Genomic DNA, 144,179 nt, shown 5'->3' with positions numbered 1-144,179 from the left:
AGAACCCTTGCAGGTAATGAAAATGATGCTACATATTTGAGTGAATGCGTTTTTTTTTCTTGAACCTGTATCAATAGGGAACAATTGCTACTCACCATGATGTCAATTTTAAATTAATGACCATTTTTATGACATCAATGTCCTTTCATCATCCCATTGGGTAATGAAAGTGATAGGAACCCAATTTAGATAAGCTCACTAATATATTATTGTTGATTGAAAATGTAAGAAATATTAGAACCCTCGTAGTCCGAGAGCAAATATTAGATAAATTTTGTTGATATCTGTCAATTATTAAATTTTAAGTATTTGATACGATTATCATGTTGAAATGTCAATTCAGCACATTTATATGATATTTTTATGTATTTATAATTTAATTGCATTGATAAAATATTACATTTAATTGACAACCAATTATTATATAACTTTTTTCATATTGACACTTGCAGAATCTACTTTCTGAATGTTGTAAGAATCATTTTAGTTTCACGGTTACAATCAACATAGTTGTACAAATAAAACATGTCATTTTACTCAACTAACGGAGCATAACTCAATTAAAGGAGCTTAGCAATGAAATGTTAGTCTAAAGTCAAAGATATATTCTGAAAAATTATGCACCAAGGACAACACATAAGTACTACACCATAACAATTTATTTTTTTTATGACATTATCTATGCACATGAAGAATTTACGAAGATTCTTACAAACACTTGTATTCTTTTATTCTTTAGAAGCATATAGTGTTTAAGAAACATCATTTGCTAGAGAACATGTAATAGAAAGTGCTTAATTTGTATACTCTTCATATTTGTGTGAAACAAAACTCTAGACAAGGAGAGTTTGTATTTTATTTATACTCACAAGTAACGTTGAAAAATACTTGTAAACATTTTATTATTTAGTGGAATCTTTTTGCATTTTGCATGGAAGAATTTTACGTAATCCATGTTAGGTGTGAATTGATATAAAATCTAAAGTGTTCGTTGTCTTTCTTTATTACTCAATTTTTTTTTCTTAGGCGTTCGCAAAATGTTCTAGGAAACTATTTATGAGATTTTTGTAAAATCATCAGACGAAACTCATTAAAAATCTAATTGGACAATCTGCAAAAATCTTTAAAGCAACATTTTTAGCATTATTTAGACTCATTCTTTCTATAGCTAACCTTATCTTTTAGATTGTATTAGAACATACCTATAGGAGTAGGTTCTCTGTTGGATAAAATCATTCAACTTAACAATTATGTTTGATGAAACATATGTGTTTATTATTCGACATCATTTGATGAAAACATCTCACACATGCACACACAAATGTAAAATAATTTAGTTGAGGAACCTAGATCTTTTAACTCTTGTAAATGAGTTTAACTATTTTCGTTGGAAGTCCCACATGATTAGAGATAAAACAATTTTATAATATATAAGTGGAGTATAAACCTCATTTTATAAGCCGGTTTTGTGAAGTTGAGTTAGACTTAAAACGCACTTCTAACAATTCTCTAGTTACCTAAAAAATTTGTAAGATGTAAGAGTCTTATATGTATAAATGAGTTTCACCCTTCATGAGCCTTACCCCCTTTCACAATAAGAAATTAAGGAAAGAACTATGATATTTTGACAAATAAATTTTAATAATTTTTTCTTACAATGTGAAGTGACATCTTTTAATTGGTTTTGGAATATAGAAAAATGAAAAAATAAAAAATCACTTAAAAATTATTTCTTAAGATTGTAAGATAAATTCATTAAAAAATTATTTTCTTTAACGAAGTAATGTCATAATCGTTATAATAAAATTTTACAAGCGGAACATGTCATGCCATTACATAATTATATTTGACTGTGACTTGTCACTTTTGGAAATTTTGTAAAGAAAAAGAAGAAGAGAGTGAGATCTATTAAAAAAATAAGTCACGTGCGTGAAGTATGCAAAAGAATAGGGCCTCAAAAACCTAAACCATGTGCCGTGAAGCTTTATTTGAAAAGGAATCAAAAGCCCAATAGGTATCAACAAAAATAGTCACTCTCAACCATGTCAGAACAAAAAAAGTACTTTATTATTTATTATCTCGTTTAAGAGAAGGATTTTTTTTTTCATAAAAGGTTGTTTTCTTTTTTATTAATCACTACGAAATTTTGATATTTTAATTAGCTTGATATTCTGGACTCTAAATTCTAAATTACAAATCCTAATATATATATATATATATATATATATATATATATATATATATATATATATATATATATATATATATATATATATATATATAGATGGATATTTTATAAAGTACAAGTAATTTTTTTTTCTTATAAATGTGGTATGTTTTTACAAATTTTTTAGTCTCTGTGTATGAACTTATAATCTTCTTCTTATTATATATACCAATCGACGGGTACGTAAGATTACTTCAAAGATTTTTTAAGTTATCTTTTATATGAGATTATGTTAAAGAAGATTTTCAGATATCGGATCAAAGAGATATTTTCAGATAACCAACAAAAATACCAGACTAGAAAACAACTTAATTTTTTTTAAAATTGTTTAAGTAAACGAATGATATCCTTTCAACTGAGGCTCCATATTTTGTTTTCCATTCATTAATACACTTATAAATATTGGACTAGAAAGATCCAATCTAAATAAAAGAAAGTCATGAATATAATGAAAGTATCGATGATTGAAAAGGAAAAATATGAGAATTGGATTATCTGTTATTAAGTTTTGTTTGTGTTATTTCTCTATTGTGTTTCTATAATATATTAATTACTATTAATTTTAATATTTTAAATTATATTAAAAAATATTTAAGATGTTAACACAATGTATTTTTAATATTTAATAAAAAAAATCAATAAAAAATTTAGATTCAAAAAGTATATTAAATTTTGTGAAGCAATAATTGTAATGAATATAGAAGATGAATGAGGAAAAGACATTCGGACTCTAATAAATTGTAAACCACACATTGTTGCGTGGCTACCAAACAAAGAAGCCCTTCGTATTCGCCAATAACTCAGAACTTTGATTACTCATTCTTTCCACACAAACAAAAATGTTTCTATCAATCTTATGTGTCCACATTCACGTCAATCAAATAATTGCTTTATCGTTTTATATGGACAACATTTTTCAACAAGTTTCTTCTTATATATAATATTGAAAAAATAAAATAAAATAAAGTTGTTATAAATTAAAGTTATCTTATATATAATTAGAATAATAAATGACAAATTAAATTGTGCGTAAATTAAAATTTACAGAAGAATTATTTTACTTTGTTTTCTATTTTTTAAATTGTGTGGGAAGAAGGTTATTCAAACAAGATTTATGTTTGATTAGTGTAACATCATAATTTTAACCGTCTAAAACTAATAAAATAGGGTGTTTTAACATAGTTTCAAAATAGATAATTTAATATACAAAATATATTAATACAATCTTACAAAAGATATGACTATAAAAATATATCACTTATAAACTAAACTAATAAGCTCTATATTTAAACTGACCATTGCTAAAGTTCCTATTGAAACTTTTTCTTCAACCTAAAAGATGGATCTTCATCCTTCGGAGGTGCCTAAGAAACTGTAACCACATCTGCTTCCACCAAATAGGTGATCATCGCAGGAGAAAGACAAAGAAAACAAGACAAAAATACAGAAAAATGGTAAGTTAATGTAAAATAGGATTAAACATATGAACAGATAAACATGTAACTCGAGACTCAATTATCCGGATAGAAACACACACACACACACACACAAATCGGTAAGTTAATGTAAAACAGGATTAAACATATGAACAGATAAACATGTGACTTTAGACTCAATTATCCGGACACACACACTTTATAACACACACTTTATAACAATTTTATTTATACTAAAACCTTTTAATTTTAAAATAATTGAGTCTCACTATTTTTAAACTACCATCACTCCTAAAATGTCATTTTCTAGGGTTTCAAAATTAGACTAGTTTTTTCACGTACATTTTTACTAGAAATAAAAAAAATATGGAATGAGTTTTTTATTTATAAATTAAAATTATCTTATACAAAAATTAATTTGAATAATTCTATAAATTTATATTTTAAAAGTTAATTTATCAATTAGATACTTTCAATTTTTTTTTTGTGAGAAAATTTGTATGTAAGCAAAGACGTATTTTTATTATTAGAAACTAAAGTAGAAGTAAATATTTTATATTTTAAAACAATAGAAAAACTTATTTTAGATAGTTTTTAATTTTAAATATTAGATTTCCTTGATGGATTCTCAGAAGTAAACGTTTATTTTAAATTTGTATCTCAGGAGTTTTTTCCAATACCAGTTGGAGCACAAATATAGTCGCAAACTTTATTATATTTAAAGGAAGAAGATTATCAACCTTAATTTTCTCTTTAAATTTATATATTCTTATTATATTGAAAGAACTTATATACGTGTCACCTTTTTTTTTCTCTCTCACTACTCAGATCAGTCCCTTAATCAACATATTTCCCCTAGCATTATAAATGTAATAAACAAGATAAATAAAAGAAAGAATATGAATAAATAAAACTCGTCATTTCTTTTTAAATATAAGAATATATATAGATAGATATAGATATCTGCTGTTTAAATTTTTTTAATCTTGTTTACTAGATTAAAAATATATAGTTATTTACAACTCTTAATTTATTAAAATATAATTAAATTAATAATTATGATATATTTAAAAACTATTAAAATTTCATTATCTTATATTTTCTTAATTTTTCATTTCACTTCCTCAATAAAAAATATATACATGTCAGGTAGAATTCCATCATATACACTAAGATCAACCGGTGCGTATAGAAGCAACATTATGGGTATAATTCAAAAATTACCATAAGGAAGTAAGATTAAAATATTATTGGATCATAATTATTAGGTCTTCTAAAAGGTAAAAAACATAAAGGACATTATAAATTATAAATACGACATGTAGTATAAGTAAGACATTTAATATTTTGAACTATATGCATTTATTGTATCCCTTGAGACCGAATACTTATTTCAACGTCAGAGTGTCTGTTGTAGAACGATCGGACACCAAATCTACATTTAATCTCATGGTGACCACAATAAATGTAACGAGCAATGAGGTAGTGATAGAATAAGTAAAAGAACAATTAAACCATATAGTCATGATAAGAGAACTCAAGAGAGAGTTGGAAACCCTAAAAAAGAAAAGTGCAGAAGAATTGAATACCATTCGCAGAATACATACATGAGCAAAGAATAGATAACCCTAAGCAATCATTACTTAAGACCGCACAATGAGGCCGGCTAAACAAACCCATACAGTAAAAGTAGTAGCCCGAACAGTTCAAGAAAGTAGTTACAGAGCTAGTTCAGAATATTCACCCTTCACATCAACCTTGGCCAATGTGTTCTGACTTTGACATTCATTGACAACAAGAATTATGGAAATCCCCTACCAGGCCAATGTGTCCTGACTTGAAATTCATTTATAGAAAGAATTATGGAAATCCCCGCTAGACAATTGAAAAATATCGACCTTCAAAAAATATGATGATCTATTGTAAACATCATTCTTCCATGCTTGATCTTATTTAGTTATTATAGTATCTGGTTAGGTAAAGAAAACATCATGTTCTCATGCTTTATCTTATTCAGTAATTACATAATCTAGTTATGTAATTATGTGTTTGGATAAGGCAATTTAAGAGAGTAATTCATTTATTTGGAGAATTTGAATTTCTTTAAAGTAAAATGACTTGTTTGGATAAGGAAATTGAAATTGATGAATTTTAAGAACATATTTCAAAAAACTAAAATAATATAATTTAAAATTCATTCAAAAAATAAGGAAATTGAAATTCCACCAGTTGTGGAATTTTTCATTGGTCATGATGAAAAAAGGTCGGGGCTGTCTTGGCCAAAATTTGGTTGGGACTGACTCGACCGAATTCAACTGGGACCAACTTGGTCAAATTAGGTCAAACCGAATTTCGATTGAGGCCAAATCGACTAAATTCAACCAAATTTTAGTCGAGGCAGACAAAGTTGAATTCGGTTGAAACCAATTTGATCGAAAGTAGTAGACTAAATAATTCAAAAGAAGTAATTACAAAACTAGTGCAAAGTATTCACCATTCACATCAACCTTGATCGATGTATCCTGACTCTCACATTCACAAAAATAATTATGAAAATCCCCTTACCAAAGAAATGAAAAGTATCCACCTTCAGAAAAAAAAATATGATGGATCTATTGCAAACATCATTCTTTCATGCTTGATCTTATTTAGTTATTATAGTATCTAGGTAAAGAAAACATCTCATGTTCCATGTTTTATCTTATTCAGTAATTACATAATTAAGTTATGTAAAGGAAATGTGGAGTGAACCTTAGATAGACTATAGCTTGAGAAAGACTATTTTTGCATGTTATTTCTTTTCTAAAGTATGTTATATTAAAAGCAAAACAAAGAAAAAAATAATCAGCTTACACAAGAATATGGAGAAAGTGCATGTGATTTTAGGTATAAATTCAAAGCAAAAGAAATGAGTTGATACCAAAGAGAATAAAGACAGAATGGAGAAACTTTCTTTGCTTGGAAGAATATACCAATTTGTACAAAAGAATTGGAAGCAACCACAATATTTAAGTTCTCTTCACATCAATATCCACATTTAAGTGCATGTGTTTAATAATTATCTTGCAGTTAGTGAAAGGTAAATTGGAACTTTTGTTTTCTTTTAAAGTTTAGTTAAGATTTAAGTCTATAATAAATTTAAATATTTTTAATTAATTTTGTACTAAACTTTTTTATGTACTGAGTACTTAAATTTTATACATCTTTTAATTGAATCTGTTTTTTAATTTTTTTTATTAGATGAATGATGCAATTGTCTATTTGTAAAATTTTAGAATTAATATAAAATAATATTACAATTAATATAAGACAAATCATTGTTTTAATTGAAAAAGTTAAATAATAAAGAATCATAGTTGTGAGTAATTACGTGAAAGTCGGTAAAAAGTAAATATACCATATTTCTAATTAAAACAATAAAAATTATTTATCGTTTTATATTAACAATAACATCATTTCATATAATTACAAAATTTCACATTTTATTACATAAAGACAACATGGTGAGTTACACTAATAATCATATTACTTAAAATGAAAAAAATTAAAAAGTAATATTTAATTAAAAAAATAATTTTTAATATAAATCATAAAATTTAATAGAAATAATTTTAAATATAACTTAAAACTTAACTCAATATCTTTTATATGAGGTATAATCCAATTTAATTAGATTGAGAGACTTTTTGAATTTATAGAGATATCTTTCTAAAAGAATCTCAAGTTTAGTACTTTTGTATCACACCATCTTAATCCACTTTGAACCTTAAATGAGTTCACATCTTTTAATCAAAATCTTTGATTGATAAAATTGAATTTTGTTCAAGTTAGATCAAATTATTATCAGCGTTAAAGGGTTTTTAAGTGTTTATTAAAGTTGAATATATAAAACTTGAAGGGTTTTTTTTGAGTGTTTATTAAAGTTGAATATATAAAACTCGAAATAGTATCCCTTTGTTAACGTAAAAGTCACTTAATATAAATTGAACACACTCTATTTAAATAACATTGTTTCTTAATTACTTAATAAATTTTAAGCTTTATTCAAGTAGAGTACAATTATTGCGACCAATACATTTCATTTTTTTTTATATTTAATAAATTGCAAGCAATAATATTTAAGATCACTCTTGTTGATGTAATACTCTTAATATACTATTAATTTTTTTTCTACTTTTTTAATTAATCAAACGACATGATGATTCAAAAATAATTGATATATATATATAATAACTTTTTATTACATTTCAAAACCAAACTCTATCTAATAACTCTTCTTTAATGAAAAAAAAAGAGTCTAAGATTTAAAAGAAGAAGAAAAAAGTGATTTGGACCTATTTTGTCTTTTAGCTTCACTAGTAATGGGTGTCACCTAAATTTGAATTGCGTGATAAGATAAGATTCCAACACTTTCTTCATTGGTGCCTTCATTTCGTGGCCTGGTTTTAGGTGGAGAATTTTTTTTTTTTTAAGTTAAAATTAATTTACAAAACAAATAAAAAATTAAATTTTAAAAATTCACATGATAAAATTTTTATAAGTTAATTCACACAGAAGATTTTTTAACTTTCTTTCTTGTAAAAGTTTTTTTTTTTTTTTTTTATGAAAAATGGATAGAAAAGAAATCACACCTTGCATGAGTAATAATTGTCCTTCACTTCAATCATCACAAAAGATATATACAACTTCTCTTTCATTATGGTCAAATCTATGGTTTAAGCTGTCTAGTTTTTTCAACCTTTATGAACCAATCCAAAGTAACTTAGGTGTACTTTATGGTACATGGTTCTTTTCTTATAAATAAACAACTTTCGTTTAATTGATTTCATAACATATAATCTATTGAGTTTACAAATATTCATATAGCTCCAAAGGTTGCATCTTAATAACTTTGTGTCACATACCATATAATATATATAATTGTGTTTCATCCGTATAAATGGTAAAGGTAAGAAATATTATAATTTATTTTGAAACTTCATTTATCAAAATGATTTATAAAATAGTGAAAAATAGTAATGATCTTTAAAGATGATATTCAATTATTTTATTAATAAAAGTCATTATAAATTGAGATTTCTGTTAATCGAGTTTTATGTTACGAGAATTATCATCTTTCTAATTTTTTCTTTTATTTTTTTTTTACTTTTTTTCTAGATATTTGATTTCATCTTTTATTTATTTATAGATCATAGGACTCTTGGCAGCAAGGTGTATTTTTTTTTCCGATCACTTTGTCAAACAACGTAAATTCATTTTTTGTTTTTTTTTAGAATCTTCTTAGTTTTTGTAATGCATGTGTGAGGTTACTTAGGGGGTTTCCTGTGTTATCTTAAAGCTCTAGATGAATATATGTTCAATTACAATTATTAGGATATGATCAAATTGATTTGAGCCTTCTTTGTGTAGATATTGTCTTCTTCGTGATTATGAGTACTTAGAGAGATTGTGTTGTTGCTCACAAGTCAAGCAAGGAAAGCTAGTAAAAAATTTTATACCTGGTAATAAATTGTTTGACCTGTGTGTGTGAATTTCTAATGTTAATATGAGATTATTTTATTGTGAGTTGCTCGATTATGCTAATCTGTGATGAATGACATGATATGCTTGTAAAACATGTGGTATGAATTAATCTTATAATGCTACTTTGTGAAATTTAAAATTTTTGTATGTTAAATTGTGTTGGTAAATTATTTGAGTTATGATTAATCTTCTTATAATATTGTTTTTGGGTTGTTTTAGTATTGTTGTCTATGGAGCTGATTTGATTTGGCTATGATTGTCCAACTGGATCTATCTGATGGTTATTTTGAACTAAAATAAGGCATTTCAAATAAAGAAGGAACTAAAGTTGCATAGATAGTTAAGTTGAACAACTTATTCAAATCAAATTAGGAATTAAAACACTATATAACGTCAGATAGTACCATATAACCACTAGGTGCCACTCGTAGGACTGAAGTCAGTGAGCTCCAGGGCGATGGATGGTCCCCTAGTCGTGTTGGGCGCCAAGTATGAGATGCTAGGCGCCACCCTATTTTGGGTTGTGGGCTATCTTGGTAAAATTTTGATTCCTATATCGTAACTATTGGGTCAGACTGAAATTTTGTTAGATGGTTCTTGACATATGGTTCTTCATTTTGACCGGACTGAAATTTTGACATATGACTCTTCATTTTTATCGTTGAGATTGTCAATTAGAGGTATGTAGTTAGAGAAATATTTTTCACCATTTTGGTATCCATAATGGAAATATTGTACTTGAATGTTATCCTAATGTAATATTAAATAAATTATGAATTATTAACATGTAATTTAAAATAAATGATAGGTGATTTATGTTATGAGATGAGTTTTGATTTAGGTAAAACACATATGTATGACATGGTGTAATGATTTAATATTATAGGAGAATGTTAGTGATGTTTAAATGTTAAATGAGATGATGATACTTGATTGTGAAGTGATGAATGTGAAATGGCTTCCAAGGGAGAAAGCATTCCACTCTAGTGTAAGGTATTGAATAGGGACTCGGAGAAAATTATGCAGACTTTACAAGTTATTCTAACTCACATAGAGTAAGATAAGAAATTAGTGAGAGTCGGTGAATGTTCCTATGATGAAAATTGGTTTTAAATGGAACTTTTCTAACTGTCATAGGTGAACAAACCTTGTCATGTAGGAAGGTTGGGTAGAGCCTTGGTATTCGAAACAAAATTCTATTAGAATCCTTATGACATGTGCAAAATCTTTTATGTTTGATTCAATACACAAAATCCTCCGAGGGTAATTGTTGTAATTTATCCAGATAATGGTGTATGATTGAATGAAGTTAGTGTCTAAGTGTGATTGTTTATTTTAAGGTTTAATTAATCGTATAGTACCCAGTTTGGGGCTAGTGTGTCAAATAGATACCCGGTTTTAAAAAAGTGTCAATTGCATCCTAACTTTTGAAAATTGCTTCAATTAGGTCCCTTTCAGACAGAGTTGACTAACGCCGTTAGTCAACATGCCACGTGTCAATATGTGGTTTTTTTTTTAATTTTTTTGTTTAATTTTTAAATTTTTTAAATTTAAAAAAAATGTCACGTGTCAAGTCCCTGTGTATGACATGTGACATTGTCAGTGCCACGTGGCATTGCAATGCCACGTGTCAGTATCATTATCAGATGTCATAATGTTGATTTCGATTTAGTCCCCATTTATGTTTTTTCGTTTCAATTTAGTGCCTACTTATGTGTATTTGATTCAATTTTGACCTAATATTTTTTAATAATTAAAATATTTTTTTATAAAATTAAAAGTAATTAAGTATAAAAGTTTTACAAAAATTAAGTATTTGATATTTATATTAAAATTTAGTGGTAAAAGTCATTTTTAATAAAAAAAATTAGTATAACATTCATACCAATAGAAATTTTGATTTAAAATTAGTAAGAGACAATATTGTTCTATTTAAAAAATAAAATAAAAATTAACAAAACATGAGTACTTAATAAAAAAGTAATTAATAAAGTAATATGTTAAAAAGTTGTTTTTAATAAAAAATATTAGTATAACATTTATACAAATAATAAATTTGGTCTAAAATTAAGAGAAACATTATAAATATTAGTACTTAATTTTGTAAAAAAATTTATACTTAATTATTTTTAATCTTATAAAAAATGGATTACAAAAATATTTTAATTATTAAAAAAAAATTGGGACAAAATTGAATCAGATACACATACTTAGGTACTAAATTGAAACAAAAGACATATATGGGGACTAAATCGAAATCAATACAATGACATCTAATAGTGACACTGACACGTGGCATTACAATACCACGTGACACTGACAATGCTACGTGTCATACACAGGGACTTGACACGTGGCATTTTTCATTTTTTTTTTTTTTAAAATTTAAAAATTTTTAAAAAATTTTAAAAAATTGTTTTAAAAAAATAAAAAAAACCATGACACGTAGCACGTTGACTAACGACGTTAGTCAACTCTGTCTGAAAGGGACCTAATTGAAGCAATTTTCAAAAGTTAGGATGCAATTGACACTTTTTTAAAACCGGATACCTATTTGACACATTAGCCCCAAATTAGGTACTATACATTAATTAAACCTTATTTTAATCATTTTTTAACTATTTATAATTATTTTCCTTTTTAAACATACTAGCATACCTGCTTGCTCTGTTGGTTGTAATTTATCTACCTGATAATGATCATATGTTAAAGAAAATGATCAGTTGTTCACCCGTTTTAGTTGTAACGTTAGCTTGTTGATTGAATTTATTTCAACGTGTATATTAACTATATGGTAAAAAAAAAACATCTTTTATACTTCTACGATAAAAAAAAAAAAAACTTAGTTAATGCCTTATTTTCTTTATTAAGATTTCGTTACTTATATTAGTTTATTATATTCAATTTGTTCATAAATGTTGACAAATATACTTTGTCAATAAATGATTCATATATGATTTAAAGTTTAAATTGTAGTTGCATATGGAGTAATGGTATGATTAATTACTTATTTTTTTAATTATTATGTTTTTTCTAATTGAAGAAATACTCATTTAAGCTATTAATAATCTTATGGTAAAAAAAATTGTAAAAATCACTTAAACTAAACTACCAAAACATTGGTTTCATTTTATTTTATTAAATTAAAATTGAATCACATATAACTTTGATATTTGATTCATTATAGCACTCACCAATATATACATGGCATGGTCCACATGTCCACCAATTCTAAATGACAACCACTCCTTTCATGATAAAATTATTTTTCTTTTTCTGAATTTCCAATATGTGAGAAAATTTTTATTTTCTAAAGAAAACCAATGATTAATCTAATTGTTTAAATTCGTAGAGCTCGAGGATACCCTTAGAACTTTTTTAGGAGAGGACATATAAAAAAAATAATAGTCAAATAAAAAATAAAAGTTACTTTCTTTCTTAGATTAAACCTTTTACTCTTCAATCAATCAAATTATTTAAAATTAAAAAACTGTATTTCCTCTTTATTTAAAACTACACAAACCAATAACTGCTTTAAAAGACCATTTCCGTCTCTCTTCAAAAATGTGAAATGCAAAACATTCAAATGCATATCCAAATTCACGAACTAACTCTTCCATTAAAAAAAGAAAACCTTGAGTAATTTATGTAGATTTTTTTATAATTGTTAAAAACATAATATTAGAACTTTTTGGAAGACATGTTTAATACTTTAAGAAATTTATAACATGCAAAAACACATTTTTTAATTAAAATTAGAGGATTTAGAAAAAATATCATTGGTGTAATAAAAACAGTTAACATTTAACCGTATTTGATAAAAAATTCGTTTCTTGATTACTTATTAATGAGAACAGAGGGAATTAAACGAAATGTTACGAAAACTTGAAAAAAAAAAACATAAATGCGTTTGAAAATCTTAGTGAAAAAATGAATGCAGCAAGGGTTAATGAACAGGAGAGAATAAATATTGAAATTAATACCTTAAATAAGAGATTAAAAACAAAATCATTTCCAATTTTTTTATAAAATTCTTATATTTGGTAAGGAAACACAAACCTATTTTTAAATATATATATATATATATATATATATATATATATATATATATATATATATATATATATATATATATATATATATAATCAGATAAACATTTAAAATTTATTATCAGTCAGCATACGAAAAACTATACATTTCGGTGTAAAGATTTTTTTTTTAATTTATCTCGTGAGTAAATTTAAAAGAAAAAGTAAAGTTATATTATTATATTAATACTCTGTTTTACTTATTAATAATATATTATAAAAAAAATTAAAAAGTTTTAAACGAGTCATCTAAGAAAAATAGTTTAGAAAATAAAGTCTTTATTTTTTTTAAAACTGTACCAAAGTTTGAAATATAATATTAAAAATTATAATAATCTTTGAATTTATTCTATGGATGATATTTTTAATATATTTATTACTAAATAGTGATTAAAGTTTACGAGTTCAAATTATGGGATGATACATATATTCCGAACGGACATAATTTATTATATATTATAGTAATAAAATAAAATAAAATAAAAATATAGAAATGAGTATAAATTGTATGAGATTTTGGATTAATGTTGTGTTTGAATTGGGGTGTAGGTTTGGGAGAGTAGATTTGTGATGATTTGAGTTGATTTTTAGGTAAAAGTAAAGTTGTTTGGATTAAGGAAAATATAATATGATTTGAGTGGATATGAGTGAAAAATTTATGAAAGTTTGTGTATGATGTGATTGATAAAATTTAATATTAAAATTTTTAATAGAGTAAATTGTATGATTACCATTTTAATGTAAATAGAAGAAATGATATTAAAATAAAATTAAAAATGTTATTTAAAATTAGAAAAATATAATTTATTGATATTATCATTAATAACTTAAAATAAATTATTATTATTCTCAATTGTAACATCCCAAATTTAACAGTTTAAAAACTAATAAAATAGGATTGTTTCACTATAGGAGTCAAAATAGAAGATCTAGTGTATAAAGTATATTAATACAGTCTTAAAAAAGATAAGACTATAAAAGTATAACATTTATACTAATCAACTAAAACCTAATTCTAATTCTAAGTAGAACCACTCACTTACAACAGCTTCCACAGAAACCTTCCACCATCCTAAAAGATGGCTCCTCATTTTCCAGAGGTGCCTCTGATACTAACCACATCTGCTCCCACCAAATAGGCGATCATCGCAAAAGAAAGACAAACAACACAAAAACACAAAAGAAGGGTAAACTAATGTACGTATTTATATTTAAATCATGCCAAATACTTACAATCGTGTTATAAACACATAACTCTAATATATAATCACACAAGCAGTTGACACTAAACTCAATTATCCAGATACATGCATTTGACATTGGATCCCCTAGCGGCCTGCACCTGCGGATGGTTCCCAAACTCTGCAGAGTTTGACCTCAAGGGGTTATTAGCCAACCATCAACAAGGTAAATCCTCTTCGTGCTTAAGACTTGATTGAGTCCAGTGGCTAAGATCTCCTTCATCTCTACACCACGTAATCTACTCTACTCTACTAGAGTGTTAGTAGTTATTAGAGAAAGGATACCAATCCAATACTAAATCCTTATGCCGATGCATACACTAAAACCTCCACAAAATTTCTACTGAAATTCTTTAAACATCATAACTTTGCATGCTCACACAACATTTTATACATATTTATCATCTTATATACCCATAATAACATTTTTTTTATCTCAATTCATAGCAATAAAGACTATAGAATCCAGTTCAAGTATACATAGAACATCCAAAGTAACCAAAACAACAAAAACACGAAAAATAGAGCAATTGGCACTACACATGAAATACATCCAAATAGTGAAAACCATTTCTCTAACCACAAACTTCAAAACAAAGATCTCATCGGTCAAAATGAAGATTTACGTGTCTAGGACTAGTTGTCAAAATTTTAGCTTAATCCGACGGTTAACAAAGCGAGAATCTTCATTTTACCAATAAGACGTAGTATTGAAAATTGGGTAGCGCTCAACACTAGAAAGCGGCGCCCAACTCTGATCAATTCGCAAAACCAACGCTCAACGCCAATCGATTCGCAAAAACGAACGCTTAGCGTTGCCACGTGAGGCTTAACATTGTATCAAATATCAACAACATCAAATAAAGGTTTTAGAGCAATCTAGACTTGTTTCATTACTCCAATTGGTATTGCTACTATAGACAGTGGTCAAAAAGAGTTTTAAATTATAGTAGGTCGCACTAATTAGATTCATGATCCAACAACTCCATCTTTCTCAAATACACTCAATTCAAACAATACAATCAATTTCAATTCAATTAAAAGATCAACATACCACAATCACAAGCATATCAGATACTTCACAATCATACAAACTTCACAATCATACAAGATATGACTCACTAACTCTAAAAGTTATTAGCTTCCCTTACCTATTATTGTGCTTAAGTCGCTCTATAAATGTCAAACGCCTCTAACTCCATAGGATGCTCTATCTACACATAGAAACATCATAATAACGATCAAGACATACCGTTATGATCACTGATCAGCAGAGACTCATATTGATGATTAAATCAATGCATACAAGCGGAAAAGACTCACATACGACAAAAAACAGAAATAGACCAAAAAGATAGCGAAAAATAACTTACGCGGGTAGAGAATCTAATCGGTCCAACTTGAAGAGCTTGCCGAGATGATCAATTTTACGGTCTCGGTTCTTCAATCAGACGACTAGGAAGACATAACTTCGAAAGAGAAGTCAAAGAACTCTAGAGAAGTGATTTTTAAAGAGATAGTGTGTTTTAAAATAATAAAATTCTTTCAGAACAATTATATTTATATTAAAACCTTTTAATATTGAAATAATTGAGTTTTGCTGTTGTTAAACCTCTATCACTTCTAAACTGTCATTTTCTAGAATTTCAGGTCAATGATAATTTAAAATAATTTATAATATAGAATATTTAATTTATATCTCTACATTTATTTAAATTTATTTTATTTAATATAATTAATTTATTTACAAAAGATATTTACCTTGAACAATAATAATAAAAATATATAATACTAATTATTATAATAACTACAATTATAATTATTATTAATATTTTAAAAAATAGTAATTAAATATATATGTGTAATTATTATTATATATATAACGATTATTATATATATATATATATATATTATCTTTTATAATATATTCTATCATTACATACATATAATATATATTTATATATAATATTATTGTATATCTATATATAAAACAAATAATTTATATATATATATATATATATATATATATATATATATATAAATTTATTTATATATAATAAAAAATAATAAATATAAATAAATTAAATAAGGACAACTTAATGTGATGAATTGTCTTTTTTATATATTTTTCTATTTTAAAAATATTAAAATCTATAACTCATAAAAATCTATGGACTCAAATAAACGTAAATTAATAAAATCAAACATGTCTATAATTCACTTTACAATTGGCATTCACATGAAAATTACTACTCTTGCCGATCCAAATACAACATAAATTCGGCAGTGAAGAGCTTATCTTAACACGTGTCATCAACATGGTCCCAATCAATTCAGCGTTGAGAGGTCCCAATTTTCATTTCTCATCGTCAACAATAAGGTGACCCCTTTAACCAGGTTCTTCAATTTTCAACTTGCAAATGAAAAGTTCCAAACTTTACCCTCCAATCACACTTAAACTGTAACCCAGTTTTCTTTCACTGTAAGCACCCCTAATCACTCTTCAATTTTCCCTTCTCTACAAAAGGGGTGTGTCACTTTCTCTCTTCTCAATTGGGGTGTGACAGTTTCTTGACTTTTCTTTCTTTTCTGTCATCTATGTTTTTGCATTGTGCGCTTGAGTTACATGTTGGTTGGTGTTCCGATTCAGTCTCAGATTTAAGGGCTCGTACCTCCAAAACCAGATTTTCATGGCTGCCAAGAAGGCATGTGAGTCATTCTCAAAGTCTTTGATTGAGGAAGTGCATAGATGGGGTTGCTTGAAGCAGACAGGGGTAAGTCTGAGGTACATGATGGAGTTTGGGTCCAAACCCGTTAACAAGAATTTGTTGATTTCTGCTCAGTTTCTTCACAAAGAGCTAGCCATTAGAATTGCCAGAAGAGCTATTGAGCTTGAGAATCTTCCCTATGGTTTGTCTCAAAAGCCTGCTATTTTGAAGGTAAACTTTTTTCTCTACGTTCAGAATTATGGCTTCTTGTTAGTTCTGTGCTGTACTTTTTTCTCATCTATGGTGTTCCTGGTTCTGTTTTCTTTGGTTTTGGGGGATAATTATCATTATTTGGTCTTATCTGGTTATAGGGAAGAGAGTTTTTTTTTTTTTTTTTTTGTCTTATAGTTATTCTAGTGTTTTGTTTGTTTTTCTTGGCTGCAGTAATATTGAGCATTTATTGAGATTTAAGAGATTGACTAACTTTTGAAAACTAGTTTTTTTTTTTAAATATAATATAATTTGTAATCAGCATTAGCATGAAGAAGTAGATTCTTGTCTAAGGGAGAGGTCCAGAGTGTCATGTTTGTGGATAATCTTGCCGTGTCAAAACCATCTTTGCAGTTTGTATGGAATAAAAGCATGTGAAGTTTTGTATTGTTTCCACGGCTCAATTATTTATTCTGTTTTATATTTGTTTAATGAAAATCTGTAAACAAAAGACTGAACATATTTGGTGGAGGCCAGGAGTAGTTTATACCTCTGGAACACTGCTACAAATGGCTCAAAATTTCAACACTGCTCTACCGAGATTATATTTAAAAGACTGAGAAAGGAACTTCTAAAAAATTGTTCAGAGGTTCAAATATCTTGTTATGAACCAACTAATTGAAAAATGTAAGGCTTTTTGGCTGATTGATTCCGATTTATGCTTTAAAATCTGATATGAACATTTTATCTCCCAATTAGCTACAAAGGGTCTATGGTTTAGTCACTATAATAAGACAACATTGTTTTATTTCTGGAAGAGTAACAGTCTTGTGATTCATCAACCAAAATGGAAAAACTTGTCTGATATTAAATTCACGTATTCTTGACAGTGGCTGTTATTACCATTACTCCTTGAGGTTGAGCTTCTGTTTTAGAACATGATAGTGTTAGTTTATGATCTGTGCTTTGTCTTAGCAACATTAGAGAGAAGGACTCCATAAAAACTGAGTTAACGTTTTGTAAATGTTTTTATTGATCTTTTGTGCTAATTTTTTATGATTTTAGGTTAGGGATTGGTATCTGGATTCATTCCGTGATCTCAGAGCCTTCCCTGATATCAAGAATATGAACGATGAAAGGGAGTTCACTGAAATGATCAAGGCCATCAAAGTGAGACACAACAATGTGGTTCCCACAATGGCCTTGGGTGTTCAGCAATTGAAGAAAGGTATGGATCCAAAGATTGTTTATGAAGATCTTGTCGAGATTCACCAGTTCCTTGATCGTTTTTACATGTCAAGAATTGGGATCCGTATGCTTATCGGTTAGTTCAGCACCTTACAAGACTATGCAGTTTTTTTGCTACTGTTTTTCCATTTAAATCTTTATAGTGTAGGCTTAAATCCTATTCTTATTGTATACATTTTTCACTTTTTGTGTGATTTAGGTCAGCATGTTGAGTTGCACAATCCCAATCCTCCACCCTTTGTGGTTGGTTATATACACACAAAAATGTCTCCTGTGGAGGTTGCGATGAATGCCAGTGAGGATGCTCGTTCTATATGTTGTCGTGAATATGGAAGTGCACCTGATGTTCAAATTTATGGAGATCCTGATTTTACTTTTCCGTGAGTTATTAGCTATTTGTTTTTCTGACTTTCATTTTCAAAACTTTTACACACTTATAAGGATTTTGTGATCATAGTTAAGAAACTGTCTTTTCTCTTTCTATTTATAAGTGTTGTATGTTTCCACTATAGGTATGTTCCAGCTCACTTACATCTTATGGTATTTGAGTTGGTTAAGAACTCGCTGCGTGCTGTCCAAGAACGTTTCATGGATTCTGATAAAGTTGCACCCCCCATTAGAATCATAGTTGCTGATGGGATAGAGGATGTTACAATAAAGGTGCTCGGTTAAATTCACTGTGCAGTTTACAGTTTTTGAGTGATCTTTTGTTCTTTTGGTAGGATGTTACCATAAAGATGGTTTTTTAAAGCAGTTAGTCTTTATGGCATCATTTCAGGTCTCAGATGAGGGAGGTGGAATTCCAAGAAGTGGTTTACCTAAAATTTTTACATATCTGTATAGTACAGCCAAAAATCCATTGGATGAGCATTCAGATCTTGGAATAGGTGAGAATGTGACAATGGCTGGATATGGATATGGACTTCCTATTAGTCGCTTATATGCTCGATATTTTGGAGGTGATCTTCAAATGATATCTATGGAAGGATATGGTGAGTTTGTTTCTTTTGCACTGGTTTTTCTGCACTTTTCTCTAATTCTACTACTTTGCCACTTGAAGACTTATCCACATTTTGTGTATTTTCTGCTTACTTTCTATGTCCTTGATATCCATTTGAACTTCTATAATGATATACTGAAGTATCAAGTAGATATTGGTCATTAGGGTGGTCTTTTTATTTTCTAAAGCCTAATGAGCACCTCAATACCACCTTAGAAGTATCTTTTAGTGCTGATTTGTTGTTATATCTTTCTCTAAAGTGCTCCTCTGTACTATTTAGTTGTCCTTGTTCGAAAATCAACAATCTCTAAATCCTGATTACTTAATTGTTTGTTCACAGGGACTGATGCATATCTCCATTTGTCTCGTTTGGGAGATTCACAAGAACCTTTGCCTTGAAAGCTCTTTTCAATCAGAGTTACCTTCAGTAACATCTTGTGCTTGTAAAAACACCATTGTTTGTGTCAAAAGGGGCTATTTGCAGTCAAATTTTTAAATGTTTTAATAATTTGACAAAATTTCTTGTAAATCATTTGACAAGATTGTGCTTGGTAATTGCCCCTTCTTTACCTTAGGATCCAGCTTTGAAAAAAATGTCTTTTCTTTTCTAGATGAAAATTGAATATGCGTTTTATCTTAAAGAATCAATGCATGTGGATGAAGATTAAAGGTGAAGAAAAATGGGCCATTTTTTGTGTGGTCCAATAGCAATCCAAATAAATTGCATCTTGTTCCCTCCAGTGCAGGACCTTGTGGGTCACTATCAGGCAAACAGAGTCATCCCAACATGATAAGTCCAATTATTCACTATTACTATGATTGCATTTGGTAACATGGGACTGTTAAAAATGCATTTTGCAAAGCAAAATCATCTAAATAATCAGAAAAAGCTAAGAAGAATGTTGCTGCAATAATGATATTTGTGACTGAGATATTATAAGTCACTTTAGTTCTTTCTTTTAAAAATTAATTTTATGAGAGGTTCACTTTATTTTTTTGGTACCAAATGATGGTGAGAAATGAAATAGAAAATAGGTTAAAATGTAATTTTGATTTGTTTTATTCTTTGTTTTCAAGTTTAAAAGGTTTCACACAGCTCAGATACCAAAATAGTTACATCAGAACACCATACAATTTTAGAACACAACTCGTATCAACTGTCATACAAAAAATTAACTAATACGTGATTTATGTATATTAAAATAAGTGTGATCTGTGTTGCATGGAGTTTATATTATCCAACCACTCTTAAATGTTAGAAACTTGCAAGTCTATATATTATCTAACCACTGAATTTATTTTTTTTGTAAAGTGAAACTTGTCTTTAAAAGAAAATCTTGTTTTACCCTCTAATCTTTCTTTTGAATTTCATTATTATTTTATCTTTATTCTCTTGTTGAAAAAATAAGGATTTTAATGTAATTTTAGATCTCCTATATGATTAAAGATAAATATTAGCAATACTAAGACATATGACTTGTCCATTGTATTATCATAATCTTGCTAAATAACAAATTACTAGGTCTTATGCATCCATAAAATATTGTATCACACTGTTGATGAAAAAAAAAAATGCTATCACTTATTCACAACCCACTCACTTTTTTACTTGGTCATTGAAGTTTTCACTCACCTTTTTACTTGGTCATTGAAGTTTAAGGTATTAAGTGAGGGATGATAGGTAGATTGAGCTTTGAGAACATGTTTCGACTTACGACATTACCAACTTCCTTTATCAATAATGAATGATAAGTAAAATTCAAAATTAGGTAAAAGAAAAAAATTGAAAGAAACCTATAAACATACATTGAACGGCAGAATCAGATATCTAAATATTGATATGATCACGGTATTGATTCAGAAAAATCAGAACAAGCAACTTGAATCAATTTCAACAAAAGATTTAACACTATGGCACAGATTCAAACGAGACGAAATCAAAACATCTGAAGAAGAAAAACTAAAGATAAAGAAAAGTGACACTTATCTCAACGCGGTCCAAATGAAAATTTCTTTTTTGGAGGTCTTTTGAAAATATTCATAGAAATGTTCAAGCATGCGTCAGTGTCTTTCACCCATGAATCCGCTAAATTAATAAGCAACTATTGATATGGTACCAGATGAAAAATTAATAACATTGAATATTCATCCGAGATCCTACCTTTCGTTTTAATGGTAAATATAGACAAAACAAATCTTATATTTCCTACGTTGTACAGTGTCAGATTTTATCTTACAATAACATCGATGGGTATATATGACTATTAGAACGATCCAAAATGATTGCGCTCCAAAATATGAAATAAATGACTTTACGCACATCTTCATTTTTCACTGCAAAATAATAAGCACGGGTTCACGATTCGCAACCAGGTGACCAGATAATTATTCTTCCGAAATGAGAACCATGTAACTTAATTACTCGCTCAAATCATCATCAAAATAATTCAGATCAGACTCATCATCAGTTGCAGCATCCATGTTACCATGATCTACATCCGGTGAACCTACAGCTAAATCAGCCATAGTCACCAGCTCAAGGGATCCCTTCAGAGACCTACCACCTCCATCATCGTAATCTATTGAATCATTTTCATATTCATCATCTACTTCAGCTCCAAGAAGAATATTCTACAAAACAAGAAAAACAAATACTCCTCTGTGCTTCAGTGCTAAAGAGCATAGTTCACAAGTTCAAAAAACACAGAAATCAAAGATTACCTTATCAACATCAGAGCTTTGTACATTATCATCTATTATCCAATCATCAAGTAAATGAGCTTGCAGAACACTGTCAAGAGAGGACAATTTTGAGTCCCTGGACCTTTTTCTTAGTTGGCTTTCTCGAAGTCGCAAATTGTAGTGAACATATATAACGTCATTCAATTTCTTCTGAGATAAACGATTTTGTCTTTTGGAATGTATCTGATCATATATACTCCAATCATGCTCACATGCAAAGGACGAGCAGGTCTGACTTAATATCCGTACAGCTATTCTTTGCAACTCTAAGCAACTTATTCCATGTTGTTGCCACCAAGCAGCTAGTAAGGTTAAAAAAGGAAACGAAAATAATCAATTCAAACTGAAGCAGAAATGCACCTCCAAAAAAGTTAATCATCGTACTAATGATTTAACAGCAACATAGCAGTTACCAGGTTCTAGACCAGTTCTTGTGCTAATTGCCAATTCAGTTCCAAAGTCATCTTGTGCAGAATTATAATGAGCTATCTGGAAATGACATCACTTTGAAGCACACAGAATATATATCTAACAACTTGGTACCAAATAGAAATTAGTAGTCATTAAGAACACATTACCTGCATTGATGCAGATATCCGTCTCATATTATCTGACTCCAGCCGAACAATGCATTCATTGAGCCCTCGTACTACCTCAGAATGCTATAGTCATATCAAACAGACACTTCAGGAGAAAACTTAAATAAAATTTGATAATAATCAATCACTGGGAAATACTCAATATTCTTACATACCGGCACAAAATCCTGACGATATCTGTATGATGGGTTTAAGAAGTAAGCAGCCAAGTAAAGAGGGTGACAGAACAGAGAGTTCCAATGACTATCTATCACCTTCCAGAAGGGTTCATATTTACGTGCATCATCACCATGAACAGATTTGATTGCAAGTTTTGCCCTGTACATATCGTTATATATAAATGGCATTGACAAGCTCTCACCACTATAAAGTTTTTTGAGTACTTGCAATATCGGATCTATTGACTTCCTAACGTACTGCATTTTCTTCCAAAATGTGACATTCAAAACAATTTTTTCCACCTCTTTCCCCTCGTTGGAGCTGGAGAATCTGGACAAAATCCATTTATTGGAAAGAAACATTCTTCTGAGACCAACTCTATGATCTAACAAGTTATGTAGTGTAGCAAAGCTAGAGGCAAACTGGGTAGTAGTTGGTTTTAGAAGTTCCTGCCCCTCGGTAAACTCACTTTTCATAAGATTTAACAACCATATTTGATTGTAAATTAGTTTTGTAATTTTCTGACCCTTTTCCATGCACTCTTCCACACATCTTATTTTCAAAAAATCTTCAAGCATTCGATTAATACAGTAAGTGGCACAAGGGGTCCAGAACAAATTCCTTCTCTTCTCTTCAAGCATTTTTCCAGCAGCTTTATAGTTAGGAGTATTTTCAGTTATTACCTACATCAAAAGTATAGGAGAAACAATGATTAGTAACAGCTTCAAGGCGAAATTTATGATGAATGAGGATGCCACAATATTAGAAATAACATTTTACCTGCACTACATTTTCCTCACCTACTTCTTCCACTACTTTGTCCAGAAGCTTAAATAAATTTGGTGCATCTTCTATTACATTAGTTGCATCAACTGAAGAAACAAAGTATACACCATGAGGACACGAAATCAGAAAGTTAATGGTTGTCCTACCCTGTGTATCTATCCAACTATCTGCCATTATAGAGCAACCAGTAACTGCCCAGGAAGCCTTGTATTCAACAAGGTAACTTTTAATAGAATTGATTTCCTCCTGCAAAAAGCGGCCAGACATTAGTTGGCTTGGTTGGCATACCAGTCCTGGTCCATATTGACCAACCATTTCCAGCATTTTATGAAAATATAGAGAGTCTGCAGCCTGTATAGGAATCCCTGCATGGTAAAAGAACTTGCAAATTGAAGAAATAACTTCCTTCCGTAATTTCTTAGTGGGCCCTGTCTTAACTTTTATTTGTTTGTAAGTTTGAGAAGTCTGATTCTTGGGCAATTTCAGGTAAATATTATCCAATCTTGATCTTCTCAATAATGGTTCTGGACCAGTACTGGGTGGCATTCCCTTGAAGGTCTTCATTACATCTTTAGAGAATCTCTTATCAACATCCATCAAAGTTTCTTTGTTCATATGATGCAAAGCATCATCTACTTGTTCAAACTCATCATCATCATTATCGGACTTTGCATAGAAAGGCATCAATTCCTTAGCCTCAGGTCGCCTAAGTCTCCTCCCAGTACGATGCCATTTCATATTCTCTTTTATTTTCTGATAAACTTCTTCTGGAGCATTTTTACAAGGTGCTACCTCTCCAGGAATTCTAGCCAAATGTTGTTTAAACCGATTTATACCACCACTAACAATTTTCTCACAGTAATTACACTTAACTTTCTTCTTTCTCTCGTCTTGAGCAACACCATGTTCCCACCCTGGGTCAACATATCCTAAGGAGCGAAGAGGAGTCAAATTTACAGATACATTTCGATCATCCATCAATTGCTTACCTTTGCTTCTACTCCCAACTTGCTCTTCTTCATCTTCATCATCATTTGAGTGAAAATTCATGTATGCTTGTGCATCAACTTGCTTTTGTTTTTTATGGGAACGACAGCCTTCCAGATTTTCCTTCATTTTTAGGTAGACTTCATCAGGAGCCTTTTCACAGTATGTTACTTCCCCAGAAACCCGAGCTAAATGCTGCTTTAATCTGTATATCCCACCACTAACAATTTTGCCACAGTAATTGCATCTAACCTTCTTTTTCCGCTCGTCTTGGGCTATGCCATGATCCCAACCAGGATCAACAAATCCGGTAGAACGTATTGGAGCCATTATGTCCAAAACAGAGCAATTATAATGCCACTCACATATGCATTGGTGCTGAATACAAGGCAAATAAAACTTTCAAATTACAAGACAAGCAATCTGAGAGCCTTCCCTGTCGCAGCAACAATGATGTAAGTAACAGTGTGCCCTGATCTCAATGCAATGCTGTACGAAAATAAAAGAAATAAAATAAGAAAAGAATAAATATGATATAGACAAGAAGGATTAGAAATCAGATATAAATAAAAGGAAGGAATAGGTGGAAGAAATGCGGGGCCTAAATCATTTAAATAATCAAACTCAAGATTTTTAGATGATATATGAAAGAAATTTTGAATCAGAACATACCATCAAACAATAGAAAGGGAAAATTTACATAAAATAATCTTAATGACTTCATGTGTAAATAGAAGCACGTTTTTAGTCCACCACCTCAAGATAGCTTATATCCTTACAGTTTTATGGATTAACTAAACCCCTTGGACCAACCTTAGTATATATTGGATTAGCTTATTTCGGGGAAATAACTTTTATTGGTAGATTGTTGAGAGCTTTCGAAAGAAAAAAGTGTTTATTTCTCCAACATTAATATTTCTAAAACATGCTAAGTTATTTGGATTAACTATAAGATTAAATTTATTCAAATCTATGTGAGCAAATGCTGAATGGTGAGAAAGTTATACTAAGAAATAAGACTGGGATACAGAATAATGTCCACGCCTGTCATACTAAGAAGATTTGGAACTTCTGTCTACACTTCATGTTAGAAGAACTCTGCTACATGCTAACTAGCTTCTCATAAAGAACTTCTGAGATAAAATATTGAAGGTATGAATTGAGAAGAGTGAACCATTAGACACTTGTCAAGTATAATGACTAGAACTAAATATATCTGGTGCAATCATGAGACAATTTTAGCATTAATGCCATCAAATCTTATCTAACAATTGCTGACTAACTAGCATTTTTTTCTTATATATATTTACGTATCATATACATCAACCATTTTAAATTATCGGTGCTTCATTATTTAGTACATCATGATCAGAAAATGTTATCCAGGGGGTCACGCAACAGAGGATGCTTGAAGATCGGAGCAAAGACAGCATTCCGACATACATGCACCTATAGAAGCCAGGAGAGAAAAGCCGATAAAGCCAATGTGAGAAGGGTAATTTGAAAGAAACGTTGATACATTTTCCTACATTGAATAAAGTCAACAATTAGCAATACTTTTCAGTAAGTACAGAGGCAGCCTTTTAATGAAAACCAAGGGCAAATATTGGATACCAGTGTTATGCAACTTTGTGTAGGATCAAGCCTAGACACAAAAGACTACTTTCAACCTATAGTGGAAGCGAGAAGCAGACAGACTCGCCCTTGACAAAGTTCTCCATAAACTAGCAAAAGTTTAAGTGAAGTGAGAAGCGGATTCATCATAAACAGAGCTCCTACTAACTAGCAATAGATTTTTTTTTTTTTTGAAAATCATTTCTCATTCTTAAAATTTCAATCAAGACTGCCTTTTATAAAGGTCTAAAGATATCCCTAACCGCTATCCCAACTGATAAATACAAATAAAGATATTGATAACGGATAGGACCATGCCATGACTAACAATTATCCTGATTGATAAAATAAAGAGATCCCTACTTAATAGGATCATAGATTTACATCTAAAAGTTGTCCTAATTAATAAAATAAGGATCGAAATCTAGATCTTATTAAAATAGGAAAAAAATAAAGACACAAGGTAATCATAATTAGTGGTCCACATCACTATGAGCACCATCAATTCCATTAGTTACAACACATCCTACATGATCATAAAATGCATTGTAGAACAAACAAATGTACATTGTACAGCATTCAATACAACAGTAAGACTTAGAAACAATTACATAATAATCTTTTAAAGAGTGCCGGATTGAAATGTTCTGTTGATGCAGGGATGGGATAGCACTGAGGGATAATTCACTGAAGCCACATTATATGAACAATCCAAAAGTGTCCATTTGGGCTGACCAGCATGTAGATTCAACGGTTCAATCCTCACATCTACGTGCTCTATAACACACCCAACAAAAAGGCCATTTCAGCTCGAAGAAATTCTTCAGTCTACCTGTCTTTTCTGCCTCTAATTTTACTACCCAGTGAGAGAACAAGACGAGATACATTTGGAACTTATGTGGATTAAATAAATCAAAAAACTGACCCTGATTGCATCTAACATAGCATCTGATATAGTTCCTAGTTCCTGTTCCCTAAAAACTGTTGTCAATTCTTTAAACTATTTTAACAATCAACAACTAGGTATGTGAAAGTTTTCAGCTTGGCATAAACAATTGCAGGCAAAACTCATGACAATTTATCAGTGTTTACCACACTCAGATACAAGTCCCTCTTATGTATCCCCATTTGTAATACACACTACCCTGCAACATCCATCCTCTTTTGTTAATTCACAAACCACTCATTCACCACTGGCCAAAGAGGACACAATATGCTCCCCATACTATAAGTTTTCATCCTTCACAATCTAACCATAGTACAATCACGAAGCTAAATTGAAAGAATTCACATACCTTCGAAGAAAACTCAATCCACTTAAACACTTAGGGCTTGCATAAACCTCAAAATCACAATGTCCTTTTATTTGTTTATTTTTTGTTGAATCGCGTATATATATCACAATAATCGCCTATACCACGAAACCCTAAGTGAAAACGAAGGTGCAATACATAAACGAATCGCATAAAGAAGATAGAAGAGAAAAAACCTCAATGAAAGGTAGACGATCTAAATCAGAGTTGAACCACCGGCCGCGAAAGGACTTGCCGGCGGCGGGATCATTCCGCCTTAGGAGGCTATAGGAAATCGCTTCGGAATCGCGAGTCGCGAGTGGATAGACTCTCAACTCGACCCGGCCGCGTTATACCGAATTTTTATTTTTGTCTTCAGAATATAGATTATTATGATTATTATTATTACTTTATAGTAAAATAAGAATAAATTATATATAAAAGAATAAATAAATTGTATTCATTGATTATTATTTTATTTATTGTTATTTTCATGTACGAGAATGTGTAACGAGTTTGGCACGCTATAGAACTGTTGAGTTGACTCGGCCGGTTCTTTTTCGTATCTGGTTCTTACTCAGCGGTTTACGAAGTTTCTCTTACATACAACCTAAATTTTTTTTTTCCTAAATTCTAAATGAAATTTAATTAATCAATAAAAAATAAAATAATATATATATATATATATATATATATATATATATATATATATATATATATATATATATATATCAGTTATCTGTACATGTATCAATTCTTATATATCTATACTTACAAATTATATATATTATCAATTCTTGCATATCTCTAATTACAAGTTATATATAAAGAGATTCTTTATCTACTATACATATTTTAAAATTTTAATTTTATTTTTATAATATAATTAATTAACTTTTTAATAGTAAGTGTTATATTGAATTTATTTTTAAAAAAATTGTCATAAATTTCATTTCTTTTTCACCATATTTATAGTTTTTAAACTAATATTTATGTATTTGTTATTATTATTTTCAATGGAGACACACAAGTGAGATACCACCTATATTTCTACTAGTATATATAAAAAAAATATTTTTTTCTTTCAATGTTCACAATTTCTTCTAATTTTATTTTTGAATACTTTTTTTAAATTAAAATAATTATTTTCTTAATTTTATCTTTTAATTTTTTTATTATACCATTTTTAATTAAAAAATTATTTACAAAATAAATAAAAAATATTACCAATAAAATTATAAAAAATATTTATAGTTAATTTAATAATCGATACCAATATTTTATATTATACTCTTATATAAAAATATTCTCTTTTTTAGTGTATACATTATGTTTCAAATTTTACACTTTAAATCTTTTTTAAATCAAAATAATTATTTTATCAATTTTATTTTTTAAAAAACTGACTTTTTAATATTTAACATTTTTTCCTTCAATTTAACCATTTATTTTAAAATTTAACTATTTTTCAAAACTGACAAAATAAAAAATTTATCTAAAAATTAAAAGTTACGTGCACTAAAATTGTAAACGTTATTTAAATTTATTTTATAAGTGTAATAGTAATAATTTTATTATTTATTTTTATTATAAGAAGTGAACACAACTAAGTCAACTTTTTAATAATAATAACAACGTTAACCTATATTATTTTTATCATTATTATTATTATAATAATAATAATAATATACTTCTTATATTATCTATATTATTTTATAATTCTAATAGCAATAATTTTCTTAATTTTTTCCTTTTATAAAAAAAATTGAATAAATAATAAAATAATATAAATTATCTATACTATTTTATAATTATAATAGTAATACTTTGATTATTTTTCGTATTATAGAAAAAGTGAACACAATTAGCACTTGTGTTTTAACTGATATTAACAAGGATCTTACTAATCAGTGCTATAAAAATATTGATTAAGATAAAAATACATAATTAAGTGTGATATTAAATGAAATTTGACCTAATATTCATTAATGCAATTTTATTTTATTTAAAAGACAAAAATGTTAATAAATATTGTATAAGTGTTTTAATATTTCATTTAATGCTCACCAATAAAAATTAAAAAACAATTAAATAATAAAATAACTATATGTTAATGTTGCTAAAAATTAAATACAATTAAAGGTAAGAAAGTTTAAAATAACAGAAAAACCACCAAAAAAACAATTGCGTTCAACATCTAAAACTTTTACAAAAAGAGAAGGAAGAAATATGTTTTTGGTCCTTAACTTTGACCTAAATTTGAAAATGGTCTTTCGTCAAAATTTGGTCACTAATTTTTGTTCTTATTTTTGGACGGCGTTAAAAATAACAAACGGCATGTCATATGTTATTTAATTTTTTTTATAAAATAAAAAACTAGTGTCGACCTAGTCGATGCTTTTAGCAAACATTGAAAAAAAATATGCTTTTGATCAATGAAGTTTGAACTTAATTTGAAAATGGTTCATGATCGAAACTTTGTCACTGTTTGGTCCTTCCACATTGAACAATCATTATATAATACTAATGAAAACACAGACACGATACCGCGCCTGTGTGTTCGTATTTTTTAAATTTCATAGAAATTTGAGTTAAAATCAATAAAAAATATATAACTGTTAAAATTAAGAAAATAAAATATTTACAGAAAAGAAGTTTCTTAAAATAACTATTAAAGAGAAAATGAGTTTTTAGAATAACGGTTAAAGATAAATTATTTATAAAATAATTAATTAATTTCTTAAATAATAATTAAGGGTGAAACTGAAATAATGAAATATAGACACAAAAGAGAACATCCTCTTTATATATTGTTATAAATAATAATACTACTATTAATAATAATAATAATAATATATATTTATTAATAGTATTATTATACAATAATTATTATTATTATATATAATTATTAATAATATTAAAATTAATAATAATATTATAAATATTATTAAAATTAATATTAATAATAATTATATAATAATAATATATCAGTAATACTATAAATAATAATAATAATATTAATATATCAGTAATAATATTAATAATAAATTGTTATTATTATTATTATATATTAATAATATTATTATTATGTATTAATAATAATAATAATATTTATTATTAATATTTGTAATATTAATAACTAGTAAGATTATATAATAATAATAATATTAGTATTATTAATAATATAATAATATTACTGATATATAATTATTAATATTATTATTGATATATTAAGATTATTAATTATTATGAATACATGATAATATTATTAATAATTATATAATAATAATAATATTATTATATAATGTTATTATTATTATTATTATTATATACTTACCATGATTTTGAATATGCAGTGATCAAATTTCAACCAGAAACCATTTTCAAATTAAGTTCAAACTTCAGGATTAAAAACTTATTCTTTTCCATTTTCGTAAAAAATGTTGACTAGGTCGACACTACTTTCTTTTGTAAAAAAGATAATTAAATAATATCTAGCACGTCTTTTGTTGTTTTTAATGTCGCTAGAAATAAGAACAAAAAATAATGATTTTGAGAGTCCAAGGATCAAATAGTGAACAATGTTCCATCATTGACCATTTTCAAATTTAGGTCAGACTTGAGGGATCAATATCATATTTTTCCCTATAAAAAAAAGTAAAGGTTTCAAAGACCATGTTTTGTATGACAAAGTTATTGTCTAAAAGTTTAAAAGAGGTTATTTTATCTTTAAAAGATCTGTTATATGCATTTATATTATTTTAATTAATGTACCTAATTATTTAAACTTTCAATGTAAAAATGATGGAAGCAATGTATATTAATTATTCATTACCGGACATCAGTTAGCATTCTTCTGTTAATAATAATAATATAATGATAATAATAATAACAATAATAAATATGATATTAATAATGACAATAGTAATAATAATGATAAAGACGATAGTGATGATGATAATAATGACAACAATAATATGATAATAATAATATTAATATTAATAATAATATTGGGTATATTTATATGTGTCAATATAACAGTGAATTTTTTTATTAAAGAGTTACTTTTGTAATTTCTTTTTCAATAACGATGTATTCTTAAATAATTTATGCTTTTTAATAATGATAATAATAGTAATTTATATTATTATACGAAGATGATTTTCTCTTATGGTATACAGATCTTACATCTTGCTTCCAATTTTACTATTTTAAGTATTTTTTATATCAAAATAATTATTTTAACAAATTTATAGATTACTTTTTTAAATTTAACCGTTTTTTTTTTCGATTTAACTATTACTTTATAAAAAATTAACTACGGTTTAAAACTAAAATAATTATTTATAGTAAAAAAATTGTCTTCTATACTATTGTACAAATAAGATTCCTTCTTAATGTATACATTTTGTTTCCAATTTTACACTTTAAGTATTTTTTGAACCAAAATATTTATTTTACCAATTTTATTCTGAGACTGACTTTTAAAACTTTAACTGTTTTCTTATTCGATCGTTAATTTCTAAAATTTAACTATTTTTTAAAACTAAAATAATTCTTTATAATAAAAAAATCTAAAAAAATAAAAGATACCTACAATAAATTGTAAACGTTATTTAAATTTATTTAATAATTATAATAGGAATATTGGTTTTTTGGCTATTATCAAAAAGTGGGTTAAATATGTTTTCACATGTGTTTTAACTTTTAACTAATAATAATAATAATAATTATTATTATTATTATTATTATTATTATTATTATTGTATTTACAAAATTAAATATTCTCTTTTTTCAATCTTCATACCATTTGTTACTATGTAAGTTGATTTTATTATTATTATTATTATTATGTATAATTATTATATATAAAATAATGATTTTAATTTTTAAATATGAAATATCTTTTTATGCATTTTTAGGTTAACAAATTTGTACATGTTTTGTAAGGTAACATGTTGATATTGAACTTTAGCTATAATCTTTGCTGCTAATGTTTCTTGTCTTTGATTAGTTAGACTAATTGATATTATTTCGATAGGAAATTAATATTAATTATTATGAAAAAATAAAAGTTTTTTTATTTTTCTCATAACAAATGAGGACCAGTACGCGAGGCGGGATGGACCAAGAAATTATACACGTTTTTGAATTTCCGGACGGGCCAAAACGGGTCGGCCTGACCTGCTTTGCCATTCGTAGCTCTCATTGAGGGGGACTAACTAAGTTATTTGGTCATTTCAATGTTAAGTGATTGTTGTGTGTCTCGTGTAATATTATTTATTAATGAAATTGTATGTATATATTGATTCGAAAAGGATTAAGATTGGGTTTTCTTAGTGTATGCATTAATATAAAGATTCAACATTGGAAGTTATCTCATGACACTCTAATAATCATTCATACTCATGTAGAATGATAGAGTATTGGTGAGCGGAGTAGAAAGTCCTAGTTTAGGAATTTTATTTCTTCTTGAATATTAACTATGTGATATTTTATTTTAATATTAAATTCTATTAAGATGGGATCTTATAATAATAATAATAATAATAATAAATCACTAAGTATCAATACGAAGATATATTTTATTTATTAAAGAGTTGTTTTTATGATTTTTTTAATAACAACGTGGTTTTAAAAAAGTTATACTTTTTAATAAGGGTTAAATATGTTTTTGATCCCTCAAGTTTCAGTGAATTTTGGAATTAGTCCATTTTTGAAACTTTATACTAATTTAGTCATTCATTTTTATAAATGCGTGGATTTAGTCATTCTTACCAATTTTTGTTAAGTTTATTTGACATTTTAAACGTATTTTATGATAATATTTGAGTTAACATTGAAGCGAAAATGTGTCAAACGGTATAAACAATTCAAATATTATCATGAAATGCGCTTGAAACGTCAGATAATAATAATAATAATAATAATAATAATAATAGTAATTAGTAATAATAATGATAATAATAATAATAGTGACAATGATAATAATGATAATCATAATGATGATAAAATATATGATTTGAGGAAATAATAATGAAAAAAAAAATTAAATGCTTTCATTTCAATAGCAAAGTATAAATATCACTTAGGAATATAGGAAAAACACAATTGTTCTTATATTTGATTGTTGTGGTTAAGTGTACTCAAATTATTAGAAAGACACTTCTTATCATTTAACTCTTTCCCATGGCTTTCCATTTCAATCAACATTTTTTGTTGGGCATTTTAATAGTCCTTTTGGTTGCACCTTTAGGTAATTTTGCATGTTAGTTTCATTTTTGTATGTTGAGTCCATGAAATAAAACATTATTGTGTTTTACAATATTCTTGATTCTTGTGTTTTGCAATATTCTTGATTCTTGTGTTTTGCAATATTCTTGCTTCTATGCATTCAAAAAAAATTGCACTCATAGTTTTGTATTTGTTTAATATTAGGTAAAACAACAAATGAAAGAAAATTATCATAACAAAATGTCATTTTTTTTTCTTTGGCAGGATTCATAGATGCAAATCCACTCTCTACAAAATCAATAAGAGTTGATAGTGCTCCACCACAAGATTGTAGTTCTCAGAGATGTGGCCCAGGAACAAACTTGTGTACCATATGCTGCAATTGGCAAGGGTTTAAGAATGGCGTATGTGTCAACTCAGGAACATCTTCTGTTTGTAAATGTCAAGGTTAGAGCTACAATATTGTATCAATTTTCATGAGAAGACTAAATAAAATAATGCTCTGATTAGTAATTTTATTATAATGAGAAATAATAGTAGGTTGAGCATTAAATAATTATAAAGTAAATTGTATTTTAATTATGTTCTAACAATTATGTTTTTATGTTTCATCAAATTAATCCTTAAAAGATGGATCCAGTAAAATCGAAACTATGTCCAAAGACTGGTTTTTTGTAAGGTTAATATTTTTGACACAAATAGAACATTTTTGACACATGACATTATCATCAATTCACATAAAAAGTTCAAAAAAGGTATTCTCTCACTTAACTAAAAGAAGAAACCAACATTACTACGTGGTTGTCCACAATCTCGACACGTACACATCTATTAAGAACAACAACTTTTTACATTCACAAGGTATTGCATTATAGTATTACACCAGATATTACGGTATATTAATTGTGTATGTAAATACTTTATAGAGTTAAATATGTTTTTGGTCCCTTAATTTTCAGTGAATTTTAGAATTAGTCCATTTTAAAATTTTGGACTAATTTAGTCCTTCATCTTTCGAAATACATAGATTTAGTCATTATAATCAAATTTTGTTAAGTTTATTTGATTTGTACGCATTTCATGATTGTATTTAAATTGTTTATACTGTTTGACACATCTTTTTTTATGTTAAGTCAAATACTAGAAATGTCAAATAAATTTAACAAAATTTGATTAAAATGACTAAATCTATGTATTTCGAAAGATGAATGACTAAATTGGTTCAAAGTTTCGAAATGGAATAATTCCAAAATTCATTGAAAGTTAAGGGATAAAAAACATATTTAACCCTACTTTATAAATTTTATGCCTTATTAATTTATATATTATTAATTATGCTAATAATAATAATAATAACTTCAAATACTAATTAATAATTTAAGCATAAAGTTTTGCAATGCATATTAGATGAGTTTGTCCATACACTAATTAGACGAGTCTAGTAATATACCGTTACATGAACCTGTTCACACACACATTAGATGAGTCTATTAATACACATCAGACAAGTATATACATTCTCTAATTAGACGAGTTTATTCATTCTTTAATTAAACAAGTCTTACAATATATATTACACAATTTTGTCTATATATAAATTAAATGAGTCTAACAATACACATTAGATGAATGTGTCCATATACCGATTAGACGAGTCTAACAATATATATTAGATTAGTTTATCAATGCACATATTAGACGAGTCTAGCAATACATACTCAATAAGTTTGTTCATACACTAATCTATATTTTTAGTAAATCTACTCTACATATTTTTACATGAATCCTTTATATTTTTAGAGAGTCTAATTTATATATTTTTGCACATGTTTTATCTTTTGTATTTTTACAAAGTCTACTATCTATATAAATCATTTTCACATTTATTATATTCAAAACTTAATTATAAATTTAAAAATATTTATTATTACTTTCATCAACTTCTAAATTTCTCTTAATAAACACACAAACAAAGCACCGATCCATACTTACTAAGGCTAAGAACAACACATCTTCATTTTGCTTTTTAACGATTCAAAATTTTCTTCAATCTTTTATTATTTTCACCAATGTGCATTACTTATTGATATTCATTCACAAATTGCAAATGAACATCATTATGCTGGTACATTATGTGAGAGAGGAGGGACATTCGTAAAAAGAAAATCAAAATTGGAACATTATGAATTCTAGAATCCAGAAGACATTTAAAAAAAAAATAATACATTCCAGGTTTTATAATCTAAAGGAAAATTAATATTTTTGAATTACAGATCATGTAATAATCCAAAATATTTAGCGATTATCCTATCCAAAACTATAATTTCAGCAAGGTATAATTGGGAATTTTAAAAAGTATGGAAGTGCAGAAAGAAAATATGGGGTGATGGAAGAAATTCGCCAACATCAAAACAAACAAAATTTCCTTTTAAAAATTTTTAATTCTTAATTAAAAAAACCCGCTTAACCAAAATTCTAAAAGATTTAAATTTAAATAAAACATAAAAGAATATTTAGATTTTATTATGGAAGAAATAATCATTTAAAACCCTCTGAATTAGTTAGTATTAAAAATTTAGTTGATTGATTGGTTAAAATTTTGGATTAATTTATGGAATTTCTCATCTTTAAGGAATTTTATGTCCTTCGTTATTTTTTTTTTATAATAGTTTAGTTGAAACTCACTTGTTGTGTGCTATTGTCATCTATATTTTTCTATGACAATTATTCTAATTGTTCTCTAAATGTTTTACCATTTTTGAGAATAATATATAGCAAAATACAACAAATTGATGGAGAATTTGCCATGGAAAAATAGAATATTATATATACAATTAATATTTTAACGCATCTACATCATCATCTCACCCACCCTAGACAACAAAAAGAAGCATCACACATCTATACATTATATAGCTTCCAAATTATTTTCTCTTAGTAGGCCTATCATTTCTGAGCTCTCTAGCTGTTGGTTTGGCTCAAAACCCAATTCATTTGACAATTTCTGGCATAACTACATCATCAAAACAAAAACAAAAAATTACATTTTAGCTTTGAATTTTCTTGATGAAGCAGATACAGAAGAGACACATACCTGTCTATACACAGAAGCATCTCCACAACACTTACTCAACTCTACTACAAACAATGTTGGACTGATTTCGAAGATCTATTGAGTTTCACAATAATAAGATAAAATGTCAGAAAAATTATATATGCAAATTGCATACATTATGCTGTTGACATCAGTATGCATGCATTTACCTCTATTATCACTGAAAGACTACAAAGACATTTCTGTGCTTTAGTATCTTGTGTCACTTTCATCTGAAATCCAACATTGGACACTGTTTAGACAAACTAATAATAAATCACAACAACCTTAACTTAACAAAAGTAATCAATAGTAGTACTTACCATCCCATTCCTCTTCTGGACCCTACATCTCATCCCTGTTACAATGTCTTCTATCCTCTCCTCCAAATCTTTTGGTGAATGAGTGGATGTAAACCTTATCTTCCTCTCAGTAACATCCTGAAACATCAAGTATAATCTGTGTTACATGGAGTGAACCTACCTAGGAAGTGGTAAATGTTCTAGAAGTTAAAACATGGGAAAATGTTTCATCCTATCATCCTCACCTCATTCTCAAAAAGGCCAGAGAGATCTAGACATGAAGACATCCCTATCAATTGAAATGCATTGACAAGTGTTGATGTTGGACTACCCTGATCTGATTCAAGTGACTGTCACCAATAGAAATGTTCAGATTAAGGAAAAAACATTAAGGAAGAACAAAGTGGTAACAACAATTATTGTCTGTTGACAAGTGAATTACCGTATTATGAATGGAAAAGGCTTCATCATCAATGAACACACCCTCTTCTTCATCTTCTGGATTTGCAGGAATATAACCTTCTTTGAACCATTCATCTTCTTTGATCATAGCCATTGTTATCCGGGTTTTAGGATTTGGATCAAGCATTCTTTTTATCATGTTTCGAGCACCGGCCGATAACCATCTTGGTATCTGAAGGTCTCCTTTAAAAATCTGTCATCCTCATGGGAAAGAAAATGATATTTAGTTATACATATATATACATACAACTACTGAACTATATAAACAAGAACAGAAATGCATCATATAGGAATACCTTTTGATAAAGAACTGCAAGATTTCTGTCATCGAAAGGAAGATACCCTGTAAGAATTACATACAAGATAACACCACATGACCATATATCTGATGTTCCACCATCATATCCTTTATTAGCAAGAATCTCAGGAGCAACATAGTTGGGACTTCCACAAGTAGTGTGAAGCAACCCATCATCCTGAAATTTTCGGAGTTATCACACAATTCAACCACACCAAAATTTTCGGAGTTATCACACAATTCAACCACACCAAGATCATGAAAGGCAAACAAGGAGTGATCTTTATCCTAAAATAAATTTTTTGAATAACTAGCAATGGTAGTTATATCAAAGATAATAATGTGTTATTTTTAACAGGTATGGTTCACGGAAGTGGTATCTCACCCTAAAATGCTGAGGCAAAGCACTAAGATTAAAATCAGTTATCTTTATGTTCCCTTTGGCATCGACAAGAACATTCTCCAGCTGCAACAAGTTATCAGTTGGTGAAAAAACAGACACCAAAATTGATAAGCATGGAGCATAGTTTCAATTCTAGCTCCAAGATACTACTATAACAGTTTCTAAGAGGACAAACAAAATACCTTAAGATCCCTGTGGAATACACCTTTGGTGTGGCAGAAACTCACACCATCAATCAACTGTTGGAATATCTTTCTACCTTCAGCTTCTTCAAGTTTACCTTTGGATGCCTGAAGACAAGTATAGTTCATTGGTTGCCATTGCATTAGGCAATATAAATCATCATGTAATGATAATATCAAGCAAATGTTTCTTACAATTTTGTCAAATAACTCTCCTCCATTCACGTACTCAAGTACCATGTAAATTTTGGTTTTGCTAGCCAAGACCTGCGAGTACAAAACATAACCTAACAGTTTATGCATTTTTCTCTCATTCTTGTTCTAAAAAGCAGGACAGTTACACAAGACAAATGTTTCTGACCAAACATTGTGTTAGATTGTGTAAAAAGAAGTTGTCTCAAAACACTTTATTGTATAAGATAAGATGTCTTATTTTTATACATTTTTATACATACTATGAGACCATCTGGTCTGAAGAATGTTATTTTATCCACAAGATATATATGGTGATGACATATTAAAGGCAGTGTTTCTGTGTTACTCTATTTGTGATAATAATGATGCTGATTAAAAAATGATAATAATGACAAAAGCTATGGGCCAATGCTTAATAACTGAAAAGAAAAATACAACTATATAAAAAGAGTGTACTATTGAACAATTTAATACGCAACTCTCATTTATGCTATATGGTGGGGCCTTCTGATTTAAACTAATAATGTACAACTAAATAAAACAGATTCTATATAAAAGGGATTTCTTTTTTTGAACATATTTTACTTCTGAGTATACTTTTTAATTTATCTGAAATCATTCTTTTATTTTCTTCTCTGTTTTATTTATTTTTATCAAATAATCATCAAAACTGGTTCTCTCATTCCTCGTGTTTCAATAATTTTTTCATAACTTCTAAGTTCTCTATCCTCTCACATTCTATTTATTCTCCTGTAACTTGTAACTTTAAATTCTTTTAATTTTCAATTTAAATATTTTAAATTCAAACAAAACACTATTCTAATAAATAAGTATATTAAATTAAAAATTAATATACACTTTATCAACATGCAAAATTATAAAAAAAATGTTACAATAATTAAATGTTAACTCAATAATAAAAAAGATAAAAATCCAAAGACATATATATCTATGTTTTGGCTAGTATTGTTACTAAATGTTTGCTCTTGATGGTTCCATCTATGCATTAGGTTATGATTTACAATCCAGAAACTTAATAAAAATACCACGAATTGTTCAATTGTATGTAAAAAGTAAAATAAATTTCTTGTTTCAGAAGCTAATTTGAACGCCAAAAGAAAACATAGAATAAGATTAGAAGCATCAAGTATACAAAAGAGTGTATAGTTCAAGGTTAGAAAGACATAGAAAAGCAAAACTAGATTCCAAACGTGTTTTGAAAGACACGAAAGCAAAACGCGATTCCAATATACAAACGTGTTTTTAGACAAAATTTAGCTTCACCTCACCTCCACTTTTCATTTTATCACTTTTCAAAAGGGTATCATTTTAGTGGTTTGTAATTCAAATCAATAAATCAAACCAATGAGAATAAATAGCTGTATTATCCAATAATCCATTAACTTGGGCCATGCACTTTTACTTTTCAAAGCATAAATTGAGAATTTTAAGCTGAGATAAAAGGTGATTATGACTTGAATTAAGCCAAAAAGACATAAAACGTTCACCACACAAAGATGTGGGGAAAGTGCAGACATAAGTGAACCAATAATTGAGGGGAAAATGGACATACATGCCTGGAGATTTGGTTAGATCTTCACTCATGACATTTTCAATTATACATGAAATGTTTTCGTCTAGTGTCTTAAAATTTATTTTAATTTTAGATGAGCTTTTAAGATAAGGATGTAATCATGCAATTTTTTCTTTTAACTATTCTGATTACGTCAACAAGTGAAGAAAGTGTACAAATTGCAGATCCGATAATCCCGTAGACAAGTTTTCAGGAAGGAAATAAAAGCAAAGGTAACTTTTCTTGACCAAGTGTAGAAATGACAAAACAACACATCAAAAATAGGAACACTTCTTGAATCAATGATTTCACACAGCATTTACTGCACTTTACACGTACAATGAAACACATGGCAAAGAAAAAGAACACCAAAAACTAAGCAAAGATTAAGGGATAAACCAAAAAAGGGGATCCATTCAAAACCCAGAAAATTTTGGAGAATGAAAAAAAGTGCAACACTTAACTATGATTAAAGTTATAGTGTGGATCATTGGCTTAGGATGTTACCTCGTATAATCTGACGACATTAGGGTGCTTCAGAAGCTTCAAGGTAGATATTTCCCTCTTTATCTGCTATGAAAAATACATCAGAAAACTGATAGGTTGTGTTTCAATCAGAATTTACAAGTCACTCAAGCAGAGAGAAGTGATGATGAAATCAAACAAAAACTCTGCACAAAAATTGCAAAAAACAAACACAGAACCAATTGCATTATAGGACCACCTCAGAGTTTAGAAGCCATGAATTGTGACAGAACCAAGTTTGAAAAGTTGCAATTGGCGAAAGCACACAATAGAACAGAGTAAAAAGAAAATGTTAAGGTAGTAACAGTGATTGAAACATACCTGATCAGTGTTATTGAGGTCAATGATTTTGTTCTTCTCAAGAATCTTAACAGCGAAAAGCTTCCCAGAATTAGTGTCCCTTGCCAACTTGACCTTTCCAAAATTTCCTTCTCCAAGAATTCTTCCCAATTCGTATTTCCCAAGTCTCTTTCCCTGCCCTTCCTTTCTCCCATGGGTTAAAGTCACCATCACTGAGAAACACCTTTCTCTCAACAACACCCTCTTGCCCAAACGTGTTCCTCTGCACGACCCTTCTCTCTCTGATGCCAAATCCGATGAAAAGATTGCTTCTTTCTGGTGCTCGCCCTTCTGGGTTGCTTATGTATGAAATGAAAATAAAGTTGCGGGTTGAATTAAACGGTAACTGTTGCAAGAGGAACAAGTTGAAACTGTTTGAAAAACGGTTCCTCTGTAAGGATAACAACGAATGAGAATTTTCAGAAGAATGAATAATAACACGCGAATCGAAAACGTTTGTTACATGGAATATAAGTTGATGAAAGATTTGGAAAAATAACGTTAACCTGAACCTGCTTCTGCTGTGTGCGAAGAATAGTAAACGGCTATTCCTGTTTGAAGCGGTTCCCAACAAATTGGTGCAACGTGATGGTTTTGTTGTGTAGTGTTGCACAACAAGTAGTCTTTTTTTGATTTCGGAGTGTACATATAGGGCTACTATGTATAACAAAAATGTATAAATAGAGTATTGGCCATTCTTACTGTTTCAAACCGTTCAACTTCTTCTTCGACAACCGATTCCTGAACACGTAACCTCTCATCGCTTTCACGTTACAACATTGGTGGGTCATTCACGCTTGATGTTCGGTTTTTTTTTTTTTTTTCCAAATTCATTCACGACCCTAAGCATCTCTTTAAAGTATGCTTTTTATTTAATTTAATTAACAAATTAATTTTTCACAGTGTCAACAAAATTAGTTCATTTTTATTATTTTTTATATTAGTTTTTATTTTAATATATTTTTATTATATATATCTTAATGTTGCTTTTTTTGAATTTAATATATTGATTAAAAGATTTATTTAAAATTTAAAGAATTTAAAGTGTGAGTGAAAGATAAAAATATAGCGTCATAAGATGTGGGAAGATAAGTTTTGACATGTATTGTAAGGATGGAGAAAAAATATATATATTGCGAGAAAAAAAAGTTTTTTTCTTTATATGGTTACATATAGTATGAAATTTATACAAATTTTAAATATTAATGAAACATCTTTTTGGTATTTGGACGATTTTTATATAAAAGTCAGTAATAATAAATTGTTGGTATGAATTTTACTGACTCAGTTTTCTTAGTTGGAAAGAGAGATCCACGGGTATTATATTACGTTAAAGAAAAAGACTTTGTCATCATTAATACGCCTGTTGTTTTCATTGCTGAAGAATTATAACCGCACAAATTCAGTGGTTTTAAAACAATTGCTTTTTCACCAGTAGTTTTTAAGCTATGGAAACGTTATCATATTTTTTTACCATTAAAATATCATGTGTTTTAAATTAGTTTCTCATTTCTTAGATTTTTATTTAAATTAAAAAGTTATTCTGATTTAAAATTTGTAAATATAGTTTTAAAAATTTAAGATTTTTGAACTATATAATTGTTTATATATAATTGTTTACGTAATTCATCACATTATTCAAAATAGAAAATCTAATAAATAAAACATTAATACAGTCTTACAACATATAGGATTATAAAAATATAATATTAATACACTCAAACTAAACCAACAAGTTTTATATAAAAATTAAAGTTTCTCGAGACCTGTCACTATTCTAATTATGGGTCTTCATCTTCTAGAGATGTCACTAAACCCGAAACATCATTTATTTTTACCGAATAAGTGTCATCGCGAAAGAAAGAGACAAACAACACAAGAAAATACAAGCATATAAAAGGGTAAGTTAGTGTACAAAAAACATTATCCTACACAATTAAAGCATATTAAATATTACTAAACATGGTTAACATACAAATATATATATATATATATATATATATATATATATATATATATATATATATATATACACACACACACACACAAACAATTGACTAGTTGACACTAAGTCAATTGTTTGGATACATGCCAATGATGTCGGACCCACTATAGGTGTGCACATGTGGTAGTTTCCAAGCTCTGTAAAGTTTGGCTTCAAGGGGTTATCACCTAACCACGCAGAAGGTAAGTTTCCTTTGCACCTAGGACCATACAAGTCCAGTGACTAAAACCTCTTGCAACTCTCACCACATAACATATTTTGTCCTACTTGAGTGTGAATAATTAGTAAAATTCAGGATACTTCCTTATTGGTCTCCTTACATCGAGGCATATACTAAAATTACCACCACCAAGAATTTCTCCTTAAAATTCTTTATCATCATCATCATCATACATGTCCACAATCATATTATCACCTTAATTAATAATAAACAATATTATAAACATACTTCAGCTCCATCATTTCAAATTCTCACAATATCATACTCATATCAATTATCAATCATTAAACCAATAAAAAGAATAAACTCAATCAAACATAAGCATCATAATGCATAAAAAGAAAATCAATTCCAATAGAGAAAATTGGCGCTTAGCGCTATTTGCCTCGCAAAAGCTGGCACTCAATAACATCATGTCACTGCTCAAAACTAGACCATTCGAGAAAATTGGTGCTGAACGGTAGAGTCTGGCGCTCAGCCCCCCTTTGATACCATTCAACGTTGCACTAGATGACAACAAATTCATTTTGTGATTTTAAGTGATATTGGACCTGATCAGTTGCTCAAATTGGTACTCATTGATTCAAAACAAATTTAACACATAAAAGAAAGTGCCAACTTGTTCAATTATTCATATTCTATTTTTTTCCAATGAACACAAAATCAAACAAAGAATCAATTAACATCCATAATATACTATATTACATCAAAGCATACACACCAATTAGATTCATCACGCAATTCAGTTCAATCCTCAATTACTTGACAAAGCGGCTTAAAAGACCCAAACAACTTTAAGAAAACTAAAACACCTTTAGTTTCACATGATACTTTATCTATACTTAGGAACAACACAAGAATGATCAGGACATACTTCAAAACATATTGTTATGATCACTGATCAACATAGGTGCATAAGAGGAGGGTTAAAACCTCACATGCAACAGAAGGAGAATCACATGTAAGCCATAACAGAGAAATTCCATAGGTAAACGACCAAAAGTTCAACTTACACGGCTAAAAAATTGATCGAACATAAAGGAAAAGTTCGTCAAGGATCACCCTAACGGTCTTCTCTTCAAACAAACAAATAGAGAATGAAAACTCCTATAGAGAAGGAAGAAAACTCTAAAAAAGTAGTTTTTAGAGATATATGTTTTCAAATAATAAAACTAATTTATAACAATTATATTTGTACTAAAACCTTCAAATATTATAATAATCGAGTTTCATTATTTTTAACCCATTATTAATTCTAAAATGTTATTTTCTAAATCTTTATATTAAAATATATTGTTTATATTTTAAAGTTTTCAGATTTCATATGTTAAACATCAATTTTTGCCTTAATTTTTTTTAAACAATAAACAAATTTAGTTAAATAACTATGTCATATATTTAATATTAGATAGGGAAATAATTACATGAAATGAAGTTAATAATTATTGGAGTAATTTTTATAATTTTTATTTGTTATGGAGAATATGATTCTAAATGAGTGTTGAAATCAACGATAAAAAGAAAACACGACAATAATATTAAAAGAAAATATTTGTATTTAATAAAAAAATTAGTATATAAAATTGTTCACATACACATTAAACTTTTTCATTTATAAAATTTAAGAAATTAAAGTATAGAAAACCATTAAAGTATTTAAGTCTAGATATAATATCCGTTACACGTTTTATTTTTCTTTTTTAACATAACTCTATTAATATATTATTATTGTTTTGTATTTTTCGCTATATGCGTGATTTGAGGGTCAAAAAATATCACAACAATGTCCAGTCATCTAAATTATTTTATTAAATTCATTCTAATTATATTCATGTAGGTTCATTTCCCTGTTAGTTTGAATTTTATTTAGTACGAATTGGAATTAAGTAAGGCGCATTTAATATTCAATTAAAATCGAGGTAAATTTTATATATATATATATATATATATATATATATATATATATATATATATATATATATATATAGTTTCAAACATGATATTTGTAATCTAACAACTATGTCATCATTTAATAAAAATAGTATGTATCTAACAACTGTGTCATATAAAGAGAACAGTTGATCAATAAATTACTTTAAATATTATGACTAAAAATATTGTGTATGAATAAATTATTATAGTGAAAAAATTACTTTTTTTCGATGTTTTTCAAAAACACATTCAATGAAAAATTTAAGTAACTGTTAAGTTACTACTAATCATTACAAGATAAAATAATATATGTGTAACACTTTAAAGTCTTCCTTTTAAAAACAAACTTCTCTTTTCATAAAAAATAACAATATATAATATCTAAAGAAAAGAAATTTAACATTATTTTCCTTTTCCACCATCTCTCTCTTAAGATATTAAACACATAATATTATGATACTAGTATTTTAAAATCTCACTTACATGCATATATATATATATATATATATATATATATATATATATATATATATATATATATATATATATATATATATATATATATATATATATATATATATATATATATATAACCATATAAATATATTTTTACAATTCATATTATTTATTTATATCTCATCCATATATTTTTATGGATACGCATTAAATTAATTCAATGTACATAAATTAACTCTCAACCTGTTGCTACATCTCATGTCATTAATGACATTAAAATTGCACCACAAACACTTAAATACGCATGCATTGAATTAAATTCAAAGATATATATTTGTCATATTATTATTTGACAAAACAAAATCACGTAATAAAAGTGCATCTCAACGTAGTACATTTTTTTTTATCATAAACAACTATGTCAACAATACATCACATGTCATATCAAATCTTAATATCTCATATATTCTTATTCATTTACATTTCAATTCAATTTAAATTCATTAGTCATCTCATTATAATAATATTCTCGAAAACATCAATTATAGAGTTAATTTCTCATTTAACTATTTTTAGTAATCCTAATAAATTAGTTATTAACTTATTTGACGAATTTATAAGTTAATTTAATCAGGTATTTGCAAGTAGTTAAAGTAGTTTATGTTAGGACTTTTTAATTTATAAGCTACAACCTATTTTAGATACTTTATAACTTTTAATTTATACCTTTTTTCATTATTACCCTTTATGTTTTAAAATATTTGTACTCTTCTTACTTTATTTACATATTATTATTACATATAATTTTATAGAGATCATTAGCTGCTGTAATATGCAAAAGAAAATATTATTGAAATCACAATCAATATATGAAGGTGAATTGGTTTAAAAAATTGTCCTCTCGTAATTAAAAGTTTTATTGTTCTTGAAAGCTTTGATATAGATTATAAGAATACGTAATGACAACCAGTATACAAATAAATTTGTATTATTGGTTCAATTTTATATGTACATAAAGTTTAATCCAAAATATCTTATATGAATTTTTCATTATATTCATAAATTATTCAATTACAAGAAAACTTATGGAACTAAAACAAGAACTATACCAATTCAGAGAAATACAAATAAAAGGGAAGATATCACCAAAAGAAAGATGTATTTCCTAAAAAAAAAAACTTCTTTAGAAAAGCTTTTTTCAAAAATTCAGAAACTTATTTTTCAAAAATTACTGAAAATGTATTCTGCATAAACAAAGTTGAAGGGATTTATTTTTAAAGAATTTTGGAATAAGTGACTAAGATAATAAATTAATGTTAATTAAAATTTATTACTATGTTCTCTATGTTAACAAAAAAATACATTTTGAATTGGTATACTTGATTATTATTAAACATAATACATTATTTATATGAGATTATAATCTTTCATATTACTTAACATAATGGATTATTTCTTAAAATAATAATTTGTCTGAGAGACTAGTAAAAATCATTTTTGATGAACATATTTAATTATTATTTGAGATAATAATTTATTGTGAAGCAGGTGAAATCTAAGTTTGATTCAACTGGAGATAATCAATTATGAGCTTGACACAGTACAATATATGTTAATAAATAACAGAAAACTACTTTTTAAATTAAATTTCGGTAAAAAAAATACTTAAATATTGATTCATATTTTATATTTTAATCAGATTTAAATAATGAATATTAGAGAGAGAAATCACCAATACTAAATGCAAATTTCATCAAAAGGTCATCCCAATATGCTTCTAAACAATATATTTTTAGTATTTATTGGACTATTTTAATTTTTACTTGATTAAATTTAAAAAAATGAACATTACAATTTGCAAATAATAGAAGTAACCAATGTTTCATTAGTTAATAATATACAAAAATTGAAAATAATAGAATTTGTAAAAAGAAATTTAATGTAAAAAATAGTTTAAATGGATAATAAAAAATTGATTTATAAAAAAAAATAAATAATAATAATTAATACTCATTAAATGAATTACTTTAGATAAAATGACTTACTCAAAACAAAACAAAATAATACACAACTTAAAAAAAAAGAAATACAAACATTAAAATTTATAAATTTAATTACTATTTTAGTCCATACATTTACACCATATATGTAGTTATATTAAAAGATTATAATATAATAATCTTATCGGCATAATTTTTTATGTACTAAAAACTTTCCACAAAGTTATATTGAATATTATAAAAATATAAAATATTTAAAAGGTCAAAATCCTCAACCACTCCTATTTATTACTCATTAAATTGAGACTGAAAGTAATTGTTTAAAGATTGGCATCATCCTAATAAAGTTGCGTCTTATTCCTTCGTTCACTTAAAAAGAACAAAACAAAATATTCGTGAAATATTCTTTCAGCTATAACTAGCGAACACACAGCACGATGTCGCGTTTGTGTATGTACTTTTTAATCTTTATAAAATTAATAATATTTATTTTTAAAAAATATATAATAAATTTTAAAATAGTTGTTAAATAAAATAATTGTTTAAAAAATTTTTTAGAATAACGGTAAAAATAAAAAAGATTTAAAAAAATTGATTACAGAAAAAATAATTATAAAATAATTAATTTTTAAAATAGTAATTAAGGATAAAATTGGAAAATGAAAAGTGGACATAAAAAGAGAAATCCCCTTTATATATTGTTATAGATGATGAGTTTCAGTGAAAAAATAAAATAAAATCAGACAATTACTTGTTGCTGACTATATTTAGGAACAGTGAAAAAAAATTGTATTAAAGGAAAATAAAAATATTATGAATTTCAATTTTATACATGTAATTTTTTTTTTAATATATGAATCGTTTTGTAAATCTTAATTCAGTGTAGGAATGACAACGCATGGTAGATTATGCAGGTAGACTCGTAGATCTATAAGATAAAACGCATAATATGTGGTGGATGAGTCCAGATTTTTTATTAATTTTAACTGACTGTTATTTTCTGTTGAACATTGAAAATATATTATGTTAATACTTTAAATATCTTTTTAATATATTTTAAAATATTAAATTAGTGATAATTAGTATATTATAAAAATACGATAAAGAAATAAGACAACACAGATCCAGAAAAAATCCAAATTTGTAGGGATAGATACAAATCTCTCTCCTAACCTCAAAATATACATATTAAAATATATTATAATTTCTTCTCAACTTCGTAATCATATTCCATTAAATGTGTTTAGCCTCTCTAGAGTTTGTGTTTGGTATTTATTGACTTTTCATACCCAAAAAAGAAAGATTGAGCAGCAATCATTTAAAATGTGAGGGTAGAGAGGTCCATTCTATCATTCTATGTAACTATGCACAAACCTACCCATAACAACTTTCCAAAATAACAATCAAAGTTTTGGGAGGAATTTTCCTTTTTCTACAATGGAACAAACATTTCTGTTCAGATTAATCCAATATTCATCATAATTAAATATTAATTTTTAATGCTTTTAAAGCACATCATTTTTGACTTAAAATATAAAAATAAATAGACCACAAATTTATATGTTTTTACGTTTCTTGTTTCTGTAATAGACTTAAAAGAAGTAACAAACTTCAATTTATATCTCCACCAATTACTTTAGTCCCATATGAAATGTAAAAAATCTTTTTTGTGTTACTTCTTAAAATGAATTTCTTTCTAGTATATCTTGAGACTTATGTGAGTTTATTTTTTGTTTATTTAAAAAATATTTATGTTTTTTTATCTTATAGGAAATAAATTAGATAATTAAGAGTGATTATGTGTACTTATTATAAGTCAAAAATGACAATAAAAAATACTTGTAATATTTTTTTATCAATGGAACTTTTTACAAACTCTAAAGAAAAATTGAATGTAACGAATGTTGGGTAAACTAGTATAATAGTAAAGTTGCACCATCTCGTCTATTGCACTTTATCAACTATTTTATGTCTCTTATATGTTGTTTTGAAAAATACTTTTGAAACATGTTTTCACTATCAATTATCATCTCCAAATTGTCTAGCCACTATCATATTATAAAAAATGGTTAAATATGTTTTTGTCCCTCAAGTTTCAGTGAATTTTAGAATTAATTCCTCTTCAAAATTTTATATCAATTTAGTCTTTCATATTTAGAAATGCGTGAATTTAATTATCTTTACCATTTTGTTAAGTTTATTTGACATTTTAAACGCATTTTATGATAATATTTAAGTTAATATTGAAACTAAAATGTGTCAAACGGTGTAAACAATTCAAATACTATCATGAGATGTGTTTAACAAAATTTGGTTAAAAGAATTAAATTCACACATTTTTAAAGATGAATGACCAAATTGGTCAAAAATTTAAAAGAAAAATAATTCTAAATTTTACTAAAACTTGAAAGACCAAAAACATATTTAACCTTAAAAAAAATTTGCAAAGCGTTTTGAAGTTCTAGTCAATCGTCCTTTTAAAGCCAACATAGATGATTATTGATTATTGCTTTTGACAATGCCTAGACAATATATTATGTTTATCTTCTGAAACATGTAGAAAAAAAAAGTACAGTCTTTTCCTATAAGTAGACAATACGTTGTTTCTAAACTTTTTTTTTCCTTCTTTAATTTATTATTTTTATTTCTTTTATGTGTAATTTTTGGTCAATGAAAAATTAATTTTATTTCTAAATTTAAATTAGTTGTAAACAAAAAATAGTCTTTTTGTACATAAGAATATACGATTGAATGAGCATATTTTTTTTTTACAATATATTTTAACTAAAATTTAAATAAGTATATTTTCAAATATTTTTATTGTAAAAGTTAATCCACTATAGAAATGACGAAAAACTTCTAACTAAAATTTCATTTTAGCTACTGAGATTTATTTAAAAAATAATAACATTCTAAACAAGTGTTTAAGAATATTAATGACGGGAGTGAGTTCGGTTTAAAATTAAATTAAGCTCGCGGAAACAATATTTAATTTAGTTTATATTTAAAAACATGTAAATCCAAGTTGAATTACTTTATGTAAATATGACAAAAAAAGTTATTATTTTTAAGTTTTTATTGCTAATTATTACGAAAACTCATATCAAAATTTAATTTTTTTATATATTTAAATACATATTAATTTTATTTTATATATTGTTTTTAATGGCTGTAGTATAGAATACAATGCTAAATATATGTTGTTTACATTTAAAGAGCATGATAGCACCCATCGTTAAAAGAAGACAAATTTTGAAGGCACTGTGAAGATTTTGTGACTCCAACACCATATCTTAATATTAAATTGCAAAAGCGAAGTTTAAGGTTATAAATATAATAATATATCTTAAAAGCTTTAATCTAAAAGTACCTCCTCAATTTTTCAATTTTTGTGTCCAAAGTCCACACTACTTTTATGCAATGTCTTTTGCCATGTTTTCAAGTTTCATTAATCTCAATCTACTAAAAGATGAAACTTGTTTTTTTTTTTTCTTTTTTCGTAAACTCTTTCAACATATTATGTTTCATACTTAAATTAGAATATATATATATATATATATTATTTTTATATTGTACGAAAAATATGTAAAATATTTTTCTTTGTAAATAATATTTAAGGTTCTTTTTTATGTGATAATTACATGTCGATGAGATATTTTATATAATTTTCATAAAATACAAAGATGAAATACATACGTAACTTAATTTATAAATAAAGTACAATTTTTAAAAATAGTTTAAAGATGAAAAAATATAATTAATTTTAGAAATTAAATATGTTTTTAATTTATAAATTTTGACGTAAAATTAAAATTTTTCATTTTTTGAAATCTTAATATATTTTGTTTTTCAAACTTTAAAAATTAATGTTTATAATTCTCTTAATCCAATTGTGTTAAAAAAAAATTAACATGTCAAATGACATTTTAGTATGGGGTTTGAGTTGTTTATATAGTTTGATACTAAAGATGGCTCAAGAGTTTGAGAAACCTAAGTTTTATTTAAAATTTATTTTTTTAGTTTTTTATGTAAAATTATCTATTAAATTGTCATAATTAATTCATTTAATTTTTACATTGTTCTCCAATTCCAACTCGTGTTCACTGCTTATTTCATTATAGATTTTATCTCCATTATTCACCAAAAGACTAAAACCTAACCTAGATGCAATTCAATTAAAGCAAAAATTCTAGTTTCCTATCAAAATATGTGCAAAAAAACTCTTGAAATATATAAATAATAAAGTGTCAAAAAATAAAACCAAACACAAAAAATACATTTATAATTCTAATACAAATTCAACAAATAAAATGAAAACATCAGCAACACAAATAAAAAGAAAGACGTACTAATAAGAAACAATGATAAAAAAATTGGTAGGCATAAACAGCATGAGATTCAAGGAATGAAATATGAAGAACCCTAAAAAAAATAACTCTAAAATAGAAAAAATGAGACAATAAATGAAATTAGTAGACGAGAAAACCATAAACATAAAAATAGAAAATATAACTCAAAATTGACTACAAAAGAATAAAGATAACTAATTTTTTTTCTAAAAAAAATTAACTCATTAAATATTATTTTTAATACCAATAAAATTTAACAACCATCGATAATAATTTAATTAAATTTTATTTTCAACCATAAAGTTATAATTATTTTAATGAAAATATATTAGTACTAATTATTTTTTGTGAGACTTTTTTTTAAAAGTTTAAAATGAAAGTTTTACCTATTCTATAAGTTTACCTTTTTTAACACAAATTTCAAATGTTAACTTGAAAAATTATTGTTTAACAAGTAAAAGAAATATTATATCTATTACCTTTAAAGTTTTAAAACAAAAATATATTAAAGTTGGAGACATGAACAAATTTAAATTTTGAACCCAAATTTAAATCTTGTAAATGTATTTAACCATTAATTTTACATTAAAAATATACTTTTAATATATTTAAGAATATTAAAATTAATAAGTAGATGACAAGTAAAATAAATGAATAGAAAGTCCATCAAATTCGTGTTTCCGCACCCAATGACAATGCAGGCAAAAAACGTGACGTGAACAGGAGTGAGGAATCTCTCTAACAAATTGTGACCACAATGCAATTTGTAAAGTGGCGTTTTCTTGGGTGGATGAATGGTGTTGATTTATTGACAACTCCAACTACCAAACCTATAACCTTGTGATGAAATTAAAGTTATGGGCCAAGAGAGACAGCATGTGAAGGTTACTTCGATTTGCCACATGTCAAACAAACCTATGCTAATGTCTGTTCCTTTTCATACTCTTTAAATCCTCTTCACCTATTGCTTACCATACATTTGTTTAATCGTAAAAAATCACAGATTTTTTGTTTGGATTTGTTAATATGTGTGAATAATTAGGGTCCCATGTGTCAGTCACTTACTCACGTCATGGTCCACACCACTAATTAACCCTATCTCTTTTTTTCTACATATAATCACAATCATATAAATTCAACAAAGATATTGTATTCTCATATTATTTGCTGAATTTACTATTTTTAGTATTCAGAAAAAATAAATCATAGTTAGTAGTTAAAGTCTGATTCTTTTTTGTTTAAATGTCAATTTGAGTGTGACTTAAATCATATATATTATCAACTCACTCCTAACACCACCATCACACTTCTTTATATGGAAAAATTAATATTTTTAACGAATGTTTAGATATTGATGAGTAATTTAAGAGAAATTTATCAAATATAAAAGAACTTTACCATTGAAATTAGGATGACGACGAGTTGGGTTGGATCGGACATGGATAGTGCTACCCTCAATCCGACCCGTAACAAAAAAATCTACCTGCTACTCGTCCTATCCGTTTAAAAAATATCTGCAAGTATTTTAAAATTCGCAAATATCCGTGGATACATACAAATATTTAAAAAATATATTTTATTAATATTTGAAATTAAATTTAAATAAAATTACAAAAAATGTAAAATAAAATATAAATTAAATAAAATATAAATATAAATATAAATTTAATTTAATTTAATCTAATAAAATATAAATTAAATTTTAATTTTAATTTTAATTTTAATTTTAATTTAATTTAATTTAATAAAACATAATTTTAATTTTAATTTTTTACGGGTAACGAATACCCACGAGTACATATAGTGTCAACTACCCGTTGATACGTTTATATGCAAATATTAAAATACCTGTTATCCACTGCTCGCAGATACCAATTATCCGTTATGAATTTTATCCATAAATATCCACGAGTACAGGTATTTTTGTCATCCCTGATTGAAACCATAATAATTGGTTAAAATTAACCATATTCGCTCTATTTTGCTATAATAAATTTTTATGTCAAGTATAAGTAGGGGGTAAGAGGTGATTGGATCGGATTGGATTCGGATTCAACATCATCAATCCAACATAATCCATATTTTACATTTTAAAATCTAACCCAACCAAATAGGATTGTGTGGATGTGCCACAATAAAGTTTTTATATTTACTATATTATGTATTTTTTTTTTTTTTATATTTACATCGTAAATGTTAATACTTCATCAAATCATCAATAAAATTAATTATAGTTAATTTTTTTTTTACTTTATGAATTTGTATATTTTATTTTTTTTATTATTAAAATAATAAATTGTAAATGTAGGTGGATAATTACAAATAAAAAAGGTTTTAAACTTTCACAAAATAATAGTGACCAATAAAAGAGGTTAAAATCTTCCATAAAACAACTTTCACAATATAACTCAGATACCAAAAAATTGTTTGAAACATATGCAAATAACTTGTGATGACTCTAACTATCGAGGTTTAAAAAACTCGCGCAAATTAATTTGCAGAAGGCCGAAATCTTCGCAAATTGAAAAAGAAAAAAACTTCACCAAATAACAATTTGTTTGTAGTGATTAGTTGGATATGAATAGTTTTAAATACAGTTAAATATGGCCAGGTTATTCAGATTTAATTTATTGTAGAGTTAATTATTCCATATCGAAATTTTTTCATTAAATTTAAGAAAATATCTCATAAAAAATAAAATTAATAAAATAATTATATATATATATATATATAAAGTATAAAATAAAAAAATAAATATAAACATCAAAATGAAGAATTTCTTATATATAAGTATTGATAATCATAAAATTAAAATAATTTTTGTGGCTTTATTATAAATAATTTTTATTTATTTTGTAATTAAATAATTACGTTTAAAAAAATGATTTTAAAAAATATTATAAAATTAATAAAATAATTATCTTAATTTAAAAAATGAATATTTTAATTTTAAATAATTATTTTAATTGATAAAATACTTTTTATATAATGAATCATAGATATTTAATGATATTATTTTTAATTATATATTTTATCATTTTTATTTATCTATTTAAATTTAATTATGATTTGAAGTTAAGATAAATTTTAATATTTTGGAAGTTAGCATCTGCTCTACCCATGCGGCCTATTGGTGGGCATGTGGCACTCTGCCTCTGCCTGCTTCATTCTGTGAACAAGTCAGACCACAACACCCATTATTAAAATAAACTAATATATATTCAATAAAGTAATTTGGGAAAATTACCATATGGTGTAGAACTAATTAAAGTTTATTATATTTGAAAATAAGGAAAACTATTATTGAAAGGGTTAAATATATTTTTGTCTCTCAAGTTTTAGTGAATTTTGAAGTTAATTTCTCTTCAAAATTTTATACTAATTTAATTATTTATCTTTATAAATATGTGAATTTAATTTTTTTTACCAAATTTTGTTAAGTTTATTTGACATTTCAAACGTATTTTATTATAATATTTGAGTTAACATTGAAGCGAAAATGTGTCAAACGGTTTAAACAATTCAAATACTATCATAAAATGTGCTTGAGACGTCAGATAAACTTAACAAAATTTGGTTAAAAGAACTAAATTTACGTATTTTTATAGATGAATGACTAAATTGGTCAAAATTTCTGAAAAAAGATCAATTTTAAATTTCATTGAAACTTGAAGAATAAAAACATATTTAACCCTAAATAAAAATAGTAAAAGGATTCACGTGGATTAGCATCTCTTACATGTTTCTGTTTCTACATCTATGTTACTTCACAATATTTTGATTGAAAGATTGAGAAAATAAAAGAACTATATGCAAAAGGTAAAATCTTTCAAATGAAAATTAAATTAATCTATAATATAAAAGTTAAAGGAATAATTAATTTTATATATTAATAATTATATAATATTTATTTGAAAAAATAGCTAAACATAAAATAAATATAATATTTCAAATTAGTTAAACATATAATGTTTTTTTTTAAGTTAACCGCATTATCCAATTGATTTTACAGACAAAAGTTTATTAGATTAATTTCTATTTACGTAAATAGTATCTTTATGTTAATATTTTTATTTTTGTTTTAATTTACTTTTTTTTATCTATATTGTATGAAGTGAAGGGATTTTTTTATGTATATATTTTTTAACTTTTTAAAATTAAAATAATTATCTTATCAAATTTATTTTTTAAGTGAAAATTTTTAAATTTTATTTTTGACTATTTTTTAAATTAAAATAAGTATTTATAATAACAATATTATTTATAAAATAAATAAAAGTATTTATAATAAAATTATAAAAATTATTTATATTTACTTTTATAATAATAATAATTTTATTATTTCTATTATCATAAAAAGATGATAAATTTGGCATATTTCATTAGTATCATATAATACTTTTGATAAATTTCTATTAACAACAAATAAAAATAAGTGACATATTCTTCCTTTGAAGATATTTTATTTTTGATAATTTTTCAGTCATGTTGTTTGTATAAAATTTTATAAATTAAAAAAGTCACAAAAAGTTGTACAGATAAAAGATATCACAACAAAATTATTTGAAATTTGAAAGAAAATAATTAAAAGATAGACAATATGTAAAAACTTAAAAAATAAATAAATTATAAACTGATATTACCGACAGTCAAAATTCGTCGGTAATAGTCAAAATTTGTCGTTAAACCTAAATTATCTACGAATTATCGATTGTAAAAAATCTGTTGGTAAAACTCTTGTCTGTAAAATTTTACCGACAAAAATCATGTTTCGTCAGTAATTATTGACGAAAAAATTCATTGGTAAAATCTGTCGATAATTACCGACCGAAAGATTCATCGGTAATTACCAAAAAATCAGTGGATAAATAACGCACACTGTTCATTTTCTTCCTCCTCCCCCTTTCATTTTTTTTTCGTCTTCTTCTTCTTCCCCATCGTTGTTCCTGTCTTCATCTTTTTCTTCCTACTCCTCCTCCTTCTCCTTTTGTTATTCTCCTTCTTCTCCGTATTCTTCTCCTCCTCCTCATTCTTCTTCTTATTTTTCTCCTTCTTTTCGTCTTCTTTAAGGTGAGCTTGGGGGGGGGGGGATATTTTATCGACGGATAAATTTGTCGATAAATTCGTTGATAAATTATTTTTATATTATCGACGAATTTATCAATAGATTTTAAATTACGTAAGTAGACGAATTTTACCAATAGAATAATCTTTCAACAATACAAATTTGAATGAGAAATTTTCTGCTCTTTTTATCGATGGATTTATCCGTTGATAAATTCGTTGATAAAAAAATTTTAAATTATCGATAAATTTTACCGACAAATTTTAAGTTATTATATACCACAAAAGATCACATCACCGGTCATCACTTTTTTCCTTTTTTTTATCTGGTATTTGAAATTTCGATTTGCAAACTTCAAGAATCCAAAACGCCCTAATGACTTGAAACTGAAAGGAATTCAATTATATATGACAAATCAGATTCCACTATCATAGAAATTTATATTTTATAACTTGTTTGGTATGAGTCTCATCAAGTCAGTAATTTTTCTATTAAAGTTTATTCTATTGAAGTTGTCTATTTGTAAAATATGTAACTCTCTCAAAATTCGAGAATAAATACATGATTCATGTTCCTTATGTTAGTACAACGAGGAGTTTGATGTAAGCGATGATGTATACTAGATCAAACCTTATTCAAGTAGTCAAGTGATAGGTTATTAGCTTTTTATTATTTTGTTATGTAATTAGTTATGGTTATAGCAAATTTATATAAATAAACTTAACCAAATTATAAGAGTAATTTGTGTTGATCATTAGTTTAACTCGTTCTTTCCTATTTGTGATTGCATATTCCAAAACTCTTAATTTACTATGTCTATCCTTGTATATGTTCATTAAAAATATATAGAGATTTTTTTTTTATGTCATAACCTTATTTTGTTTATAAGTTTCTTGATCTCTAATACTTAACAAAAAAGATAATCAGGATGACTTTATGCACTTAAAATAATCATGCGTAGTTTGGTATACTCGATTAAGTCAAATTATAATGTATAATATTTATAATAAAAAAATTAATACCAAAACCCTTTTACATGTATGAAAGAGAATTATATGTAAGCTAAATTAGAGTAAACGAATATAAAAATTGAAAGTGTTACATTCTTGCATTTATTACTTATACAAATACTTTTTATTATTTTAAAACATATCTTCTAAACATATTTGTAAATTTTCAAATTAGATTATCCTTATCAAACGTCAAACCAACAACTTCGTACAATTTTTTTCCTAAATGTTTTATAAGGCTTGTTCAACTTACGATATTTCATAAATGTGTTTCCATAATATAAAACCTTAGTCATTACTCCTTTTAGGACATGTAATCTTATAAATGACAAATTCAACTTATGTCAGGTGCTTTTACAAACTTCCCAAATAAGTTATCGAAAATGGTAGTTTCATGACTTCAAAATTTGATGTTCCTAATTATTGCCTACGGGTGAGTTTTTTTTTTCTTCTAAATTATTAATTCTGAAACACTCTACCATGTAATTACATATTGGTAAATCAATAGTAATTTATTTTCTTCCAAAATTGACATTTATAATGGCAAAAAATTATATTTAATACAATTTTGGAATAACCTTTTTAGATAGTAGTCTTGGACGGGGTATTCTAGGAGAAGTTTTAAACACGTTTTCAACAAGAATATGCAATAATGAGAAACATTACAAGCCTGACATTGTACCTTTCAACTTACGCACACAGTAAACTAAACGACATTGCACATGTGCTCCTCGCGACCAGTCGCCAACACATTACCACAACATTTAGCATCATACATGTTTTACCGTTTTAATTTTGTACGCTTTAAACTTCTATATGTTGAAAGAATCAACGGATCTGATTTACGGTTCACTATATATATATATAAAAGATTATCCTCAGGTTTGATATTATGTTAAAAAGAAAAGAAATATCAAAACCAAATAATAACAATTAGACTTTTGCTTCTGCACCCCCACAATTTATTTTCTTACCCCAATGACCATTTTGCATAGAAGGGATTTCCAGATTACCAGTTTGGAAATTTTCTAGAACAAAATTTAAAAAATATAATCTTTAGAATGAGATTTTTGAACAAACTTTCTAAAATAGAATAAGTTTATGAATGTGCTTTCCAGAACACATAAAATATATTATGAAAAGAGTTTTTTTTTTTCTTCTTCCTCTGCAGCGGTGGTGGCGTCAAGGACGACTATGGCGGCAATGGTAGTGTGATAAAGTGAGAGATTATTTTAGTCTTTTTGTTGTTTGTGAAGGTGCATTTAGTAATGATGGGGTTGCAGAAAGCAAAAGCCTAACAATTGATTGAGAAATGGGGTACGTAGACCCCCAACGACTGTTTAAGGCAATTCCTAACAATGGTGTCGGGAAAGTACCTTAACTCGCCATCCTTATTGTTGACCCAAAATACAAATAATCTCAATTTATTCGGGGACTTTTAAAGAATTGCGAAACACGATATCTAGGGTCTTTCATAGACTTGTTACTAATTTAAATAGACTTATTCTATTGCTCCTCTGTTTTTAGTTCAATTTTCCATTGGAAGGAAACTGATCCAGTTGAGAGCTATAGTGTGTGTATGAATCATGTGCAGGTTTCTGCAGAACAAGAAAGAAAAATATCTTAGTTTACAGCCAAATAATAGCATTCAATAATTTGGATGATGAGGTAAGAAAAAGAAGATTATCTGCATACCTGCTCCTGTGAGCGGAAATACATAAAGGGTGTGTAATATAGAAAGTTCGACACCCTAGAGGTATATATATCTGCATACCTGCAATTGAGATAAATTAAAACAGTTCGTTTTCTATAGTCTGGTACAATAGAGATCTGGGGTGTCTAGAAGAAAGAACATACTTCTCAATTTGTCGCATCAAGTGGCTTTTATCCCAAAAATCACCACGTGATAGATAGCCCCACCTAATGTAGGCAGATACAGCAGGTTAACAAATAGCATCTGGTATAAATAACTGAAATGCAACACAAATAGCATATATGTTGATCGCTAAGAGATGAGCTTGTTTTCCTCTCTTGAAACAACGAAAAATAGAAACAAAAAAAATGTTTTACAACATTTAGAGGGCTTAGAATCAGAATTGCTGAGACGATACAAGTTCACATGCGTTAGACATATACTGTATCAGTTGGATTAGCCCTGTACTGTCAGTAAACTGATGAACGGAACACTAGACTGCTAGTTTTGTTAGCTGTGTTGTGACTTAACTGTATCAGTTAAGATAACTATGTCGTAACAGAGTTATATTAGTTGGAAAAACTTCAACAACAAAATGTTTTGTTGACAGAGTTGAGCAAAACTGTGAAAGGGCCTAAAGTTGGTGGAAAGGAGTTGCTGAAGAAGTCATCATAGGACTCTCACTTTGATGAGTAAAAAAGGTGGAATTACCCATGTTTGAATGTGAAGAAGACCTAGTGGCGTAGAGCCAAATCTGATATTCCTACCGTTGCCCACTTGAGTGGAATTCTCAAAAACCAGATCAATGTGATTCTTTACAACAGACCAATACCCCTTTCAGAATATCGTAGATATGAATGCTGCCAACCTACAAAAACAACCTTTTTTCCAACATCACCTGTCCAAACAAAACTGCACAACTAGCTTTCCAACTGTTTTAGCAAGCTGACAAACCAAACCATAAACCTAACATGATGTAGAAGCATGTTTTGAACCACAGACAGTACTATCATTGTCCTTCCCATATATGACAGCAAAGCTCCCTTCCAACTCTAGTTTACTTTTGATTCTATCAACAATGCCTTGCAGAAAAATTCCACTGGGCTTCTCCTCTAAATAATGGAACACCTTATTATTTGAAAGGCAACTTCAGAATAACCAAGAACTTCAGCAGCACTTCTCTTGTTTACAGTCTAATTATCTACATATAACTTGGATTTCAGTGGATTAACCTTTAGACCAGCAATAACTTTATACTTTTAAATATTTTAAACATTTTTTTTCAAATTCATTAAAAAATGTTGCTTGTTCTTCTTTTCACTATGGAAGTTGTACTCTTGCTAAAAGTAATAGAACTCCTTAGCCCTCTCAACCTTATCATCATACATCTAAAGTTTTTAGTGTAGTCCACAGTGATGTATAGGGTTTGTTAGAAGTGGAGTTTAAGCCTAACTCAACCCCACAAAACCGGCTTGTAAGACGAAGTTTGCACCCCACTTATATACTATGAAATGGCCTTATCTCTAGTTGATGTGGGACTTTCAACACACCCCCTCATCCCGAGGGATATTCATCTCGTGCGTGAGACTAGAAATTAGTGGATGGTCCGTTAGCGGCCCGATATCGGGTGGAACAGAACGTCCAAGAAAGCTCGCTAGGATAGGCTCTAACTTGACTCTGATATCATGTTAGAAGTGGAGTTTAAACCTAACTGAACCCCACAAAACCGGCTTGTAAGGTGAGATTTGTGCCCCATTTATATACTATGAAATGACCCTATCTCTAGTCAATGTGGGACTTCTAACACCCTCACAGGGTTCATCAAAAATTGCAATCCAATTTGGAAAAAAAAATTATTTGTTTATATTTATTGATGTTCACACTTAAAACTGTGTTAGATCTACCTACCTTATGGATGAAAATTTGAGGTTCTTAATATATAAATGACACAATTGCCTCTATTTTTGAGAATGGCAACGACACTTAAATCTTTAATAAGAATATAAATGAATTTCTTCAAAATAAAGGTTTTTGTGGAAAAGATAATATACTTATCTGATAGGTAACTGTTACAATCAGAAGGTATAAACAATAATACGACAATAATTTTGTAAACTAATCTGGCCTATCAGAAAAAAATAATTATTCCTATAGCTGTTGTAGCAAAAAAGAGGGAAAGAAGGAAATGCATCATATTCTAATTACATCAAATCCTAATATTAACAGCCTAAATCACATCTCATTAATTCTGATTGATATCCATATATCGATCCCTTGATCAAGACTTCTTTCCTTAATTATCACCAATATCATAGCAACATTAATTCCATATCAGAATTCAACACTCTACCTCAAGTTGGGTCATAGATGTGAATCATGTGCAACTTGGATCTCAAGTTCAAATAGTTTGCTCTAGGCAGAACCTTGGTCAAAATATCAACAGTTTGATGACTAGGAGTTTGCACAAGGTTAATTATCCCATCATCAATCTTCTCCTTTATGAAATGACAATCAGTTACCGCATGTTTTGTTCTATTATTATGCACAAGAATTTTGCAGTGCTAATGACATCTTTATTATCGCATAACAAACTCATGGTATAATTAGTAGGGACCTTAAGCTCCTCAAGCATTCTTCGTATCCATATTCCTTCACAAATTGCGTGGGCCATGGATCTGAACTGAACTTCTGCACAACTCCTAGCAACCACAAGTTATTTTTCAATTCTCCAAGTAACTAGGTTCCCTCAAATAAATGAGCAGTACCCACTAGTTGGTGTCTATCAATCAATAATTGGCCTGGTCTGCATATTAAATATTTACTTGAGTTCTTCTTGAAATACAACGACCTTCAGGAACCATGGAATGCCACATCGAGGATCAATGAATGTCCATTATCTCAAAATTAGGGTCATTTTCTACCATTGATGTGGTATGATCTTGACCATCCTTTAGAATCCTCCGAATATGTTGGCTCCCCACTGTATAATTTCAGCCATCAAATCAATAGGGACCCACCACATTTGGAAGATAATTAGGACTAAATTTCGCCTCAACCATTGAGAAAAAGAAAACATAAATAGCAAATGTTAAAAGAGCAGTTTGCTAAGAGGACAAGAAAACTAAGATCTACTCAAAATTGAGCCAAACCAGATGACAACACCTTTTGGGATGGCACTAGGGATCTCTGCAAGCCTGTCTTCGGTAGCAGCAGCGACAAGTGGGTGTCTCTGGAACAGGGTGTGGGTCATATGTGCTCATGTTGATGGTGGCACATGGCGTTTCTGGAGGTGATGCGACTACAAGCATTGTCATTGCTGGTCACCACTTACAACCAATTATAATATTAATTGATAAGTACCCAAGCACTTGGGCAACCCACCGAAGAAAACTAGTTTAATTATGAGAAAATAATCAAATACTTATATTTTCTATCAAGCATCTTATATTACTCGATGTGGAATTAAGACATCTCATAATAACTAAGCTCCTATCATACACGGATGCAAATTAGGTTGGAAGTATTAATAGACTGAGTATCAACATCAGGCTATAGCAGTCTTGTTGGAAGAAATCTGGTAGTTGGTGAAGAAAAAAAAAACCTGTAATAGCACGAATCAATGCAGAAGCTGATTTAGACAATGACTCATCGAATTTGTCAGGTGTTATGGGTGGAAAAAGTTCTAGAAGAGTTAAACGCTTTAATACCCCACCAATAAAGTTGTATTTATTTTGTTTCCATGAATAGCTAGTAACTATTTTGTTCCTTTTTAGTTTAGCCTTTATTTTTGCAATTCATTGTTGTGATATTTTCTTGCCTTTGTTTAGGATATAGTTTCCCTATTTTACGATATCATCTGATGTAGTTCCCATTTATAAAAAGGAGGACTGACTGCCTGGTATATTCATTGAAAAGAATTCTCCATATTTTCAACTTACAAATATAAATTATATCCTAAGAATTGAGGCAGGCAATGAACGAGCTTCCATTCCAACAATACCCTTGACCAAGAACAGGACCTGCATATGGCATTTCTAGAAAACAGCAACTACTTTAAGGTTTAAGGAACTCAGGTCCATTATCCAACCAAGGGTACAGCTGAGTATACATAAGCTATATAAGCTATATGTGTGTGTGTGTGTGTGTGTATAGATGATCTGTGGCAGAAATAAAAAATAGCTTAGTATATAAAGAATTTGTATATCAACAGGCCTCTTCTTTGAACTTACCTTTTATTGAAGAGAGCTCCATCTGCCTCTAGCATTGGAGCAATTTTTCCATCTAGTTTTTGCATAACGACAAGTAATTTCTTCATGCTTTGACTAAGATTTTCATTGTCCATGTCAGTTGCAGCAATGGTCTTTAAAACATATGAAAAATCTTAATATCAGTATTAATAGAAATATAACTTTGCAGTCTTGAATAAATATTCATATTAAATTTATCTTTGTTCAATTAAGAAAATATAACAAGTAACACAATGCAAATTCAACAACAAAAAATTCAATATGAATTCTCACAGTAGAATTAGAAAAATCAATATGTATACAAATTCTCAGAGCAGATATTAATGAATTACCTCTGACGCAGAATATAATTTTTTTTGTCCTTGACTGATGCTTATTCAAGGTTCAATTAGATTTTTCCTACATAGTCTAAATTTGAAACACTATTTGTACACTATTTGTCTTTAAAACTTTTAAGCCAATCATTGAATTACAGCTCGACTCAAAAATAAAAAATGTGCACTTTGATTGGAGTGGAGAATATTGGTCATTCATTACCGTTTTATCTAATCATGGTATTTCTCACAGCTCATCTGTTCTCATACGCACCATGAGAATGGTATAGTTGAAAGAAAACATAAACAAATTATTGATTTGAACCTCACCTTGTATCATGCTTCTCTTCCTATTTTGGGATATTATGATTTTATCACAGTTTTTCTCGGTGATGTATTTTTGATAAATGAAAAGATTAGAGAAGTACATAGCAAGGAATAGCTACAATCTAACTCTTAATCCCTAGACTGGGTACACCCCAAAAGTAGCTTTACAAAAGCTGGACAACAATATAATTAACTATTAGTTGTTTGTTAGATAGTTGGCCAGATTTCTCACCCTATATAATGGGTATTTTCGTTATCACTCACTAACATTAATAAAAAAAATTCTTTTAGCAAATCTAGTTTCTCTCTACTTCCTATTTTTAGTAGAATGTAATTAAGGATACATGAAAAGTAAATTAAAAAGCACTCCTACTTTCTAGTTTTACAAGATTCTATAACTGAACAGTGCCTTTGAGAAGTAAAGGACGAAACTTACCTGAGCATTAAGCCTTTTACTTCGCCTCTGTAGAGTTAGTTGTAGTTGGTTAAGGATATCACCAACAACTTCCTTTTGATTTATAAGCTCCAACAGTGATTGTCTATAACCTCGACTATGAATTAAGGCATTATACTGAATTTGTAGCATTTGATAAAGCACAAAGAAATTTTCAGTTTTGGAGAGCATTTGAAGCATTATAATTGCTCAATATAGTAGACATGATTCACAACATAAAAAAAAAAAACTGTGTAAGGTAACCAAATTTAATTGATCATAAACTACACTAACAAAAGTTGCTGCGTCAACAGATTGTACTCACTTCTTCTTCTAATTCCCGACATATCAATGCTGTTCGCCATTGCAAATTGACTTTGGATTGGTTAACATCAGTGTAAATGTGGTCTCCAATGTAAAGTATGTTATTGCCATGTATATTCAGGGAACTTTCAACCATCTTTGCACTCCCTCCTGAGTACAAACCACCTGCGGAATATGGTAACAAAGTACAACACAAAGTTAAAACATCCTAAAAATAACTCCAAAGTTGCACATTCAAAGTCATTGCATTCTCCATGATACATTCAAAGTCATTGCCTTTTGGAATAAGCAACCTCTATTATGAAGAGATACTTGAATTTTCCAAGACTTTCCATTTCAAATAGGGCAGTCTTTTTTCCTTAGGAAAATTGTTTCTGATCATAGAGGAGAATTTGCTCTTAAATAGAATACATACAGACATAATAACTGAAAATCCTAATTTATTTTTTAAATAAAACTTATGTTAGGCATCATTATGTACTTTGACATTTCAGCTATGCTGACACCTTAAAGGACATATGTTATTTGCCACCACATACAAATTTATTAAACAACAAAAAACGAAGAAACAAAAGACAAGGGGGACCAAACCAAACCCATGTAAAACAGATGAAACAACTTCCCAAAAAGCCTATACAATTCCGAATATGGGAAGAAAAATGAATAAAAAAACAAACTGCCAAGAAAACCCAAACAAATCTGAACATAGGTAGAAGAATCCTATTATGAAAAAAATCTAAACTTATTGAAGGAGGCAAAACCGAGTACCATTTAAAACTTTCTTTGTTTTATAGGCCTAAAGCTGCCAACTTATTTGCAAAGTGATTACCTTCCCAAAAAATATGAGAAACTTTAAAATCCATGGATTTACACAACTGAATTTACACCATCTTCCTTTAAGTTTCCACCAAACAACAGAAAGGGATGTAAAAGCTAAACAGACAAAAGTTGAATCACATTCAATCCAAAGCTCTCTAAAATCTGCATTCCAAGCATATTCCACCGCATGTATGATTCCCATAATTTCAGCATAACAACATTCTGAACTCCTGAAAAAGATGAGAAACTACCAATATATTCTCCTCTACTATTCCTGAAAATGGCAACACAAGCCGCTAAACCTAGACTCCCCCTAGTAGCTCCATTCGTATTGACTTTAATCCAATAACCATTGGAGGTTTCCAAATAACTTGTGTTGGAAGTCCCATATCAACCACAGATAAGACCAAATCACAATAATATAAGTGGGTGCAATCCTCACCTTATAAGCCGGTTTTGTGGAGTAGACTTAAATCCCATTTATAACCCGCTATCGGGCCGCTAACGGACCACCCACTAATTTCTAGTCCCACACACGAGATGAATTTACCTCGGAATGAGGGGGTGTATTGGAAATCTCACATCGACTAGAGATAAGGCCAATTCACAATATATAAGTGGGTGCAATCCTCATCTTACAAGTCGGTTTTGTGAGGGGGTGTATTGGAAATCTCACATCGACTTGAATAATAGATGTCACTTTACTAGGTCGTGAGTTAACATAAAAACACTTAAGCACCTACAAAATTTGTCATACCATTATGCATAGATTTGTTCAAAGTGTTTCCCACTAATCTAACATATTTTCTAATGATGCGTGTAGAAGAGTCAATATGAATCTGCTTCTTAAACCTTGTGAATTCCTCATATGCCAAATCAGTGATATAGTCAATCAAAAAGACCTAGATGTGGTATAGTCCATGTGTGGCCACAATTGACTCTACTCCTAAGGAATTTAAATTGTCTTCCTTATGCTAAGGTCTTGAAATACATAATAAGAAGAAAAAAGGTTACAGACTAGTTCAAATCTTTTGTATGCTTTTGTTGAAAGATAAGACTAGTGGCCTATTATAGGAAATACAAAACATCCTTCAATACAGAAGAATATTCATATTTTAAAATCGCATACAGGAACACTATCACCATTTGTAATTTTAATGAGTTGTTTCCTAGCTATTAAATGCATCTTCATTGGTTATGCATCTAATAAAAAGGGATATCGTTGTTACCATCCTCCAAGTCGAAAGTTTTTCACCTCCACGGATGTTACTTTTGATGAAACTAAATCTTTTTACACGTGTCCTCAGCTTCAGGGGGAGAGTTCTTTTGAAGTTGGGTCTTTTGAATCTCTTGAGTCATGTTTTGTACCTTCCATAGAGGAACTATCTCATTCTGATAATACTCTTGGTTCTCCTAATACTTCTCCAGAAACATCTTCTATGGATGTCTCTAAAATTGCTCCGAACAATACAGAGTCAGGGTCATCTTCAAACTCTAGTCATCTAGAGAGTTTTTTCGGTATACAATACCAAAGGCGACAAAAGCAACCTAACTCTATCCAAGAACAACTTCAATTGTTTAAACCAAGGGTAAGTAGTCCTTCTATTGATACCCGTAAACCTTTGGAAAATTCTTTGAATAGTAACTGTGAAACTGACCTTGATGACTTGCCCATTGCTTTGAGAAAAGGAACTCGGTCTTGTACCAAGTATCCTATCTCTCATTTTGTGACCACTAAACACCTTTCTATGCAGCACCAAAGTTTTCTCTCTGCCATTGATGCAATTAGAGTCCCTACATCAATTCAAGAAGCATTGAAAGACGAGAATTGGATTCAAGCCATGAATGAAGAGATGAGTGCCTTAGAAAAGAACCAAACATGGAAAATTGTTGACAAGCCACTAGATAAAAAGTCAGAGATGCAAATGGGTTTTTAGTCTAAAGTATAAATCAGATGGCACATTAGACTGTTACAAAGCAAGGTTAGTTGCCAAAGGATATACTCAGACTTATAGTGTTGATTATGAGGAAACATTTGCTCCGGTGGCAAAGATGAATACAGTTAGAATCATTCTCTCATTGGCAGCTTATTTTGGTTGGGAATTGCAACAATTTGATGTGAAAAATGCTTTCCTGATTAGAAATTTAGAGGAAGAAATATACATGAAAATTCCTCTAGGTTTTTGATCTACTAAAGGAAGGAATAAAGTGTGCAGGTTGAAGAAAGCTTTATATGGGCTTAAGCAGTCCCCTCGTGCTTGGTTTGGTAGACTCACACAGGCTATGATCTCCAGGGGGTATCGACAAAGTCAAGGTGACCATACCTTGTTCATCAAACATTCCCAAGAAGGTAAACTTACACTACTCTTGGTCTATGTTGATGATATGATTGTTGCAGAAGATGATGAACATGAGAAACAAATCTTGAAAGAAAAGCTTGTTGCCCAATTTGAAATGAAAGATCTAGGAAAATTGAAGTACTTTCTTGGGATAGAAGTATCTTACTCAAAGAAAGGCATATTTATTTCCCAACGAAAGGATGTTATTGATCTTCTCAAAGAAACGGGTATGATTAATTGCAAGACTACTGGAGTTCCTATAGAACAAACCCATAGAATTGAGAGTGATGAAGGCAGTTCTACAGTAAATAAAGGCCAATATCAAAGCCTAGTTGGGAAACTCATCTACTTAGCTCACACCAGACCAGACATAGCCTACGTTGTGAGTGTTGTAAGTCAGTTCATGCATGATCCAAGGGAGAGACATTTACAGGCTATAAACAAGATCCTTGAATATTTGAAGAAAAGTCCAAGAAGGGGATTACTGTTTAAGAGAAATGAAAAATTAATAATGGAAGTGTATACTGATGCGGATTATGTAGGGTCTATCATAGATAGAAAATCCACTTCAGGATACTGCATGTTCTTGGGTGGAAATTTGGTGACTTGAAAAAGTATGAAACAAAATGTTGTTGCAAGGTCTAGTGCAAAAGTTGAATTCCGAACTATGGCACAAGGGGTGTGTGAATTGCTATGCATGAGAATTATCCTAAATGATCTTAAAGTGGCATGTGAAGAACTTATGACCTTTATTGTGATAATAAGTCAACCATTAGCATTGCTCACAACCTAGTTCAACATGATAGGACTAAACACATAGAGATAGATCGACACTTTATTAAAGAGAAACTGGATAGTGGCCTTATCACTACTTCCTACATCCCACCTGGACTTTAGTTAGTAGATTTGTTCACGAAAGGTCTTTCCACTGAGCGATTTCATAATCTCACATGCAAGCTGGGAATGATAGACATCCATTCACCAACTTGAGGGGGAGTGTTGTTAGTTGAATATTAAATGCAATATTAAAAGTTGTTGGTAGTATATTTAAATGTATTATTAGAAGTTATTAGAAGCTCTTAGAAGATTCTAGAGATCTCTTGTAATTATTACTTTAAGGTTTGAGATCTCTATAAATAGAGAAGTTAATGTACTGTTTTAAGTGAATTAAAAAAAAAAAAACAGTAAAATCCTCTTTCTTTCAGATTATTCCTTTCAAGTAAATTCATTCATTACTCAATTTGCTCAATTTGCTATTTACAACACTTTCCATATAAAGATAAGTAAATTCATTCATTACTTTTCCAATTTGTTCTTGTTTTTTATTTTAAACAATAGAAGTAAGGAATTGTGTTCTAGATAAAATTCTTGATTAGATATTTTAAACAACAAAAGAAAAGTTTGAAGTCACATGTGATGTACTGCTCTTTATCCAAAAATAAGAACAATGTACACTTTGTGAAAAGGCAATGAAACATACTATGTGGGACAGGGAGAACCTACCAATTTGAACCTTAAAGCATGGACGCATCAAACCCTCATCTGTCACCAGCTCATACATGGGGTGTGATATTTGGAAGAATTCTGGTTTGTTTGCTGAGACAACAATCTACTCATGACCAAGAGTCATATCAATTTATGCAAGGTTTATTTCAAAAGTTAAAAGAAAATGGTATCTTTCATTCCTCCACAATCAAGAGGGTAACTTCATATAGCATTTATAGTCTCCAAGAACTTACAATGTCAAATAAATCTCGCCAACCCATGTCACTAGGAAGGAATCTATTAAAGGAATAACGCATCATTTTGTCTGTATAATGATAATCTGAATTGGTAATGAGGACAAGCTTTTTTCCGGCCTGTTTCATGAAGATAACAAAGTAAGGAGCAGAAGAAGAATATTACCTGCAACACAAAACAATGATTAACATAAGTAATACCTCCTTTTGATCCAAAAGCGTGACGGGCAATTCTGGATCGAGCTCCACAAATTGTTCAGGGTTGGACATAATCTCATTCTAGATAAATACAGTAAGTTAATAGAGTTCACATAAATACGTCATCCTAGATAATGAAAACATGTGTATGTGTTCACCTTGAGGTGACCTTCTAGATGTGCTGTGACAAGGGCTATTCCCATAGCCTGAAAGTCAAGTCAAAGGTGAGGAGAAAACAATATTTGTATTCAATATAGTTTTATCAAGATATGTGCACACTACCTTATAAAGCCCTTTATAATCAAAGTATCCAAGATTGGCTGGTATAATCCCATCATCCAATATGTCAACCATCTAAAAATAATCACATCATATCAATAAAGTCTCATCCCATCCCAGCAAACTTTGAATTAGATTAAAAGTGGAATGCCTAAAATAGATGCTTACAATATAGATAATGTTAGTCACAAGACAAGAATAAACTAGACTAAACCGGCTTAGGCTTAAAAGAGTTGCTTCATGTTAAAACTCACGCTAATATTTCAAAACTCTCATTTGGACCTATCAACTAATCTAAAATAATCATTTAAAATCCCTAGGTGACCAATAAAAAGTAAAAGAAAAGCACTCTGTTCTGCTAAACTACACGGATTCATAATAGGCAGTGTGGGGACAGTAGAGAGAGAAAAGCATATGAGCAAACAGTAACGGGATAGACTACAATATATTTCTAACCTTCCCCTCAAGTTGAGCATAGATGTTGACAATGTCCAACTTGCTACAAATAAAATTACTATAAAATTGTATATGTTTTGAATGTATTATGTGTCTAATGCAGACCACACAGTATGTATTTATACTTATTTTAGAAAATCAATTATAACAAAAACACCTAATAACTAGGAATCAATCATCCTAATTTTCGAGATTATGTAACGGTTGATTTCTTAAAAATTTTTAATAGTTGATTACATTCTAGCAATTAATAACACCATATTTAAAGCTTTGGTAAACACATTTGCTAGTTGGTCCCTAATCTTGATATATGTTTTGTCCTTTCATAGAAAACCGCGTATAACGTACTAAAGCATGGTTGACACATTGTAGTTTCATAGGACAAGTATTCATCAATCACCCATATGTTTCTCTTATCCAAATGCAAAAGCCAATTCAATAGATTCACCAAACAACGATATAAGTGGTTGCTATTATGACTTTTGATAACGTCCATTTCTACCTATTTTTGTGTGTTTGTTGTCATTAATAAATCAACTCTTTCCTAGCTTTTATCTTGTTTTATCCTCAAGTTTATTGTGTTTTGTATTATTTTGTATTTTAGTTGTTGAATACTTATTTTACCTCTAATATCTTTGTTTAAGTGTGTGAAATAAATGAATAGGGAGCAATTCTAGTGGAAGAAAACAAACAAGAACTCAAGGGAGCATGTTTTGGACAAGAAAATATCAATTTGAAGCAAATACCCACATCAGGCGCCACTAGGACTGTCACGAAATAGGCCTACTCTTTTCATTGCCCTTCACTCCTCTATTCATCTCCTTAAATAATACATAGCATTTACCACTATTAATGATAATTGATCCTAAGTCCTGATTTTTACAACCTAAATTAGGAATCCTAATATTTGCAATTATTATAAATATGCATATAACAGAGCAGCAGATTTTTAGGAAAATAACAATAATGGTCCAACAGACTCATTGCCTAACATTCCCCCTCAAATTGATGTGGATGGTCAAGGAACATCAATTTGTTAATAAGAAACTAGTGTCGAGGACGGGGAACAACCTTGGTAAATATATCGGCAAGCTAAAGTTGCAAGGAAATGTGGGGAAGAGAGACAATACGAGTATCAAAAGCCTCACAAATGGAATGACAATCCACTTCAATATGTTTAGCGCCATCATGGAAGACGGGATTGGCTGCAATTTGAATGACATTAGTATTATCAACATAGAGAGGTGTAGCCGCGTTTTGAGGGAAGCCAGGCACTAGTCTTGCAAGAACCCCCAACCCTAAAGAAATTATCTCCCTTCAGTAAAATTTGAATAATGTTCAAACCACTAAAAACCTATTCAACACCCCAATAGTCTTGGTTGGCCTCCTTTATGACTATTGGTGGTAGCTTGTTTTTTAGGACAACGGAGAGAAATTGTTGACAATTGCTCTAACCACTACTCAATTCTAGATACCATTTAGATATAGAGAGAGAGAGAGAGAAGAAGAAGATAGAGAAATATATGAGTAAACTGTAATTGGATAGACTACAATGTGTAGTGGCTCATTTTTATTACTAGGGGCATATGGGCCAAGCTTATATGCATACTAAAACCTTTTTCCTCTTAACAAGTAATAGCTGTCAATTTTAAGAAACTAATACATATCACCCTTTGTTAGAATTTGAAAAGAATAAATAAACTAAGATCAAAATGTTACTACACAATTTGTAGTTGAATACAAATACAACAAAAATTAAGTGGTTTTCAATAGCAATTGACTTGTACCTGCATGTAAGCCACAGCTTCCGACACGGAGAAGAATGTGCTCAAAAACACCCATCGACCCTCTATCCGCAAGTCCACCAGCTCACTCCCATATATCTCCCTTCCACACATAAAATAAGGTAAAAATAGAGGGAAAACTTAAACTATTAAATTGATTTCAAATATAAGAACGGATAAGGTTATATAATCTAAATGATCAATAAAAAATAAATAAGATTTGAATTAGTAATAAATATTTAATATGAATAATTATATAGGATATTCTCTGATAAACTAGAGTCTATGATACTTTAACTCAAATAGGAGAATGGATGTCCTATAATAGTAGGCGGGTAGAGACTAAAAGCTCTTAGTTTCTTGAGTGTTTATTCATTTTTCTCTCTTTTACTAGTTGGTTCTATCAAATGGTATCTCTTAGAAAGTGGAATCCAAACCTCACAAAAATGATGTGTAAGGAGAAGTTTGCACTCACGTATATTATATAATTTTGACATATTTCAAGATATCTCGAGTGTGAGACTAGATATTCAAGGGTGGTACAATAGCGGTTTGATAATGGTTGACATCATAGGCCCAACAAGCGCTATTAGGATAGACTCTAATACCATCTTAGAAAGTAAACTTTAACTATAACTCAATCATATAAAATTGACTTGTAAGATGAGGTTTTTACTCATTTATATACTATAATTTGGTCATATTTCAAATCGATGTGAGATTTTCAACAACATCAAAGCTTCAGTCTTAGGAGTTGTGGGGTATTGAAAGTGATTCCATAATTTGATGGAAGCATGATTTCCAACATTTGATGTGGTGGTGAATGCCTATTGGTGGTTGATCAATTTAGATAAGTTCTTTGATGGTTTTAGGAGTATGAGTTGGAAGATTTATCTTTGGTTTGGATGGCATTGACAGGAGGCAATCTCAATTGGTGGTTTTCTTGAAAGAAAAGCAACCAAAATGCCACACTTCTTTTTTTCCTTTGAGAAGGTTTCTTCAAGTTCTTACAACCAAAGGTTGGGGGTATCTTCAAGATTAAATACCGTAGAGCAAGACTGTAAGATGTATTTTCAATATATAGACCTAGGCCAATCTCAATGTAATGTATTGTACAATCAATATATAATATGTTCCTTTGATGTGCTCATGACACACAAGGATTCATTTGTATGAATATCTATCTTATATTTCTACAAAGTTGTTACAACCGAAGTTTGGGGGGTATCTTCAAGATTAAAAACCTAAAGAGCAAGAAACAATGGCAAAGATGAAGCTCAAGAGAAGAGTCAATGTTAAGGTCCCTACACTATTTAACTTCATTAGACCATCTAGTAGAAGATGTATATCTTCTTGTACCAAAGTGGATAGTCTTAGTATAACATCTAGTCTTTTAGCTTCTATTGAGACTAGTATCATCTAGAGCAACTGCCTACACGACACTTCAACTTAGTAGTAAAAGGCACTATTCACGTGTATTCTCTGCTCATTTATGCATGTTTTACGAAAATTAGTTACAGTAGTTATGTTTTATAAATAGAAACCCGCAACAAAAGTTATTGTTAACTAAGTTGTTGTTCAACAGTAAACCAAAAAATTGTGAGTTCATTGAGAGAGAAACTTAAAGTTGTAACACTATTCATAGTGAATTATGTCATGGATGTGGATTGAAGTTCGTTAGCACTTTAATAGAACCAAGGTATTTTCTATGTGTAGTTCTTTCTTGTTCTTCCTTAGTTTACACTATATCAGTTTTGTTTGCGGATTTCTTTCTCTATTATTGGATTATCATTGTGTGGTGAATGCTTCTGCAATGAGCCTGATAGAGCTATTCCACTATAGGCAGAACCAATGGTGCATACAACAAAAACGGATGAAAGGAAGCAAGAAAAAATAACTAGACATAAAGCTGATGACTAAGGACAGCAAGGAGAGAAACATGGCATCAGAGAAGAATTAAAAGTGATGGATGGATCGAGAACAACAGAAGAAGAATAAATGAAAAAAAAGAAAAAGAGACTAAAGATGGAGTATCTTTAGGTTTAGAGACAACCAAAATTTAAAGCTTTTTAGTATGGGAGAAACCTGATACCAAGCACTAAAATAGAATCTCTAAAGAACAAGGATTGGATCCAAGAAAACAAAGAACATTGCAGGAGAAAATGGAGGGGGGAATCAAATAAACCACAAAGAACACAACAAAAAAGGTTCTTTTTTCTAGGGTAGCCTTAGCAAAAGTGGCCATTGTGTTGATGATGGCATCCATACATTGCTGATGTTGAAAAGGGAAGAAATCACCTGCAACTAGGAAAGATACCACCACCTGAACCACCAGACTCAAACTTGGCAACATAGGGAAATGAGACCCCACCATCAAACACAATTAAGTTTACAAAGAAGCTGCAACCGAGCTACGTTGATGAAGAGTTGCAATACTGCTACATTTAGAGCTAATTAATTTTTTTTTTGTATTGTCCCCTGAACTACTTGTGCCCCATCTTGGGTGACTGGATTTAGTTCAAATAAAATCTAAATCTAATTCAAAGTTAATGCAATTAAAAATTTACCTTGTGAGTTGTCAGCCACAACAACACCATTCAATTAAAAATTAATACAATTAAAATTCACCTTTTTTGACAGCTGCAAATACACGTTCTCTTTCCTGATGGATGAGGGTTTCAATTAAAACAAAAAATTCAAACCCAAATAAAAATTAAGGGTGTTTTCTGCTGCACTGTTTACCTTCTTGACTGAACGAGTTTCAATTAAAACAAAACTGAATTAAGGCACTCGCAACTTACAGACATCTCTTCATGCAACTTGCATTGCTTGCGTGAATGTGCATATCTTCACCCAAATTCAATTAAATGTACAATTAAGATATTCATTAGAGGCACTGCTTCACCTCACATGCATCTCTTCTCCTCCTTATGAAGTTCAAAAACTACAGCCACATACCTAAGTCATCAGAGTGGCACTCGCAGACTGAAGACATCAACAGATTTTCTTCCACTTCGTTGTTGGTCGAAAATGTTCACACTCACAGATTGATTTTATTTTAATAATTTATGTCATTTTCACAGATGTGTGTGCATATACATACATATGTATATGTGTGTGTGATATTTTTGTAGAAAGTAAAATCTATAATTTGTGTCACGGACCCAAGATTTACAATTTTGTGAACCCACCACAATTCGAACAATAATCTTGATTTTAACTACCTTGGTGGAAACTGAGTGGAAGAAAGTTAGTTACTTGGCAGAGACAATAAAAGATCTTTGTTTCATTGTGTTTTTCATTATATCTTTACCAGTTGGTTCTATGATTTTCTAGCGGAAAAAGTAGTTGATTCATAGAATTATTTAAGATGCACAAGTAGTGCTTTAATTCAGTTTAAAGAATGAGACACGGAACCAGTAAGCCCGGAGGTATACCTTGACTTCAATAAGACTGAATACATGATAGCATCATAAAAGCTTCCATATTTCATCATTAACTTCCATATATAATAAAAATGAATTACCACAGAATCATTATCTCCTAAAGAGGCATCTACTTTAAGAAGTTGTTACTTGTTGCAGGCTTCGTTCATATAACAAATTGGCGAGAAGACTCTATGAATTTCTATAATAAAAATTCAGAGTCAAGATGCTCAGCACTTACCTCACAGCTTGAGTAGACAACATCTTGGTTCCATGCATGGCTCTTTTTATACAACCAAATCGATCGGCTTTAACCAAATTACCTCTCTCTCTATCTATGACAAGACCTCTAATAACCTGAACAATTTAATGGAATGTAAATGTCACATGGAAAAACCAGAGATAATATTAATTCAATCCAATGAATCACAAAATGCTTAAGCTTGCCAAAGATGACATGTTACCAGGTCTGGATCAAATGTAAGTCCATCCACAGGGAAACCCATTTTCTTGAGGTTTTCCATACAGTAGTCATAGGCCAGCCCTTCCCAAGCCTATTAAGAGACACATTCATATAGTAGAAGTTCAACTAAAAAGATACTTAAACTAAATAACCTATAGTTTCAAAAAACAACACTGAATAACCTCTTGCATACTTATTATTTGATGTACAAAGCAAAATGATATTAACATAAATAAGAAAAAAACAACTTTAAGCCCCATGAGGAGAAAATAATTTGTACCACTACTCATGTGGTAAATTGTCAAAATTAATAATACGTGATATACCCAAAGAGTTCTGCCTTTGGTGACTGGCCCAATATTCAAATGCGTAATGCATTGAGGTGCTTAATCAAAGAGAGCTAATCACTCAATAAAGTAGGATTAACACACACAATGACCTAGAGGTAAGGCCCAAGGACGACCCATGCCCAATAAAACTTGGTTAAGATTTCCAGGTAATTATACTGTTCATTTGGTATTTATTACCGAGAGGCACGCTGCTAACTTGAGCTTTTTGGATAACTCCATCCAAATATCTCATATTCCAAACACCAGACAGAAAGAGCTTGGAGACTTGGGGTATTATAGAGAAAATTACCACAGTACTAATGAACAGGTACATTAACAAATGCCAAAGAGAACATTCATTAAAAACATCGTGATGCCACAGTCAGTCCGTATAACCTAATTCTTAAACTACAGAGTTTACTTGTAATTGTTTTTATTTATATGCATGACATGTAGTACAAGTGAACATTACATTATATGTGTAAGCATAGTAGTTAAAATATAATGGTTCACAAACTTATATAACATAGTGGAGATCTCACATGGTCAATATTCTTTTGGCGCTTAAGGAGTCTTCATCTTACAAATTAGCTTTGTAAAATTAAGTAATGCCTTAAACTCAAATTCTAAAAAACATTAACTTTAAGTACTTTTAGATTATCAAGAAACTATAATTTCATCATTACCTTCACATTATAATGCACCAAGGTATAGTCCATGTCATATCCAATGGCACTAATTGACCTTAGATTGAGGGACCGGGAGCAAAATATTCCACGAGCTGAATTTCTTGACAAAGGAGGACTCTGCATGAGGACAATAAAGAACGTTATTTTACTTTATGTACATTATAGAATGTTCAAGTCAAACCCAAACAGAGTACAGTGTGAGGGTAAAAAATATAGACAGTGTGCCAATCAGCAACAATTAATGAAGAAAATACATGAGGTAAAAGATATATAGTAGCCTAGTAGGCCAATATCTTGAGGTAAAATAAAAATATTAGAAAACTTGTACCCACTACCCAGTTCATTAATTGAAAAGGAAGAAAATAAAAATTTCAAATTGTACAATAACATAAATTAATTTCCTATCAAAAGTCCCACTATATATACTTCCTCAGATTGGCACCCCTTTGGAAAAGGTTACTGTCCCATTAGGAGGTTTTAGTCCCACAGTATTCTTTTGTTCCAATCAAGTCTTTTATTTTTTCTACTTACACAACTAAGTCATTCAATTACAAGATTTTAAAATGCCAAAAATCTTATCATTGGTCATTTGAAAGACCTCTATGATATATAGAACTAAAATTGCTTAACTGGTATAAAAAAACGAAACAAGAAAAATCATTGCATGGTGCTTTTAATCCTACACATCACAGTAGTCTTTTTAAATGTCCAATTAAACAATTTCTTATGGTACATCCAAAAATCATGTGCCATTGTTCTTAAATATCAGATGTCAGACTAACAGAAGGATATTGAAGAACAAACATTACAGGTCATAAAGGAGGAACCAAATAAAAATTAATCCCATAAGTAGGGAGTTTAATTTTGATATCTATCGGTATAAATGTTTTGCACAGTCAACCAATTACAAATCTTCCTAGACGTGATTTTTAAAGTAGTTACAACAGAAGGACTCAATTTTCGATTATTTGGAAATCCATGATTGCACATCAGTGTAACCCTTACACAGTTAATGTACTGCAATTAAATTCTTAGTAAATTACATCAAAGTCTCAAGTTTGTGAACCCTGTGACAACACCTCCTCTGGTTTCATATTACACTAAGCCCTGCATTTAGTTGTTTATTAAGGGTGTCAGAAAAAGTTATGCAATGAGTATTACACGATATGAAAAAAGTTTACACAAATTCCAAAACTAGATAATGTGTTTGCAATTTACATAGGCTTCATAAACTGCCTAAGGGGAGGTGTGTAGCATACTCTATATCTATTTACTTGACTCCAAAAACATAAATCTAGTAGGGATAACCCACCAGAATATCCAATTTTTTCAATAAATCTTCAGCTTCTCTAGTCTCTGTTCTGACCACCTGCTCAATTGGACCTTCACATACAGCATGTCCATCAATTCCTACAAGTTAAATAATGATTGTTTCAACCACAATCAATATAATGAATGGTGTTGGATATTTGAAACAGAACAAAGATAAATATTTGTAATTAAATATTTCAAAATTTTAGGAAGAAAAAGGAAGGAGGAGGCGCTGAAATCCTTCCACTCCAAATTAGACAACAAAATACATTTAACCCCTTAAATTATATCCATTTCTGATCTTACCTTAATGAAATTTAGTTTAAGTGAACACATTACTTTAGTTAAATCTAGTATAACTTAAGCACGAGATACTGAAAATCAAACTAAGCCCTGCATTAAACAAAATTTTAGGACTGTTAACAGATAAAAAAATATGTAGGGTTAACTTAAGAAATAGACAATATATTTACCCTAAATTACATAAGGGAAACAATCAAGGACTCTGTGGCTTCCTCCAGTGGAAATGTTTTCTTCAAGAAAAAATTACTGATTCTAAATGCAATTTTTGCAAGGCTAGGATATTTTGAACTTGGACCCCCAATCAATAGTATTGTTCTCTTTGGTTGGCTGCCTTATCAAAATTGTCTAGCTCTTTCCTTCAAATTATCTCCCGTTAGTTTAACTATAACACTCAAGCATGTGGAAATGACTGCAACATATCCTCCCTTCCTTTCTTCTAAATAAAGATTTTGAGCAATAGCTATACTTGAATAAGGGAAATAATTTCTCTTCAATTCATTTTAACTTTGAAACAAAAGGAAAGAAAACTCGCCATGTTTTCCTTAGTTGAACATTCAAACAAGAGAAAGTGACTTCTTTAGTTCTGTTTTACACTAAATTCCCTTACATTTCACTATAAACTGTCAAACATAGCATATAACTACAACATCAGATACAGAGCAGTTTACTGCAAATCATACATACCTCTTAAAGCCATTACTAGAGATTAAAACCTTCTTGAAGATTCACAAAAATTGTAGAAGACCTAACCAAGGTTTCCTCCACTTAACCATATATCACTTCATTGTTTAGACAAGTTACATATGTAAGGAAGAGGAATTTTTTCCCTTTAAATACTTATTTTGAAGTACTTCATGGGCCTCAATAGAATGGGCCAAACACCAAACCCAGTAACATGCTTTTAATGAAGCCTAAGCTTATAGATAAGACACAAGACCCACATTCAATATGACAAACACACAAATATGGCAATTTCTATAAAACACAAGACATGACTTCTATTATACAATATACAAGATTGGTATCCAACTTCCTATGTATAGGGGTGTTTAACTTCCTTTGAAAGTTGTCTTCTATTTTCTGATCATGGTTTTGGTCTATTCCACTCATGATTCATTATTCCTTTATTTTTTTCTTTTAATAATATTTTTTCATGTGATGGCAAATGATAGATGTACTTTGGGATGTCAGCACAGCTGAGATATCAAAGTGCATAGTCATGTCTAACATGAGTTTCTTTATTAAAAAATAATACAAGATTGGTATACATTAACAAAAGACAAAAATCCTAAACCAATAGAGGACCGACAATTTAGAAGTCATTATACACATAATAATAAATTGCTATTATGCACTTAAGGAAGTTTTTTATTTTATCCTTACTATATTTTTTTTCTTTATTACATATGTATATTGCCATAAATATTAGAATTATGTATTTAAAAATCATCCCATAACTACAGTGATTTGTTTCCTTAGAGAATTAGCTCTCTATATTTCCAAAAACCCTAAACCTTGAATCCTAAACAATCTCAAAGGCTCTTCAATTTTATACCATCTCAAAATACTCCAATGAATAGGTCTTATAAGATCCAAGTCTAAACTTATGACTATGATGACCCCTACAAAGAAGATGCCCTTGAACCCACACTTTAGTTAATGTTTTTTATTTTATTGTTGATGTTTTCAAAACAATTTTTTTTTATTCTTATGACTCAAGGTCTTAAATTTATGTCATATCAACGTTTTAATGGGAAAGACTTATATATCTTAAACTTAAGATCATAGATATGATCCAGCACTGGAAATGCACTTATATATCTTCCTAAAATGTTATAAAGAAAATATTAACTACAATAATAAATGCACTTAGTTTAAGAATCATAAAAATAATAAATGCTTACCATACAAAGCAAGTAGAGTTATGTAAGAGAATTTAAAATTATTCTCAAAGAAAATGCAGCACTAAAAATTGGCAACATACAAAACTTTCGTATTCATTAAATACTTTCCCTTGTTCCCACGGGGCTCATTAGCATTTGCCAAATTCAAAAGTTTCAATTAACTAACCACAAATGTCAAGAAGAAGGAGAAGGAAGACCCATATTTGGTAGCTAGTATCAAGCAAAGAAAAATTGTTAGCGACAACTTCACCATCTCGTGACAAAACAAACGAAATGCAATGCATCTAAGCCAGTTCTATTCAATACATTATTAAAGGAGCAAAGTAAAACAACGGCTCAAACTTGAAATCCCCACAGCATCTTCGGTTCAAATTTCAAAGTCCTCCCTCTTCTTTCATCTTTTTCCCTTTTTAACCAAACATAGCATAAAGAAGAGAAGACGAATCAATCTGTTAAACGCAACACAACACAAACCCATGTATTGACGCAACTCCAACCAACCACTATCAGAAAACAACACAAAACCACACCAAGCAAGCACGAAACTAAAGCACACACAAATCAGAAACAACAAAACAAAACAGTAACAGAAAAAGTTACGAGCATTTACCGAAAGACGAGACGAAGAATCCATCACAGTGCAATACAGCACAAAACCTCTCCACATGAACACAAAACCAAAGCGCGCCCAAAACGGAAACAGCGTAACGGTAACGGACAAAACATATGGGACGGTTCACTTGAATCCTCGAGACATTCCACCTTAACGCTCAAGTTTCCACCAATCTCTCCCCTAGTTATCCACGTCGCAATCGGTGGACTGCGTGATGGAGAAAACGCCACCATCATCATTAACGTGGTTGGCGTCAACGGAACAGAGACACGCAAAGTTAAAGCGCGGGTTCCGCAACTCAGAAGAAGCCGTAACGGAAAGTGACTCCGTTCTATAGCGGCTAATTGGAGGCGCATGAGGGAGACGAGGAAGTTTGCGAATGTCTTCGCCACGACCATCGCCGTCGGATGGCGGTGGTTCCCGCGGCGGAAACGGCAAGATGAGAGGAGGAATCGGTTGAAACTGAATGTGTTTCCCGGGAACTTTTAGTGTGTGACAGCTTGGGAAAAATTTTATTACCAGTTTCGTGTCATAGACGGTGTAATTTTAGCCTACAATTCACATCGGATTATTTTTTTTAAATTATCATTTTACTTAAATTTAGCTGATTTTTTTTTCAAATTTAACTATTTTTTTAAAATAAAATAAAATAAAATTATCTATTAAATAAAAAATAATAATTTATAAAATAAATAAAGGTATTTATAACTGTAAAAAATTATTTACTTTGTAAAAAATTATTTACTTTTTATAATTATAGGTTTATTATTTTTTGTTATCACAAAAAATTGTGAAAACACAGGTAATCGTATGTGTTTTCAATAATAATAATAATAATAATAATAATAATAATAATAATAATAATAATAATAATAGATATTTTTGGAATGGTATTTTTGTAAATGAGAGATGGTATATTAAGAGTTTTTATAAATAACATTCTTGTATATCAATAAAAATAGTAAGGGTATTTCAGTCAATTGAATGGTAGTTTGTATGTAAAATAACTAAAAAAAATCAATGAAATAGACATGCGCCAAAATTTTAAGTGAGGATGAGTTAGTACTCTTGCTGACTATTCTTTTTTTTATATTGTTAGTAGATTAGTAGATTTTCTGACTATGGTGTAATTCTAGCGTAATTTAAATAGCTAAAATTCACATGAGATTCTGGAAATGTTAATTTAATTTATATTTATAGGATTTTTTTTTCTTTTGATATCCATTTTTTTTCAGTTTTATCTTTCTATTTATTGTTTTATTTAAATTTAAGTAATTTTTAAATTTAGTCATTTAACAATAATAATTGTAGATATTTTTTAAGTGGCATTTTTGTATATTAGGAACGATAGTATGATTTTTATAAGTGACATTTTCGTATATTAATAAAAATAGTTGAGGTATTTTAGTCAATTGAGTTGTAATTAGTATGCAAAATGACTGAAAAAATCAATGAAATAAACATGTGTTAAAATTTTAAGTGAGGATGAATTAGTATTGGCTATTTGTTTTCTTATATTGTTAGTACATTAGTAGATTTTGGAGATCAATAAAAGTAGTAGTTGTATTTTATGGATTGAATAGTAGTTCGGATGAAAAATGGAATGTGTCAAAATTTTAAATGAGAGTAAATTAATATATTTGTTTTTCTTATATAGTTAGTAGTAGATGATTAAAAACTCAATGGAATTGACATGTGTCAATATTTTAAGCGAGATTAGTACAAATTTTGAGGGAGGGTAAATTAGTACTTTTGTTGAATATTTGGTTTTTATACTCGTAGTATAGATTTTAATTGAGGGTAAATTAGTACCTTTATGTAATATTTGTTTTCTTATATTGTTAGTATGTAGAATTTTCTTAAATCAAATGATTTGGTAATGGAATTAAATAAAATAAAACTTATTATTATTTTTAATTATTGTCTGGTACACTTAATAGTTTCACACTTTTTATAACTCATGAATCGAGATTAAATAAAGTTTAAATATTTTTTTTTTATATGTCTTAAAAATAACATTTTGACAAAGCTTTATACTGAAAGCAGACAAAATCTCAGGAATATGCAACTACTCTTCTTACTCTCCACTAAGGAGCTTCTTCCTATGCAGTTTAACATATTTCTTCCTTTCTTTACTTTGTGAGACACCTTGATTTATAAACTGTCGAAATATTTATAACTAATGTTTTACTATATTATTTTATTTTAACAATTTAATATTTATATTAATTTTGTATGTCTGATTTTTTATTTTAATAAGTTGAACTTAATAAACAATCTGTTGAGAGAGATTACCATTAAATAGTAAGAAAAGGAAAAAAGTAATTTTGTTACAGACAGTGATGTATATGACCATTTTAAATATAATGGTTATTTTAAGTTGATGAACAGTTTATTTTCACTATTTATTTTTCTTTATTATTTTATAATAATAGAATAATTAATAAACATATATTATTTTATAATTTGCTTGAATTTGTACTTACAATTTATTTATATCAAAACAATATAGCATATTTTTCTAGTAATTTTTATTTTAAGATCATTTAATTTATTTATAAATATGAAATAAAATAAATTTAAAACCATAAATATAATATTTTTCTCTGTTTAATAATTTGTTATAAAAAATTTACAATAAAATTCGTGAAGTTCATTTAAAAAAAACAAGATAGCATCTTTTTCCATTTGTATTATGAGACCATTTAATTTATTTGTAAATATAAAATAAATTAAAATAAATTTTAAACCATAAATATAATATTTTTGTCTGTTTAATAGTTTGTTATAAAAAAATGTACAATAAAATTCGCAAAGTTCATTTAGAAAACAAAAACAAGATAGGCTATTTTTTCAGTAATTTGCATTTTATGACCATTTAATTAATTTATAAATATAAAATCAAGTGAAGTTAAAATTATAAATATAATATTTTTATCTGTTTAATAAATTTTTTATAAAAAAGTTTACAAAAAAAATTTGAACATTTAATTTATTTATAAATATAAAATAAAATAAAGTTAATACCATAAATATAATATTTTTCTCTCCTTAATAATTTGTTATAAAAAAAGTTACAATAAAATTCACGAAGTTCTTTTACAAAACAAGAACAAGATAGCATATTTTTCCAGTAATTTTTATTTTATGACCATTTAATTTATTTATAAATATAAAATAAAGTAAAGTTAAAACCATAAATATAATTTTATTATAAAAAGAACTTACAACAAAATTCGAAAAATTAATTTCCAAAATTGTGAAGATGATTCCGTTGCCGGGATTTGAACCCGAGTCTTTCGGGTGAGAGCCGAATATCCTAACCAACTAGACTACAATGGATTGCTGATTTTTTATTGTTATACGTTTTAATTTGACTTAAGATTTCAGATGCAAAATAATAAATCAATGTATATGTTAATAGTTATCCTCCCAAACTAATCAGCCAAAATAAAATTTTAATATCTACTTTTATTCTATATTTATTTTATTTAATTACATCATTCTCTTCTTCTCAAATATACAATTATTAAGGAATTTGTGAACTGTTCATGTTATCTTCTTTTCTAAATTTAGAATGTAAATTTTGTAAAAACAACTTTATGAACTGAATGACTTATTCTTAAATTGTAGGACTAAAAATAATATTTAAATTTAAGTGGACTAGAATATCACTTTTAAATTTTTGGACGACTAAAATATATCTTAATTTTTTGGGACTAAACATTCTCTTTTTTCAATTATACAGACATAAAATTAATTTTAAATTTAAGAACTAAACTAAAATTTAAACTAAATTAAATAAATTAAAAATGTGTGAACCTAAAATATGGTATTTTAAATATGATAGTAATTTAAAAATAATGAGACTCGATTATTTTAATATTAAAAATATTTATATAAATAAAAAATTTAATAAATAAATTTCATTACTTTAAAATACATCATTTCTTTAAAACTCATCTTTATAGAGATTTATGTCTTTCTTTGGGAGTTCTCACCATTTATTTTTGAAGATATGAGACTCTATCTGTGAAAGCTCTTCAATTTGAATCAATCAATTTCTACGATCAATTAAGTCTTTGTTTTTCCTTTTTGTGTGACTAATATGTTCTTGTTGTGTTAAGAGTTTTTCTTGTTTATATTTTCTCTTTAAATATTAGTATGAGTTTCTTTTTATCGGTGATCATAATGATATGTTTGATTATTTTTGTGATATTTTTATGTGTAAATAGAATATTTTATGGAGTTAGAACTATTGAGAATGTAAAGTCCATTTATTTTCTGTCCTAATAACTAAGGGACTGCCCCAATCTGTTGGGCCTAAGGCCAGCCCAAGAGGTGTCCAAAACCACCTAAACCAACCCTAACACCTCATTTCTGCTAATTTTCTAACAGAATATGTGGAAATATCACCTTGTTTATTCATGTATCTCAAATTGGTATATATACAGATGTATGAATATATTTTCATTAATTCCTACCTACAAATCTGCATAAGAATATTGACTCCATAAATAGATTACATGATTCGTGGCCAATCTCATAATCACATAATTGCCTAATATATCAGCAATCAATGATAAGAATAATCAGCCCAAGATATTAGCTAACACCCTCCCTCAAGTTGGTGCATGCAAATTTTGAATGCCCAACTTGGGAAGAAAAAAATCAATCTGTCGTTTTCCAAGAGCTTTGGTGAAAATATCAGCAAGTTGGCTAGATGTGTTAACATAACGAGTGGTAATAGTACCATTCAAAATTGCATCGCGGATGAAATGACAATCAATATCTATGTGTTTGGTACGCTCATGAAAGACTGGATTGGCAGCAATATGCAGTGCGACTTGACTATCACAATAAAGCAACATAGGACGAAGGTGACCAATTCCTAAAGAGTGTAAAAGACCTTTTAACCACTTAAGTTCACACATGGTGGTGGCCATTGAGCGATATTCAGCTTCAGCAGAAGAGCGGGAAACAGTGTGTTGCTTTTTAGTTTTCCAAGAAATGGGGGAATTTCCAAGAAAAACAATCCAACCCGTAAGAGAACGTCGTGTGAGGGGGCATGTAGCCCAATCTGCATCACACCAACCGTAGAGTTGAAGATCACAATCTACGCGGAGTATGATCCCTTGACTGGGAGTACCCTTTAGATAACGAACCACTCGAAGAGCAGCATCCCAATGTTCTCGAACACGAGTTTGTATAAATTGGGCGAGCATATGGACACTGTAAGAAATATCAGGCCGAGTCACAGAAAGATAGATCAAACGCCCAACGAGTCTCTGGTATTGAGTTGAATCAGATAGAGGAATCCCGGTGACCAAAGGAAGATGATGATTTGGATCAAGGGGAGAGCTAGCGGGCTTGGCACCCAAAAGACCAGCTTCTGTAATAATATCAAGAGTGTATTTTCGTTGGCACAAGAAAATACCAGTAGGACTTCGAGCCACTTCAATACCTAAAAAATACTTTAAGGTTCCCAAATCCTTCATGTGAAAACAATGACTCAAGTATTCTTTAAAAGACACAATAGCGTCGTCATTATTACCAGAGATAACAAGATCATTATTACCAAAAATATCTAGCACCACAAAAAGTTGGAGTTCGGTAGGGTCCCCATAAGTCACAATGAATTAACTGGAAAATGTCAAATGTTTTGGTTTTACTAATGGGAAAGCTTTCCCATGGATGTTTTGCACAAAGACAAATATCACACACTTGGTTGTATGATTTATTTATTCTATCAGAATCACTATTAAACATCATATCAATAACTTTATTGGAAAGGTGTCCTAGCCTTTTATGCCACACTTCATGCGAAATTGATGTTGATGATGTCTACATAGCTGTTGCTGTGACCATTTTACCAAGATAATATAACCCCTCTCGCTGTTCACCCATTCCAATCAGCGTCCTCGTAGTGTGGTCCTGAATAACACAGAATTTATCACTAAAGGCAATAACTCGATTTGATTCATTAACCAATTGAAATACTGAAACAAGATTGCAATTTAAGGATGGCACATAAAGAACATTAGTCAATGTTAGAGTGTCACTAAGTAACACATTGTCTTCCTTTGTAGTTGTGGTGTGTTGACCATTAGGAAGACCCACTGAACACCCCATAATATCCTTAATATCAGTAAGGCACGCTAATGTGCCAGTCATATGATGCGAGGCTCCTGTATCAAGAATCCATGGTAAAGAAGTGCACTTACCACTCAGTTTGTCAGTTGCTCCTACTTTGATATTGTTCAAGAGACTCACCAATGTGTCCCATTGCGCAGTAGTTATACCTTTGACATCAGATGGACCATAATCTAGAATCCCAGTAGATGAATTTGCTTGCGCCGCATGAGCCTTGACAATTCCACGTCCTTTGCAAAGTTGTGTGCTTTTTTCGCGTCCAATTCCCTTTCCTATTCCACGAGGGCACTCTCCCCACCAATTCGGATAGCCTATGATCTGGAAACAACTATTTGAGTAATGTCCAGAGCGATGACAATGAGTGCATGAAACATTTTTATCCTTTGTTGAATTTCGAATTCCTGCCTGCACTGCATAAGCCAACACATCTCCACATTCCTCCTTGTTGTGAGAGATAGCACGCACCCGTTCTTCCTGCACTAATATCGAATATTTTATTCAAAGGAGGCAGTGGATCTTGTGCAAGAAGATTGGATCAAACCGTTCCGTAGGCCATATCGTCCAATCCCATGAGAAATTGATGTACCTTTTCTTCTTCACGCTTCTTTTCCATTTCGGAATTGAGATTACATTTGCAAAGCCCACACTTACAAATGGGTATGGTTTCATAGTTACCCAGTTTTTCCCACAACTTTTTCAGTTTGCCATAATAGGAAATAATGGTCATACCTCTCTATTTGCATTCAACAAGTTCAGCTTTGAGTTGTTGGATTCGTGGTCCGTTCACTATAGAGAAACGCTCTCGAATATCCTGCCAAATATCTTGTACCACCTCCATATGCGAAATACTCGTTTGCAACGAAGGTTCAATCGTGTTCATGATCCAAGAGACCAACAAGGAGTTAGTAGTCCACCAATCTTCAAGGTCACCGGACTCTATTGTAGGTTGGCTGATTGTTCCATCAACAAAGCCAAATTTCTTTCGTGCTCGCAACGCTGTTTTGACAAATCGAGCCCATTCATCATAGTTTTCTCCCCTCAGTTGTACCTGAGTTATGAGAATTCCTGGATTGTCATTGGAGGTGATATCGTAAGGAGAAATCGTTCTTCTTACGGAACTTCCAGCGCTTTGGTTGCTGCCTGCTTCTGCCATGATGACAGACAACAAAACCTTTAGGTTTGTTTTGTTATAGCTCTGATACCATAACAGAATATGTGGAAATATCACCTTGTTTATTCATGTATCTCAAACTGGTATATATACAGATGTATGAATATATTTTCATTAATTCCTACCTACAAATCTGCATAAGAATATTGACTCCATAAATAGATTACATGATTCGTGGCCAATCCCATAATCACATAATTGCCTAATATATCAGCAATCAATGATAAGAATAATCAGCCCAAGATATTAGCTAACATTTTCAGAGAAGATTGTTCCCCTACCCCCTTGTAGCTGAATGTAGAGCTCTGCTAGGGCATCCTCTGAGCAACCGCTGTTTCACTCTAAGGTCTCATCCGGGTGAGTTGAACTTAGACCTTGCCCTTCCCTTTCCATTCCAGTGCCTTAGTCTCTATTTAAGTCGAATCTAAAATAGTATGCTTAGTAATACATCTGTTTTCCAGTTTTATTGAACTGGTTCGAGTCGTCGTATTTCCCCTCTTCTCAGTGAACTTCTGTGCTCCCCACTCAAGGTAAGGGAAGCTAGCGTTTTCTGTTCTTTTAGTACTTTGTTGCTTGTCTTACTCCTGTTTCATGAGTTGTATGTTTGTACACTGTTTGGGTTCGCATGGGAATGGATTGAATAATGTATTGGTTGGGTGTGCTACCATGTATGTGTGAACAGGGCGAAAGCTGATATTTTTGCCCAAGCGAGCTCATCTCACCTAGGCGAGAATAGCAGAAACTCACCCAAACTTTTCTGCTCGAACCTTCGCCCAAGCGAGGGGCTGCATTTTGAGCGACGGACTGAATCGCTCAAGCGAGACAGCCTCGCCTAAGCGAGAATCCGCGAAATTGCCCAGAGTCACTGTCGCAGTCTCGCCTAAGCGAGAGTCTGCAGCTTAAGCGAGAGTACTCCTCTCGCCTGAGCGAGGACTCCCAGCTTGAGCGAGACCTAGCTTGGGTTTTGCTATACTTTGTTTCATGAATGTTGTTGGTTGTTTGATTGGCTGGTTCATTGATTTATTATATAAAGGGGATGAATATGCATGTGTTATGTATGTTATGGGTGGGAGCTAATGAATTGGTGATGAGCTTGACATGATATATGATTGATGGTTGGTCATGTATACTAAATGACATGTTAATGGTATGCATAGGAACTTCATGATTGGTTGATAATGTATAAGTAAGGTTTGTGTAGGACGTAATCCCATAACCCTTGTAGTGGGGCTTGTGGTGATGCCTCATCATATGGACATAATTTTGTGGGCCCTTCTAGGGGAGTTCACGGTGGTGCCTCAGCTATTGGACCTAATTTTATGAACCTCAAGGTGAGAGTTCACGGTGCCGTGCCTCGAGATCAGGACGTAATTCCACGAGGGTAACGTGGTGGTGCCTTAGGGCCATGACGTAATTCCACGAAGGCCACGTGGTGGTGCCCCTTGTAAGGGTGTAATTCCGCGAAGGCCTCGTGATGACGCCTCACTGCTAAGACATAATTCCACTGTCTCGTGGTGATGTCTCATTAAGCGTATCCGGATAGTCAAGTCTTGGTGTCTTATATGGTTTGATACCTCATATGTGGATGTTTGTTACTTATGCTTGAATATGAAATCATATGTTGAGTGTATGATATGAGGATTTTTTTCACTAGCTTACCCTTTGCTTGTTTGTATGATTGTGTGTGGTTTCCTCCCTTGCGATGATCATCGATTTTATTAATGTGAGCAAATGTGAGAACTTCTGGTAGTATTAATAATAATAGAGATGTTGTGGTTTGATGAATCTTGGACGACTATTCGGCTCACTTTGGGGGCCTCAACTTTTGGAGCTTAGTAGTAATAGTTTCTCTCGCCTTTGACGAGATTCTGTACTTCGTTTAGGTCATGTGGAGTCTTTTCCTTTTGTTATGAATATGTTGGTGTACTGTGTACGTCATATTTCAAATTTTCGCACTCTTTAGATATTTTTGTATATGACATTTTATTTAAATTGATTTTATCTATTTAATTTGGACGTCAGAGAATATATAATTGGTGTGGCTCAAAGCATGAATTATGAATTATTATTGATTGTGACATGTAATGTTTGATTTATTGAATCTATCATTATTTGGGATGTTTGTCTTTGATTTATGAGAAATATGTGGTATGTAAAATTTTGTTTTGTATGTTGAACTCTTTAATTTATCTCGATCCTTTAAAATTAGTGTAATATCAGTATTTTCGATGAGTTTTGCAAATAAAATACTAAATTTTAATAATTTTTTCCTTACTCCTCAGTATCTCTCCATACTACTGTCACTGCATCCACAGTACCTTATCATCCTGCAAAAGGTAAGTTTTATTTTCTTTGGGTTTACATTTATGAATTAGTGGTAAGAGACTCCAAATTGAATTATTGGCATAGTCTTTTTGGAAATACATTCCAAATCAATTAATTGGGAGGTTTAAAAATTACATTTCATATCCTGGATAGATGATTATGGAAAGTTTTTAAGAATTACTTGATTTAGAAAATTACTTTAATCGAACATTCCATAAATTTATATAAGATTCCAATTGTTGAAATGGCTATTATACTAAATTAGACCTCAGTGGATAATCTGATTTTTTTTTTCTAAATTAAATATTTTTACTATAGAAGTATAATTTCTTTTCGCGAAGAAGTAAATTCTATTATTTTTTTTTTAGTTTTGCAAATCATTTGAGGCTGAAATTATGTTTTATGAGAAACGAATTTTTAGCAATAATTTTTTTAATTTTATATATTTATATATATATATTTATTATAAATTACTTTATTAAAAATCTATAAGTATGAATAAAATTTTAAAATATATTTAATTTAATATTTACAAATTAATTGAGGATAAATAGTTTAAACTGTGATTATAATAAATAAGATAATTTAAATATATTATAATTATGATAATAGAAAAATTATCATAATAAAATATTGTAATTATAGTTGTTTTTTATAAAATTTATTTTGATAAATGTATATTTGTTTGGTTAAAATAATTTATGTAATAATTATTTTTTGTGTAATAAGTTGAAAAAACAAAATAAAATTTTAACTACATAAATAAACATTTTCCAAATTTAATTCAAAACAATTTTCTTCATCTTATTCTTTAATTTTTGTTCACTAGACATCTATTACTGACTTTTTTTCAAAACTAAAATTTTTAGTACTAACTAATCTATTTTCTATAATTATTAACTTTAATTTAAATAACTAATAACTTCAACAAATAATTATTTAATTTAAATTTTAAATTTTAAATTTTACACCCTTTTTATTTTAAGTTTTTTATAAAATTCTGTTATATTTTAAATTCCTATATTTTTTTGTAAATAAAAATGTAAAATAATATTCTATACTTTTGTAATATTTTCTTTAAATGATTTTTTTATAAATAAATCTAAATATTTTACATTCATATTACTAATTTTTAACTTTACATTAAATTTCTTTTCAATTTAATTTTATTTTTGTACTTATTACACACACAAAATATTACATAAATTATTTTAACCAAATAAATATACATTTATCAAAATTAATTTTACAAAAAACAACCATAAATACAATGTTTTATTATGATAATTTTTTATTCTCGATTAATTTATAGATATAAATGTACAAAATCTATAAAACTAGAAAAGAAAAATGTTGTTAAGAATTTGTACCTCGACAAGTAGGATTCTAGCAATAAACAACTTGAAAAATTAGAAAAATATTATGAAAATTTAATTTTTCACAAAAATAAATTGTGCTTGAACAATGAAAGGGGCCGGTTTGGGAAGAAAAATTTCTAAGGATTTATTAAGGTCAATAAAGTTCAAAATGATCTATAACAGTAAAAAAGTCGAATTGGGATGATTAAATATATGGGTTCTTCTAGTTCAATAAGTTATTTTTGAAGTTCTCCTTGAATAAAGATGGGATTATAATTGTTCTTAGCCTTATTGACAAAGTGTTGAGGCAAGTATCAAATAAGAAAACTCGAAGTGGATTATGAAGGAAGGTCAAAAGCTTTTATGTGATTAAATCTCTACTTAATCGTTTGTGTCCAAAGTAAATGTTATACTCATGCAAGATAAGTAGTAGAAAGACAATTAATGAATACTTTGGATGGAATGAATAAATTGATTTTTTACGTGGAAAACATAGACATTCAAAATGATAATGAGAATTAGGTGTTGTGGTTGTTTTGTTTTGTTGTATAATACACATGTTCATTTCAAATAAACTTTATTATAGAAAATACGAACTATTTTTTTAGAGATTCAAATGGTGGTGAGTTCAAAAGATTTAAATGATAAGTTTGACATTAAGGCATCCAAGTGTTAAAGATGACCTTGTAGCAAGGAAAAGATCGTTTACCAATGATAGCAAAGTTGGTTGAAAGAGGTCAAAGTCTAAGTCTCCCAACAATGGAGGTACATTAAATGTCACGTGTTGCAAGAAGAAATGTCATACCAAAAGGTTTGGTCTTGAGAGGCAAAAGAAGGCTAACAATCTTGACATATCATTTGGATCTCATGGATTGTCTAATATTAATAAAACATCTACATTTGGTGAAACATCTCTAGTCGGAGACAAGTATGAGTAATTAGAGGTTTTTATGGTGTTAAGTAGTATTGTGAGTGGATAATATATTATAGTTGTTCATTCCACATGACACCTAACCATTTAGATTTTCATAAGCTTACTTACAAAACTCGAAGGAGATTTAGTTCTCCTTAGCGATAACAAGTCTCGTAAGATAACTAAAGTTGAAACAATTGAGTTTCTCCTACACGATGAAACTAAGAAAGTGCTTAAACAATGTAGATTTGTACCTAGCTTGAAGCAAGACTTGATATTCTTCGATGAACTTGAAAAGAAAGACTCCTCTATTATTGAGAAGTCTTTTGTGGGTTACCCATTCTTCATTCTTCTCCATTTGTTCATAACACAAATATATTGGCTTGGGTTATGGGTTATCCATTACTCAACTTATATAAGACTGAATTTGTTTGGATTAAATCGGGTTTAATGTTATCATAAATCCTAGTGAGTGATAGAAGATAAACTTTGTCTAATCTTGCAAGTAAAAATAAGTCTAAGTCATGAGAAGTAACGAGGAGATAAAATTATTTTTATCTAAAAAATACCTGAACTCCAATTTGTTCACATGTGGATTTTAAGTTTATATTTTATATATTTTTAAGTTAATATCAATTAATAATTTAATATTTATTTTAGAAAAATAAATTAAATTATAAAAAACTGAGATAACAAAATATTACGCATGTCTTTTAAATTTATTATAAAACCCTTTTTAATACAGTTGAGAGTTTACCCTTATTTTTTCATCTACCAATTACACGGACAAATAATTATGCTTTTGCTTCCTACACCACACCTTGTGACAAAAGAAGAAAAATAGAGGAAAAATACTGTAGAGGAAGAAGAAGAAAGAGAACACGTTGGAAAAAAAAATAAATAAAAAAACTCGTATCAAAAAGATTTTTCCAGAATGCGTTTGTTCTTAAATGTATTTTATGTGTTCTAGAAAACTTGTTTGAAAATATATGTATTTCAGAAATCCCGTTCAGAAAAGCTTATTTTGGAATGCATTTTATGCTTTTCTTGAAATCCCTTCATGAAAATTTGTAGGGTTAAATATGTTTTTGTCCCTCAAGTTTCAGCGAAATTTGGATTTAGTCCCTCATCAAAACTTTTGACCAATTTAGTCCTTCATCTTTCAAAATGCGTGAATTTAGTCCTTTTAACCAAATTTTGTTAATTTTATCTGATGTTTGAAGCGTATTTCATGATAGTATTTAAATTATTTACACTGTTTGACATATTTTTGCTTCAATGTTAACTTAAATACTATCATGAAATGCGCTTGAAACGTCAGATAAACTTAACAAAATTTGGTTAAAAGGACTAAATTCACGCATTTTGAAAGATGAAGGACTAAATTGATCTAAAGTTTTGATGAGGGACTAATTTCAAATTTCGCTGAAACTTGAGGGACCAAAAACATATTTAACCCAAATTTGTATGCAAAATCTTATTCCAAAAATTTCATTCTAAAAGTTTCATTCAAGAAATCATTTTTCAAAAGTTAAAAAAACTTGTTCTAGAAAAATTTTGAAAAAAATAATCTGAAAATTACCTTTTAAAGAGTAAGATTAGTTTAAAACTTATGGCGTACACCAATAAATTAGAAGGGTGCAGGAAGAAAAAAGCCGATAATTATAATCCTAAAACATCTCATCACCTTAGGAATAGTTTTGAAGAGTGCATGGGTTTTTGACAACAGCATCTGTATTGGACCCAATTTTCTGAACATATAATTACGGGGTGCTTCTTCCTCCACCTCCCTGTTTTTCTTCCCAAACCTCATAAAAATTGTACTTCCCAAAATACCCTTCACCAGAAATATAATAAAAATCCCAATACACCTCCTTATTTTAGATATTTTCAAGAATGAATGTTGGGGTTTCTCCCTGCATCCCCAATGGTTTCTCCTATAGTTTCAAAAAGTTTTTTAATTTCTTCTTTGTCCTCTACAGTAAAAATAAAAGTAATTTTTTTCTCTTTTCTATTTAATACAGTAGTTCAGTCATGCACCCCCAATATTCAATTTGACCTAGCCCCTGCAACAGTAGCCCTTTTTTTTTCACATTTGGCCATATCTTGTTTCTTCTCTTTGCATTGCAGCAGCCACAATTTGTATGTTTTATCTATGGTAGAAAAGAGAGAAAAGGAAAATGATGGATGTGGGAGAGAAAAGGAGTTGTTGCTGAACAAAAAGAGGCTTAAATCAAATTGAAAAAAAAAGTTATCTTGACACCATTATTTCTAAATAACTATTATTTGACACTATTTATTTTTAATAAAATATTATTATTTAAATAAAATATTAATTCATATGAGTATCACGTGGTAGTATCGAAGTCAAATTACTATCTAACTAAAAATTGAAAGTGCATGAGTGGACTGGTGTATTAAATATAGGAGAGAGAAAATTTACGCTTTACCTTTTTACTTAGAATGGCAAAATAAAAATTAAATTAGTTTTTGAAAATATAAGAGAAAGGATTAGGAGTACACGAAGAAGTCCCCATGAATTTTTGAGAAGGTATTTTTGGATCTAGACAATGCCTTCCAAAAAATCTAATCTGAAATGTTCAAAATGTATGAAAAATAATTTTTGCAATAGGTGTTTCAGATGTTTTTGGATTCAGATATACTTTTCGAAGTATTTGTCTAGATTATTTTTTTATATTTTGGAACATCCAATTCAGAACAAAAAAAAATGGAATAGGTGTTCCGAAAGTCATTTATGGATTAAAAATAATTTCAGAAGACATGTTTTAGAATTTTTTATTTTTTGTATTTTTGAGTTTGAAATGTATTTTCAAATTCATAAATACCACTCAAAACATCCCATCCGGAAAAGAAAAATATTTTTTCAAAATGGATGTTCCAAAAAGTATTTTTAAAACTAAAATAATTTGAGTATTTTGGTGAAATGATTTGATGTATAAATTAAAATAATTATTGTCACATTGTATATATAAGTTGTAATTAAGCTTATTTACTAAGTTGGTCTTAAATTGGAGAGGTCAAAATTTGATCATTTTAAAAAATAGGATTACTAAATTAAACAAAAAATTTTAAACATTTAAATAAATGACTAAATTGAAAACAACTATTACTGCTACCATCACATGTTATGACTATAAATTGACTCGTGACACGACTGTTACGTGACACGTAGCAAATGATAAATTAAAAAAAAATTAAAAAAAAATTAAAAAAATTAAAAATTTTATGACTTGACAATGACTTGTATTCCAACTTAACGGAGATGATGAAATTGAACCTTTTTAAATAATTGGGAAACTAAATTGAACCAACCAACAACAAAAAAATCAAATTAAACTAAACCAAAAAAATTAAGGGACTAAATTAGTAATTATACCTTTATATTATTAACTCAACATGATAGAATGGACATTTAAAAATTTAGGGGAGTGCAGAAAGAAAGAAAATGGGATGCAAAAAGTTCCAGCCATAATTATGTTACATAAACTTAAATAATAAAAATACCGAACTTCTTTCTAAATCAAAATTAAATTTATAAAAGTTTCACTTTAAAAGTTATATAAATATACTTTTACAAATTAGTTTATGCATAAAATAGTTTTAGTCTATGAAAAAATGAATTTATTTTTTCTTTTAGAAGTGTTTGTATAGGTTTGCTTTTTATTTTGAAATAGTATTTTAAAATATGAATATTATATTTTAAATTATCCTTTCGAAAATTTTAAAAAAATGATGTAAATATCAATTCCACTCACTAATTTTTATAAAAATGATTTTGAAACTACTTTATGCACTACCTTTTACTTACAAATACACCGCTTTTTGTTTTTCAAAATTTATATATATATATATATATATATATATATATATATATATATATATATATATATATATATATATATATATATATATATATACACACGTAACGAATGCTGGAATTTAATATATTTTCCAAACTATACATTCTGAAACTAAACAAACATTAATCCTTTTTTTTTCAGGATATGTATGAAATTATAAAAGCACAACAGCCTCATAAAATTATGTAAATAATTTTCAAACCAGCTTAGTAAGGTTTCTCTGTATTTTAAACACTTTAGTTTTTTATATATAAATATGCTTAAATATTCTATAATAGAACTTTATTCTTTTTAACCACTGTAACAAAAATATTGAATTTGAATAGTGTAGTTTTTGTGTGATTCAAGAATCAAATTACATAATTTTTTAAACCATACAAGTTTTAAATGGGAAGCTAATTTATATAAGAGATTCAATAAATTTAATCTAAATTTAAAACTTTAAAGTTTATGTATGTGTCTTATATAATTGTTCGTCTACTTTTTCTGCACTTTGGACTCTACCTTTAAATATTTAAAAAGGGTTAATACAAAAGAAATGAATAAAAAAATTTTAATTCGGATAAGTCGTGCTATGTTGCACAAGAAAGAAATGATATTGGTCTAAAATTTTGATTTTATGGAAAAAATGTCATTGACATGACTTCAAGTCAAATTTAATGAAATATTTCAAGACATTTTTTCATACCGAGGTATAATGGATGGTATGAATGGTTCGTTTGTAGTTTGATAGTGATTTTTAAACAATGATTCTAATACCATGTTAGAAATGAACTTTAAGTCTAATTTAATCTTATAAAACTAACTTGTAATGTGAGGTTTGCACTTCACTTATATATTATGAAATTGTCTTATTTCTAATCGATATAAAACTTCCAACAAAAATTATATCATCTTCGGAAAGTAAAAAAAAAGCAAAAAAGAAGAGATAATTTGTAGTTGGATTAAGATATTAATAAAATGAATGTGACGAAGACACGGTGGTGTCTCCCATCTTAAGATAGTTTTAATTAAACCCCGGTGGCCACCAGAAGTGGGATGAAGTTTTTGTGTTCACACCTCTTTATATATATATATATATATATATATATATATATATATATATATATATATATATATATATATATATATATATATATATATATATATATATATATATATATGCAACAGACATGAAATGTTAGGCACCTGAATTCATCCAACACATATAATGACACTTCTTAGTCACAACCGCAGTAACAAATGGCACCTTGTATGATGTGAAATCACAACTATTTTCTAAAGTACTTCAAGTATTCCTTCAAAGGGAATCACCTTCTCAACCCCCCAACACTCCTTCTCTCTCGTTACCTTTCTCTTCTCCATCCCATATTTTCAACTTTTCACATTCCCAATAACCTTCAAGGGATCATTCAAGGAGAGTTAATATTCAAAGCTCCACAATATCTCTGAAATTCACCAAAACAGGTACTTTATTGTCTATCATGCAATTCTTACCTTTTCTGATCAAACACTGAAAACTGCAATATCCTCTATGACAAAACCATTTTCAAGTTATGGAACCAACAACTAAGGCATGCATGCACAATATTCACTATCAAGTAATACACCATAATTTATTTTCTGCACACCAATGATTTAGCAACACAAGTGACTACTTTGTTTTTTCTGAGAAATATTCGTTGTGTTATATATATTTTTCATATGAGTTAGAGAGTGTGGTTCTATATGATTATATGATATTAGTCTTACACACATAAGACATTTGACATCACTTTAACCTCAAGACCTTAAGACAATGATGTTATGGATCATTATTCTTATATAGTGTTTAACTTTATCTTTTCTATCTAATATAGAACTTTTTAACTCACATTTAGACTATTTTCAATAATATTTTCACATTACATGTATAAAAAAAGGGTAAAACTATATGTCTAAACAAAGATTTTCATCCATATCATCAAATTAAATCTTTTCTACAAAAGATATTGCATATTTGCTACATTATTTTGCAAAATAACGATAAAATAGTAGTTTTTTACTATAATAATGACGTAGATGTTTTTTAAATTAAAATAATATTTGAGAGAAAAGCTTGACCATAATTTTTAATTACTCTGACAGTTTTTTTAAATAATTTAAAATTTTAAAACCAAAATAATGCTTTTTATGTTAATTAACGAGTGAAAATAATTTATCTATATTATATAAAGGAATTTACGTACATAATTATTTACCAATTTTATCTTTAGGTAATTTTTTTTAAATTTAACTATTTTTATTTTGATCATTTTTTTAAACTAAAATAATTATTTATAACAAAATAAATTACCTACAAAATAAATTTAATATTTCACATCACAGACACGAGTACCAACAATATATTAAGGGTGAATATTTCCATGGCCGTAATAATAATAATAATAATAATAATAATAATAATAATATTATTATTATTATTATTATTATTATTATTATTAACATCATTTCTGATTAAAATACAATATTATCAGCTAAAATATTAAATAAATCAAATTCACTTCACATCTATGAAACAATCTTCCAGTCAGATAAAGTGCACAGTTACATTCAGCAATGTTTTTAGTTTTTAAATTCCATCAATTCATTCCTTTTAAATTTTACTTGGCTGATCCCATTAAGGTTTTAAATATTGACTTCCCAAGATGGAATACTAATAGTTTTCCTTCTGATATATATATATATATATATATATATATATATATATATATATATATATATATATATATATATCATGTCAAGGATAAATGAAGAATCTGATAAGTAATAAAAAGGATAGATGAACACTCGAAGCCAAAGTCTATAAAGGCCTAAAACACATCTAGGTTTGTCCATATATTCTTGATGAATCTTTCTTGTAGAAAGTGAAAAAGAACTTACTGTATATTTTTTTATTGCTTTTAGGGCATCAAGTAAAGAATTGATGGTTAAAGCTAATGATACTCACCCACACTTTTTGTGTTTTAGTTTAGTAGTTTATGGAATTGTTGGGTTTGAGACATGAGAGTTTTGAACCAATATTCTTTATGCCTTAGATTTTTTCTGTTTGATGCATTCATTGCCTTCTGATTTACTTTCATTATCTTTCAATTCCTCTGTAATGATATTTTTTTTTTCACAATCTGTGGTCCCTAATGCAAAGACTTTGTAATTATCCGTGGAAGACAAGGTAAAGAGTGTGACCTCTACGAGTTTGATTTTGACATTTAAGGCAGAGGAATCCATATCCTTAAAACATGTTTCCATGCTTGCAAGTGACATTTTGTTCCCTTCAGCTAAAATCAAAGCATTGTTTAACCACATGGTTAGAGAGAAAAAAAAAGTGGGTTTAGTTTAGTGCTTAAGTTGTTAAGTCAATTGAAAACGCATTATTGATCGATGAACCAATGAATCTGCTAAAACTTGTAGTTCAAGCCACAATGAAAGAGAATATGCCACCAAACATGTACTTGAAATCAAGTATACTCTTATTTTTTTCAAGTTCTACCCACTTCAGAAACCTCAACAACCAAATCTACTTAGAATGCAGTTTTATGTTGGCCTCACAAAAATAAATAACACCCAACAACTGGTAATTTCAACTTTGAAGACACGACTCTCTCCATATATATAATGTGTTGATTTAGTGTGCAACAGTACTATTGTACTTTACTAAATAATGACTAAGTTTCATGTCTTCAACTTGTTTGGAACATTGAATTAAGGATGTTGACACTCTCTATAGTACACGACAAAGTCTTCTATGGAATTATTCCATGACACTATAACTCTCTTCCCAAGAGGTTTTTTTACTATGATAATAACGGTTTAGTCCTTTTATGGAAAAATCGTCATCGACACATGCATGTGATTGTCTGTATGTATGTATAATTAGCAATACATGTTTTAGTTTACAATGTGTACATGGGATTAATTTGAACACAGATTAAACTTGTTTAGCAATGAATATTCAATTTTAAAACAAATGGGTTTACGCTGTATAAGATATAATCTATTGATAATCTGATATTTGATAAAGTATTTTATATTCTGATATTGGAGCATTGTTGCAGATATAGGTTAGTGCCTATTGAGGAAAACTAGTCCTAGGCATTCAAGCAGCATATATTCCATCTAAAGTGGAAGAACTAGGACTTGATTTTGCCTAGCAAAAGACAAAGAATCAATGGGATTTCTGTTCCTTTTTCTATTAGAATCTCACTGTACCTTAAGAGTCATAGTGTCCTCACCCTTTGGATGAGGGTCACTTTCTTTTTTGGTGGCCAAGTTAAGCACCAAGTTTTTGAGCTTTTCCATTCCATGTCAAACAAGTTTTTGTGCAACTCTACTCTCTTCATTGCAATGTGCACTTTATATGAGAATAAGAAAGAATAGAAAAATCAGTGATTGTGCTGTGTTGTGTTGTGTCTAATCTTCCACACAGAAAGGTGTTGCATAAATCTTCTGTCTTTTCTAGGTGGCAAGTTCCTGCTTCAACCACCACTTGTATTATTGACATTCACAAAAACACCACCATTCCACTGACACAGATGTATGTTTTTTTAATTTCTCTTTTGTTCTTTTTCTGGTGCCATTCTTTGAGCTATCTCTCTCTTTTTGAGACCACATTTTCAGAACAGGAGCAATGAAACAAGGGTCACCAGCATCACCACCGCCACCACCACCATCACCACCACAACCACCACCACCAACAAAAAATGTGATCAGGCTTCAGAGCAGTTTAACGCCATCAAGGTTAAGACTTCCTTCCAAGTACAGAGAGCCTCCAAGGACTCCACCAGAGGTTGTCAATGGGGTGACAAGGAGAGCCAAGTCTGTGACTCCAGAGTTGAAGCACACTTCCAGGATCAAAAGGGGTGTAGTGCCGAACAAGACCAAACCCAATGAAGAGGTTGTGGGAAGCCACAGGGGTAGGGAAGCCGAAGAGGCTAAGGTTGTGTCTCGTTTCGTGAGGCCTCATATTGTGGAACAGTTTGTTAGGCCAAGGAGTGTGGTTGGGGATTTTGCTATGAAGAGGGATAAGGAGGACCCTGATGGGAAGAGTAAGAAGGAACTGATGGAGAAGCTTGAGGTGAGTGAGAGTTTGATCAAGAATCTGCAGTCTGAAGTGCTGGCTTTGAAGGCTGAGTTGGAAAAAGTTAAGGGCTTGAATGTGGAGCTGGAATCTCACAACAGAAAACTCACTGAGGATGTTGCTGCTGCTGAATCGAAGGTGATGATGTCTTTGGGTGGAAGTGAAAAGGTGAGAGTTCAAATGTTAATGGGTTTGTGTTTTGTTATCATAATAAGCTTCAATTGTTTTTCTTTTCTACTGTTCATGTTTTCTACTGCTTTGAAAGTGAGTCTGGTTTTGATTTTAGATGAAGGAGCCAAATGCAGAACATCAGAGCCCCAAATTTAAACACATTCAGAAACTCATTGCTGACAAATTAGAAAGGTCCATAGTGAAAAAGGAAGCCATTACTGATGGATGCTTTGTTAAAGCATCAACTCCAGCACCAACAGCAATTCCTACCATTCCTGAAGCTGCTACAACTCTAAGAACAGGAAGAAAGCCTGCACTAAAAGCATGTCTTCCACCACCTCCACCACCGATGCCACCATCAATCCCTTCTAGGCCTGTAGCAAAAGTAAATAACACACAAAGGGCACCTGCATTTGTGAAAATACTTCACTCATTGAAGAATCATGAAGAAATGAAGAACACAACAGGATCAGTTAAACAGCAGAAACCAGTTGCTGTGAATGTACACAGCAGCATTGTTGGAGAAATTCAAAACCGTTCTGCTCATCTATTAGCAGTAAGCACTGTGTTTTCAAATTGAACTGGTGTCATTTTCAAAATTGAATATACAGCATTGGTGACAGATCAATCGTGCTTTCCAGATAAGGGCAGACATTGAAACAAAAGGAAATTTTATCAATGACCTCATAAAAAAGGTGGTAGAAGCGGCCTACACTGACATTGAAGATGTCTTAAGTTTTGTTAATTGGCTTGATGGTGAACTCTCATCACTGGTGAGTGTGTAGAAAAACTATTAATCTATTCAGTTTTCTACAGAATAGATTGATGTTGGTTTCTTTCTTATTGCTACATATTCTGTTTTCTACAGGCTGATGAGCGTGCAGTGTTGAAGCATTTTAATTGGCCTGAGAGAAAAGCTGATGCCATGCGTGAAGCTGCAGTTGAGTATCGTGAACTTAAATTGTTAGAACAAGAGATTTCCTCCTTCAAGGATGACCCTGAAATTCCATGTGGAGCTTCCTTGAGAAAGATGGCCACCCTATTAGACAAGTAAGAAACTAAATCTATATCATATATTATGTACTAATTTTAAAGAGTTCAATGGTTATGCAGAGCACAGATAATGTCAACAGTTTTACATTAAATATACTTGGTGATACAACTTTTGACGTACCATATATGATAATTTGTATGATAGTGTAAAATTTATATGATAGTTTACCTCAATTTTAAATATGCCAGGTTTATAGTTTGAATGATACTTACACTGTCCTTTTCTCTCATTGTGATAGGTCTGAGAGCAGCATACAGAGACTAATCAAGCTGAGAAATTCTGTGATGCGTTCATATCAAGATTACAAAATTCCAACCGCTTGGATGCTTGACTCGGGAATCATGGAAAAGGTATCATTTTTATGTTTTCTTTGTGAATGTGATGATAACAATAATGACACTATGTAAACCTTGTCTTTCTAATAAGAATTAGAAGTTATGGTTTAATAAGAATTAGAAGTTATGCAGAATTTCATTTCATTTATTCAATGAAAATGAAATGAAAGAACACAACTAACTGGATGAAGAACGTGCTTCAGTTTAGGATTTATTAATCCAAGTCTGTTGTAATTAATTGGTTACTGAATACTACTTACATATGATATTTATCTTTTGACAGTTGATAGCAAAAGTTTACAATTTTTCACTGTAAAACTTGATTAGAAGAATAATAAATATGCCGTATGTGCAGATTAAGCAGGCTTCTATGATTCTGGTAAAAATGTACATGAAAAGAGTGACAATGGAGCTTGGATCTGCTAGGAATTCAGACAGACAATCTAGTCAAGAATCCCTTCTGCTTCAGGGCGTGCATTTTGCATATAGGGCCCATCAGGTATTTGCAGTGACAATAGGAAAGATTAGAATTTTCATCATTTATGAGGCTGATTCACATATTTTGGTGTGTGTTTGTAGTTTGCTGGAGGTCTGGATGCAGAAACTCTGTGTGCTTTTGAAGAGATAAGGCAACATGTACCAGGACACTTAGCAGGGTCTCGAGAACTTTTGGCTGGCATAGCATCATCGTGAGAGGCCATTGATATATTTTATGCTTTCTTTTACCTTGTCCCCAATGTTCAACACTATTCACGATCATTCAGAAGAAATAAGAAGAAAAATGCAGAGATTTTGAAGAAAGAACTTTCCACAGGGTGGTTGAAGATGTTTAGAAGCTAAGTCTGGTACAGTTCAATTGTTACAAGTTCTATGGATAAAATCTTCAGTCATTGAGCTTAAACAGTTTTTGAGAAAAAAAAAAAAGAGAGGATATGCTAGCTATATGCACTTACAATGTAAAGTACTTTTGATCCAGACACAGATTTACCATTTATGATATAAGTTTGTTAACTTTGATAATAACCAACAAAATCGTGCTCAATTTATCAACTGAAGCATTTTTTTTTCAATCTGGTATACAATGTGATCTTCTCCAAGAAGCTAACATTTTTTTTTTCAATCCTATCACCACATTGGAGGATAATATGAAAGTTGTGAGTGTTGATAAAAAAAAAAAATGGAGGTGAGATGGATGTTTTTGAAAGATTAAGATGGTGTGTTAAGGGTACGAGTGATGAAGACTACGAAGGCTGTTGATGATAGTAGAGGAGAAAGGTACAAGTGCAGGAAGAAAAAATGAGGGTGCAAAAAGAAATGATCAATATGAAGAAAACTAGATTAGAAAAGAAATGGACTTGGATTGTTGGTCCGATATGCATAACGGGAGTGTAGAATAAAAATCAATGGTAATGAGTGGAGCCGCAAACAATGTAAAAAAAAACTATTTATTTATTTATTTATTTTTTAAAATAATCTACAAAAGTGATGTTGAATACTCCTACATCAATATTTGAACTTCAAGTAAAAAAGGAGAACTAACTTCAATTTTCTTAACTGAATCAAATATCAATTTTATATTTTCTTCCTAAAGGAGAGTAAGCATATAACTATTGAAACTAAATTTGTGATTAAAATATATGGATAGATTAAAACTAAAATTTGAAAAATAAAATTTGTAAGAATTTAAGCATCTTGCCGTGAAAATGTCCACGCGTAACTCGTTCTAGAATAGCATATTGCCGTGAGGCCCTGAACACGACCAACAACGGTTCCGTCGTTATGATTAGTACAAACTCCAGTGTGGTCTGGATTCTGGGAATATACCAAGAAGATTGATCGTTCTACGACGCATGTGTTACATCGTATTCTGAAAACTGCTGCAGTTATTTCCACTCCTATTACCGTGCGGGAAACAACATCATCTTAAGCGAAACTACGCAGTGCTTTCCATGTAAGGTTGAATTGTTCCTTATCAGCACAAAAAACAACTTAAACAGAAAATAAACAAGTAAAGCTTCGATTTTGAGGTAAAGGGGAAGCTGTAAATTGTTCAAACTTCATACCCAGTAGCTCTATTAGGTGTATAAAATTGCAAGACCCGTATGATTGTTTAGTTCTATATACGAAACACATGTTACTCTCCTTTATAGTGTAGGCATATACCTTTTTCATCAGGTGTGAAATTTTCATGTTTATCTTTGATGTTGTCAATCACTATTGATTTTAGATTTCTAGCATATTTCCTTGACTTCAATCTGTGAACCTTGAAATTCTTGTGGTTTGCTTCTGATGCTAATTCAAAGGATATTATCATGATTTTCTTTTTCTTCTTTTGTTTAGAAATGTCTTTGTTTCGTATATGGCTGGCATTTAAATGAACTCGAGGATTTTCAACATTCTGCTGTTCACTTTAGTCAAACTATTGAAATTTATTCAGAACTGAAAAGGGAAAGGATTATCTGATTGTTGTGATTAATATGTTGCTTTTATATTGCTTCTGCTGAAGTTTATTGAACATGTTGAAGCAGATGAGTCGTAAGAATGGGTTTGAAGTGTCTGCTGGTTGTTATGTGTGTTTGGGCTTGGTTAGGATCGTTGACTTTTGCAACTTCTGATGATGGGTTGATGAGGGTTGGTCTAAAAAGGAGGAATTTAGACCTTCAGAGTCTTAAAGATGCAAGAATCAAAGATTTCGTTCGTCCTACTGATTTAGGGGATGATCAAAAAAATTGTTGTGATGAAGACATAATATATCTTAAGAATTATCTTGATGCACAATATTTTGGGGAGATTAGTATTGGTTCACCCCCTCAATACTTCAATGTTGTGTTTGACACTGGCAGCTCAAATCTTTGGGTTCCATCTTCCAAATGCATCTTCTCTGTAAGTTACCCAATGATCTGATTCTGATGCAAGTTCTTACTCATTAGTATTTGTTTTATTTTTGAATGAACATGTTTTAAAAACATACATGGCATGTGCAGATCGCTTGCTATTTTCATTCCAAGTATAGGTCGAAGATATCTAGCACCTATACCGAAATTGGTAACTTTGGATTATCATAGCATATGATTGAAAAGATAAATTGATTGTTTTCTTTTTAGATGCCTTCATTTGTTTATATATGCAGAAACATAAATGTTGTTTCAATGAACATACTCAAAGTTGCATTTTTTATATGCAGGGACACCTTGCAGTATCCCTTATGGCCAAGGATCTATTTATGGATTCTTCAGCCAAGATAATGTACAAATTGGAGATGTCATCATCAAAGATCAAGTCAGTGTATTGATCTCTGTTAGTTTTCATTCAGATTATGCTGTTTTAGTTTTGCTGATGATTTGTAACTTCCTATCCTTAAGGAATTTGCGGAGATTACAAGAGAGGGATCATTGGCACTTTCTGCACTTCCATTTGATGGCATACTTGGACTCGGATTCCTTGATGCTTCAGTTGGAAAAGTCACACCAGTTTGGTACACACAAGAACTTTATTAATTCATTCTTGAGTTTTGTATGCTTCAGATGCAATGATTAGTTTGGTGAATGCAGGTATAATATGATAGAACAAGGGCAAATATGCCACCAAATTTTCTCTCTTTGGCTAAATCAAGATCCAACAGAAGAAATGGGTGGTGAGATAGTCTTTGGTGGTATTGACTACAGGCATTTTAGAGGTGAACACACATATGTTCCCCTTTCTCAAAAGGGTTATTGGCAGGTACAGCATATTTGTAATTTCATCCATGGCTATTATCATCTACCATGTCATTATTGACTTTTGGAGTTTGCACCTGCAGATTGATGTAGGAGATGTTCTCCTTGCAACTAACTCAACAGGTGATCCTACATTGTTATTCCTCATGATGCTTAAATCTGCATTGTTTTTCATTGTTTGTTATAGCTGTGACTGAATACTATGTACGTTTTCTTAGATTAAGGTTGCTAAATGTTGCATTATGCTAAAAGGCAACAAATTGGTGCATTTTCCAGAAATGACATTTAAATTTCCACAGCCATATGAGAAGTAAAAGGTCTTTTGTATAAACTGTGTTTCTTTTTAATTCAAGTGGTCCTTTTGATTCATTTTTCCACCTTAAATTTTTACTGCAGTCATGCATTATTTCCAAATTTGCCATGCTAGGTACTTTTCTTAATTACCTTTGACCTCATATCAGAAAATCATTTGACAGGGTTGTGTGAGGGTGGCTGTGCTGCAATTATAGACTCAGGGACATCTCTAATTGCTGGTCCAACTGTATAATCTTGAACATTATTCTCTTTGTTCACTTCCTCTTTGGGGGATTTTTTCTTACTATTTTCTATTTGCAGAGTGTTGTGACTCAAATTAATCATGCCATTGGAGCAGAAGGGTATGTTAGTTTCGAGTGTAAAAGCATTCTCCATAACTATGGGGATTCAATATGGTCATCCTTGATTGCTGGGGTTTGTTCCTTTGTGATTTTACACTTAATAATCATCTACAGACTACTGTTATTAAAATTTTAATCATACTTTACCTACTATATCTGCAGTTAAATCCAGACCTTGTATGCAGTGACATTGGATTCTGTTCAAACAATGGATTTAACACAATGAAGTACACTTTTTTCATTTTCCCAATCTTGATTACTTAGAGACACTTTCCTTCCTTCCTGTTCTTTTAACATAAGTCTAACTTTAACCTGCAGTGATGTTATTGAAACAGTGGTGCATAATGAAAGTTGGAATGGATCACCAACAAGGGAGAGCCCCTTTTGTTCCTTTTGCAATATGATCGTCCTTTGGATCCAAGTTCAGATTAAGCAAAGCAATGTGAAAGAAAAAGTATTTAAATATGTGGATGAGGTAGTTGTTTACAATCTTACAAAACTCTTAGATATGCTTCAAATCACATAAGTCCCCAATTAATCACTCACAAGCTTTTTCTGTGTCACTTTCCTTCTCTAAAGCTGTGTGAGAAGCTCCCAAATCCACCGGGACATTCATTTATAAACTGCAATAGTATTTCATCCATGCCACACATCACATTCACAATTGGAAACAAATCCTTTCCCATCTCTCCAGAACAGGTTTGTTGTTTAACATGAATTATGTGTTGCTTCTATACATCACTGTCTTTTTGTTTGTAGAAAAGGGCTAATGCATAATGTATGTATCTGATACTTTTCATATTTGCTTCTTCTACTCCTTTCCATTAAAAATATTTGACAAATAACCTACCAAAACTGGTACTTTTTGATGCAATCTTTAGTTTGTTCCCATTTCATAATGTTTCATAAGTTTAATCTCTCCTTTGTCCTCAGTATGTACTTCAATTTGAAGAAGGCTGTTCTACTGTCTGCTATGGTGGTTTTATTGCTATAGATGTGCCTCCTCCGCAGGGTCCTCTCTGGTAATCTATTCTAGTCATGCTAATGTAAATTATTTATGCTACTAAATCACTTCAGCAATTAGCAAGTGCTTGGTTTTCTTTATATTATGTGTGACATGACAGAAGTGGTATGTTTGCAGGGTTCTTGGAAATATATTCTTGGGGGCATATCATACAGTATTTGACTACGGCAATCTCCGTATAGGATTTGCAGAAGCTGCATAGTTACAGCTTGGTGATATTACAATGCCAAATTCTTTTTGAATAATAAAAATGGAGGTCTGCATGATCCACTACGGCAAATAATAATTGCAGTTCTTGAGAATTTGTCTCAAGGTCTCTATTCTGTTGTAAATGGTGATTGGAATATTCTATGAATAAAATTTGTGATATTTGTTCAGGAGCGTTCAAATGAGAGAACAACAAGAGAGAAAGAATATATATATATAAGGCAGCAAAACTTTCCTGAGAGATGTTTAATTAACTTTGCATTTATTTTACAGTATTAAATACATCTTATAAAATGTCAAAACACTATGGCAATAAAAACCTTTACTCATCAGTGAGTGAGAAGGGGATTGTAATAACAATAGGTGTGAAAAAAAGAATCTGGATTCCTTCCCAAGATTAAGTTGTTTTCATCTTGTTTACCGAAACAACTACAACTACTGTACCAGGAACTGAACCTCTACTCTACCACTAATCACTTGTTCTGAGAACATTTTTTGTTTAAGTTATGTATGAATTAATCACTTGAATTGGGATTCTAATTTAGTAAAATAAAGCACTTGCATTGAATATTCAGCTACGCCCTTTTATGAAAGAAAGGAGGCATTGAAACGGAACTTTAACATGGAAATCTTTGACGAAATGCTAAGTCAAAATAAATACAAATTTTCAATCAGAACTTTAATCAAACGTATTATGAGCATAACCTGACCGGCAAATTTGTAAGAGACTATACAACTTTTGAGATAGGGATGTTACACGAACTTTCCATCTGCCACTAGAATCAACTTATCAGGAAAAATATATACGTCGACCTTAAATTTGTGAAAATGTTACTGATCAATGATTCTTCTCTGAATAAATCCTGAAGTGTTTTTCTTATAACATACCTATATGATCGAATCAAGCCCGATAAATATGAAATGAGTAATTTTTTTTTAATAAGAGAAAATTAGTTTGTACACAAGTAAAAAAAATTGAGAGAAATTCTACTACAACTTTTATAAATTAGTTTATAATTTATAAAAAATTATTTAAAATTTGTTTTTATTTTTCAATTTTATAAGTCTTTATGAAGAAATTAATTTATTTGACACTCAATAAATTTTTTACACAGTCTTTACATTTACTATTTTAACATTCAATCTCTAATTGTCTTTATAAATACAAAACTTTATTTTGGTAATGATAAAAATATTAGTAAATTGTCATGAATGGTATTAAAAAAAACATTTTCCTTTCGTTTAAACAAATCCTTCTTTCCTTGGAAAGAGAGATAAAGAATAGAAAATTCACTTCACCGATCACCCCATATAAAATCCAAAAGGAAAATGATAGGAACATATAAAATCCAACCTTGGTTAGAGATTATTCTTTTTGTGATTTTCTTGATATACTTCCTTTAACTAAAATCATATAATTATTATTTACACTTGTCAATTACATTCAACACATCACGTTTATTATTAAATGATTTATTATATGTTTACGAAATGATGTGATTTAATGATAAAATGAAATGCTAGAAAAGGATATAGAGTGAGGTTCAACTCTCCTAACTTAACATTTGAGAAATATAAGATAAATTTAATATGGGTCTGGGAAATAGATTAAGTGGCTTGTGTAATTTAGAAATTAGTAAAAAACATTATTTTTCATTAGCTAATTATTATGTAACAATTGCATACCTTAAATATATGATATAAAAATACCAATTTTTGATTCAACTACTTCTTTTTTTATTTGAATTATATTATGTAACAATTGCATACCTTAAATATATGATACAAAAATATCAATATTTAACTCAACTATTTTTTTGTTTATTTTTTGAATCTTTTACATTTAATCAATTAAACAAATGAAGAGAAATTCTTCCACTTCATTTTTCATATCTATCTATGTTAATAACATATTCCTATCTCTTTTTTCTTCGCTTCGCTTGCCCTCTCTAAATAAAACATAAAATACTTATTATCCATACAATTTATGTATGAAATTACAACCTTTAGGTTTACTATTTCTTAATATATACACATAACACTAGGCGGATATATATTAATTACAAGACCAAAAGCCAAAACTTCAATATGTTCATTAATTTATTTTACAAAGTATAAAGACTAAGGAAAGCCAATGTTGAGATGGCTGTGACCTAGATTTCTCATAAAACTTACCTCTCTTCTCTCTCTCTCTCTCTCTCTCTCTCACAAACACACATATCATGCTCACCTCTTTCTGCTGAAAAAGAAGCCACATTTGGTATTTGTTTTATTATTTTGACAACTATATATTCTTAGATATAACTCTATATCAACTCAGTAGTGTAAGGCTGGTGAGGTGGTATTGCAGGCATCTTAGAACAAGGGTCATAACCACTGCTACTTTTACTGTGTTGGCTGAGGTTATTGCTGTTCTTCTGAGGATCTGCAGTGAGTGAGGAAATGGCTGAAAAAAGTGCTGCCTTCAGAGAAGGGTCTTTGGTTATGGCCTCACTAACAACATCCACCAATGCAAGGTTTTTGTCCAGAAAGGTTGGGACTTTGGAACACAATAAGGGCAACCCTTCATGAGGGTGGCCATGCAGTGGGAGAGGGAACAAAGGGTGTGAAGTGGTGGTGGTGGTGGCCCTTTGGAAGTGGAGATAGTTATTGGTGTTGTTGTTGGGGTGAGTCAGATCCAGTGTTACTGTGGGACATGTTGCACTGTGGGAGAAGGTGGCTACTGCAGTTGGGGAAATAGAAGACAGTGATGAAGAGAAGAGGGGTGAGTTTGGTAGAGTGGTGCTGCCACCTGAACTTGTGAGTGAACCAGAAAGGAACATGTTCAATGCTGCTGATGTTGAGCTTGCGAAAGATCTGGCTGCTACTGGGAGTGGGTGGTTGTGGCTCCCTTCGTAGGTAGTGATCAGAACAGTCTCGTCCTTGAAACATCTCTGCACCTGTTTCAAATGTAATAATGTTAGAAGTGAGGTATATTTATTTGGTGTATGGAACAAGAAATTAGTGAATAGTTTATTAACGATCAGATATCGGTGGAATAGAATGTCCAAAAAAGTTCATTAGGATAGACTCTAACCTGGTTCTGATATCATATTATGAGATAGTTTTAAGTCTAACTCAAAATCATAAAACCGATTTGTAAAGTAAAATTTGCACCTCAGTTATATATTGTGAATTGGCCTTATCTCTAGTCGACATAGACTTTCAACGAATAATGTTCTGAACCGGTCTTTTTTAAATAGATAAACTGGTAAATGTGAGGTAGATTTTCTTAAAATTTTGGTCGGTTTTCCTTGAACATGGATTTTTGTGAAAAATTAAGGTTTTTGAAGATTTAAGGAAAGAAACCTGTTTACGAACTGGACATGCAGTGCCCATGCTACAACGGTAGTAGGCTCTGGGACAAGGATTGCCTTTGGCGGTCTTTTGTCCATACTTTCTCCATTGACACCCATCTCCCATCTGAATGCATAACAACACCATTAATTCTACTCAAATATACATTAAAGTGATTACAATTATCCAACCTAACTCACACTTCATAATGGGTTCAGATAAAATTGAACCATCCTAACTCACTTTTTAAAATGTAACAAATTTTAGAATTTAATTTGAATCACCAATATTAATAGGTAAGATAAGTTAGTTTACTTAACCATAATTTATTTTTCAAACTTGTTAATTATAATGCAATCAAAAATATAATTATTTGACTCATCTAGAATCAAAATATTCACTTGTAATATAATTACTTATAATTAGACAATTCTTTTTAACGTTAAATAAATAAAGCAGGATATTTGAGAAGTTTTAACTCATATACAAAGTTGCAACACAATATTATATATTACTCACGAAGTTAAACTTCTAGATACAGTAGTACTGTTCAAGGTATAGATTACATAAAACATTTAAATGAATAAGAAATAGCTTATTGCTAATTAATCTCTATTTAGAATATATCTCACATAAACTCGTAACTCATATATTGTTGATACCTCATATATCCCTTAATTCAAAATCACATACTTATAATTAGACAAATATGAGGTGATAGATAGCATAAGAAAATCAAAATATCATATATATATATATATATATACAAAAACTTTTTGCATACAAGTAAATCAAATATTTAAATTATTGAAACATTATTGAATAATATTCTAATATTAAAAGAAATTAAAATGTCTACTTATATCATTAAAAAGTGATAAATAATAAATAAAAATAACAAAAAATTGTAAATTTCTTCAATTATGTTGGAACTTGTTTAACCTCACATATTAATTATTTAACTTACATATTAGTGAAATAAATTTAGTTTAATTCACATTACAAACAAAAATTAAATTATTTTCTAACTTAGTTATACTCAAATTTGTAATTAGTCAAAATTAACTTACGAATACATATAAATTTTATTTTATAAACCAATTTTACGAATATAATTTATACTTAAATTAAAAAATTATCAATATAAAATAACAAATTTAGTAAAAAAAGTCTAGTTAATAATTTTTTTTCTCCTTTGATGATTTCCAAGTCAGACATTAATTCTAAGTACAAAAGTGTATTAGGGTTACTTCTTTTTGACAAATGTCTATCTCTACACACCGTCCAATTAATATTTTTTTAACTAAGTTTTCAGAGGCATGATAATTTCACGCGTCTTTTTGTTATACCTAATTTACACCCTTTTGTTTTCTCCCTTCGCACATGTGATATGCTTTTTATAATACAAAAACACACGTTATTTTATTTTTTTCACATTTAAGGAGAGATTTGAAGAGAATGTAGAAATATTTCACTGTCTATGACACAATTTGTAATCACTGCAAGCATGCATATATAAATACACACACATTAAGATTTTTGTTTGTTAAGACAACTACTTATTAATAAAATTTAATTAATATTATAAGTTTGTTGAAGATGAAATTATAATTAACTAAAAAATGACTGCTATCTAATGTAAAATTTAAATTGCAGTCAGAGTAGAGTATTTTTTTTTTTAATTTGCATTTACAGTGAGAAGAATTAAGAAATGTATGTTTTGAGTTGAAAAAAGGAAGTTTAATACAAAAAATCAATCTTATTAAGAAGGGTTTATCTTTTTAATTGAAAAGGGAGGTTTAAACACACTGATATAAAGGAAAATAAGTAATTTTTTCTTTCAATTAATTAAAAAATAATACAATGACCTATTGGTAGATTTACACAGGTGTCAGCCGGCCAGGTATATATGATTATCAGACAAATCTTATTCTATTTTCTTGCTATAATCAGTCAATTATTATGTGTAAAAGTAACATATATTATAACCTAGAAAGAAAAAAAAATGTTTTGCACCCCTTCGATTTCATATCTAGTTTTTATCAAAAAAATATTATATGACTTTAAAAAATTAAGGAGAATCAAAGTTTAAGGATGATGTTGTTCCGTGTGGAATAATTTTTTGTAATATAAAATTTCCAAGTCCTACTACAGAAAAGCCATATAATAACACAATAGTTACGAAATGAGATACAAATTCTTACCAAAGAAAAATCTGATCGTGCTCTTATGGATACTTTAGCTCTTCTGCAAGTAACCTCAGATGCTTGATCTTCTATGCATTTTGCTTCATGCAATGCTATTTTTGTGTTCATTTCACCTTCACCGAATATTTTCTTTTCAACGTTTTCTGTGTAACCCTCTGAAACTGAAGAACAATCACCAATATTCAAAAACTGCCGAGTGTGTAGCACTGGTTTCTCCAAACCTTGTATTTTTCCCTTCAAAATTCATATAACTTCTTTAGTTATCTTCTTATCATAATCATAAAACATAATTATAATACAAAAATCATTAGCACTCATCAACATTTATTATTGATAAAATAAAAGTCAGAAACTACAACTCAATTACAATGTCAAGATTTATAAATTTTATTTCTAATTAATTACATTGCAATTGCATATATGTCATAATTTTGACAACATTTAATGATCTCAACGAAATAGCATATCTCCGAGTCTCCAATTCAAAATCTTAAAATTATTTAATATTTCCTGTGAAAATTCCTAATTTATTACAGTTTTTCCCTCAATCATCTTACTCTTTCTACTTATATATATTTTTCTGTCAAATGTATATACGTCACGAAAGTTACAAGAACAACAAAAAATAATGTTTTTTTCTTTTGTTTTGGTCATATATAGTTGTTGTTTATCTGTTTGTCTTCAATTCCCGGTATATAGCTAGAAGATAGAGACCTTCTGGGCCTGATATTATTGCTGGCACTGAATATACATGCTGAGTTGTTGACCAAGTAAAACTAGCTACATTAATTGCTTAATTTTCAGGAAATTATTCTAAAATTTTGAATCAAAAGTAATTACAAAACGAAGGTCAAACTTATTATTATTATTATTATTACCTGCGACTGATGATTATTGTTTTTATTTGATGAAGAGAGTTGATGTTGCTGCATCTCAAAAAGTATTCGATTCTGAAGAACAGTGCAGTGTTCATTAACCTGAGTTAGCATCGCCTTCAAGATTTCATTCTCTTTCTTAGCTTCTTCAAGTTTGATTCTCAGCATGCCCATCTAAACCACAAACACCACAAAATTAAAATACATGTTAATTAATCATGCATGTTCACTAAGGGACTATCAAAATTTATAGGGTACCCCAGAAATTAATATCACTCACTTGGTTCAAGGGCTGTCCAGAGTTATTCAGGCTCAAGGAGAGAACACTGGATCCCATCTGCATAATTTTTTATTTATTTTTTCATAAGCAGTGATCCAAAATCAGTTAATAGCTCAAAATCATGTTATCGTGTGAAAAACTCTGCTAAAAATTGTATGATGTAAAAAATGGAATTAAGCAACAAGGAGATCTCGAGAGACCAAGGTCAACCTCAAGAATGGTCTCATGGATCATATTTTTCTGCAATATTTTAAGGTTTTGAAAGAATCTGATCAGAACCAGATGAGTTTACTAAACTGATAGAAATTAAAGAGTAAGAAAACTTACAGTGTTGTGATCGGTTCCGTTCCCTGGTCTTTCTTCTTCTTTCAGCAAATTTTTTAACGAAGATTTTTCTTCCATTTTTCTAACCCTTTTATGATGGTTGGTTACTACTACTGAGAGATGGTGATAACAGATTTTTCTTCCATATATATATATATATATAAGTGGTTTTTCCAGAGACTTTAATCTCTTCACCAAACTTTTGAGGCTTAACTATATAGTGGGTGTAGTCTGCAGCGTTTATGGACGAAATTTCTGCACTGTCCTTGCTAAGTCTATTTTTCTAATACCTTGTTTTTTTTTTTCCATCTAAAATATTTAATTAATTCCCTTTGTTAAATTATAAAATATAAAAATGACATCAAGTAAAGGATCGAGAAAGGAAATATACTTTTCTACACAAAATATGAAAATGACCTCATTAAGGGTGGAGAAAAGAGATAGACTTCTTGTTGCTTTCTTTTCAATAAGATATATTAAGGTATATGTATGAAGAAATCTATATAAAAAAGACTAATATTTCTTTAATTTAAAATTTCAAGATAATAAATAAATTTGTGAGTATTTTATTTTATGTAATAATTATCTTTATGTGAAACTTTCCATTAATAATCTTATTTGAGAGAAGAAAAAAATATGAAAAAAAAGATTTTTTTTATTATTTTATCCATAATAGAGGCTCCAAGACATGGTTGAATTGGATATGGAAGACTAAACCCTAGGGTTAAGACAATTATGATAAGGGACTTGCTAACTAATTAAGGAGTCCTTTATTGGACTAAATTAAGGTATATCAATTATCCTAAAGTGATGAACACTCATTTCCAAAGACTTAAAAGTAAAGTAGTTTTAATTATCATACAACCTAATGATTAAATGGTTGATTGAGTGATATACAAACCAATTTTCTAAAATAAGATATTAAAATTGTAAATAAAAAGATATAATTTAAGAGAAACTTCTTATTAAAGTCGACCAAATAAGTTTTTCTTTACATAAGATTAATAAGTATTTTGTATATATTAATATTGATAGCAATTAATAAAAACGATACATTCTTGTCATTTTTTAATAGATACATTTTTGCACAACTTTTTTCTATAATAATATTCTTAATATGATAATTATTTTTGTAATTGTGTTATCTATTTTTTATTACCAAAGAATGTGGACATACAAAATTAACAAGACAATCTACTAAAAAAAATCATATTTCATACTATTTTTGTTTTAAATATTTTTTTAGGAAATACTTATAAATTTTGTTATAAAAAAAATTGTAGGAAATTGTTACCAATTTTTTTGCAAAATATTTTGTTTAAAACACTTTTCACAACAAATTTTTTAGGAAATATCTGTGAATTTTATAATTTTGTAAAAAATAATTACCCACAAAAAAATTACCTGCCAATCAAGATTCTTAGAAAAAATAGCAGAAAAAAGTCTTTTCTTGCAAGTTTTTTTAAAAAGTTTATAAAAAAAATTCTCATCTAATATAAAAAATTTTAGTAATAAAGATCGATACTTCTATTAGTTGTTGTAAAAAAAAATTCAATCATAATCAATATATATATATATATATATATATATATATATATTTTGAAATATTAATGATTGATTTCTTGTTATCTATAACTATATATAAAAAGGATTCCTTCTTTTGTGTCCACATTTCATAATTCCAACTTTACCCTTTACAATTTAATTATTTATTAAATTTTTAAAAATTAACGTTAATTTTACAAGTTTTTATAAAACTATTTACTTATTTCCTTCTTTTTTCTCCTACTATTCATCAACAGTTATTTTTCTCATATTTTCTCCATACATTTCACTTTAATTTTTATAAATATACTTTTATTATGTTCATTATAACATTACAATATCATCAATTATAAATATAATTTAAAAAAAAATGCGTTCACACAAACGCCATAGCGTCTGTTATCACGCCTGTGTTTACCCTAGTTAATTATAGAGACGGTTACTTTTTTCTTAAATGATCACTCTAATCAATCACATTCTTAACAATAAAACCATTAAATAGCGTTGTGAGATTTTTGTAACTCTTTTTTTAGTTTTTTATTTTCTTTCCGTCAATTGTTATTCATTTATTATCACTTTTGCAGTTACAAGTTGTAAGTTTGTCTTTTCTTCTCATCTATTGCTTTTTAATTGTTTTGTTCATTAATTTTGATAAAGATTTCAACATTTGTGAACAAATGTCCAATGAGAGCGTATATGGGTCCTATCTAATTTAAAAAGTGGGTATCATGAGCTGTATTTAGTATTTTAGTATTTATTTACACTTTTTTTTTTCATAAACATTTCTAAAAAATATATAAAATAATTTTTAATAATTAAGTTATATACAAATTAGGAAATTATATATATATATATATATATATATATATATATATATATTCAAAAGGTTACTTTTTTTATTTTTCTGTTTTAAAAGTTTAGAAAGATTACTTTAAATATATATAAAAAGAAACACTATATTTCACTCAGTGTGAACACTTTTCAAATCAATACAATGTGATTAATGTGATTAGTCTTTGATGTAAGATTATCTCTAAGTTTAATTTTACAAGGTTTTAATTTAGTTTGTGTAGATTCCATTGTGGTACGAAATTTTTTAAGACAATTTATTTTTAGTAAAAAGTATCTTAATTTACTTTTGTTAATTTTGCTGTATTATATCACTTTTAAAATTTATTTGCAATTTTTATTATTATGCAAGAGTCTTATAAAACTCATAAGCTTATGAACATTTTATTTAGTTGTTTGCAAAAACATATAATTTTGTGATAGAAGAATGACTTTTTATTCTTAAGACAAAACTTGTCATATCAAGATATTCAAATGGGAATATATTATGGAACTCTTATCTTAATCTTATGATTCATTCTAGACGCTCTTATTCCAATTAATATTTTCTTTGTTAAAGAAAATATATATTTTCAAAATAAGAAAAAGAAGATTTATTCTTGTGATTTATGTTATGTCATATCAAGATATTCAAATGGAATATGAAACACATATTTTTATCTTATGATTAACTCTAGATCTAGATGCTCTTATTCCAATTAATATTTTCTTTGGTCGAAGAAAATATATGTTTTCAAAATAAATTAAAAAAATATTTTTTATTTTTCATTATTTACGTTAATCTTACAAAATTAACTAATAAGATAAGAGATTTGTACTTATTTATATATAATGACACTTTTTATATTTGTATGAGACTAAATATTAAAGGTGATCCGATAACATATGAAACAATAGATTCAATAAATAATAAATTTTGTTAAGATAAACTATATTATTAAAAAAATAAATTTTAAATTTATCTAAACCTAAATCAACTTATAAAATAATATTTACATCTTATATCTGATTTACATTAAATTTCTGACAATTTAAAAGTTAACTTTTTTTTATTAGTAAAAGGAAAATAAAAAGAAGGGGGCGTGTGACACGATTTGATGAGTGTCTGTTTGATAATATGTTCCATTTGCATTTATTGATGAAGACTCTTTTTTTCTGGAACAGGTTGAGGTTGTATTAGAGTATTATGGAAAAGTTATATGATGTTATTGTAATGTTGTTGTAAGTCAATGTAGAAATACCTTGGTTCTCACCACCAACAAAGAAAGGGACAAATTTGGATTCTAGATTACTTTGTTTTCCCTTCATTTATGGAAAGGAAAATGAAGGAAAAGGACGAGAATTATTGAATATCCACCGTGACTCAGGCTGCAACATTAACCCTTTACTATTAAACAAACCAACAAAGTACACCACACGCTTATTCAAGAAATTCAAGGGAAATTTCCCCAACACATATTTTAAAAACACTTTGCATTTTCCATATATTCAAAATCAAATCTTCACAATTTTTTAACTATTATGTTTATGCACTTCAATTTCACACGTCTAAAAGAATAAACAAAAAGATTGAAAGACAAATCCAGCTGTTGTTGCATCAAGGGACACATCGACCAACATTTTCAATGTTTGGGAGACACTTTAAAATAATTGGGATCAACTAATTGTATGCAAGAGGACAAGTTTAAAGTACCCTAAATTTTATAATATTTAGATTAATATTTTTTTAACTTAAAAATCATTCAAGTTATTTTTTTTTATATAGAATAATATTGAACTTTTTAAGAAGCCTTTGAAAAAGATGTTTTATCGTTTGTAGTTTTAAAAGAATGGAAGATTTACAAGATGATTTATTTAAAAAGTTATTTGAAAATGTTAAAAATAAAATTTCAATGATGTAAGTTAAAGATACTAAATCAAACACACATGAAGAGAAAATAAATACAAACACATTTTTTACATTTCTTCTCCATTTATGCTCACTTCTTAATGATTTCTCAAGTTAATTATACTAACAAAGTGCAAAATGGTATTTTTTCAATAACTATTTATGATTTCCTATATTAGTATTCTTGTACAAATTTTCCAAATTCTTAAAATCATTAGTGTATTCTTTGTGATAAACAAGTAATTCTAGCTTACACATTAAAAGAGTTTTATTAGAATGAATTTTTAACAAAGGTTAAAATATAAACTAGAAATTTAAACGTCTCAAATAAGAATACAAGGTATATGATATCATTCTAGGTTTAAGTTTAACATCCTAATAAAGGATAACTCTTGGAAATATGAATATATACACAAAAATATTACTAAAAAAACTCATATTTTCTGCAAATTTTGTTTTGAATTTTTTTTTTTAGGAAATGCTTGTAAATTTTGTTATGAAAAAAAAATTGCAAGAGATTACTACCAATATTTTTGTAAAATATTTTGTATAAAACACTTTTCATAACAAATTTTGCAAAAAATATTTGTGAATTTTATAATTTTGTAGAAAATAATTATCCATGAAGGAATTACTTGCTAAATAAAATTTTTAGAAAAAATAGCAGGAAAAAATTCTTTCTTGCAAAATTTTTTAACATATTTACAAGAAAATTTTCATGTAATATAAGAATTTTTAGTAGTGAAAAGATATTTACATAGAGCTAAGTGTATTGAAAGACTTCTTATTAGATAATAAGTTTGTCTTGTATGAAATGTTTGAAACAAAATAGCCTCTCTTCTCTCTTTCTCATTACAAGTACATACTTATTTTCAAAATAGTCATTGTAATTTGTTATTCTCATTAATTTATGTGTCTTTTGCCGATTTAAGAAGAAAATGATAATAACACAAATAATCTTTATGTCAATGATTTCAAAATTCAACCCTCCTTTCAAGAGCTAATCTTTCCTTTCATAAGGTTTCACAATCTTCTCTATCTCGAAATTTTGCATCATGATTTTTTTTTTTTTTATGCTTACCCACCCTCCTTCTTCTCCCAAGTTTGATGAAGATGTTTTGATATGTTCCCTTGACTAATTGGGTAAAATGCAACACAAATAAGGCTCCACATGAAAATTCAAGAAATGGATTTTATTGATGATTTTTTCTATGAAAGTAATAGAATTTTCTTTGTGGTGTTTAATCTTACAAACTCAATGAGAATATTCTTACTTTTGAGAACTCTTAGTAATTATGCCAGTCTTTGAACAAACTCATCCTTTTGAAGCGTGATTTTCATTTGGTTCCTAAAACATTTTAGTGATTTTTAGGTTCTTTTTTAGAATTTACTTTCTAGATAGTTCAAGTATTTAGAGTTTATTCTTTGCTCATAGATAAACTTGTATTTTATGGAATAACTTATCTAGTTTTATTAATTAGTTATAAATTTTGATAATTGAAGCAACCTTTTTCCTTTTTTCTTTTATGATTTGGTTTGATGAGTACTAGTCTAGTTTCCCCATGATTATTATACTTTTTCTATTATTTTTATAATATTTTTTTGACGTGTTAAAAAAATACCTTTAGAGATACTTCCGTTAGTATTCGACGAAAAAAAGGAAAAGAAACTACTTTTTCCATCTTTTCTTGATTATTTTAAAACTTTACTCCAACTATATCTGGCTCAACTTGTCTTTGTAAAAGGAAAAGTAAACACAAAAACTTTGTCTCGAAGAAAAAGAAAAAAAAAAAAACTTCTTTGTACTTGAACTAAATGACATTACAATACTTGCATCAAAGGAATTTGACCAAAATTGCAATATAGTGACAATTATGGTAATTATTTTTTGAGACCCGAAGTTATGGTCATTTTCATATATGTCAAGAAGTTATATAACTTTGGTTATCTTATTATATATTCTTCCTAACAAGAGTGACCCGCAACTGTTTATATTTATAGGGTTGAATAATGGCATGCATGAGGATAAATCCAAGCTAGATGGATAAATGTTGATGAACATAATTTCAGGGAAATAATGTCCTCAGAATAAGGTTGATTTTGCTGTCTCAACCTTAGCATATAAAATTAATATATAATATATGGTTTGCTACATAGAAAAGTGTGGTTTGTTTTAATATTATTTTTCTCCCCCAAGGTTTTGACAGAGAGTCAAATATAGACCAAGTATTACCAACCCTACCAAGTCATGATAAATATGTAAGCATTATATTTTTGTCGTATAGATTATTCACCACGAAGGAACCTTGAACCTTCCTTCAAATACTGTTCAAAACTAAAAAATATTCAAGTATTATCCAACCAAATTCAATGTTTAAAGGAAACAAATTTGTGACTCATTTTCTTAGATTTAATAAAAGTGTATAAAAATAAATTAAATATTAAACTGACAACATGTTTGATTATAAATCTGTTATTTTTTATATTGAATTAATTAATAAAATGCATTGACGAAATAAACCAATGTCATTTTTTAAGATATTTTTTAAAGGATTGAAAGAAATTAAAAGTATTATTTTTGTGAGCTCTTCTGGAAGGAGACTTTTGGAAGAAGATTGTTTACGCGTCTAACCCGCGTACGTGAATTTTGACTTAATTTTAGACTTAGTTAAGAAAATAAGTTTTGTTGAGTAATGAGTAATGAAAAACCTTGTATGCTCACGTTAATTCAAAAACGTCACACTAAGTTATGAACCATGCCTTGGCTTCGGGGTAGTATGTGAATGTTGAAATCTTTCAAAATTTTAATTCATTTAAATATTAAGGTAATGACAAAAACGTTAGCATAAAAACTCTTTTCTAGGATTGGTTATCGGAAATACGATAGAGGACATAAGAGTCTTCTATCTTTGTACTATTACCATGAATGTTCTATATTGACTTTCATAGGATGGATCAAGAAAATATTTTTTAAAGTCGGTAGCATAAATAGATGTAGAAAGTATGATCTAGAGTATATCGACTTTTCTTTTTAATTTTTTTAATAACTTTTACATGAAATTTCTAAATTTATATTCAAGGAATTTTCAATGTAATTAATTTAATTGTTAATAGTTTTAGGGTTAAATATATTTTTGGTCCCTCAAGTTTAAGTGAATTTTGGAATTAGTCTATCATCAAAACTTTATATTAATTTAGTCCTTCATCTTTCAAAATACGTGAATTTAGTCATTTTAACCAAATTTTGTTAAGTTTATATGACGTTTCAAGCACATTTTATGATAGTATTTAAGTTAACATTGAAGCAAAAATGTGTCAAACAGTTTAAATAATTTAAATACTATCATGAAATGCGCTTGAAACGTCAGATAAACTTAACAAAATATGGTTAAAAGAACTAAATTGATTAAAAATTTTGATGAGGGACTAATTTCAAATTTCGCTGAAACTTGAGGGACAAAAACATATTTAACCCATAGTTTTATTAGTAAAACAATTAGATCTAACTACAACTTTTAAAATTAATTAGAAAGAAAGTGATTTAAAAACTAATGCTCACAAAAATATAATTAAACTAAGACTTCTGAATTAGTTTTAGTTATAATAAATCTAGAAAGTGGTTTTGTTTTCATTTTAAAAATATTTCTAAATACACTTTGAACAAGTCACATTTATTTTGCACATTTTTCTTTTCTGATAGCAACGTTCTCTTTTCATATTTACTCCATATTTCTTATTCAGTTATGATATTTTTGTCCTCTTTTGATAACTTAATTTTATAATGACAACAATTATCATACTACTCTCCAAGTTCTTGTTTTTTCTGGTTTTTTTATACAAATTTTGTGTCGAAATTATTGAATATGATTTTTTTTTCATTTTAATGTCTTATTTTTTTAAGTTAATATCTCTTTGTTAAAAAAAAAAACAGTGTTTTTATCGGGATTCAAAATGTAGACCTTTGAACAAGTAGCAAGCTCTAAGTAGGTTGAGGGATCTTAGTGTATGTTTTTGAGGATTGGAACAGAGGGAAAGATTCACTTGCAAGATACTTTCTAACATTCAAGTCAATAAAAGAGTTTGGATCTTTTGAATAAAAGAGAGTGGGTGTGAGAATATGTATTTTATGTGAAATACTATGTGTATTTATACGATTTTTGGACTCTATGACTCATGATAAAACGAGTAATGTCAATGTCATATCAAATAATATTAATAAAGTAGTAATTTATCGTATATTTGATAATTAGCAGAATTATAATAATAATAATATGATACCTTATCATATATACCTAATAATATGTAAATTTGTGGTAGTAAGGAATATCATAACATAATCAAACTATCAATATTTGATCACATATACGGTTAATATATGGATGTTTGATCCAACAAATATATCTTCCAACAACTTTAGGTCAGCAAATTTGAATAGATGTTATTGGACCACATGACTTAGCATATTTGAGAATGGAGCACGTGTATTGAAAAACATGTAATAGAAAATAATCTTCTTTTCGTATAAACACGTTTATAAATAAATAAAATCATACATAAAATGTACAATAAAATCCACTTTGTGCAACATTTAAGTGCTATTTTCACTAATATTTAACAAAAATATTAATATTCAATATGTAATTTTTCCAACAAAAGTTACAAACTCTCTTAAGCAAGTTTTGCAAGACAAAATTTGAAACCTTTCACTATAGAAAAAAAAATCAAATTTATTGATAGACAATTTATCGATAATTGTATAAATATCCCAATAAAATGAAATTATCAATGACTTACTGACATCCAAAAGTCAGTGAGTAAAATGATCGTTGATAAATGTTACTGCCATATAGAAAAATCTATCAGTAATTATTGTCGACAATAAATTTACTCGTAATTATTTGTTAATAATTACCAATGAATATAAATTCGTCAGAAATTATCCGTTGTTAACTATCAACAATTTTTCTTCTTTTGGTAAAATATGTTAATAAATATCATGATTTGGTCTTACTTTTTTTTTCTTCTTCCTCTTCTTCTTCTTCATCTTCATCCTCTTTCTTCTCCCTTCTTCTTCTTCCTCCTTCTCTATTGCTTCCATTGTCGTTATTGTCGCCACCTTAGTTGTTATTGCTATTGTGTAACATCCCTAATGAATTGAGTCTTACATATTGGTGTTGCTGCCATGTCATCATCATCTCTTCTTCTTCTTCTTCCTCCTCCTCCTCCTCCACTCACTTCTCCTTTTCTTTTTCTTCTCTTCTTGTTAATTTTCTCACCCAACTCTATTTAATTTAAAACAAATATTTCATCAGATTTGACAGAAAAATTGGTATTCATTTTATTGACGGAGATTTACTAATAGAATTACTAACGATTTTAAAAAATATATAATTGTTGATGCATTTACCAATAGATTTTAAAAAACTCAATTACTATTGAACTTATTGACAAACTTTCAAAAGTAAAATTACTAGTAGATTTAAAAAAATCATTATCCACAAATTACCAACATATTTTATTGCGACATGGTCAAAGGTAAAGCAGAAACTTTGACATTCATTTTATTGACAGAAATTTTTATCGATAATAAAAACTTTGAATTACCAACGAATTTTATAAACAGATCGATTACCGACGTATTATATCAACAAATCCATTGCAATGGATATTTTTTCTGGTAATCAAAATCCTAAAATTTATTGGTATAATTTGTCTATTTTCGATGATGAAATTTCACTACCATTATGGTATTTTCTTGTAGTGTTCAAAATACAACTTTTACAAGAGTAAAATTACATATCCTCTCATGCAACATAACTATCCAAGTGTCCTTGGTGGTGTTGTTGACAATGGTAGTAATGCCGGTGGTATGCGATAAAAAGAATCTACTCTTAAAAAAGCTAAATAAGGCCTCTCACATTTCCATGGCAAAAAAATATAAACTGAAGTAAGAAACATAAAACATAAATTAAAGACATAAAGTATTCCTAAAAACATAAGACTGCACTAAATTGTTCTAAAAGGAAGTGAAACAATTGTCATAATAAGTTTAAATGGGGAAACAGCCAAGACCTTTATCGCAATTTACTCTTTAAAACCATATGTCATAACAGCCACTATTAAGATAGATATTCAAAGAGACTCACTTAAATAAGAAGACGGTAAAAATTCAAGATGAGTTATGTAAAATAAATAAAATTACTAATATACAAATAAAACCACAAATTTGTTACCTTAAATTTTCTTTATTAAAAATAATATCTTAATCTCTCGTACAATTGCAACCATATTCCTATGTATTGAACTTTTGACCATTTTTAGATTTTAGCTTTTTAATTACAATTTTCTAGTGTTTCATGGATAATTGGCGCAACAATTTAGTTTACTTGGATCTGATTTATTAGGCTATCTTCTAAATTTAAACTTTTATATTTAGTAAATGGGTAAATACTTTTCATGTATCATGATCGATGAATTATGGAAAACTAATTATCATCATTCATTTCATTTTTTTAACTTAATTAGCAGTTAATCTCCATCTTTTAGACGTCTCAATTATAACCAATCAACTTTCGATTGAGATTTTTAAAGAAGAAATAATCGATAATCATTATTTGTACCAAATCATTCCCTTACCATTTCTAATCTTCACCTACCTTCTTAAAGAAAAACATAATAGATATGACAACAAATATAGTATTGATTTGACAGTATAATATATATATATTTGACATAAAAAAGATAATGATAATTTGAACTTCGATCATTGATTAAGTGACACTCGTTATACTCTTACCAATCAAGAGTGGTCAAGTCAAATTTGTAGTTTTGATTCTACTTTATATTCTTTTTATCTAATAATAATAATATATCTCTTTTGTAAACAAACTTTGTGCAGAACTCGTTTAATCAAATCTGCTTATTATGAAAATACAACTTTTTCTGGCAGAGATTAACTTCCACTCCTAAAATAAAGCAGCTCCATATGGATGAAGTAGCACGAAACTTTTAGTAAATTATAGTTAAAAAAATATATATATTGGAACTAAACTAACTTATTTAAATAAATAAAAAAAAAGCAGGATAATGGACGTGAAGCAGTAAATTAATCTGGATTTGTGAAGTTAATTAAGTTGGAAAGAAGAAGAGAGTAGGGTTGACTGTGCCGTGTTTGGATGTAAGAAGGAATAAATAATTGGGTTTGAAAAGAGTGAGTTTACTTGAGAAAAAGACATAGAAGAAATCAATGAGTTGCAGCAAAGTCATGGATCGAAATCAACAAGTAGAAGGAAGAAGAATGAGGTGGTAAAGAAAAGCTGCGCCCTATATACCTTTCATACCAATTTGACAACAAATGATGTGTCAAACATCCTTAATTTGTGCGAATAGAAACTACGATTGACTCATTCTCCCTTACTAATAATGAGTTGAGACCCCCCAATCACTCTACGCCCACATATGATTTCGTCAAATTCGTTACTTTTCCACACTCACATGCTACATCACTCCAAACTTCTACATCCTATTCACCACATTTTATATCATACTATTATGTTCATTAAGGTCATTTCTCTTCAAATGTTAATTCAACGGGCTAAAATATTATGGGCTTGGGAAACATGAAGACGGGGCTAAAAGATTGGATCTTGGGAAGCTTCTCCTGCGATGTCATAGGGGTTTTTCTTCCTGGACCTCCAATTTTTTTTTTTAAATCTAAAATTACCCTTTCATCATTTTAAAATTTTAAATCAATCACTTCTCTCTTTTCACTATCTCATTTAATAAAAATTACTCTTCATTCTCTTTTAACCTAAACCTAGCCGCCTCCTCACCTCATCTCCCTAATCCTCTGTCTCACTCTATAAGGTCGCCCCTCAAGTCACATTCATCCTCTCTGTTTTTTCCTCTGGTCTCCCTCTTCCCTTCGTTATTCTTTTACATTAACAGGTAATCATATCCCTCTATAGTTTTTCATTTTTTGTATTGTTGATGCCATGTTTGCCATGCATCTATAAGTATAAACATTTTTTGTGTTGATTGAAACATAGATATGTGAGTGAAATGCAAACCACAAACTGGAAGTCGACTTCCGCAAGTGATTTTGTGACATGCATAAATTTTATAATGCAATAATATACAATTTATTAATATCACATTATTTATAAATATTTTATTTTATTAGAAATAATGACACTCATAAAAAATATATATATATATATATATATATATAGAATAATAATAATAATTAATAAGTACTACTATAATGATGATAATAAATATTTAAATAAAATGATAAAAATATAAAGGATAAAAAAATTAAGATAATTTTTATAAAAAACAAAAAAAATAAAAAATTATATATATATATATATATATATATATATATGAGTTTTATTCCTTTTGATACAGATGCAGGAAATATAATGATAGCATTCTTGTTTGGCTAATCACATTGAACTTCGTTGGATAAAATTTAAGTACATAACGTCAGAACCTTAAATGCTTAGAGCTTTGGATAAATGGAGATAAACCAAATCTGAATAAAATCTAAAAGAAATTGAATGCAAAAGTATATCTATATATGTATGTATAGATTTAGATGTCTATAAATAGCAAAGATTCAAAGCTAAAAAAAAAAAAAAGACAGTGAGAGGGAAAGGAAGCAATACAGAGAAGTTAATGATAAAAACAACGAAGGTGTTAAAAAAAAAAGAGTGTTAACCGTGTGAGTGTATAAAAAGAGAAACGTACATTTATCTTTTTCAATCTTTGAGGTAAGGGGAGGAAACATTTATCATTTTATCTTTTGACTTTTATTTATTTTTCTTATCTCCTCATAATTATATTTATATTTACATTTAAGTGAAATGTCTCTAACCTCATTCTAATTTATATTTAGTTCTCGTTCTCATTTATTTATTTATATTCATCTTTAGTTCTGCACTGGTACTATTTTTTCAATTTATCTTTACTCTCATTTATTTATTTATATTTATCTCCAGTTACGTATTGGTCCTTTTTATTTATTTTAATTATTCATTGATCTATCTATTTATTTATATAATTATATGGTTTAATATTGAAATAAAATTTATGATAAATAAAGATTTGATTATTGTAGTTGGATGTATGACCTTGGGAATTTAAACGAGTTAGTATTACTCAAGATGAGATATTCTTGAATTACTTTGTTGGTCATGAGCTCATTTATCCTGACTAGTCTCTACAAAATTAATCAATATCTTTATAAAGTAGAATAAAATCCAGTTTTATGAATTTGAGAGAATTTCATTTCATTTTATATTATTATGATATGCTGTATTTTTTTTGTGATATTTGCCTCACTTCCCTATTTTATGATTGTGTGAAACACAAAAATTTTATAACCTCATCATAGATGGCTACCCCCAACATGCATGATCCCTTATTCGCCAACATTGTGGCTGTAACATTTCAGGGAACGAGAAACTCTACCATCACTTTTCTCTCTGCTCCAAATGCGTCGATTGTCATCTAAGGACAAATCAAAGTTACCTTTTTTACCCCCAACCGTCCAAGTGAACCCTATCCATAACATTTCCCTCCACCTATTTGAAACCAGTATATGAGGGGAAAACTATAAATAAATAACACTCATTCCTCTTCTAGTGTAGAAAATATAAGATGTACTACATGGTGTAGATATAAGATGCATACAGTATTGTAAATATATATATATATATATATATATATATATATATATATATATATATATATATATATATATATATGTGTGTGTGTGTGTGTGTGTGTGTGTGAATATTTTAAGTAAAACTAGATATGATTGTATAATTTTGTCTTTAAATTTATAAGTATATTGTAGGAAATAATAATAATAATTAAATAAATAGAATTTTTATTATCGTCACAGATTTAATTTCGGAAGTCAACTTTCGTAAACCATAAAATAACGGAAGTGGACTTCTGTAGATGACTATGAATAGCATGAAAATGACACTTACGGAAGTCGACTTCCGTAATTAAAACTGACTTTCGTAGTTGTGGTGACTTCCGTGATTGTAGTTGTTGACTTCCGTAGTTGAAAATGACTTATGTAACTGGAAGTGACTTCCGTAAGAATAGATCAGTGATTTAGTGACTTTCGTAGGAGGCATGAATTCCGGAGGAGACGTGACTTCCATGTTGTGCCCAGAAGTGGACTTCCGTAGGTGTACAAAAATTATCACCGGATGTTGACTTTCGTAAGCATTTGATGAACACATAATTTTTTTTGTACTTAATTTTAATGTAAACAAGTTTTGATATTAATTAATTATAATTTAAATTAATTTTAGTTTTAATTAATTATAATTTAGAATAATTAAAAATTTAATTATTTACGATTTTGAATAATTTAAATTTTAATTAATTCTATTGTTGAGTAAATATAATTTTTAAATAATTATAATTTTAAATAACTATAATTTTGAACAAATTTATTTTAAATTAATTTTAATATTAATGAAATTTAATTTAATTATTTAAAATATTGATTAATTTTATTTGTAATTAATTATAATTTTGAATAATAATAATAATAAATTATAATTTTGAATAAAAATAATTATAATTAATTATTATTTGAAAAATTAAATCCAAAATAAATAAAATTAAATCAATAAAAAATAAAAATATTCATTAAAAAATATAAAACAAACAAACAACAACAAAAAAATAGTAAACTTAGACAAATAATAATTAAAACACACAAAAATATATAAATAAAAAATATATAAACAAAAAACAAATATTCATGTAAATAAAAATTAAATATAAATATAAATAAATAATAAATAAAACATAAGTTTTTACTTAAACCCCAACAAAATTACAAAATAAAACTAAATAAAAAAATCACTTAATCTATCTACCAGGGAAGCATCTACGGAAGTGGAAAAAGAAAAGAGAAACATGTTATCTTAGCTTCACGCATCAGAAAGGAAAAGAAAGAAAAAAAAAACACATGCTAGCACATCCGAAGAAACAAAAGCAACTTACCACAAGAAAAAAAATTACTCACTGGAAGTCGACATCCGTTAAATTTTATTTCTGGATGTCGACTTCCGTAATTGCAAAAAATTAACTTTTTTAAAGACCGGAAGTCCACTTCCGTAACACTCGAAAAAAAACTTCACTTTCGTTTTACACATACACTTCCAGATGTTCACTTCCAAAAGTTGGAATTTTTTCATTTGTGTTCCGGAAATCAACTTCTGTATATGGAAAAAAAAAACTTCACTTCCGCATAAGTCCACTTGTCTTCCGGATGTCAACTTTCGTAAATGGTTGGATGAAAAATGACTTCCGTAACATGGGTAAAACATTAAAATATAAACTTATCAAATATAAATTTATCTTGTAATGCATAGCTTTTTTTCTGAGAAGAAATGAAGCAAAGTGGTGAAATACCAGTGAATCCTGAACTGCAAAATTCACACTTCAGCCAACAACGGAAGTTCTTCTTCTTTTGCAATGGAAGTGGAAGTGGAAGTGAAAGTGAAAGTGAAAGAAGAGGGGGTGCAAGGGTACATATACAAACACTATTGTCAATTAATTCAGGAAACCAACTACTTCTGCCACTTCATAATTGTTTAATTATTATGTCTACCTAATTAATTATTTATTTATTTATTTAATTTTTCAAAGACATAAATGAAAGAGCATGAATCTATGAATCTTTGGAAGTGCAGAAAAAATATTGGGGTGCAGCAAGAAACCCCCATCCGATAGACTTTAAGGTAACTTTTGGAACACCTAATCCAAAAAGTATAAAAAATACATTATACAATTTGAAATACCTATTCGGGGTATATTTTTTATGCATTATGGATTTGGTGTTTTGAAAGGTATATTTTAGATCTGAAAATAATTCTAGAATATCCAATCTGGATAAATTAAAAAGAAAAAAAAAAAAAAAGAGGTGCAGGGTTTTTATCATCTTTTTAATGAGAGGTAATTTGGGAATTATAGATTTTTTAACGGTGCAAGGGGAAGAAAGGGGTGCAGGAAGAAAAGCCCCGGATCTTGAAGGATGAAAGGCCTATTCTAAAAATAGTTCATGGACACAAATTATAAATTAGATTCTGTAAACAGTTATTGACAATGGGTGAATCAATTAATATAACTTGAACATGTGTGACACAAATATTATATATTCGCATTAGCAAATTATAACTTGAATGTTAAAGTTAAAGTTTGATTGGGATCGAATTATTTATTTAGCCCCCAATAACAAACAAGGTATATTCTGCTGCAAATTTTCTTTAACATCTCATAATTATTTTATTTACAATGATCGGAAGGATTTAACATGAGAATGACATGATATAGGAGAAAGTGAGAAGTTTATTTTGATTGGCATATGATAGAATTAGTGGTTGATGATATTATTAGGATTTGAGACTAATACATTCTGAATTTTTCCTTTGTTTTCTGAAAAACTTCTTCAGCAATGTTAGCCTCTTTGCCATCAGCCCTTTTAATTTCAAGCTGTGCTTTCTGATAGAATCCAGTTCCTCTCAATGCATCAGAAATGAAGTCATCAAACCCAATCGCAATTGCTGCTTCTGCCTTTGCTCCATAAACCAATCTCTACATTCATAAACTCACCATTCATTTCTACACTCTTAAACTACTTTAATTAAATTATTGTAAGATTAACGAAAGAAACAGAGCATTTGAAAAACTTAGGAAAAACAGAGCATTTCTAACCTTAACTCGTGAAAGGTGAATTGCTCCAAAGCACATTGGGCAAGGCTCACATGAAGCATATATTTCACAGTCTGAAAGTTCTATCTGGTTTAGCTTCTCACAGGCCTGCAAAAGGAAAACATAAAGATGAAACAAGAAACATAATAAAATCGTTGTTGATCACCATGTATTCGATGTATTGTCATGAAAATTATTTGGTAAAAAACTGTTGAATCTGGAAACATTTAATAGGAATGAAGTTTGAGTGTTTTATATAACCTTTCTTATTGCAGTGACTTCTGCATGAGCAGTGGGATCTGTGTTCCTGAGCACCATGTTGTGGCAACTAGCAACTACTTCATCGTTGCGAACTATAATTGCACCAAAGGGACCACCATCTTCGCACTCTACCCCTTTATATGCTTCTTCAACAGCAATTCTTAAAAATTTGTAATCTCTGCTCTGAATAGCTATTTAACCAATGCAACAACGAAAACTGATTATTAAGATGCAACACAGATCATAAATTCAGAGAGAAGATTTAAGAAACCCAGTGTATCAATTACCTTCCTGATGGCCAGCAAATGCAGAAGCTACCGAAACTGTTCCACCCTTGGTTTGAACCACTGCCATGATCGACAAAGCAAAAGAGTTATGAGAATGCTGAAAGGAAAAAACTTAACATTCACTGTTAATTTGTAAGGATTCGATGATTTGGGAGGTCAAAAATTCAATAGAGGACAAATATTGTAACCGGAAGGAACCAAAAATGTGTTGGGATTAAAATTATGAGTAAATGAGAGACAATAAACATGGCCAAAGCCATACACAAAAGCTAACATTCTTAAAAAGAAATTGGTCGAGAAAAGTAAAATCAGAAACCACTTGGGAAGAGTTGAAAATGGCAAATTTCTGAACCCCAAGAAAAGGCACATACCGTTAACTTCTTCCATGACTTCTTTCATGTTGAACAGGGTACTACGTTAGTTATGTGAAACTATTTGTGTGAACTCCGATGAATAATCAAAGACTTTGTTGGGGTATTTATAGTCTGTACATGGATGAAGAAGATGAAGAATCCAGGTGGATGATGACAATGAAAGAGAAAATGGGTTCCACAATAAGAAAAAAAATTTGCGACACTATCATTTTACAACTTGTATAAAAATAAAATAATTTGACACCATCATGCCAATTTATATAAAGATAAAATAATTTTAATAAAAATTAATTTTTATATTTAAAAAAAAATTATGAAAAATAATATCAAATGATGATAAAATCAAAAGAATGGTATCAAAAATATTAGTGTCCCCACAATAAATGGAGAATGTGGTTCCCTCTACACATGTCACTAATATAAAATTTTACTTAGTCTCGTTAAATTATCCAATCATATTCATATAATATACACTCTCTATCACTCTGAGTTAAGTTACTCATCTTATTTTATAATGCCATAACTTAAATAAAGTCATAATATGAATACATAATCAAGTTTTCCGGTTCACACATAGAGTTACCACGAGATAGAATAAAATAATAATCAAGATTACGCCAGCTTAAGAATATGGGATAATTTTTTAATGTTTTTATCTTTAGTTCGAATTTATGAAATTATTAAGGATGTTTATTAAACCATGAATGAGTTGACAATTTTTAATGAGTAGTAATGAATTTGTTTAAAATAATGTTTAGAACGTACGGTAACAGCATTTCTCGTATTTATATTATACACGAGTATGATGTTTAATAAAGTAAAGAACAAACGGTAATCTGACGGTGTCGTGCAGAAAATAATTAGATGCGAAATTATAGATGCAGCCACATGGGACACAAAAATAAAAGAAGAAAGTCTTTTCACACTTACATGTATGTTTAGGGAAGGAAAATGACAAAATTAGAAAAAAAAATATAGATTCCCAATGTGTAAAGAACAAAAATATTTAAGATTAAAGTTTTTTTCTCTGTTTTTTTTTTTTAATTATGTAACTGTATTTTAAATGATTTTAGTTTGGTACATCTTTTAACAATAAATTAATATAGTTATTTTGTTAATTTTATAGTGATAATATTGTTAAATTGTTATTTATTGGTTGTGTTATGTGACTATAAGATAAATGAATTTATCAACGGGTATTTTTTTTTTTATAATTATCAAAATTTATTGGTACAACAAAATTATCAATAGCTATCGATAGTAAAAAAATTGTGGGTAATTATTTATCGTTAAATATTTGTTTTTTCCTTTTTCTCTTCTCTTCCTCCCTTATTTTTCCTCTTCTTTCTTTTTTCTTCTTTTTCTTTCTTTTCATCTTCTTTTCCTCTTTCATTTGTTCTCCTTCCTCCTTTTTACTCAATTTCGTTGTCAAGTGTTAATATACAAGTAGATAATTTTACTATAACGTTTAGTCTTTTAGTGTCTATTGAGTCATTATTTGGTGGAAGCTTCTAGTGACTATTCAATTATGTAATAAGAAGTAATATTTGTGTGTCTTCCTTATTAATGTAAACGTGATTCTATAAATATGATCTTGTAAGTAGAAAGCTAATTAGGAGTTGAACATTTAAGTTGTATTTTGAGTTAAAATTTGAGAAGTTTAACTCCATAACTTTAGTTTAAGTTGAAAAAAAAAACAAAAATTATAATGAAATGAAATATAAAATGATAATAAAAAAAAGTGCTGAAACAAAACAAAATGGACAATAATATTTTGACTATTAAATTTTAATAACTTTTTTTTATAACATGAGGTGTTATCTTCTAAATAGTTTTGAAATATTAAGAATGAAAAAAAAATAAAAAATTATTTAAAAGATGACACCTAAAATTATAAGAAAAAATTGTCAAAATTTAATAATAAAAAAAATTATTTTTCAAACAAAATGGATAAAGATTTGAAAAGGTGTGAAGGAGATGATAAGTGATGAAAATGTGTAGAAAAATGATTAGTTATGGGAGAGCATGTGGTAGAGATCTGGTGACTCACACCAACGTAGATTCCCATCGTTCCTATCCTATGACGTTACAATTTTTGATAAGTTATCGACTATATCATTTTCTCACCAATTTTTTAATTTCCGTAACTCCCAATATTTTAAATGGGCTGCTACTAATGTAACTTCTTTAGTATACGTTATACCAACATACAATAACTAGTTTAGGTTAACAGATAATAAATCCATTAATACAGAAACTACATCCTGTACCATAATTCTAGTACCATACACATGAGTATGCATGATTGGAGTGATTAAATTATTTACTCAATTTAATAATAAGAAAAGTTGGTATTAGGTGACAGACAGGGGATTATTTTTTTTTATTAAACTTAATCCAACATAATTATCTTTGATATTGGGTCGAGTTAGATTAATTGAGTTATAATTATTATTTTATTTTTAAAAATTTTAATTTTAAATTATTTTTTTATAATTGTTAAAATGGCTCAATTTACTACCTTAGTTTATTATAACTCGGTAAATAATTCACTCTTTGCTAATCATAAAAATATTACTTTGGACTGATTTAGTAAGTTAAATACGTTGATTGATTCACTTAATTTAAAAGTAAATAATTTTCTTTAGAAAATTAATTTTTGCTGTATTTTTTTTTAAATTACTCTTTAATTGTTGAAATTTTAAATTATCATATTTAAGCAAAATATGATTAAGTTATTATCCATCATTATTACAAAAATTAAAATAACATTAAAATCTTATCAAATAAACCCATAATAATTATATTAGTTTTAGTTTTACTATATAATGCATCTTTATTTGTAATAAAAAATTAAAATAATGATAGTAAAACCTATTTGTAGATAATTGTGTAATAGAGTGTTATTTTATATTTATAAAAGTGCAGTGTTATAACTTAAGTTGGGATTTTATCAAGTGTTCTATTTATTTGTTATTAATGTATATTTAATAAGCAAACTTTGACATTATTGTTTAAGATGTACAAGTTTTTATCGAATATGTGAATATTAGTGAGGGAGGCTTATTAATTAGAGTCCCTGAATGGATGAGTAATCCCAAAAATCTTTGACATAAAATATTATCGATCTTTGTTTTTTTACAGTGTTTTTCCTGTAGGGTTTTTTTATGAGGCATAAAGGAGGATTCAAGAACAAATGTACTTTTGAGATCAAACACAAGAAAATCTTAATAATTTGATCACAACACAATTTAATTATTGAATTATCGACCATCTTAATCGTATGATCATGATGCAAATCGTTGATCAAATTACGAGCAATCTTAATCGTTCGATCATACACTAATGCAAATATACAAATTAACTATGCATATAGACCGAGTTTATAAGAAAAAAACGTAATCTATGCTGATGCAATGAGATTTTTGAAATTAATGCCTTAGGCTATGTTTCACTAAAGGAATCGTAATCTATTCTGATGCATTAGCATTTTTGAAATTATTGTTAAAGTATATATTGTTCATTGAAAGAACTATAGCCTATATTGAGATTGCATCACTTTAAGCTAGCTCCGATTATACTTCTAGAAATATGATTATTTTCTTCATTTTTTATTTGTTCACAAAAGTCATTGTTGCCTCTTGCTACATAACCTATTATTTTCCTCCTCCGACATTTTTCTTCTTCATTTTGATTTGGAAACACCCACGTTGAGGTTCATGTTGGCCCCCTCTTTTTTCTTCTTCCTGGTTCGTTTTAAATCTCTAATGACTTATCTCTGTGCTCAACGTTGCAATGACCAACCGTAAAAAGAGAGGAACTTTTTCTTCCCTTATTTTGTTTGTTTTTGTTTGGAAGTAACAATGTTCAGGTTCATGTTGGTTTCCTCGCGTTTTCTTCTTCCTTTGTTCATTTTTAACCTCTAATGACTCATCTTTGTGCTCAACATTGTCATTGATGGGCCGTAATAGAAAAAAGCTTTTTCTTCCTTGTGTTTTCTTTGTTTTTATTTGAAAATAACAACCACGTTAAAGTTCATGCTAGTTTCCACTCATTTTCTTTTTTCTCTATTTATTTTTAACCTCTAACTGACTTTTTTATATGCTCAATGTTTCAATTACCAACCATTGAAACAAGGAGTCGTTTTTCATCTTTGACTGACCTACGTTGTGGTCTATTTCACTATAAATAAACTACAATTCTTTTCAAAATCGTATTAGAAATTATAAACTAATGTTATCAACCATAATCTAAAATATTTTAGACTATAGTTAATATTTAATCCAAGGTTATCAACCATAGTCTAAAATATTTGTTTTAGACTACAACCTTATATACTACAATTTGTTAATCGTAACCTAACGTCCAAAATAATCTTAGTATAATGCCTTCCCTATAAGTTGATAATTGAGTTATCGGTGATCATAATTATCCGATCACGATTTAATTCGATGATTAAATCTATAAGTGACAACATTAATTGTTCAATCTCGATACAATTTGATGACAAAAAATATGAAACATAAAGGCGATGTCTTTTATCCGATCACGATTTAATTTTATGATCGAATCCATAATCGACAACATTAATCATCCAATCTTGATAAAATTTAATGATTAAAATATAAATGGTAATGTCTATCATCCCATCATGATTTAATGATCGAATCCATAAAGAACGACATTGATTGTCTAATCTTAATACAATTTGATGATCAAAATATAAATGATAATTCCTATTATCTGATCATGATTTAAACAGCAACAAAATTAAAATTTAAACCGACATATTTATCACTTGAAACTGAAATATAAAGTTTTACTTTATCCCATTCCACTCACTATCACGTCTAGAATATAATTATTATAATAAATCATTTAATCTTGTTTTTATACTGATATATGTATTATATTTTGGTATTGGATTTTATTACGAGAGAAGATGATTCTATGTGTCCACACGATTATTCAAAAATTAATATAAATGGATTGTATGAAAATTTTATTTTTAATAATATATATACATATTTTTGTTGTAATTAATTTTATAAAAGTTCATTTATTATATATATATATATATATATATATATATATATATATATATATATGATTATCAATGTGAAAGAGATCTGCATAAAGATAGGAATATTCAATCTCAAACTGTCAATAAGCATTTTATAGAACTTCATTGGACTTAACTAGTGTGAATCAAATATAGAAATGGGTGCAAAGTTACACTATAGGAAAAGCTTTGTCTCCCACTACATATTTTGTCTTTGTTTTTTTTTAAGGAGAATCGTAACTTCTTACTTGATTTAATTAAAGGATTCATACGATGTTGGAAAAAAAGAAAATTATAAGTAAACATATAACCTTGAAAATAAAGCACTCTATTGCTTTTGTTTATTAGTAAATAATAGTCCAACATTATTCAGCACCTTACAGACGAAAAAGAAATATACTTAAAAAAATTTACTCTTGGTTTATATATACAAGCATTCAAAGAAAATTGGAAGTGTGTGTAAATAAATATCAAGTGGAATGTATATTAAATTTGTAGTGGTGATAAGGAAAAAATCACAGAAAATATAAATATCTTTTAGCACTGAGATGTTGATATATTGTTGGAACTATATTAGATTATATTCTTTCATATTTGAGTGGGGTTGATTTTAATAATTAAATGTTCATAACTTATTTTGTTACGTATGAAACGGAGGAGAATAATATAAGTGGATATAATCTACTCTTAGTGGAATGTGATCATGTATGATAAAGTAGAGATAATGTCATCTTAATGGAATTTAAGCCTAATATCAAAACATATTCCAAGACTTTCAATGTCACCTAGAGATGTTAAAATGGTTTCAGTCCGTGAGTCAACTCGGCTCACCACGGGTTTGAGCCGGGTTGGGTTTAGAAAAATTCATTTTTTTTATAAAGGTGGGTTGAACTCAACCCGGCTCACTTAACCCACGGGTTAAACAGGTTGAAGGTGAATTAGCCCACTTAACCCACCAACATTTTTTAAAAATTTTCTTTTATTTTTTTAATAATTATTTACTACTCCTATTATATATGTTCACGATTTCATATTTTTAAATGCTAGAATGTTGCTCAATAATATTTGAATAGTTTAAATGTTTAATTAATTTGATTGTCAAGTTATATATGTTAATACTTTAATCTTTAATTATAATCTTTATAGTAAATTACTCAAGTAACCGTCTTATAAACAATTTTTTCTAAATTAACATGAAAAAAATGTATAGTTTTTTATTTATATTTTGTTGAATAGCATGACAAAAAATTTGTAATATTAGTCATGCTTTCTTAGAATATATGGATACTTTCTTGGAAACAATTCTTCATATATTGGGGGTGAGCATGATCAAGACATTGATTATTAATTTTATTATGATTGTCATCTCATGGGTCACTTAAAAATTTATTATTAGCTCTTATGGTAAATTTTATACAAATATTTTAAAAAATAGAACAATTAGGATATTTAGGGTATATTTGCATAAATTTTTCATAAATATTTAGGAAACAAATTCAAATGAATTACTCTACAAAGTAAGATTAGTTTGTATATGCATAAGCTAATTTTGAAAGTTCTCTTACGTAACTTTTTATTTTTTAATTTATGTATAAACTAATTTTAGTTTATGAAAAAAAAAATATTTTTCTCAAATAATTTTTTGTGTGGAGACATTTTGTTTAAGGAAACTCTAATTTCATTAGGAAACTTTAAATTCATTTCTAAGTGTTGATTCACTTCAATTTATTTTTCACTCTAAACAAATGTAGTTGTATTTCTTTTGTTGTAATTAATATTAAAAAAGTTTCTTTTTATGTTTGACATTTAAATTTTTTGTCATACCTTATATAATATGGTTTATTCTTTTTTTACTCTCCTTTAAAATGTATTAACTAAGTTTGATGTTTTGTTGGACTTTCCCTTATAATCGTATATTAAATACGTGAGCAGCGGTTGGTTGATGTAGATGAAGTTAATATCTCTGAAGCTGGAACAAGACTTTAAAAATTAAGTAGTATTAATTCTATCAAGAGTGTTTCTAGATTATTGGGATGAATGTATCTAGACAACTCTCCATTGGGAAAAACTCTAAATAATTAGTATGTTTAGTTGTAATGATTTTGAATTATATATGTATTTCGGAAATTATCTCAAGTTAAAAATACTTATATTTGTTTAATGAAATTTTAAGGATTCTCCATTATCTTAAAATAGATTTTTGCTTTAAGACTTACATAGACATGGTTAGATTACCTAATCATGTATCATCATCTTTGAAGAACTTGAAAAAAGTTGTCATTTATTCAACCCCTCCCCATTTAGAAATCATCATTGATTCAATGTTAATTAATCTTCAAACTAAAACATGGTACATTGATTTATAATAGAACACTAAAATCTAATTGAGATGCTACAAACATGGAAATAAGATAGTAGAAGATGATGTATTAAAATATCTTTTACAAGTAAAAGTGCTGACGAACACACTTGAAAGCTAATAATGTGTTGATGGTAGTTTAAATAATGGGAGAAGCTTCGTCCCAGAAAAGAGTTACGGAGAAATAATTGACACAATGAAAACGATTTCATTAATTACGTATCAACAAGGGATTCTCATAATGGCACGCGTGCTTATTTTATTACCACACTGTTATTTTCCTAAAAAAAAAAAGAACTCACTAATATTATACTTTAATATAGAAGATTAACGGTTGTTGACGTATACATAATATAATTAATTCTTAAAATGTCATTAAGAATGCTCCAATTGACACTCAACTTGCACATATCGTATCTTATTCCAAATAATATAAGGAGGGAAGGTTTGTTAAAGAGTAGACACTTGATTAAATATTTGCTTAATAAGTTTTGATGACAAAAAAGTATATGAATTAATGTTCATTTAAATTTAATAAAAATGTTAAAAATGGCACCAAAATTGTTATAAAATACAAAAGAAAGTCATTATTATGCTAACATTTCATTTAATTTTGAGAGTATTTAACCGAATTCTTTGGATGAAAATTATACGCACAAAAATTTATGAGAAAACGTATGGTTATACTTTCTAGTTTAAAATACTCCCTTGATCTATTTTTTGTTCAAAAATCTCAAATAGATCTTAAGATTTTTTTTAATCTCAATTAGGTCTATATTTTTGAAAATATGTAACAATTATGTTCATTCCATTAGTAATTGTGTTCAAAATGTGCCACGTGTCAGCTCCTATTTTTTTGAATTTTTTTATTTTTTTTAATAACAAATATATGGATTCAGACAATGACTTGACACGTGTCACCTTACTGACTTAACACGTGGCACAATATTGACATGACACGTGACACAATATTGACGTGACACATGACATGAATAAATTTTAAAATAAATAAATAAAAATTCAAAAAAATGAGGAGCTGACATGTGACACATCCTTAACACTGTTAACATTATATTAACGAAATGAACCTAATTGTTACACATTTTCAAAAATATAGATTTAATTGAGACTAAAAAATATTTTAGGATTTATTTGAGATTTTTGAAAAAAAAAACGTGAATATGAAGTATTTAGATATATCTATTTAGAGGT

The 144,179-nt window shown here is 28.8% G+C and overlaps 9 protein-coding genes and 1 non-coding gene across 35 annotated transcripts in view; 4 read left to right on the top strand and 6 right to left on the bottom strand.

The window, feature by feature from the left end:
* Positions 1-45, top strand: part of LOC114196019 (proteasome assembly chaperone) — a 6,518-nt gene extending 6,473 nt beyond the window's left edge. For both annotated transcript variants that reach the window (XM_028086506.2, XM_028086505.2), the window contains one exon: positions 1-45. This exon is cut by the window's left edge and continues 340 nt beyond it. The gene's annotated coding sequence lies outside the window, so the exon portion shown is untranslated.
* Positions 46-16,818: 16,773 nt separating this feature from the next.
* Positions 16,819-20,325, top strand: LOC114164544 (pyruvate dehydrogenase (acetyl-transferring) kinase, mitochondrial). 2 transcript variants are annotated; one of them, XM_028049255.2, is made up of 7 exons: positions 16,819-16,895; positions 17,166-17,454; positions 18,499-18,757; positions 18,881-19,061; positions 19,194-19,341; positions 19,460-19,673; positions 20,022-20,325. In XM_028049255.2, exons 1-7 carry the CDS (start codon positions 16,834-16,836, stop codon positions 20,078-20,080), a joined length of 1,212 nt encoding a protein of 403 aa, XP_027905056.1. In that variant the 5' UTR covers positions 16,819-16,833; the 3' UTR covers positions 20,081-20,325. The 2 variants fall into 2 exon arrangements, with proteins under 2 accessions (XP_027905056.1, XP_027905057.1); XM_028049256.2 differs by having other exon boundaries at positions 16,865-16,997.
* A 1,447-nt stretch (positions 20,326-21,772) lies between these two features.
* LOC114163213 (hAT dimerization domain-containing protein) lies at positions 21,773-28,244 on the bottom strand. Of its 5 annotated transcripts, none has more exons than XM_028047383.2 (9): positions 28,058-28,238; positions 26,569-26,678; positions 26,398-26,479; positions 23,962-25,443; positions 23,178-23,864; positions 23,002-23,085; positions 22,837-22,912; positions 22,403-22,725; positions 21,773-22,312 (listed from the first exon to the last, which is right to left on the bottom strand). In XM_028047383.2, exons 4-9 carry the CDS (start codon positions 25,282-25,284, stop codon positions 22,100-22,102), a joined length of 2,706 nt encoding a protein of 901 aa, XP_027903184.1. In that variant the 5' UTR covers positions 25,285-25,443; positions 26,398-26,479; positions 26,569-26,678; positions 28,058-28,238; the 3' UTR covers positions 21,773-22,099. The 5 variants fall into 5 exon arrangements, with proteins under 5 accessions (XP_027903184.1, XP_027903185.1, XP_085523093.1 ...); XM_028047384.2 differs by having other exon boundaries at positions 26,404-26,479; XM_085666967.1 differs by lacking the exon at positions 26,569-26,678 and having other exon boundaries at positions 28,058-28,243.
* An 8,650-nt stretch (positions 28,245-36,894) lies between these two features.
* Positions 36,895-42,232, bottom strand: LOC114162182 (CBL-interacting serine/threonine-protein kinase 1-like). Of its 6 annotated transcripts, none has more exons than XM_028045981.2 (13): positions 41,980-42,232; positions 41,450-41,858; positions 41,111-41,173; positions 39,031-39,102; positions 38,836-38,943; positions 38,636-38,716; positions 38,249-38,428; positions 37,933-38,145; positions 37,736-37,840; positions 37,512-37,628; positions 37,359-37,421; positions 37,189-37,263; positions 36,895-37,107 (listed from the first exon to the last, which is right to left on the bottom strand). In XM_028045981.2, exons 2-13 carry the CDS (start codon positions 41,636-41,638, stop codon positions 37,003-37,005), a joined length of 1,371 nt encoding a protein of 456 aa, XP_027901782.1. In that variant the 5' UTR covers positions 41,639-41,858; positions 41,980-42,232; the 3' UTR covers positions 36,895-37,002. The 6 variants fall into 6 exon arrangements, with proteins under 6 accessions (XP_027901782.1, XP_027901781.1, XP_027901783.1 ...); XM_028045980.2 differs by having other exon boundaries at positions 41,974-42,230; XM_028045982.2 differs by having other exon boundaries at positions 41,450-41,838; positions 41,974-42,153.
* A 17,196-nt stretch (positions 42,233-59,428) lies between these two features.
* Positions 59,429-82,997, bottom strand: LOC114163354 (uncharacterized). 9 transcript variants are annotated; one of them, XR_014984514.1, is made up of 18 exons: positions 82,047-82,191; positions 79,675-79,772; positions 78,360-78,479; positions 77,346-77,435; positions 77,123-77,238; positions 73,460-73,559; positions 71,220-71,291; positions 71,096-71,143; positions 70,941-71,018; positions 70,740-70,859; positions 70,504-70,609; positions 65,844-66,007; positions 65,522-65,656; positions 64,427-64,557; positions 63,360-63,513; positions 62,812-63,177; positions 60,362-60,424; positions 60,262-60,278 (listed from the first exon to the last, which is right to left on the bottom strand). XR_014984514.1 is itself a non-coding variant. In XM_085666389.1 (17 exons), exons 3-17 carry the CDS (start codon positions 78,390-78,392, stop codon positions 60,028-60,030), a joined length of 1,410 nt encoding a protein of 469 aa, XP_085522515.1. In that variant the 5' UTR covers positions 78,393-78,479; positions 79,675-79,772; positions 82,491-82,996; the 3' UTR covers positions 59,429-60,027. The 9 variants fall into 9 exon arrangements, 4 of the variants coding, with proteins under 4 accessions (XP_085522515.1, XP_085522514.1, XP_027903418.1 ...); XR_014984516.1 differs by having other exon boundaries at positions 63,360-63,495; positions 82,047-82,188; XR_014984517.1 differs by having other exon boundaries at positions 60,263-60,278; positions 63,360-63,480; positions 82,047-82,185.
* Positions 82,998-85,762: 2,765 nt separating this feature from the next.
* On the bottom strand, positions 85,763-85,835 carry TRNAE-CUC (transfer RNA glutamic acid (anticodon CUC)). Its single transcript has one exon. It is a non-coding gene; the product is annotated as a tRNA-Glu (tRNA).
* Positions 85,836-99,741: 13,906 nt separating this feature from the next.
* On the top strand, positions 99,742-106,020 carry LOC114196222 (INCREASED PETAL GROWTH ANISOTROPY 1-like protein 2). Of its 3 annotated transcripts, none has more exons than XM_028086787.2 (8): positions 99,742-99,761; positions 102,951-103,578; positions 103,697-104,137; positions 104,223-104,354; positions 104,450-104,631; positions 104,874-104,985; positions 105,326-105,469; positions 105,550-106,020. In XM_028086787.2, exons 2-8 carry the CDS (start codon positions 102,961-102,963, stop codon positions 105,661-105,663), a joined length of 1,743 nt encoding a protein of 580 aa, XP_027942588.1. In that variant the 5' UTR covers positions 99,742-99,761; positions 102,951-102,960; the 3' UTR covers positions 105,664-106,020. The 3 variants fall into 3 exon arrangements, with proteins under 3 accessions (XP_027942588.1, XP_027942589.1, XP_027942587.1); XM_028086788.2 differs by lacking the exon at positions 99,742-99,761 and adding an exon at positions 102,441-102,763; XM_028086786.2 differs by lacking the exon at positions 99,742-99,761 and adding an exon at positions 102,442-102,867.
* Positions 106,021-106,673: 653 nt separating this feature from the next.
* Positions 106,674-110,743, top strand: LOC114196007 (cyprosin-like). 5 transcript variants are annotated; one of them, XM_028086479.2, is made up of 14 exons: positions 106,674-106,921; positions 107,499-107,853; positions 107,955-108,015; positions 108,155-108,249; positions 108,333-108,445; positions 108,522-108,690; positions 108,770-108,809; positions 109,163-109,227; positions 109,302-109,415; positions 109,505-109,569; positions 109,661-109,817; positions 109,922-110,041; positions 110,276-110,364; positions 110,484-110,743. In XM_028086479.2, the coding sequence occupies exons 2-14, from the start codon at positions 107,512-107,514 to the stop codon at positions 110,566-110,568; spliced, it is 1,515 nt and encodes a 504-aa protein (XP_027942280.1). In that variant the 5' UTR covers positions 106,674-106,921; positions 107,499-107,511; the 3' UTR covers positions 110,569-110,743. The 5 variants fall into 5 exon arrangements, with proteins under 5 accessions (XP_027942280.1, XP_027942282.1, XP_027942283.1 ...); XM_028086481.2 differs by having other exon boundaries at positions 106,683-106,921; positions 107,496-107,853; XM_028086482.2 differs by having other exon boundaries at positions 106,683-106,997.
* A 1,900-nt stretch (positions 110,744-112,643) lies between these two features.
* On the bottom strand, positions 112,644-117,836 carry LOC114162217 (WRKY transcription factor 6-like). Its single transcript, XM_028046032.2, has 6 exons — positions 117,599-117,836; positions 117,272-117,328; positions 116,995-117,165; positions 116,114-116,350; positions 113,922-114,035; positions 112,644-113,512 (listed from the first exon to the last, which is right to left on the bottom strand). The coding sequence occupies exons 1-6, from the start codon at positions 117,671-117,673 to the stop codon at positions 112,880-112,882; spliced, it is 1,287 nt and encodes a 428-aa protein (XP_027901833.1). The 5' UTR covers positions 117,674-117,836; the 3' UTR covers positions 112,644-112,879.
* Positions 117,837-134,159: 16,323 nt separating this feature from the next.
* LOC114196027 (guanosine deaminase-like) lies at positions 134,160-135,719 on the bottom strand. The gene is made up of 5 exons (XM_028086518.2): positions 135,544-135,719; positions 135,173-135,232; positions 134,886-135,076; positions 134,628-134,732; positions 134,160-134,507 (listed from the first exon to the last, which is right to left on the bottom strand). The coding sequence occupies exons 1-5, from the start codon at positions 135,569-135,571 to the stop codon at positions 134,319-134,321; spliced, it is 573 nt and encodes a 190-aa protein (XP_027942319.1). The 5' UTR covers positions 135,572-135,719; the 3' UTR covers positions 134,160-134,318.
* Positions 135,720-144,179: the final 8,460 nt, after the last annotated feature.

Source organism: Vigna unguiculata, chromosome 9 (assembly GCF_037176805.1).
Source record: "Vigna unguiculata cultivar grain cowpea cultivar isolate G323 ecotype 2 chromosome 9, ASM3717680v1, whole genome shotgun sequence".
In the NCBI taxonomy this organism is placed as follows: Eukaryota; Viridiplantae; Streptophyta; class Magnoliopsida; order Fabales; family Fabaceae; genus Vigna; species Vigna unguiculata.
Note: the sequence above shows the minus strand (reverse complement) of the source record. Positions and strands in the feature narration are given on the sequence as shown.

Bases quoted from the DNA above. Each gene is read 5' to 3' on its own strand.
- LOC114196007 (XM_028086479.2), top strand. From the start codon at position 107,512: ATGGGTTTGAAGTGTCTGCTGGTTGTTATGTGTGTTTGGGCTTGGTTA. The intron at 109,228-109,301 runs GTATAATCTTGA...TTCTATTTGCAG, and splicing joins CTCTAATTGCTGGTCCAACT to AGTGTTGTGACTCAAATTAA. The intron at 110,042-110,275 runs GTTTGTTGTTTA...CTTTGTCCTCAG, and splicing joins TTCCCATCTCTCCAGAACAG to TATGTACTTCAATTTGAAGA.
- LOC114196222 (XM_028086787.2), top strand. From the start codon at position 102,961: ATGAAACAAGGGTCACCAGCATCACCACCGCCACCACCACCATCACCA. The intron at 103,579-103,696 runs GTGAGAGTTCAA...TTTTGATTTTAG, and splicing joins CTTTGGGTGGAAGTGAAAAG to ATGAAGGAGCCAAATGCAGA. The intron at 105,470-105,549 runs GTATTTGCAGTG...GTGTGTTTGTAG, and splicing joins TTGCATATAGGGCCCATCAG to TTTGCTGGAGGTCTGGATGC.
- LOC114162182 (XM_028045981.2), bottom strand. From the start codon at position 41,638: ATGGTGACTTTAACCCATGGGAGAAAGGAAGGGCAGGGAAAGAGACTT. The intron at 38,717-38,835 runs GTATTTTGTTTG...AACTTGTTGCAG, and splicing joins TATTCCACAGGGATCTTAAG to CTGGAGAATGTTCTTGTCGA. The intron at 38,146-38,248 runs GTATTCCTATAT...TGAGGATGACAG, and splicing joins TTGCAGTTCTTTATCAAAAG to ATTTTTAAAGGAGACCTTCA.
- LOC114162217 (XM_028046032.2), bottom strand. From the start codon at position 117,673: ATGGAAGAAAAATCTTCGTTAAAAAATTTGCTGAAAGAAGAAGAAAGA. The intron at 116,351-116,994 runs GTAATAATAATA...TGAATTTTGAAG, and splicing joins ACAATAATCATCAGTCGCAG to GGAAAAATACAAGGTTTGGA. The intron at 114,036-116,113 runs GTAAGAATTTGT...TTATGCATTCAG, and splicing joins CACGATCAGATTTTTCTTTG to ATGGGAGATGGGTGTCAATG.
- LOC114164544 (XM_028049255.2), top strand. From the start codon at position 16,834: ATGGTCCCAATCAATTCAGCGTTGAGAGGTCCCAATTTTCATTTCTCA. The intron at 16,896-17,165 runs GTGACCCCTTTA...GTTCCGATTCAG, and splicing joins TTCTCATCGTCAACAATAAG to TCTCAGATTTAAGGGCTCGT. The intron at 19,674-20,021 runs GTGAGTTTGTTT...GTTTGTTCACAG, and splicing joins GATATCTATGGAAGGATATG to GGACTGATGCATATCTCCAT.
- LOC114163213 (XM_028047382.2), bottom strand. From the start codon at position 25,284: ATGGCTCCAATACGTTCTACCGGATTTGTTGATCCTGGTTGGGATCAT. The intron at 23,086-23,177 runs GTATGTAAGAAT...ATATGACTATAG, and splicing joins ATCGTCAGGATTTTGTGCCG to CATTCTGAGGTAGTACGAGG. The intron at 22,913-23,001 runs GTAATGTGTTCT...TGTCATTTCCAG, and splicing joins GGATATCTGCATCAATGCAG to ATAGCTCATTATAATTCTGC.
- LOC114163354 (XM_085666388.1), bottom strand. From the start codon at position 82,164: ATGCATTGCATTTCGTTTGTTTTGTCACGAGATGGTGAAGTTGTCGCT. The intron at 77,239-77,345 runs GTAACATGTCAT...TAAATTGTTCAG, and splicing joins TTACATTTGATCCAGACCTG to GTTATTAGAGGTCTTGTCAT. The intron at 60,279-60,361 runs GTATGTTCTTTC...TCTCAATTGCAG, and splicing joins TTGATGCGACAAATTGAGAA to GTATGCAGATATATATACCT.
- LOC114196027 (XM_028086518.2), bottom strand. From the start codon at position 135,571: ATGAAAGAAGTCATGGAAGAAGTTAACG. The intron at 134,733-134,885 runs GTTATATAAAAC...TTCCTTTTGCAG, and splicing joins AAGTCACTGCAATAAGAAAG to GCCTGTGAGAAGCTAAACCA. The intron at 134,508-134,627 runs GTTAGAAATGCT...TTATGAATGTAG, and splicing joins TTCACCTTTCACGAGTTAAG to AGATTGGTTTATGGAGCAAA.